Raw genomic sequence first — 109,764 nt, 5'->3', positions numbered from 1 at the left:
CTGACATAGCTTTGGTATGGATTACTTGACTAATTTTAGCAACTTAACGTTGATAACTAGAGAGATAGCTAAGTAGCATCATTGCTAACTTGGAATATAACGTACGAGATTAGCCTGTGTTTTATTGACACTGACATACCTGCTTCACTGACAACAGCCCACGTTAAGTCCATTAAAGACATTAAACCGTTCATTGACGGCTGGCTGTATAAAGATACATTTCGATATGTCGTGCAAATGGTGCTCATTTCCTTGTTTTAGGTTTAATCTATAAAGTCATGTGTTTTGTCACATACCAGAAAAAAATGGATTTTGGGGAGACAGGTATTTTAATAGGACAGGGACAATCCTGTTATGGACCAGAAGTACGGCACGTCAGTCCACGCTGGTGCAACTCATTTAAATAAGGATGCAGCGTCTGCAATGTATGGAAATAACACAATATGGGTTTTACTATATTAGCTTGTAGATCATTTACATCGCTGCTGTAGATTCACTCCCGCGGCTCACAAGATTTACAATAGAAAACAATATGAAACTGCAGAATACAGTATACTCTTCTTGCTCATATAACTCAGTATATACCCTAAACTGAACCTATGACAGAGATCTAATCCCATTTTCAACGATAAATTACATTGTGAACACCTTGCAATCACTATGAGATAGTGGGCAACACGAACAAACACTCAAATATAAACATAAATGCTCGAATACCGGCGTTTCACCCGCTTCCATGGTGCTTCGCCATAACGCAACATTCGGAAATTTACGTAGATATTCACTAAATGTATTAGATCTAAGTTTAATCACAGCACCCGTTTGTAGCAGTTAGCTATGTTCGCAAGACGACTAACACGCTTTATCATCTACCCAACACTCGGCGCCATAACCCTCAATAAGTCATCGCTTCATTCATTATCGATGCACCGACTACAATGAACATTTTCGTTGTGAGGTTTGGTAGATACGTGTAATCAGTAGCGCCCCTAGAGGAACCTCCTAACATAGCAGGTGGGCTCATACTTCAGCACTCCCTCTAAAGTGACGAGAGACGCTTTTCCTCTACTTACGCTCGAATTAACAATTAACAACGACCCTGCTGACCAGTCAGAATGAAATAGGATTATGGAAAATAATAATAAAGGCGGCGGGGGGTGGGGTTGTAGATATGCCCACATTACAGTATGTACCAAATATTATTGTTGGCCATGTGCAGTCATGTGCCAGGAAGTCAATATTATTTAAAGCCAAAAAACACCAGTAAAATCTCAGTGTATGTGTGCAGTGGGCAATTACAGCATGAGAGCACCAAACTGATAACTGCTGGGAAAAAAGTAACTGTTGGTAGAAAAATGTATTTCAGTCGTTAGAGCCCAAGCAGTGTTTGATTAACCCTGCATGGTGAGGATTCCATACTGACGAATCAGAACAGGCCTGGCAGGTGTAGAGGATTTCAGCAACTATAATATAGTCTGCAAGCAAAGCAGCCAAAACAGTGTGCTTTGCTCCCAGCTCTGAAACAATGGCAGTGCATGAGAGGGTTATAGTGCTGCTTCTTTTATTAGGTTGTAGCTGTAAAGCTCAACTGAAGCCTGGATTTCAAGTGAAGACCCCTCAGGTGCCAGCAGGTTATCAGAATGGATTAGGGGCTCCCCAGGTGGTGGCAGCCAGTTATCAGGTTGGCGTAGGTGGTCCCAAGGTGGCTTCGACGGGCTTCCAGGTTGGCGTAGGTGCTCCCCAGGTGGCTTCGACCGGCTATCAGGTTGGCGTAGGTGCTCCCCAGGTGGCTTCGACCGGCTATCAGGTTGGCGTAGGTGCTCCCCAGGTGGCTTCGACCGGCTATCAGGTTGGCGTAGGTGCTCCCCAGGTGGCTTCGACCGGCTTCCAGGTTGGCGCAGGTGGTCCCAAGGTGTCGGCGACCGGCTTCCAGGTTGGCGCAGGCGGTCCCAAGGTGTCGGCGACCGGCTATCAGGTTGGCGTAGGCGTTCCCCAGGTGGCGGGGACCGGCTATCAGGTTAGCGTAGGCGCTCCCCAGGTGGCGGCGACCGGCTATCAGGTTGGCGTAGGTGGTCCCAAGGTGTCGGCGACCAGCTTCCAGGTTGGCGTAGGCGCTCCCCAGGTGGCGGCGACCGGCTTCCAGGTTGGCGTAGGCGCTCCCCAGGTGGCTTCGACCGGCTATCAGGTTGGCGTAGGGGCTCCGCAGGTGGCGGCGACTGGCTATCTGGGCAAGCAAGTGGCTCCTGCTCTGGTTAAATCTGTGACTGGAATGCAAGTGAGCCCTGATAGTGTGAGTGTTGTATGTGGGGAGGATTCTGTTGTGGTGCTTGTGCAGCCAATCCTCCTTGGTAATGGTCAGCCAATCAATGCATCAGACATCACCTTCGGTGGCTGCGCACCCATTGGGCAGGATGCTTCTGGCACAGTGAGGTTTCAATCTGCACTGCAGGCCTGTGGAAGTACACTGACGGTATGAGGGCGTCCTTCTGCTGGTTGCTGTGTTGGCTATGCTAGTGCTAATCATGTTCATCTTCTCCAGATGACTGCTGATGCCCTGGTCTACAGCTTTGCATTGGTCTACACACCCAGGGGTATTAATGGCCTCCCCATTGTGAGGACCAATGGTGCTATGGTTCAAATTGAGTGTCACTATTTGAGGTGAGGATGCCACACATGCTTTGGTGCTTCCTAGCCATAGGAGCCATTCATTCTAGTGACTGTACCAAATGGGTAGTGGTGGCTTAATGGTTAGGGAAAATCACTTGTAACTGATTGCAGGTTTGAGTCCCTGACCAGGAAGGCACTACTCCCTGGGTGCTGAATTAGCTGCCCCCTGCATGTCATGATACATATGGGTTAAATGCAGAGGACCATCTCTTTGGTGTCAATGACCACTGATCTCAATCATGCTTGCTCCTTAGGAAACAAAATGTGAGCAGCAATGCCCTGGTGCCAACCTGGATCCCCTACTATGCCACAATGGCTGCTGAGGCACAACTGAGCTTCTCACTGAGGCTGATGGATGGTAGGCAATGGATTCATGCAGCATACAGTATTTGGCTTTGCTCTGTGGGCTTGTCCTCAAGTGCTTGTGCCCTCTGTACAGATGCATGGCAGAATGAGAGGGCCTCCAATGTGTACTTCCTGGGAAATGTCCTGAACATTGAAGCCTCTGTCCTTGTGGGCAACAGTCAGCCCCTGCGTGTCTTTGTGGACAGCTGTGTGGCCACCTTGGTCCCTGATGTGTCCTCTGTCCCTAGCTATGCCTTTGTGCAGAACTCTGGGTGAGTAACATTGTATGGTTGTGTATGAGGCCACTTGGGCAATGCTGCTTGACATGCCTGGCCTTTAGGTGCCTGACTGATGCCAAGGTGACAGGATCCCACTCCCAGTTCCTGCCCAGAAAGCAGGATGACAAGCTGCAGCTTCAGCTGGATGCTTTCAGGTTCTCTCAAGATGGCAGGAGCTCAGTGAGTACAGGCACTCATGCAGGATTTCCATGCTTAAATGAACTGGCAGCTAGCATGCTTTTGTTGTCCCCTAGATGTTCATTACTTGCAGCCTGAGAGCAACAGTGGCTTCTGTGCCTGTGGATTCCCAACACAAGGCTTGTTCCTTCTCTCTTGCTGCTAACAGGTCAGTGGCTGCAGCATTATGATGCTGGATGAGTTGAGCTGCTAAACAATTGCTATTCCCCATTGCAGGTGGATGTCTGTGGATGGGAATGACCAGGTGTGTGGCTGCTGTGACACCAGCTGTGGACCTGCAGGTGTAGCAGGTATGCTTGGCTCTGCTCAGAAGATGCTCTGGTGGCTTGTGTCTGTGACTGAGGCACCCATCTTGCCCCTGCAGGTGCTCAAGGCACAGGTGTTCTGGGTCCCATTGCTATCCAACAGGGTCCTCCCATGGGTAGTCAGCCTGGACAGCTGTATATGCTGAAGGGATAGGTACAGTACCTACTGCCCTAATGTACAAAGCTGTGCATGGTACCAGGATGGAAGGAGCCAATTAACTTGCCTGCCGTGATCTGTGCTGCTTCACTCTGTGGCAGCTGTGCTGGAGACCAAGGGCACTATCTTGTGACTGAATAAAGCACTAGTAGTATTTGAAATGGTGCAGTTGTCTGCTTTATTTCTTGGCTCCCAAGTACACTTCTGGACTGCCTAGGAATTCCCACTGCTTGCTGCCTGTGGATTTCATGACTGGAAAGGGACCCTGTGGGAAAGCCATACCCTTAGGTGGAAGGTGTTGGTGGTTCCTTCACCAAGGAAGCCATTTCAGGGAAGGTTCCCCCTGTATGGGGATCAGGGAACCAACAGACAAGGCTGGTCAGAAGTGAATGCTGATTCCCTCAGTCTGTTCTGGGGAGTGGCTGATGGCCTCCCTTCAATGTGGTGATCTCTAGCACCACAGCCTGGTTTGGCATCACCTTTGTAACATGCAAGTGCTTCTTCTGAATAGAAGGTTATAGGATTGATTTCAACAATGGTAGGGACTAGGGGTCATACAGTGCTACTGATAAATGAAATGCAGAACACCCATCCAGTATCAGCAACTGGTTCACATTAACAGTAGGTGAGGGTATTAAACCTTAGCACTGGTTTCCACCAGTGCTTAATTTTTAAACCAGTGCTACAGCTTGGGACAAATCAACTGAGTACCTGCAATTCCTATCTTCACTTGTTACATCAAAACGAAAGACACTCTATTAGTCATTGATTTATGTCCAAGTAATTTTTTTGTGTCTGTGCTGTAGTGTTTCCCTTTCAAATGATTCATAAGCGAAATGTGCAATAAAATCCTCTTACAATAAATACTGTTTACATTTACAGCAAACTACAGTGGTCACATTTAGCAAGAACTGGTGCTAATGATTCCTCTGAAAGAATCTGTCATTAAGTATTCAATCTGGTTGTCCATTTCTAGTGTTTCAACACTACAGATACTCCCCGGTGGCGCAATGATCTGTTATTTACTCATCGTAAAGTCAAAATGTTTTTCACTTTCAGTATGTTATTCGATAACTTAAATGACATTCAACTTTTTATCAAATAGGATTTGTTTATTTTACCCAATTGTAGGCTAATGTAAGTGTTCAAAGCATGTTTGTAAGGTAGGCAAGGCTATAATGTTTGGCGTATTGTATTAAAATGCATTTGTACAATATTTTTGCCTTATAGGTTTATCGTAACCTGGCGACACATTCTTAGATGTCCGATTTGTTAAATATTGTGTTCAAAGCATTTTTAAAGGTAGGCTAGGCTATGTTTGGTGTCCTGTATTAACATACATTTTTGGCTTACGATATTTTTGCCTTATGATTGGTTTATCGGAATGTAACCCCATCGTAACCTGGGGACAGGATATATTTCCTAAATATCCATCCATCCATCCATTCTCCACCGCTTATCCGAGGTTGGGTCGCAGGGCCAGCAGTCTAAGCAGGGAGACCCAGACTTCCCTCTCTCCGGCCACTTCATCCAGCTCCTCTGGGGGAATCCCGAGGCGTTCCAAAGGCAGCCGAGAGACATAGACTCTCCAGCGTGCCCTGGGTCTTCCCGGGGCCTCCTCCCAGTGGGACATGCCCAGAACTCCTCACCAGGGAGGTGTCCAGGAGGCATCCTAAGCAGATGCCCGAGCCACCTCATCTGGCTCCTCTCGATGCGGAGGAGCAGCGGCTCTACTCTGAGTCCCTCCCGAATGACCGAGCTCCTCACCCTCTCTCTAAGGGAGAGAGCAGCCACCCTGCGGAGGAAACTCATTTCGGCCGCTTGTATTCGTGATCTCGTTCTTTCGGTCACTACCCATAGCTCATGACTATAGGTGCGGGTAGGAATGTAGATTGACTGGTAAAATGAGAGCTTTGCCTTTTGGCTCAGCTCCTTCTTCACCATGACAGACCGATGCAGCGCCCGCATCACTGCTGACGCTACACCGATCCGCCAGTTGATCTCCCGTTCCATCCTTCCCTCACTCATGAAAAAGACCCCGAGATACTTATACTCCTCCATTGTGTGCCAACAGCCTATTATTCTAACAATACATGAGTATAAAGTAGTTTGGGATTCAATGTGAAAAAGCAAAAGAGTGAAATTTCAAAGTGGGGTGTCCTTTTAATCTGACCTGCTCTGTGCGGAAGTGGAATATCATCGCTGTCTGATGAAAACTGCGTACAGTATGTTCACTTTTTGACGATTGAGACTTTTTATTATAGATGGTATACGCTCATTCTCCGTGTACTGATAGCACATGACATCTAATTGACTAATGAAAACATGTTTTTATTAAGTCATCTACTTTTTATAACAAACTAGTATTTGTTTGTTATAGTAAACAACTGTATTTATGATTGTCGTTAATTGTATGGATTACTTGACTAATTTTAGCAACTTAACGTTGATATCTAGAGAACTAGCTAAGTAGCATCATTGCTAACTGGGAATATAACGTGAGATTAGCCTGTGTCTTATTGACACTGACATACCTGCTTCACTGACAACAGCCCACGTTAAGTCCATTAAAGACATTAAACCGTTCATTGACGGCTGGCTGTATAAAGATACATTTCGATATGTCGTGCAAATGGTGCTCATTTCCTTGTTTTAGGTTTAATCTATAAAGTCATGTGTTTTGTCACATACCAGAAAAAATGGATTTTGGGGAGACAGGTATTTTAATAGGACAGGGACAATCCTGTTATGGACCAGAAGTACGGCACGTCAGTCCACGCTGGTGCAACTCATTTAAATAAGGATGCAGCGTCTGCAATGTATGGAAATAACACAATATGGGTTTTACTATATTAGCTTGTAGATCATTTACATCGCTGCTGTAGATTCACTCCCGCGGCTCACAAGATTTACAATAGAAAACAATATGAAACTGCAGAATACAGTATACTCTTCTTGCTCATATAACTCAGTATATACCCTAAACTGAACCGATGACAGAGATCTAATCCCATTTTCAACGATAAATTACATTGTGAACACCTTGCAATCACTATGAGATAGTGGGCAACACGAACAAACACTCAAATATAAACATAAATGCTCGAATACCGGCGTTTCACCCGCTTCCATGGTGCTTCGCCATAACGCAACATTCGGAAATTTACGTAGATATTCACTAAATGTATTAGATCTAAGTTTAATCACAGCACCCGTTTGTAGCAGTTAGCTATGTTCGCAAGACGACTAACACGCTTTATCATCTACCCAACACTCGGCACCATAACCCTCAATAAGTCATCGCTTCATTCATTATCGATGCACCGACTACAATGAACATTTTCGTTGTGAGGTTTGGTAGATACGTGTAATCAGTAGCGCCCCTAGAGGAACCTCCTAACATAGCAGGTGGGCTCATACTTCAGCACTCCCTCTAAAGTGACGAGAGACGCTTTTCCTCTACTTACGCTCGAATTAACAATTAACAACGACCCTGCTGACCAGTCAGAATGAAATAGGATTATGGAAAATAATAATAAAGGCGGCGGGGGGTGGGGTTGTAGATATGCCCACATTACAGTATGTACCAAATATTATTGTTGGCCATGTGCAGTCATGTGCCAGGAAGTCAATATTATTTAAAGCCAAAAAAACACCAGTAAAATCTCAGTGTATGTGTGCAGTGGGCAATTACAGCATGAGAGCACCAAACTGATAACTGCTGGGAAAAAAGTAACTGTTGGTAGAAAAATGTATTTCAGTCGTTAGAGCCCAAGCAGTGTTTGATTAACCCTGCATGGTGAGGATTCCATACTGACGAATCAGAACAGGCCTGGCAGGTGTAGAGGATTTCAGCAACTATAATATAGTCTGCAAGCAAAGCAGCCAAAACAGTGTGCTTTGCTCCCAGCTCTGAAACAATGGCAATGCATGAGAGGGTTATAGTGCTGCTTCTTTTATTAGGTTGTAGCTGTAAAGCTCAACTGAAGCCTGGATTTCAAGTGAAGATCCCTCAGGTGCCAGCAGGTTATCAGAATGGATTAGGTGCTGCTAAGGTGGTGGCAGCCAGTTATCAGGTTGGCGTAGGTGGTCCCAAGGTGGCTTCGACCGGCTTCCAGGTTGGCGTAGGGGCTCCCCAGGTGGCTTCGACGGGCTTCCAGGTTGGCGTAGGTGCTCCTCAGGTGGCTTCGACCGGCTTCCAGGTTGGCGTAGGTGCTCCCCAGGTGGCTTCGACCGGCTATCAGGTTGGCGTAGGTGCTCCCCAGGTGGCTTCGACCGGCTTCCAGGTTGGCGCAGGTGGTCCCAAGGTGTCGGCGACCGGCTATCAGGTTGGCGCAGGCGCTCCCCAGGTGGCGGCAACCGGCTTCCAGGTTGGCGTAGGCGCTCCCCAGGTGGCTTCGACCAGCTATCAGGTTGGCGTAGGTGGTCCCAAGGTGTCGGGGACCGGCTATCAGGTTGGCGCAGGCGCTCCCCAGGTGGCGGCAACCGGCTTCCAGGTTGGCGTAGGCGCTCCCCAGGTGGCTTCGACCAGCTATCAGGTTGGCGTAGGTGGTCCCAAGGTGTTTGGGACCGGCTATCAGGTTGGCGCAGGCGCTCCCCAGGTGGCTTCGACCGGCTATCAGGTTGGCGTAGGCGCTCCCCAGGTGGCGGCGACTGGCTATCAGGTTGGCGTAGGGGCTCCGCAGGTGGCGGCGACCGGCTATCAGGTTGGCGTAGGGGCTTCCAAGGTGGCGGCGACTGGCTATCTGGGCAAGCAAGTGGCTCCTGCTCTGGTTAAATCTGTGACTGGAATGCAAGTGAGCCCTGATAGTGTGAGTGTTGTATGTGGGGAGGATTCTGTTGTGGTGCTTGTGCAGCCAATCCTCCTTGGTAATGGTCAGCCAATCAATGCATCAGACATCACCTTCGGTGGCTGCGCACCCATTGGGCAGGATGCTTCTGGCACAGTGAGGTTTCAATCTGCACTGCAGGCCTGTGGAAGTACACTGACGGTATGAGGGCGTCCTTCTGCTGGTTGCTGTGTTGGCTATGCTAGTGCTAATCATGTTCATCTTCTCCAGATGACTGCTGATGCCCTGGTCTACAGCTTTGCATTGGTCTACACACCCAGGGGTATTAATGGCCTCCCCATTGTGAGGACCAATGGTGCTATGGTTGGCATTGAGTGTCACTATTTGAGGTGAGGATGCCCCACATGCTTTGGTGCTTCCTAGCCATAGGAGCCATTCATTCTAGTGACTGTACCAAATGGGTAGTGGTGGCTTAATGGTTAGGGAAAATCACTTGTAACTGATTGCAGGTTTGAGTCCCTGACCAGGAAGGCACTACTCCCTGGGTGCTGAATTAGCTGCCCCCTGCATGTCATGATACATATGGGTTAAATGCAGAGGACCATCTCTTTGGTGTCAATGACCACTGATCTCAATCATGCTTGCTCCTTAGGAAACAAAATGTGAGCAGCAATGCCCTGGTGCCAACCTGGATCCCCTACTATGCCACAATGGCTGCTGAGGCACAACTGAGCTTCTCACTGAGGCTGATGGATGGTAGGCAATGGATTCATGCAGCATACAGTATTTGGCTTTGCTCTGTGGGCTTGTCCTCAAGTGCTTGTGCCCTCTGTACAGATGCATGGCAGAATGAGAGGGCCTCCAATGTGTACTTCCTGGGAAATGTCCTGAACATTGAAGCCTCTGTCCTTGTGGGCAACAGTCAGCCCCTGTGTGTCTTTGTGGACAGCTGTGTGGCCACCTTGGTCCCTGATGTGTCCTCTGTCCCTAGCTATGCCTTTGTGCAGAACTCTGGGTGAGTAACATTTTATGGTTGTGTATGAGGCCACTTGGGCAATGCTGCTTGACATGCCTGGCCTTCAGGTGCCTGACTGATGCCAAGGTGACAGGATCCCGCTCCCAGTTCCTGCCCAGAAAGCAGGATGACAAGCTGCAGCTTCAGCTGGATGCTTTCAGGTTCTCTCAAGATGGCAGGAGCTCAGTGAGTACAGGCACTCATGCAGGATTTCCATGCTTAAATGAACTGGCAGCTAGCATGCTTTTGTTGTCCCCTAGATGTTCATTACTTGCAGCCTGAGAGCAACAGTGGCTTCTGTGCCTGTGGATTCCCAACACAAGGCTTGTTCCTTCTCTCTTGCTGCTAACAGGTCAGTGGCTGCAGCATTATGATGCTGGATGAGTTGAGCTGCTAAACAATTGCTATTCCCCATTGCAGGTGGATGTCTGTGGATGGGAATGACCAGGTGTGTGGCTGCTGTGACACCAGCTGTGGACCTGCAGGTGTAGCAGGTATGCTTGGCTCTGCTCAGAAGATGCTCTGGTGGCTTGTGTCTGTGACTGAGGCACCCATCTTGCCCCTGCAGGTGCTCAAGGCACAGGTGTTCTGGGTCCCATTGCTATCCAACAGGGTCCTCCCATGGGTAGTCAGCCTGGACAGCTGTATATGCTGAAGGGATAGGTACCTACTGCCCTAATGTACCAAGCTGTGCATGGTACCAGGATGGAAGGAGCCAATTAACTTGCCTGCCGTGATCTGTGCTGCTTCACTCTGTGGCAGCTGTGCTGGAGACCAAGGGCACCATCTTGTGACTGAATAAAGCACTAGTGGTATTTGAAATGGTGCAGTTGTCTGCTTATTTCTTGGCTCCTAAGTACATTTCTGGACTGCCTAGGAGTTCTCCAGCTGCATCACACTGGTTGTTGCCTATGGCTTTTATGACTGGGAATCACTCTGTAGATGGGAGGTCGGTGGGTTTGTACGTAATGGGCTTTCCTTCACTAAGAAAGCCTTTCCCTCAGGGAAGGTTCTCAATGCAGGGAGCTCAGGGTCTGGTACTAATAGGCAATGAGGCTGGTCTGAGAACCAAAGGAGTGGCAGCAGCCCCTGTCAATTCCCACCACATCAGTCCTTTGAGGATGTGGCTGTTAAGCCACATCTCCCTTAAATGTGGTCACCATGTGCCAGACTACAATCACCTTGTCATATGCTCCGTATGACCCTCAATTTCTTGCCAATACTTTAGTGGTAAACTAGTGTGTGTGTGCAAGGGTCTCCTAGGAGTTGATGCAGAGCAAACTTTTTGTAACAGATACAATGGGCTGGCCCAACAGCTGTTTATCAAAGTACGTAATTATAGTTTCCTTGTGGATGTTCTTTAAAGTTGTCTAGAAATGAAAAAAATGGAGAAATAATTCTGTTTAGGATTTTGTTGCCTGTGTGGATGTCCTTTCTGTCACTTCCGTGAAGTTCAATATATTCGAGTCCTGAGTTCCCAAGTATCTCTCATGGAGATCAATTCCATTAATTGCCACTACAGTAAAACCAGATACTGTAGCGGGCCCCCAATGACATTGTGGACCCCCCCTCCAGCTGCAAATTTTACATACAAGTGAAACATTCCTGAGGATTAAGTACTGATGTCATGCATATAAAGACTCATGAAATGCTGCTTTTATATTTTTCACTTATGTATAAAATCTCATTATGGTGAGTCATAAGTATTTGGTACAATTAAATCTAATAGTTTGTAATATTTTGTAGTCAAACTATGTTGAGGTGTGCATGCATAAAAAAAGCATGTTTGTGGAATTCTCTAACTGCTGCAGTGCATGATGGGTACGATATTTGGAGGCCACTTATGTTTCATCATGTACAACTGCTGCAGCTGGCATAGGCAGGCCCTAGGTGTGAATTTGGAAAGTGGGGGGGCCGCATGGTCCATTTTTGCCCCAGGGCCCAATGTACAGTTGTTCTGCCGCTGCATCAGGGGCAGGGCATTCTGGGTGTTTGCCCAGGTAGTTCAAAGGTCAGGGAAAGTGGCACCTTTGAGAATGTCCAGGTGACCTGTAGAACTCTGAGCTTGTCCCAGCTGTGCTTTGAACTCTAGATTCCGAACTGTGGAGCAGTAAAATGGGAGGGGGGCAGCACCTAATTACATGCCCATTTCAGGAATTAAAACAGGACTGTCATCTGTTATCTGGGTCCTGTGGAAGGAGAGAAACAAGAGATAAAACCACTTTGAGTCTGTTAGGCTGCTACAAGGCGCAGGTAATTCCCACTTTAGAGACAAAAAAAATGCTTTTTGTGAAACAGTGTCATGTGACCCAGGTGTGGGCAGGTAACAGGATCTTTATTCAGTGGAAGCAAGGTCTTTTCAGGGGCAGGGAGGGCCAAATATGGACGAAAGCCCCCACTATGGCAGGGACAGAAATGGCAGCCAAGTATGCCGGACAGAAACCGGAAAAGATTTTCTGAGCAATGTGACTTTCTTAAGTCAGGGTTATGGTCCAGGTTCCTGGATGTCAAAGAAATAGTATATACCAGTGTGCGCCTTGGACTGAGGAAAACATGTCGGCAATCAACATACAGAGGGAGCCACGTCAAATAGCCGCGGCCGTGTGAATGGCGTGCGAATGGCGTACGGCTGCCCTATGGACGGCGTAGTCCCCCCTCCCTCTCAAGCCAGATAGGCGTGTCAAGATTTCACAGTAAACACGCCTATTTATTCATTTACCTGGTGCCACCACTAGATGGAGCTTCGTTCTCAAGAACATGTTAACACAAGCCAGCAATCTAGCTGCGCTGAGTTGCAATCACGTGATTTTAACCACCCACCCCCGCCGAACTGACGCTATCAAACTGCACTACAGAAATGAAGATCGCGGCTTAATGGACTATTCGCGGTAAGTGGTGTTTTATTTTATAAAATTTGTTTGGGGTAGTTTACAGGTTACTTCCCAGTTTAGTTTTTTATTGGCCGTTTCGAAAATCACTGGCAGCAACAGCAGCGGTCAGATGTGACTTTAGATAACTTAATGATCTGTTTACCAAGTCTGGAGTTAACATTACAGCTTACTGTCAGTGTCACAAACTAACAATACAATGTCACTCCTCTTTTCCTCAAAAAGACGCTAAAGCTTCGAAAATACTATTAATGTCCCTATTACAAAAACTGCACTACTCGAGAAACATACAGTAAATGTGTTTGTGCTCTCTGAAAATGCATTTATTTATTCTTTGGGTAAGAGTTAATCTGCAGGTTATTTCTGTGACTGGAATATAATGTGATGTAGTTCATGAGGGACAGAAGATAAGGATAGCTGTACAGGAGCTAGCGAGCTATAAACGCTCATAACCAGGTTTATATTTTTCCCATTTTTTGCATGGTAGTTTTGCAACGCATACTGTACAGTACAGTGTATATACTGCTCATATACAGTATGAATGTTATATCGCTTAACTTATTTGTATAAAAAGCGCAGTTTATTTACATTCCAGATTTCCCAAAACAGTATTTTACACACTCTGTGTTACATAGGTTTATTAGTATATTTTCTTTTTTTATCTTAACTAGATATTCTGTAAAGCGTATTTACAGTATCTTTTTCTTCACTAAATTCTCCTGTTCTCTTTAAGCAGAGCTCCGCTATGGAGGCTTGGGTCAGACGGGTGACGGCTGGCCTTTTGGAGCTACTGGAGGAGCCTGAACAAGCTGTTGAGGGAGCTGGAATGACGTCACAGTGCAACAGATCTAGAATGATGTTTGGTCAGATCTATATTCTGAACATAGAATTGCAAAACGTCTGACAGTTTGGCGGAAACAAAGACTTAAACTGTTGCATCTTTGATAGTTTTTTAAAAAATAATATTTTAGTATAAAAGAACCAGATAGAGACTAATCAGCAGATGGTGTTATCCGGGTATTTTAATGACCTTTAAGCAAAATGCAACATGTACTGTATTGTATGTTTTAGACAAATTACTATTTTAACTCTGACTATTTTTGGAAGAATAAATTTTTAAGTCATGTTTGCGTGTTTTAATTGTTGGGGATTTTGTTGGGGTATTGAAAAAAAAAACATTTACTTGAACCAACTACTTCAATGGGCAGAAAATGGGAGACATTCTTAAATTCAGTCTGTCTGAATCGTTATAAACGCCAAATTTGGGAACCATGTTCAACACTAGCATCCCTGAAAAAATCAAGCTCTCCTCACAAGGAACCCCCCCCCCTCACTCCCCACACAAGCTGCTCGCAGCCTCCTCAGCGCCGATCAACACTTATTGTTTTGCAAATGAAGCGAGTTTCACGGTTTCAACCTCGAGTGAGCACAAAGACGTTTTTCTAAGAGTGTGGTCTGTGGAATCATGAAATACAGGTTGTAATATATCGTACAGTAATTTGAAATACAGTTCAATCCCCATTTCTCGTGATTCGGCAATTGCGATTTCAGTTTTCCCACCGTCAGCCAAATATATTACGGCGCAAACAGTGTAGACAGTGTTTATTTTGCTGACCATTACAAAACTGCCATGTCCACAAAACAGTGCATCTTTAATAAGCCATGTTTACAAACATAGCTATAGTGTACAGTACAGTATGTGCGCTGGTAGGGATTACATTTCTTCATCAGTTCATTTTCCACTGTGCCCCCCATTGTTTTTCACTATCATTCTCAGTACATTATGAAGTCCGGTGATTAATGTACTGCAGAAGTCTTGTGTGACTTTTGTCTCCCAAAAAGCCTCAATGGCATGAATGAGCTCTTCTTTTGTACCCGGCTTTGCCTCCTTTCGGATGAAGTCTTTCATCGAGTGCCAGACAAGCTCGATAGGGTTCAAATCCGGTGATTCTGGCGGAGTCTTCACCCAGTTGATTCCCTCTGCCGCAATGCATGATGCAGCAGCAGTGTGCTTTGGATCGTTATCCTGGAAGAAGCGATGATGCGGTCCAAAATATTTTCTTATATATGGTCCTGCAGCTGCTTTGATTATGGAATCTTCAAAAAACTGTCTGTCCATAATTCCTTCAAAAATTACAATAGGCCCTGCTCCATATCTTGAAATCATTCCCCAGACATGGACCTTCAATGGATGTTTAGGCCGTGGTTTGCAAGCCAAATGTCCCTTTTTTCGGAAACTCTGTCGGGCATAGTGCTCCAGAGCTACTGTTGTTTCGTCTGTAAACAACACATCACCCCATATCTCCCCCGACTCCATCCACTGAAGAGCTTGGTTTAGCCGTGCCTCCTTACTGCGGTCTCTCATCAGTTTTCTGCGAGCTCGGCGAACACTGGTGATACTCAGATGAACGCCGAAGTCTTTGAAAACTTTCTGCTGCACGTGCCGGGCGGTCATCTCATCATTAGCCAGGGTCATGTCGTCAATAGCCTTCAGGATATTGCTACAGAAATCAATGATAACCATTAGACAAAAACAAACATAACTTGTCCTATGAATAACAGTATCACACACTTGTTCAGTATTTGCTCATTCTTTTTATTACTTACTGGTGTAGTTTCTTTGGATAAGAACGTCGAGGATGTCTCTCCTTGTAGTGATATCGCACAACACGAAGCGAAACCTTAATCCCCAATCCTGCAAAATGCTGCTGTATCTGCTGTGCTGATTTTCCACAGGCCCGCATTTGTCGAATTTGTTGTGAGCACAGTTGAGTGATGTGCGGCATCTTCACAACACAATACAGTCGTTAAAAAGGTGAATAATCGCAGTGGTTGATCTGAGCAAAATTTAATAGCGCACAAATGGGCGCATCTCATTCTGGTTGGCTAAAATATTTACAGGTTGCTAACCAATTGGATTCTGCTGTATTTGGTTATAATCAGGGAGCGGCCGTCTGACATACATTCAGCATGTACAGGAGGAGGCTCTGCCATATGTATCAGTTGTATCCCTTTTAAAGCCCTTTGGGCATCCCCCCCCCCCCCCCCCCCCCCCTTTCTCGGTACCTTCCGTGTACGTGACAACCACCTGTGTGGTTCCAGCCGGCTCGTACTGTTCTTGGCCTTCTGGAAGGCTAAAAGATAAGTAGGGGCCGCTGATGTTCTCTGTCGCCCCCCCCCCTATCTGTTCCGATTAGGTAGCCTTGGCTTGCCGGCGCGCCAGTCAGTTCTTGTTTTGACTAGTTACAGCCTTATAGAATCATTCCCTTTATTTTATTAATTATTCCCTCAATTGGTGGAGACGCCCTGCTCCAACAACTGTCATGCGGAGATTTCCGGATCTCACAGCGGACCACTGGTTCCGGATCAGAAATAAGATCAACGAACGACTGAGAAGTCCACGTAAAGTTGACCCTGAACAGTCACGGGCTGGCTATACTAGGACTTGATGTTTGTTTTCATTTTCATTGTTTTCATTTCATTTCAGTGTAGCTATATTTTTTTTAATAAAACTTCATTTTTCGTACAGCGTTGGCTTAATTTGTGATTGAGACAAATGGGTTTAATTGAAATAATTTATATTGGTAGGAGTAAATCAGGCTCTAGCAACCTTGGACAAATAAACCATGTTTAATGGCGCATGCAATCTGGAACAAATGTCTGCCCATACAGATCAGTATTTCTTTTGTCATTTAACCATGCATAATGCTCCCCCATCAAAAAATCTGATGAGGCATTAATCACTTATCACAACTGTGAATAGATGTGGCAGAAGAGACAGATTAATTACCTTTGTAATGCCAATTTTTGACTTTAAGTAAAAAAAAAACATCAGCGAAAACATCATCAAAAATATAACGAAAACAAACCCAAGCAGAAGTTACATTTTGAGCATAACTTTGCAGCAAAATAGTATTTATCAGTATACTAAATGGAACTAGGTAAAATACACCGTATTGTAAAATACTGTACATAGCCCGCATTTGTATTCCGTACCTACAATGATCGGTATACTGTAGATAAATTACTGACGTTACCGTGTCTTTAAGGATCATTAAGCATGTCTTGAAAAATACTTCACTAACTACTGTAGTTTTATTAATTCATTATTTAATAATAAATAGCATAATCATCATGGGTTGTGTATTGAGTGATTTAACAAATCTGTTTTATTAATCAGTTTGTTGTTGTTTTTTTTTTACCACGTCATCTATCTATGAAACTATGTTTGCAATAAAAGAACTGCCTGTACTGTACTGTATATTAAAGATACGGTGCAGTTAACTGTGCCAGTCAATGCTCCACCTGGCGGGATTATACAGCATTGCAACCATCTTTTTAGAAAGCGCATGGGGCGTTTATGGGGCGGGGCTTCGTTTACTGCGTCATCGCGGGGGATCACATTCCGTGCACGGATCGTGCATTGACCTCGCATGGTTCTGCCATGGACCCGTCACGCTCCAGGCGGCTATTTGACGTGGCTCCCTCTGTACAAAACCCAGGTCACCTGACTCTTTCCCAAAATAACCACAATCCATGCCGACCACCCACATTTAAATGCTAATTTTAGTGCTGTGTGTCTTAAGGAGGACTAAAACTTTTTGTTGATTAAATTAACAAGCGGGTGGAGTGGGGGCTGGTTTCAGTGCATGTTTGGGTTTAAATATGACCTGTCACGTGTGACCGGCCTCAGTGAAATCAGTCCAAATGAGAGGTCCCACCCCTTAGCCTCTGTCACCCGCTTCCCATGGGTGTAACCACCTCAAATCCCTCCCCCATTGTTCCCACTCATCACTCTTGCATCTCTCACTAATCAAACTATTCACTAGTCTCAGCATGCTTCGGACTGGGCTTCACTGTTCCCGTCACAACACGAGATGACAGCCAAGACCCCCCGAGCCAGCCAGGGACGGCCTGCTACATGTCATACACACAGTTATTAATATCTATTATATCTTTTCTTAGGGGACAACAGGGTGGTGCAGTGGTTCATGGCACAGTCTCACCAGGGTTCCAGTCTCCTTACGTGTGGAGTTTGCATGTTCTCCCCGTGTTGTCGTGAGGTTTCCTCCGGGTACACCAGTTCCCCCCCACAGTCCAAAAACACACTGAGGTTAATTGGAGTTACCAAATTGCCCGTAGGTGTGCATGTATGAATGGGCTGATGCCCCATCCTGGGTCATTCCCTGCCTTGGGCCCCCAGCCTCTGGGATGGGCTCCAGACCCCCTGTGATCCTAAATAGGACGAGTGGTTACAGAAAGTGGATGGATGAATAGATGGATTTATTTATTTATTTATTTATTTATTTTACAATATCTAAGCCAAATTCAAACTGCTTTTAGCTTGACTGAATCTAAAGACTCCACCTTGACCACATGATATTTTGCACAGAAATATGTTCTAATCTTAACCAGTCCCAAATTAGTCAACATATCCATTCCTGTCTTTCTGTTATTTCAGTCCTTAGCATCAGTACTAACCAAACAGCCCAGTAATCGTGCAGGTTCTTCTTGGTGGGACGATCTCCAAAGCACATCAAGCAGAGAGGCCTGTACTGGGTGCATGTAGCAGATGCATCCATCAAGGTGTCCTAAACTGAGGCTGCCCCCCCCCAGCCCCCCAGCCTGCCAGCGGGACAGAGTGAGACTCAGTGTGGGGGTTTTTTTGGACTCGCGACCCGCAGTTCCACTTCCAGCAGCCTTGGAACAAACCCAAAGCAAGTGTGAATTAGGGTATAGCTCGCCACTCAGAGCTGACACAGACAGGGTGGCAAATAAAAATAAACTTCCTTTTATGGAATTAAATAATGCCAAGAAGTGCTTGGGTGTAAGCATAGAAATATGTTTCTATGTTTATACTAGATCCTGCATCCACTTATTGATGTCTTAGGCAAAACAGAAGCTTGCCATTTTTTTATGGTGAGGGTCAAAGTCTTTATATCTTCAGACTGAAATAGTCAAATATCTTATTTCAATTGTATAATTCAAAGGTCCTGATTATATTCTTGCCGTTACTCCCTTAACTTTTACTGACATAAATAGTTCTCTGACTCATAGCTGTCATGGTCTGGCAAGGAGGAAAGCGGAGATCCAGAATTGCAGGGATAAGAAGGGTTTATTAAGGGAAGCGGGTAACTAGCCACGGAGGGGAGTAGTCCGGCCGAGAGGAGGGAACCCGGCTCCTCTGCCCGGATGGTACGGGGCAGGGCAGGTGACACGAGTGGGATCTCCCACTCGGAGAGTCGGTGCAGAGGTGCAGAAGCGCCGCGCTGGAATCGGGGTCTTGATACCTGATCCGGGGTCGAAGCCAGGGGAGTCCGTCCGACAAAGAGACTCTGGAACAGGGAACACGAGGCAGAGGATGAAGGACGAGGCGGGGCAGGTGAGTCAAGGACGGGAGCGCGTCTATGGAGGGAAGGTAAGGAGGCAAGGATCACACACCGGGTTGACAGGTAAGGCAGGGTGAAGCGGGTAAACGAAAGACGGGCAAAACGCTCAGTAAGGCACGGAAACATCGGTTCAATACTTCGCAAGGAGTATCGGCGTTTGTTCTACTTTTAACCTGGGTTAATTGGTTGCTGCCGTGGTGCCCCTGTCGGACCCCGCCCCTGTGGGCGTGACAATAGCTCTGTGTTACTGATTCTTACCTGGTGCCATTACATTTATAATTAGCTGGAATGGCTCAACAGGTTGTGTCCAACCCAAGTGTAACAAAAGGCTACAGTTTGGAAGCAAATCCAAGCAGGATATGGATAAAGCACAATGTTTCTGCAAACATTAATACTTAGTGCTGCTTATTAAATAGAGACATTACAGTCACAATACATGGTGATATCCTGGCAACAGTTTTTAAGGGTTCAAGATTTCAAAAGCTTTACTGCCACGTGTGCAATAGTTCCTTGCATGTTAACCAATATAAAGTGCTGTAAAAAAGTGTTACGCGTTCAATGAAAATGTTTGAATGCTTTTAATTTTGGTATAAAATTATGATATTATGTCTGTCTAAGTGTGTTGTTTTAACCATTTCAAAACCTCCCCAAAAATCACCCGACCACCCTTCTCACATTCGGGACCAATAGCATATTATGTTTGGCTAATCAATACCTCATTGAGTTATTTAACTAATTAAGTAGATTAATTAATTGAGTTGGTGTTGAAAGTTAACAAAATGCATGGAATGGCTGGGGTGCCCCTGAGGAGAGGTTTGGGCACTGAAGCCGTGTTCATCTCGCCATCCAACTAGATGTCAGTAACTTTTTGGAGAAAAGAAGAAATTACTCTTAATTTTTATTGTGTTACTTTTAACATGCATATATTCGGATGTTAAATTGTGTTTTTCTGAGCAAATATGTACTTAATCTCCAGGTAAATAGCTTCTTTACCTGTCTAAGACTTTTGCACAATACTGTATGCACAGATAGAATTAAATGACAATAATGAACAGTGAGGCACAGGAGAGACTGGACAGTAAGAGGAGTCCAAGGGGTGTGTGACCTGGCAAGTTAGGGTGAAGTGGGAGGGGATTATACACCTAAAACCAGCTACATCAAAAGCGTTGGGGTAGTTTGCGAACCCTACAGACTATTTACAAGGTAATGAAACTGTTACATACATGTAAATGCGTGTGCATGTGAGTGCAGACTTGTCTCGAATTGAAAATCTAACGCCAGCCAGCTGACCTAAGTTGGCAACCTGACCCATTATAGGGAAGTGGAAAGAACTTCAGAGCAATTCACAGATCTGTCCGCGGCTTTTATAGCAGGGAGATGAAATGAGATTATCTACAGAAGAAGGTGATAGGAAGATAAAAGTGTGTGTGGGGGGGTTGGGGGGGGGGGGTAATTAGGTCTTGTTGAGTGTCATAACCCACGTTGGGCCGTTTATCAGGGTGGCACAGACAATGGCCGCCTTGTTCTGGACTGTAAAAGACATGCCAGTAACGGCCGCCAGCCCATTAAATGGGAATAAACCTCACGCTGTTTGCGGATGACTTGAAAGGTGCTTTTGTTGCCTGAGGTGGGGAGGACAAACAGGCATGGGGGTGCAGGCACGTGGTGGGAGGGGGTGCTATTAAGGACACTGTAATTCCATTTACAGTTTCCCAATCAAAGCCGTACCCAGGTCACGAAGACACTCCTGACCTGATTAATGAGCTACCGACTAGCCCTCCCCCCACCCCCATCAACACCCCCACCAGCGCTCATCTAAATGGAAGAAAAATTACTTCCAGTAACTTGTGATATCGGAGAGCTTTGCTAGGAAAAGGGCATCTACACTGCACTGGAAGCCGGGTACCTACACACAGACAGGCGAAGCACATCCACGCTGCTGACCGGGGCTGAGGTGGGGGTGGGAGGGGCGATTCGGGTCAATGCCGTGTCTCTTTGGAAGCAAGTTCAAACCTGTAATTTTAATATGTGGCTATGCACTTGGCTTAGTTGAAATATTAATAAATGAGAAACAGTGATTCCCTGCTTGGAGAATGCGGCATTTCAGGCAGTCCTGCATGTCTTTCCCTAACACTGTCCCCATCCCTGGGGTTGAGAGTGCATGCCTGAAACCGGATGGTTGCTGGGTCGCTTTGGGCTTCTGTACCCTGCAGGAAAAGCATCTAAGTGCTGTTACTCCTGTGATTTGGGTACAAGCTGTCACTTTGGGTAAAGGTGCCATCCCAATTTGATTTCTCATTTAACCTGAGCAATGCAAACTTCAAAGCTGTATGAATATCTGGGGGGGGGGGTATTTAATGTCAATTTGAAAGGCTTGGTGTGTTTAAATGTGTCATGCAGGCCTGGGCAGCATTAGTGTCTGACTTTGAAGTCTGAGGCCTGTTCTGAATACTGTATATCACACATCAGATGCATTCCCGAAAACTCAGAACTTGAACATTTCCAAACTCCTACTTATAAAAGTACTGTAGTACAACTGAACAGAATGGATTCATAATGGATAATTATGCAAGCCATTGCTAATTTCGGTATCACAAGATGACGATTCTCACAGATGTAGAAAATTAGGAAATCAACACACATTAAATTATGATGGGAACAGTAAATAAGCATCTCTTAGGTTTTACGTCACTGTCGCTCTCCAAACCCGCCTTTACCGAGCCGATCCTTCCACAATGACAATTTGTAGTGAGTGGAACCGTGCTGTAACTAGTTTCTCTGCCCAGTACGGCTAGTGTACGGGTCGGTTCCTGTACGCCAGTGGAAAAGCGCCGTGAGAGAACCGCCTGGAGTCGCGTGAGGCAGAGTGTGGCCGCTGGTTTGTTGGTTCACATCCATGTGCAGGATTGCCGACACCACCTTTCAGTGGCCTGTCTGCTCCCGGAAAGAGGCCCTGGGTTGATTTATTTAACCTGCTTCAGGTTAACAAATGGGGGCCAGTGGATGTGTGGGTCAGTCTAAATAAATACCCTACATATGAGTAACTCCAAATCATTCATAAGCACAAGGTTTGGGATCAGTGTGTGAACTGCCAAACAAAAAAAAACAACTACCAAAAAAAACGTTTTTCAGAGAATTTTCTCGCTGCTTTTCTTTGCACTAACCTGCATTGGAGTGTGATAGCCGTTATCTTAAATACTATTGCTTTATCTTTATTGTAATTGTATGTATGCCAACCATTGTAAGTACACTGTGAGAAATTACTATTCCCTGCTGCCTTTTTACATTCCCTGAATGATCTTATGTTGCACTTCTGGTGCTTGAATAGTCTTATTAGGTCCTTGCTTTGTTAGACGTTGTGTAGCTCCTGCTCCAGCACTGCTTACACTGGTAACTGGGCCTTCACTGGAAGCTCAGCCTATCTGCACTCATGCCTAGTCGAGTCCCTGACAGCGGGTATATTTGCAATGTGCCATTTGCTTCTCTTCTACGTCGCTTGTTATTAGGGTCCCAGCTGCACAGCTCCTGGATCCCTATTGTTTTTGTTATAATTATCATTTCAACACAGCCGGATTCTTTTTGGTTCTTTTCCTCAGATAGAGCAGGACTGAGAGGAGCTAAACCACAAAATATGCTAACTACATGTTGCACGGATATCAACAGGCACGATTAGGCTGATTTACATATTACACGGAAATCAAATGTGTTGTGCAAGGCGCTATATGAATATGAAGTGAATTGAATTTGTCTTGCCTTCAAACCGAAAAAGTTTCATTATTAACTATTTGGTTTACAATGTGGAATTGATAAACTCCACATTTTAATCTATCTATCTATCTATCTATCTATCTATCTATCTATCTATCTATCTATCTATCTATCTATCTATCTATCTATTATATAGTTATGGCTGGATGATGGTATAATTAGTTATATTAAGCTTCTAAGATTAGTTTTTCTGCATAGACAAAAAAAAAAGATATTACAAGAACAAGAGCGTTAAATTTATTGTGGAAGCATTGTCTTATTTGGGTCGAAATCGGACAAAAGCATGTAAAACAGGATTTTTAACATGTATATTTACATATATGTCAGTTTTATTTATACTTTATATTTCGTTTGAACTTTATTGCGTAATGCACGTTTAACACAAGAACTTCATACGTTCATTAACGATGCTTTGTTTTGTATTTCTATTCACATGCCGAAGAAGGGATTTCCATTGCACGTGCAACTTGGAAACACTATCAGCCTGTTTTCTGCACAGACGGACTGCTTTCTTTGGGCACGGTCCGTGACAGACCACCTATATTCACACACCTGTCCGCATTCCTGCAGCATTCTCACTTCACGCTCCTTAGTCACTGACCTGGGCTATAAACATCACTTATCTGTTAGGTAATGTTTGCTACGGTAAACAAAGAGTTCCCCCACACATTGTTCGAGAAAATCTAGGTGTAGGTGGTCCTGCGTTTGCGACTGCGTACATGCCAAAGACGGATGTCGAATTGATGAGTATTGACCCATTGTGTTATTTTACAGAGGCCGAACCACCTGCAACAGGATACTGGGAACGTCTCTACCGCTAATTATCTTCCTGCCCATTTGTAGCAATTTTCCCTCTTAACGCACAGAGTCTACGCTCATAATATTTAATGAGCGAGATAAAGGCGACGGCGCCCTCAGTTAGATTTATATTATATCTCATTTGTCAGACTCGTACAGGCATTTTGCTGTTTTTTTTTTTATTTAAAAATCACCCAAAATAGGCCTCTGGACTTTTGGCGTCAGTTTTGTTAATGAATCTCATTTACTTTGCGCAAACTAGTTTATTTTACGAAAAAACCTTTAAAACCACGCAATATAAAGTATTTATATTACCTTTAGCTCAGATTAAAAAAACCTCTCTATATGTAGGTAATTAAATGACCCTTTAAAATTCAGTTTCGCTTGATATCTTGCATTTAGATGTATTTGTTTTAACATTGTCCTTGTTAAAATATGAATAATGAGAGAAATAAGCTTTTAAGGACCAATAGTGAATTCCCTTCTTTCGTACGCAAAATTTTTATTCGTATATATATATAGGCTATTTAAGTAATTTGTGTGTGTATATATATATATATATATATATATATATATATATATATATATATATATATATACACACAGAACAGCAACAATAATAATAATAATAATTATAATGATAACATAGCATCTAAAATACTTATGTTGCGCAGGAAAGTGTTTTCGGACTAAAGTGAAATTACTTAATAAAGAGAAATTGCTTAATTTTTGCGCAATCAAGGCTGCTGTGACGTGGGCCAATCCGATCGCGGGAGAAAGGATGTCTAAGCGGAGGATGGAGTGAGAGGCTGGGGTGGGATACGGGGGGACACCTGGGGGGTCCCGGCCTGACTAGGAAAGGGGTGGAACTCTGCTGAGAGGAAAGAAGAAGCGAAAACGTACAAATCAATAGTTAATGAAATGTAGAACATCAGGGAAACTACAGCTTAATGGGGCTGCATTGCGCTTGCAAAGCCGAGTTAATGATTAGCTATTTATGAATATTACTTTCGATATCTGTTTTCAGGAAACGGAACAGTCTTGAACTCTGAAGCAGTGCGGTTAATACAGCAGTCCGAGTTGGGGGGGTAGCAGTTTCACTGTAACGGATTCTCTGTTAGGGAGATCAGGCAGAAGCGCACGTATGTCTCTCACAGCCGCCTTCTCGGGCTGAACGGGGCACATTTACTCTGCACGCCGCATGCCAGCTGCCTAGAGTAGCGATAGTTTTGTATCGGTGTGTTTTTCGTCCCACGGAAGTTCTATGGATAAGTCAAAAAACTTCCGAATCGATGCCCTGTTGGCGGATGAATCTCACCGGGGGAAACGGTATACCTCGCCGGGTCTGGTCCATGGCAGCCTCACCGACAGCCCCCCGACCTGTCAAACACCGGATTCACATTCTCCCCAGGGAATTCAATTTCAACCGGGAATTATACCTAAATTAGGCCTGTTTCTAACGCACCCAGAACTTGCCTCACTCTCCCACGGTACAATCCCTGGTATGTACCCGGCACCGCTGTACCCCATCTCGGCCCCGGGATGCCAGCATCAAGCTTTTAACTACCTGGGATCCTCTCACTTTATCCAGCCACATCCGGAGAGCCCTAAAACAGCGGCTCTTCCCATCGAGCAGTGGATTCGGGCTGGGATTATGGTACCGAGTCTTCCAGGCTACAGATGTAAGTGAATCGGTTATAGGCGCCTTATTGTTTTTGACAAAGTACGGGCTCAGGAATGTGGGAGACTGGCAGCCAAACATTTACACGTATAGCCTAGTGACACCGTATTTCTGTGAAATACAGTACGACGGCCGTGCAATGTGCAACAAATAGTTTGTATATATGAAATTAATACAATATGAAACAATAAGATACGTATATAAACTTTAAGGGACGAAAAATATTCTTAGAACATGGTAGTTTCCCTTTTTGTTCATTTAAACCTGTTCTAGGGTCCTGAATTTTTTAGGTTACTGACGTCTTCGTAAATACTCATAACTTAATCTGCAGGGATTAAGTTATGAGTAATCTTTCGTTTCTTGTTAAAAAATATTCACAGAAACCTTGTCACATTGTGTGATTGCGTGAGTACTTGGTTTTTAATATTTTGTGTTAGAAAAACGTTCTCAGTTGATTTAGAAAAACCGCTTAGTACATGAAAGTTAGGCATATTAGACATACAATCGCTAATTATCACAGTGCAATACAGTTCTCTATAGGCCTACTTTCTGAAATTCAGCTCTCTTATCAAGACAGTCTAACATGCGTGCGTAATCAGGCATTCTGAGAAAACCTTTTTTTTTTGTTTCTACCATGCAAATTATGATGGAGATTACGTGGAAATTACTTGTTTCTTTTAACGATTCTGGGGTAATTATTTTTGAACTGTTCTTTACACGTAAGCCTATTTTTGTGTGTTCCTATGATAACCGAAAGTACAGGAGATGATGAAAGCATGATGAATTCAGAATATCAGAGAATGAACGGGAAAACCCACAGCCGCCTCAAGTATATATATAGTAATGATGCAAAAATATAGGGTAAATGATTTTTTTATCCATCCCAGATTCACTGTATTTACTACTCAATATTATTATTAGTAGTATTCTATTAATTATAAATTTACATAATATTTTTTGACACGTTCTGCAGGGAAAATCGTTTAAATAGGCCTAGTTGAAAAAGTGAGAAAATAGTTATTATTAGATAATTAAATATGAAATAATGTAACAATACTTAACAATACATTATTCTATGGACACTTGAGAAACACAGCTGTTTTTTCTATTTTCAATATTTAAAATGTTTAACTGCAGTATCCCTGTATCCAGCCAAAGAGTCTCTCCACGTCCCTCGCGGGCCCCGGGGCCCCCGCACACCGCATGCCGTGATAGCCCTAATATTTAATATCTCATGCAGTACTGGAAGTACAACAGCTGATAAATGTAGGCCTATGTATAGAATATTTAATTAACCTACTATGCTCATTGTGTAGCTGCATGAATGCATGTTTTATTGCCGTGTATCACTTCTGCATAATGGTACCAAAGTGTAAAATCTCTGAAAACCTCTAAAAATCCTAAATAACAGTGATTATCTGTTGAATGTAGATATCTATTGATTCCTCAACAATGTTACCAATATAACAGCTTCTGTCACTACGTCTACTTGACAAGTATCATGACAACATTATTACAGTTATTGACCACTACTCTATTCAAATATAATGTATTTTAAAGTCTGGAGTGTGTGGCATATAGGAATGACCGAGGGTGCTTGTGGACGATGCGGGTCACTGCTGGAGATTTTGGGCCCCATGAGAGCATGTTATTTTGGGCCCACAACCCAGTCCAATCCTGTTATGTTCCAAATTTTTTTGGCCCTTGTCGCTCAGGGGCCCTTGGATTTGTCCTAAGTTCCCTCCACTTTGCAACATCCCTAGGAGCCCTGTTATAAAAGGGGAGGTGCTTTGAATTTTCCGACCTGCTTCACTGTGTTATTCATTGTTTTTTTTTTTTTCCCTCTCAGCTGCGCCCCCTTCAGCCCTGCTGGGGAAGTGTAGAAGGCCACGCACAGCATTTACCAGTCAGCAACTTCTGGAGCTGGAAAACCAATTCAAACTGAACAAGTACCTCTCACGGCCAAAACGTTTTGAGGTGGCTACGTCACTGATGCTGACTGAGACGCAGGTAAGATTGTGGGAGGCATCCAGGCAGTAGGATGAACAATAATTGTGGAATATTAGGAATATCTTCTCATAGTGTCCATCAGTCCTCTTTTTTCTTGTTGGAGCAATTTGCTTGGATCTGTCATTATGTTCATGGGCCGGTTCTCTTGGCATTGCTGATTGTGTGCAGGTGAAGATCTGGTTCCAGAACCGCCGCATGAAGTGGAAACGCAGCAGGAGGTCCGGTGGTCAATCCTCACAGACACATTTAGAAGGTCCACCAGGGTGTGAGCATCCAGGGGACACTCAACCGATCGAGGACGTAGATGGAAATGATCTGGAGGAAGACATGGACGACACAGTGGAGGACAATGATGAGCAGCAGGATTTTGTGGTCACTGTGGGCAAGGACTTTCATAACCCTTCAGACTACCTACAATGTGCCTCAAAACTGAGGTCCTGCTCTGAGGATGACCTAGAGGAGACCATGAAGGGATGTCAAGGTCAGGATCTTTGCGGAGATCTTTGAAAGATCCAGAGTGCTCTACAGTTAAAGCCAGCAGAGGAAGAACCTGGTGGCAAGTCACGTGTGGCTCATGCATTCGCATGGAGCTGGTATCCATCACAAATGTATAACATGCATGCTGTGTGTCAGGATCCCATAAGGTTCTCTGTTACAGATGCAGAACATGTTTGGAAGCTCAAATTCCCCTCCACAATCCATCAGCTCACAGAATAAATGTGGTCCGTACTCATTTTTGAAGATGCTCTTTCCGGTGCTTCTCTCCCTTTGGTTCCTGCCTTATAGCTAAATTGTTAACTCTAATTTATTTTATACGTATTTTTAAATAGAAGAAGCCGTGCAGCTCTCAGGTACTGTAGTTCTGCACTGTCCATGAGACTTTGCTGAGGTTTAGTTTTTAATTTACATGAAAATACCAGGGTTCAATAGACTGCTTATAAGCTTCCAAACAAATCAGCAGTATTACTCAAAAAAGGATATGAATACAAAAAGGAATGAAAGTTTATATGGGAATGTTTTTAAGCCATTGTGTTGTTAGTGTAAACTCTAGTAGCTTTGTATGTTTCTGTAAGTTCCCTCAATGACTTTATTTTATAAAAATGTCTGTTGGAAGAAACTATTTCACCTGGGATGGAAACAGAGAAAGAAATTTCCCACAAAACTTTTCGAAACTCTATTCTTGTTTTTATTAATGTTAATTAGCCATTTTTAATAGTAAATCTAATCATGATCAGTTCACTAAAATAAAAGTAATATTAAATAAACAATAAGTGATCCTCCTTGTGGGCAGTGGTGGCTTGATGGTCAGGGATGCACACTTGTAATTGAAAGATTGCTGGTTTGAATCCCTGACCAGTAAGGCACTACTGAGGTACCCAGAGCAAGGTACTGGCCCCCCAAGCACTGCTCCCTGTGTGCTGAATTGGCTGCCCCCTGCTATGTCACATAAGGGTTAAAGGCAGAGGACACATGTCATTGTTGTGTGTTGTGCTGTGGTGTGTCAACAATGACAAATAATCACTTAATTCATTATGGAAAATTAATTAAAATGAATAAAGTTTTTTAATTAAAAAATTGCAAAACCCACATAAAACATGAGGGCATTGATATTTTGTTTTTACACTTGTAAATGTAAATTAGTTTGAGTGTCAGCAGGGTCGTTGTAAGGGGGTTGGGAGTTAGGAAAAATCTGGAAAATAACTGGATTGGTCTGGACTGGGGGGCCCACCCGGCCCAGTATGATATGCCTTCATGGGGCCCAAAATCTCTAGCAACGCCCCTGAGTGTCAGTCAAATGTACAGTAATAACGAAGTGGCATTTTTAAAATCTCCACGTAAATGTTAAGATTAAGAAAAGGGACAGGTGACGACACCAAAAAGAATCAAAATGAGAATTGTTTTATACACGCTATATTGCAAAAATTTGCAGGGGTGTAGCTAGAAATTCTGGGCTCCTGAGCGGAGCAGGGGCGGCGGGTTGTGGTTTTGCTGGAGAGTCAGATGTAGCCTATATTTAGTTAGTGTTTATTGTCCGTGGGCATGACTGGAGCATGTCGATCTAAACCATGCACTCATCTGACAAGTAGAAAGCATGCGCTCTGCGACCTCGCTCTGTGCTGTAGGGGGAATTAGCCCATCGGCAAAATGGGCAAGGCGAATTTCATCGGCAAGGTTCACAACTCACAACCCAGTTGGTTCTCACTGGTCTAATAACTGTTTACGTTTTTGAGAGAGGGCAATAGTTTTCTTTGTTCATGTTCAATGTAATGGTGTGTTTTTTCTTACAATGTGAATGAAGATACGTCATATGCAAGAAAATTAAGTGACATTCTCAAAGAGTGAAAATGATGTATTACGTACACTATGTCTAAACCTGTTAGTTTAATTCACTGCATCTAATGTAGATTTAAACTCTAGAATAAAACTTAAGTACATTTAGATTAGTAAATATCATGTAATTTTCGTCCACTAAATCTACATTAAAACAAATTTTATTTTCGTCAAAAAACAAAAACTAGAATTAAATCAAAATATGCTGTCGGTATTAACTTCGTTCCCTCTTGTGCAAAGTCCGGGAAAACATGATAACGTTAAGAAATTTTAAGACTGGGGAAAATTTGTGGGAATATTTTCCCATTGGCGTGTTTTGTCCCAGTACAGCGCCCGTGGTTGCTATGGTGCGTCGCGTATCAACATTTCAGAGGCGCCGTAGATATCATAGTAGCCTAGGAGAAAAGGAAAGTTTGTGTTCAAACTACTTTCAGAACTAGTCTGTTTATAATCTTCGGTGTAAAAGAGGTAAGACTTAAAAGGCACGCAACTGTTTCTCTTTTTACCAATAAATTAATCCAGTTTTTGAGTAATTATTTTTATTTTTTTTGGTCGACACTATCTGCAGATCTCCGCGCTTCAAAAACTGCGGCTCGAATGAATGAATCAATCAACGAATGAATGAATTATGTGCGTATGGACTGAGAATTTCCTGGCATAATTTAAATTCAGCTAAATTTCAATTCGATTGTATTTGTATGGCGCATTTTCACAACATTACATTGTCTCAAAGCGCTTTACATTAAACGACATACAAACGTCAGACGACATATAACGTCTTACAAAGCTTTATCCGCGTTTGCATTAAATGTTCCGATCTTGATTGGATCCTCTTGCGTGGAACGTCAGTGGCGTTCCTATGGTGAATAACATGTTGTGGAAAAAGGGCAAATATCCAGTTCGTGCTGCATATTTGTCTCCCCTAGGTCTCAAATGTTGGCAGAGATTTCATTAAACCCTTTGAAATCTGACACCTTTCAGAAGGCAGACTGCACCAAGCATGAGCTGGTAGGCTACCACATGCCATTAACACAAGTGGATCTGAAAGTGTGGTTACCAGCCAGTCTTGTTTTTGTGTTTATATTTCTTAATATGTCCGCCATGTGACTGCTTCTGCTGCTTATGCCCCCTAGTGGTGGCAGTGTGATTGGCAGCATCTGTCATTATGTCCACCCATCAGGGTGCTAGCTTGCCGCAGCTGGCGGAGCTCGGCAGGGGTGCGGTGTCCCACCGCGGCTGCTTCCTGGGAGTGGAGACGCAGAAGCAGCTGATTTGGGAGAGCTGGGAGCCGGGCAGGGAGGTCACCAAGAGCCTGACGCTGAAGAACATCCACAGCAAACTGCAGAAGCTCCACTTCAAGTGAGTCTCCGAGTGCGGCCGGCCTTGGAGAGCACGCTGCGGACGGTGGGGTGGACAGCAGGTCACACGCCGAACATTAACCCCCGCTGTCGTCTCGCACAGGCCCCCCATCTCTGGAGTCTTCATCACGCTGTTCCCCAAGACCATCGTCCTGAGTCCTGGGACGTCCTTCTCACTTCCCGTGACGTTCCGTCCTCTAGAGAAGGTGATGGTCTTAACAGGAAAGTGGAGCAGAACCCTCTTCTCAGTGTTCGTTAGCAGTACCGTGTTGTAAGACCATATTAATCTAAAACAGAGCTGAGCATCAAACTGAATCGTGTATCAATATGCATAACAGGGCAAGAGTAATTAAAACAATGCCACTCTGTGTAGATGAGTTTATTGTAAAAGTCTGAAATGGTAGTAAAATATTAAACTGTATAAATGGCTCTGAGAGGGCGCTGGGCTGCATTAACCGGGTTGAAGTGAAGGCTGCCAGCCAGTCATGGAAGATCTGTGATCTTCTGCTCGTGCCTGTCACACACACACCATGCGGAGCAGCGGGAATACTCGGACAGCATTGAGTTCCGGAGCAGGGCCGGAACCTTCCGGGTGTCCCTGCGTGCTGCCCCCCCCAGACACGCCCTGGAGGTCCCCGACACGGTGCTGCTGCCCCCTTGCGCCGTCCAAGACACGTCCCGGGTCACCTTCGTGATCCGCAATGCCAGGCAAGCCCTTACCTGTCAGCTTGTGAGTGTCCCCCCCCCCACCCTCAGAGGCTCCAGGACCCCCCATGACCCAGTACTAGTTAAAGTAGATAAAAGTACAGAATACTTAGGGTTATCTGTGGCGGAAGTGAAATTACCCGTGTGACACACGCATGCACACGGGCTCTCTGTGTGTCTGACTAGTGTTCTGACCTACAGTAAGCTTCAAACCAGCTTCACGTGGGAGGTTGAGGCTCCGTTCCGGCTCTCACCCATGAACGACGTGTTGGCTCCCGGGGAGGAGTGCAGCGTGACAGTGTACTTCAGGCCACAGCAGGCTCTGGTGTACCAGGAGGAGGCTCGCTGCGTCTATGGCGACCTGGAGGAGAGCCGCGCCACTGTACTGCTACGCGGACTGTGTGAGTGCCTGTGCATGCACAAGGGGGCGCTCTCCCACTCCCGGCATGCGTTAGCTCTACAGCATGTCACAGGTCTACAGGGTCGATTCCAGGTAGCGTAGCTCTATGACATTGCGAGAAATGAGCTTTCCAACCACTGAGCATGTTTAGAGCCTGTTTTTAGATCATAGTCCCATAAAGAGGGGTTTTGGTGAAAGGTTCCTCCTTTAGGTCCATAAAAGAGGAGCACATTTTATTACTGCTCACAGAAGACTAAAGGGAAGATTTGCAGCCAGAATAAGAGAAATGGGGTGAGAAAACAGTTTTTCTGGTTAACTAGGAATGTAAACAAGCAGGTGAGCACAAGCATGGAAAGAATTCTAACTGCTTACGGTCAGCGTTGGTTAAGTTACTCACAAAAGTAATCTATTACAGAGAGAGGTGAAAAGTTCAGATTCAGAAAGTACAAATCCAGACCAAGGTTTTGTGTCAACCAACCAGTTGAGTACTCAGTGACTGACATTTTATACTCAACTGGTTGGTTGAAACAAAACCATGGTCTGGATTTATACTTTCTGGACCTGAACTTTCCACCTCTGTCTGCAACAGACTCCTTTTGTGAGTAACTTCCCCAACACTGCCTACGGTAGAGGTATGGGAATGTTTGTCACATGACTTTCTCTGTCCTTTTATGGCAGTTCCTGCACCACCGTCACAGTGTTGTCTAATCTGTTTAAGGGCAGCGATGCTGTATGACCTTGCACTTTGTACCCCTCTGTCTCCACAGCCAAGTACCCTCACCTCCAAGTCTGCACCCCGCAGAAGGAGGGTGAATGGAGCGTGCTGGATTTTGGCAGTGTGTCGGTGGGCAAAACCAAGGAGAAGTACTTTGACATCTTCAATCCATGTCAGGTGAACCCTCTTCCCACTCCAAATATCCATCTGTTGAGAAGCTGGAAGAGAAAGACAGGAAGCTTATGAAGAATATTTGATTTGTTACATCACACGTTTTGGCCCCGGCTTACTGTGGCCTTGTTAGTAGGTCTGTATGGGTCTTATGACTGTTATCTCTGTCTCTCTCTGGCAGGTGAGCGCCCCCTTCAGGCTGAGCATGCTACACAGGCCAGCTCTCCTGGAGGAGGTCTTCCAGTGCGACGTGCGAGAGGGGCGGGTGGAGCCCCGTGCTTCGCTGAAGGTGCCCGTGCGTTTCTCGCCCCAGACCGTGGATTGTACCAGTGTGGACTACTACTCTGTCACCTGCTCCGGGGGGGTCAGCAAAACCATCCTCAAAGTCACGGGCACCTGCGTGGGTGAGGATTGAACTTGCAGCAGTCATCGTGTTTGACTTTAATCACACTAGTTTTATGGCATTATTTGGTGATGAGATTCTTAAAGCATGTTGGGGCTTTTGGGTGTTGCTCTGAGGGGGGGCTGTTATGGCACCTCTGGTTTGGGGTCTGCTAAAGCGATCAGGCAATCAAAGAGTGCAGGTTTGGTTTCAGCGTCGGTAGGGGCCAAATCAACCCTGAACCTCTCCGCTGCCCCACCTAAACACACATGGTACTCCCATAGTATTGGTCGGAACATGTCCCTACCCTCCATACCCAATCTACGCCCTTGGGCCTTCAGGGTTCTTGCCCCAAGGACCACAACCGTTGGGAGGTGGAGGTGAAGTGGATCTGGGTGGGTTTAGAATAAAGCTGGTCTGACTGTAGATCTCTGGGTGTTTCTCAATACAGAGAACGCGAAGATCGTATTTGTGGCCTTGCTAACTTGCATCCCAAGAACAAACTTGGGACACAAGGAATCATAGGATTGGTCTCGTTTGGTGAGAATGCAATTGATGTATCCTTGATATTAGGCGCAGAGCAAGAACAACATCCGGGGATTTTTACAGTCCTCAGTATTTCTGTTCTTAGTATTGGAACTGGTCTTTGGCAATGGAAGATGATGTAAAACAGGTAGACGAGAACACAAATATGGTCAAGTACAAATGCTGAGGAACACCCTCTGACTGGGTGACGGCGTGTGGGCCGTCGAATCTAGAATATGAGTTTGAACCTCCCTCCCCATCAGCGAAATCCATCCAAGGAGACCCACCCATTTTGCAAAATCTCCCAAGAGACCCATCGGTAGGGTTGCCCCTGAAATTTACCTCTGCCTCTGGGCTTGATGTCTCTCCCTGTGAACACTCCCTCTTTTTTCCCCACAATCCCTCAGGCCCCCTGGTGACTCTGGAAGTGACGGTGCTGGACTTTGGCTGCCTGGAGCTGGGCACGGAGGCGGTGCGCACCGTGACTCTGTCCAACTGTGGCTTGGCCGAGGCACGCTTCCAGTTCGATGTGGACCCTGGAGGACATGGTGTCTTCGCCCCGGAGCCGCCGTGCGGCATCCTGCCCCCCCGCGGCTCCCTCACCATCCGCGTGCGCTTCAGACCCCGGCTCCCCATCGCCCACTACAGGAGGGTGGCCTGCCTTGTGCTGCACAGGGTACGTGCGGACAGTCCGATGGAGGTGCCAGCGGCCCTCACGGTGCAGCCCTGACGCAGCGGGTCTCCTATTGCAGGATCCTCTGTTCCTGGACCTGATTGGCACCTGCCACTCAGAGCAGCTGAAACCGGCCATCTTGAAACCGAGGCACCTGCGCCTTTACTGGCTTCATCTGGCCCGTGGATTGACCTGCTACCCCCCTGATGTACTGAGCACCATGCTGGAGGAGAACAAATTGCAGCTTGACCAAGAGGGGGCGCTGTTGCTGCCAGAGGTCAGGCCTGACGATTGTTTCTCTAGAACTGAGGTTTTTAAACTTAAAAAATCTTAATCAGCATAACAATAATTAGCATAAGTAGTAATGATGGTGATTAGGTATCTCCTCACAGGACCTACAGGTAAAGACTCCTGTGTTGGACCCTACACAAGTCCAGAGGGCGCCAGCAGAGGAGTACCTTCAGGGGAGCTCAGGAGTGGGTTCTGCGGTCACCGTAGACCCCCCTGAGCTGTTGTTCCACAGAGGGTCACGCTCGCTCTCCGTCTCCGTCACCAACCGAACCAAGGGCACGCTGAGCCTGGCATGGACCACGGCCCCTGACTGGGCCTTCAGTGTGGAGCCCGCTTCCCGTGACCTGGCGCCCCTGAAGAGCACGGCGTTTCGGGTTGTGTACGCACCCCCAAAGGACAACGCTCTGCACGGGGCCCAGCTGGAGTGCTTTGCTTTTTACAAGGTGTCCCCAGGGGGGTCTCTCAGGGGGGGTCTACATGATGCATGAGGAGGAAAAATCCCAAATTAACAGGAAATGCCCATCAGTCAGTGTGGGACGATCTCAAGCCTGCCATCCTGACTCCCTTCCAGGTACTGAGGAACCATCACCAGGCAGATGATCGCACGCTGTGTCCTCCCTGCTGCGTCACGCTTAGGGTCAGCGGCCACTCCTTCCAGCCAGGCTGCGAGCACTTCACCCCTCGTGTGATACTACAGCGTCCTCTAGTGGTGAGTCATCATACGCATGCATTTTGGTCGTATCCATTACAAACATTTCTCCTCAAATCCCTCACGCCCCCCCCCCTTTCCCAGGTGTTCCCTCCCTTGGCTGAGACGTGTTACCAGATGGTCCTCCTTCAGAACGCAGGAGACTTGCCACTCACCTTCAGGCTGGACCCTGATGAGGGCCTTCCTGTCTCTGTCAGGCCCACCACTGGCCTAGTGGCACCTGGGGCGCACCAGATCCTCATGCTCAGGAGCACCCCCGAGGCAGACCGCCCTCGGGAACATGCGCTACCCCTGTGGTTCAATGGCACCTCCAAACACACTCAGGTAACGTTCACCTGTACGTGTTTATCCTTCTCTCCACTAGGTGGCGCCATGCTGACATTGCCCCTCCCCCCCCCCCCTGTTCCCATGTGCACAGGTGCTGACTGTGTTAAGCAGTACCGAGCGGCCGCAGGTGTCCCTCGAGAGCGACGGCGGCCTGTTTTTCCAGCCCACTGCGGTCGGCTCCTGCTCCATACGCTCCTGGCGGATCAGGAATGAGAGTCGCGTGCCGCTGAGCTTCCATTGGTCTGCCCGGGACTCAGAGGACAGCTCGTTGTCTGTAGACCCAGAAGACGGCGTCCTGCAGCCCAACGAGAGCTTGGTGAGGGGTGTAGGATCGCTCAGCCGTGAAGGCATCCAACCAGATAGCGCTTCAGACTATTAAAATATCATCTTTATAAAAAAATCATTAGGCTGCTACTTTATTAGAATTACACTGCCCCGGACTCTCCACCACTTTCATATGTTTCTGCTGTCTCATCACCCACTTGTGCCAAGTCCACAAAGACGTCCGCTAACGTGCTGTGATTGGCTGTATCCCAGGCACAGGTGTGGTCCTTCACGCCATTGGCTGAGTCCTTATATACTCTGAAGCCCAGTCTGATGTTCTGGCCAACCCAAAGCCCTGGATGCAGGAAGTCCCGCCTCTCAGTCAGGGTGATGGGGTTTGCAACACAGGGCTCTATACAGGTGCTCCTTCATCACTAGTGTCCTGTTCTACTATGGTAACATTAATACCGGCAATATAATCTCAGATTGGACCTTCTCCCCCAGGCAGAGTGCCCTGTGCTTGACTTGGGTGAAGTACTGGTGGGAGGCTGCCAGTCATGTGACCTGCCTTTGCTTAACCATGGTCCGTGCGCCCTCCGCTTCTCCCTGGATGTGCAGCAAAGCATCATGGTCCCAGTCCAGCCGCAGGATGCACCAGATGACCCGATTGGTAACAGAAGATACCAAGATCTTTGATTTTTGCTCTGCCCACCCCCAGTTCGATATTTCAATTGTGAGATCGCCCCCTTCCTGCGGGCTGGTATTTTTGCTATAATCAATGTGATAAATAAATAAATAGCAAATAGCTGCGGTGATTATGGTTGTTCATCTCTATTTCCCTCCCCTGCTCTAGCGCTTAAGTTAGAGCGCCTGGAAGGCACGATTGCAGCCCGGTGCAGGATGCTGATCCGCTGCACAGCGAGACTGACACGTAGGGCGAGCTACTGCTGGTCCATCCGTTACCAGATCGTCAACTGGCACGGTACCGGAAGGCCCGCCTCTCTGCGTGTTCATCAGCCAATCAGAGCTTATTTAATGTGGAACATTAGTCAGAAAGGACTTCATAGGAAGAGGAATTAAGGGCACAGGACACCCTGACTGGCTGGCATGAAAATCGGAAATGGTTCCCTGATTATGTCCCGGCTGCCTGATAGCTGGTTTTCCTCCGCAGGCTCAGTGATGTCCGAACCCCAGGCTTTGTGCCGGGTGCAGGGCCGCGGCTCGTACCCCACACTGGAGGTGGTGGACGCTGAGGGGTGTGGGGCCGCTGAAGGCCTGGGCAGGATGCAGCTGTGGAGCATGCTGTCCCTGAGCGGCCTCAACGCGTACCTGTGCCAGGATCCCTCACTGGAGCTCGCCCTCGGCCCGGGGGGGCACAGGTGACCCCTCATGGTTTTGTCTCAGCCCCCCCCCCCCCAGGCTCGCCCTGTGGCTGATCATACACTATGTGTGTGTGGGTGTGTTGCCCCCCCAGCCCCCGACGTCGGCTGTCCGGCTTCACCCCGGTCATGCTGGACTTTGACCTCTGTGCGGCCCCCCTGGGATCAGAGCCCTCGAGTGTGACGCTGACGCTGGAGAACACGGGGAACATCACTGCGGAGTGGTGTGTGTGTGTGTGTGTGTGTATACATGTGTTGGTCTGTCTGTGCACACATCTGTGCCTGTGTGTCTCTGCATGGGTCTTTATTTGCCGACTGTCCCAACAATGTCGTAAAACCTCTTACTTTTTAGCTTGTGGGGACATTATTCAGATTCGTAAAATTGATAAAAATCTGTGACAGCAATCAAAAAACTAAAAATGCCAAAAGACGTATTTTGTTTGGTTACTAATGGTTGAGGTCAGAGCAAGGTAGGGGTTAAAGTTGTCATTGTTGGGATTAGGGTTATGCCAATAGAAATTAAGGGATGGTCTCCACAAAGATATAGAGAACTAATCTGTGTGTGGCTGAATGTGTTTGTGTGTGTGTGTGTGTGTGTGTGTGTTCAGGCTCTGCTATATAGTAGCGACAGAGGGATAGTAATTTCTGAAAAGCAGATGTTATGGGACAAAATATATGCTTTTGTTTATTAATCGTTCAGCCATCTGACGTTGATGGTCCTGGTTTGGTGGGTATGTATGAACCCCCCCTCCCCCTCCTCCCCCCAGCAGCATCTCTTTAATGGTAACACTCCAACGCAGGTGCTTCCTGTTTCCCGAAGACCAGAAGGTGAAGCTGGAATACTGGGCAGAGACCAGTGACCCCAGCTCTGCCGAGCAGCTGTTCTCAGTGGCGCCCCGAGCTGGCAAGCTGCATCCTGGCCAGCAGGGGGCGGTGCAGCTGATCTACAGGTTGCACACCCTCTCTCATTGACGTCTGCACCCTGACGTAAATCGCCTACAGCACTGCTCCCACACGTTTGCGAATATCAAGCATTCCGACCATCATTATGCGTGAAAATCACTGGGCTGGTTCTTAAAGACCCACAATCCTCCAGGGCTCCAATCTGGCCTCTTCTAGCTGATGCTGAAGTCGACGTCAGCACATTACCTGACACAAGTCCATTCTGTCCCAAAGGCATGACTTGATGGGCAGATTCGGCCTCCCGGTGCTCCTGAAGGTGTCCCACGGCCGGCAGATCCTGGTAAGGGAGGCGCTGTGACGTGGATCATCTCCCTCTGCTCCAGCGCTGACTTCTGAGCCTGATTTTTATCATGCGGCTGCGTTTACAGCTGAACTTCACCGGCGTGACCGTAGCGTGTGACCAGCCTTATGTTCACTTCACCTCCAGCAAGCACAACTTTGCACCCGTGGCCATTGGGGAGTTCGACCCTCCCCGGCAGGTCTGCCCCCCAGCCCCATCTCCCCTTTCAACCCCTTATTATCTCTGAAGACAACAATGTATGTTAATAAATTTTTTCTTCTTACGGGGCGTGTGTCCGCAGACTTGTGATCTGTATAATGCGGGCGCCGTTCCAGCGACCTACCGGGTCGACATCACGCCCCTTCAGCAGCTTACGGCGGACAATTTCGGGCATCCTGTCCTGCAGTGCCTGAACCCCTCCGGGGAGGTGCAGCCAGGCCTCGTAGCATCCCTGCTGTGGATTTTCTCTCCCCTGGAGGCCAAGACTTACAGTGTGAGTCTGCACCCCCCCCCCCCATCCCCGCCCCTGAGATACTTCGACACACATGGAGATACTGGAGTTTTTCTGCTCCGTGTGATTCCAGGTGGACGTCTCCATCCACATACTGGAGGGAGACTCGACACTGGTCACGTTGCAGGGCTGCGGGTTCGATGCTCGGACCCTGGGGGACTCGCCCCCGCTGTGGCTTCAGGGAGACCAGGCCGATGTGCCCCGTCCTCAGAGGGAGCCTCTGCCTGGGCAGGTGAGGAAGATTTAAATATCAGAGCCTGCAGTGCGCTGGGTTTGTGCTGACATCACCCCCGAACCGTCTGTGGACTCTGTTTCCCATGATCCCCTGGGACATGTGGCGGCCCACAGCTGGCAGTCCTGTCTCTGAAGCAGCTGTCACTAGGAGACGTCCCCATCTGCTCCCGTACCACCCGCATCTTCTTCCTGATGAACGTCTCCAGCACAGACACGGTCCTTTACTCCTGGAACCTGGTCCAGCAGGCCCACTGCTCGGTGTGTGGATTTGACACAATGCGGGGATGTGTGTGTGTGTGTGTGTGTGTGTGTGTGTGTGTCACACTGAACCTGTGTTTGTCAGGAGGTGCAGATCCACCCTGAAGATGGAGCCTTAGCGGTGGGGGAGAGCGTCCTATGTACGCTTACCTTACAGGCCGTGGGGGGGCCCTGCATCTACACGCTGGACCTCATCTGTCAGGTGCGACCTGAGGAGACACTCTGCCCCCCCAACCCCCCCCCCCCCCCCGCATCACCATACACACGAACAACACCACTGTTACCTATGACAAAATACCCCTGCATTTGGCCATGTTGATACATTCCTTTGTCTTTTAATTCAGCATCTAAACTATGTTCAGCTTTATTCAGGAAGAAACACACAAAAAAGTCTTTGCTTTTACACAGACTGATTCATCAAGGTTTTGTCCCAGCTCAAATTTTACACCTTCTTGTAATAAGGAGAAAATCAAAAACTGGATCAATTTTATTTTATACTTTCTTTAATTCTGTTTCCGATGTCCATTTCATCTGATCACGTTCATTTGTTCTGAGAAAAACAGATGCTAAAGCTTGGTAGATGTCATTAAGGGCAGGGTCTCATCATCAGGTAACAGCAGAGGGCGCCGTGGTGCAGTATGAAAGGGAGCTGCAGCAGTGGGAGCAGGAGGGAGAACGACAGCGGGACGAGTTCATCATCACGGAGAGCGGCGTGCAGCCACCTGCCATTCTTCAGGTCGGGACTCGCACGTCCCATCTCTTCAGACAGATTTGGAGGGTCCCAGTCTCTCTGCGGCCGTGGCTTTTAAACCAGCTTTTAAATCTTTCTGGGCTTTAGGGATGTGACACGGCGGTGCAGAATGCAGACCCCCCAGTCAGAAGGTACAAGGTAACAGGATGTGAAAGAAGCCTTTTCCAGTCATGTTCATTAAACCCAAATCACTCCTTATACACTGCACCTCCTGACCCCACTGTCCTATATCCCTCCCCCTCCTCTCTGTCTCACTCAGACCCTTCCCCCCATTCCCAGCGCCCGGAGTAGGCTGCCCCGGGCTGAGCGGCGTGCCCTCAGAAACGCCCCCCGGGTGTGGAGGAGGCCGGAGCCTCCCCGGGCCGCCCTGCTGCACCTGGGCGTGACGGCCCGTTCACACAGCCTGCCCGACGTCCAGCGCAACTTCCCGTGTCGCTTCCACACACACTACATACAGAGGTACGCACCTCCCGCGACGGAATGGCGCCCTCGCTCGGTGAGTCAGAGGTTCGCCCCTCCCGCGCCTGACGTTGCCATTGCTGCTCCAGCAGCTCCAAGCGCTCCGGCGCCGAGGCCTGCGAGAGCCGCCCCCCCCTGACAGATTCCCCCCTCAGCTCGGAGAGAGACGTGGTCACGCACGTCCTCACCTGCATCATCAGGTATGGCCTGTCACCTCGTGTAACCCTCATTCACGGGCTGATCCAGAACCAGAGGCTGAGAACGCCTGTGTGAGCCCAGGCCTGTGTGTGCATGTGTATCATTAAGTACAGTTATGTGCGTGTATCACTATTCCAGCTTCTGTTGCATATTGGGGATTATTCTAATACACTTACCTATCTGTCTGAGATATTTCACCTGTGCATCCTGTGTCTTTTATCTTAAACTCTTCCAACACTTAAGCTATGCATACTGTGTAACTTAATTGAATTGATAAACTCCACATTTCTATCTATCTATCTATCTATCTATCTATCTATCTATCTATCTATCGATCTATCGATCTATCGATCTATCTATCGATCTATCGATCTATCTATCTATCTATAGGAGCCTGCTGGAAGACCCTCTGTTCCATCAGTCCCTGGTGGAGAGCTTTAATGAACCCGTCCCCTACTTCTCCCAGCTGCGTACGATGCAGCTTCAGCACTCACGGCCACCCCCCCCATCCGAGCCCCCTCCTCCCAATGGCCCTGTCAGACCTGGGGGATCCGTACAGGGGCCGGGCTTCAGCATGGAGCCACAGGCCCATCTCCCTGTATCCGAGACCCAGCAGGATCGGGACCTGCAGATCCAGGACACCATCCGCAGGTGTGGGGATGGAGCTAAGCCTCAGCACGGCATTCTGGGTAAGGGAGTTTAAGCCTGTTTACAAGCAGGGTCTGCTGCCCCCCACAGGCTGCCTGAGTTCCGCAACCTGACTGAGGACGTGCTGCTGAACACACTGCAGAACCTGATGAAGGAGGCGTATCACGGCGAGTGGATCCTCACCGCGCGCCCCAGAGCCATCGCGCTGCCACCCACCACTGGCAGGTCAGCACAATTGTAAATCTGTGGGGCTCTGGGTTGCAGAGCTACCATTCGTAGTTATCTGAGGATACAGAAATGAGCAGGGCTGACTGGCATCAGGCATGCAGGTCTGCATGAGGCGGAGCTGGACTGAAGGTCAGGGAGCATTCAGCCGTGTGTTATGAAACCTTTCAGGAGATCTGGTGCTGGCAGAGAACCGGATAACAAGACACGCCCAGATCAGCAAGGTTCCACATCTTCTCCTCCGCCTTAGAGGAGCACCTCTGACCCTCTGTAGAGCGTCGGTAATCTGTGCTAAGCAATAATTAATAAATTTCCTGGATTCACAAACACTCCTCTATTGTGCTTGTCTTATTAGTGTAAGAAAGAATGTAGTTTAGGCTAATATGGTGCACATGAAAACAGAAGGTTAAGTTTAAGATAGACCTTATAGATCCCAGAGGGATATTCTGGTGCATTTAGTAAAAGGACCTGCATGTAGTGCCAATCACTCAAGGTGCAAAGACGGTACATAGGTGCAATCAAAGTAAATATAGTGTGAACAGATTTAATAAGTACACAGTACACAAATATTCTGAAAAATAGAATACTGCGATACTGAAAATACAAAAATATTTCAAGATTAATTATAAATTATGTTAGAACAGACCGCACCGGAAATTAATGAGAACAGGAGAGGATTCCCCCAGTTGTGTTGTGGCTGGGGGTGGGACGTGGCGTGATATTTGCAGCAGCTTTAAACTGCAAAGGGATAGATAAAAATCATGAAAAGCCAGGCTCTACCTGTTGTAATCACAAAATGTTAAAGTAATTTTATTTTTTATTGAATGGCCACTAGAGGTCACTGTCAATGTTCCAGTAAGCTGAGGTCGTAATTTTTTTCCCCTTCTGCATCATGACTCTGCTTCCCAAAAATAATCATCTGAACTTTTCCCTTGTGAGATGTGTGTAGGACTCATGGGGGGGCTTGTCAGTGGCGCAACTCTGACCCCCTGTATAATAGCACTCCGTGTCCACTAAGGCATGCCGCCGCCCCCACGTCTCTCGTGGGCTGAGAATGAGACCAGCCCTGTTTTTGTTACCCACACTGCACTGTGTTTCCCAGGAAATGACCACCCCGTCCAGTCAAAGGCAAGCATATCTGACATTTTCCCTCCACTTGGTTGCTTTGACGGTGTTTTCTGGAATAATAAGGCGTTGGGGCCAGTTTGGGATGCCCCACTGGAATGCTGGGTAATATAAGGCTATTTCTGCATGTGCTGGTCCAGTAAAATGGACCGTCAAGCTTGTGAGAGAGTAATGCTTTATCTTAGACTCTCAGTTCCAAACATATGTTTCTGCTTCTCAGTGTCCTCAACGTAAATACCCCCCCCTGGAAACGTGGGGTCAGCTTTCCTTTTGGGATGTTCAATGTCTGTAGTGTCTAGTTGGCTATTTCCTAATACAGGCATTATTAACAGAGTGTTAGGAAGGATCCTCTGTTTCCACTGGTCTGTTTTCAGCTAAACATCTTTAGAGAATTATAAATGATTCACCTTTTTCCAGCATGATTGCATCAGAGCCCAGAGCACTGAATTTGAATTGCCTTGTCTTGGATGAGTTATCTGATAACGTGTTCTAGCCAAGATACAGCCACGGTTGGCTGAATTAGTGGTGCTGTGGAGTTCATGTAAACTGGGTTAACTGGGAAAAGCTACAAGAATAATGTTCACCAGTCAGAGAAGTGCGGCAATGGTAGCTTTTTTCATTCATAAAAGCCTGCAATGGGGATTTTCATTCTCTGAGCAAAGATTTGGTTGCAACTGCCTTTCATAGCTAAATGACATTTTTGCTGGACAATATGCATGACAGCTCATAAGTCATTTTTATTGAGTGTGTATACAGTCATGGCCTTTGTGTGTGAAGTCTTCAGTTACAAGTGCTCCCCTCAGATTTTGACCATGTTTCATTGGCTGAGCTGAAGTCATGTGACACCCGAATGACATCTTCGCTGGCTCGTTGCTCCTGTTGCTGGACAAAACCTGGTGGCAGGGTTGGTTTTGCAGATATCCAGCCACTAGAAACGGGGGTTTGAAATATTCCCCACAGTTAAAGTCTGACTTGTGTAACTAGAGCTCAGTATTGCGTTATGTGCACATTTCCCCTGGCTGCCTCTTCGAATTAAAAAAAATGAACAAGAATTACCAATACTTGAAACATGAATGGTATGTGCCAGACACATGCATAAGCAATTGTAGTCTTTTTCAAGACCAGGAACTGGAAAAGAGGGAACTTGAATTTATATGGCACTTTACTCTAATTATTTCTTTCCCCATTGCGTGAACAATTTCCAGGTAAGATTTGACCCCAGCCAAAGATGAGAAAATCCAGGGTTTTGTGGAATCCTGCCCAATGCATTTTAGTTGAAACGAAAAAGTAGAAACATCCATGTTTTACGGTTATTAAATTGTCCGTGATCATCTGGCTCATTGAGCTGTGTGACAATCAGACGAACTCCCGTTAACATTCTTAGAGAAACTTTATTAAAAAGGATTTTTTTTCTCCACAGTAGTAAAGATTCGGCAACTATAGTATAAAAATAAAATAAAAAGTTTACACCTCAAAATTTGCAGAATCACAAATGTTTAGAATAAAAGGGATAAATAAAATGAGCTATTAAAGGCAGTTCTTAAAAATGTTGACAATTTAGTTTTACTCAGTGACACAAATGGTGAGATTTCCATCTTTGGTGAACAGGGGCCCGGACAGAAACATTTTGATGCACAAATCTGCAACCGCAAAAACCCCAAAAACTCATTCGGAATTCATTTTCTAGAACAATGTTTGATTTGTGTTGCCTTGAAGTACAAAAGAGACGTGACAGTAATACTGGACAGGTAGACATTAAGACTTTACAGTTACTTTAAAACACTGCATGGACAGTTCTGGCTCTCTGGGGGAGGGGACTGATGCTTTGACTAGATGACCATATATGGTGAAGTCAATGCTGGGGCACGACTCATGGATCAGAATTGCAGACCCCAGTTCTAGCAGGTAACCTATGGGGAACAGCTTGCCAAAAAAAAAAAACATGGTACTTGGAATGTTTTTCCACCAATAAAGTGACTCAAATAGCAGGAAAACACACACACACACACACACAGACACACACACCCAACCAAAGAGAAACGCGCACAAATCACAAAACCAAAAATACGTGCAGGAGGAGAGCGGCTTTGCGGGAGTCTTTGGTCACAGCGTGGCGAGGCAGAGAAGCAGCTACAGGTCGCTGTTCAGAGGGGTGAGGCACGACAGCTGAGGCAGAGGCCTTCATGTGGGTCTCCTTGGTGTGACTGGAGCAGCTGGAGGGGATGAACTCCTTCACTGCTCAGGATTTTGGGTTTCTACAAGCAGCTCTGGTCTGAGGCACTCAATGGGACATTGGATGTTCTGCATGAGAGACAGCAGGTAGCAAACCCATTAGACACACGAGCAGATACTGAAGGTTGGTTGCTATTCCCAGTTACTGTAGGACACTTGAGCTCGAAGAAGCATCTATTAAACATACTAGTGCATGTGAAAGAGAGGAGAGTCTCTAAGAGTCAATCTTAACAGGCGAATTGGGAGTTATGGGTGTTTGGGAGTGAGAAAGCCAGGCTGGCAGGCAGCAAATTTACCATTTTGCGTAGGATATTTTCCCTGTAGCGGTGGAATGCATCAGAGTTCACCGGTTGCACCAGGATCCCATCCACGTTTCCGCCTGGCCGTCTACAGTTCTCGCAGCGCCATCCCTGGTGGGTGGGGGGATCAAGGAAAAAAAAAATCAACCAATTGGAGCCCCGGTGGAGGCCGAAGCCCATGCTGATAAAATGACTTTGCCCTCTAGTGGTATGGAGGACCCCTTACCTGCTGTCCACCATGGCAAGTGCAAGTGCAAATGGCTCCTAGATACTCTTTCTGCCACTGGTTCCCCACACGGTACACCTTTCCTTCATCGTAGCATGTGGACTCGTCTGTGAAGCATTCAGAGTTAAGCAGCAGTCATTAAGTGGCATCATTAAGCACGTACTGTCACACGGCTATGACCGCCGAAGGAGAACTTACGTGGTTCACATTTGAACTCGCCCTTTCCGTTACCCAGGCAGGTGCAGCTCATCATGTGACCATCCTCAGCCTGGCGGTCCCACTTTTCACCAATGCGGTAGCTGTTACCACCTTCATGGCACCACTCTGAGGAAGGGCGGGGGGCGGGGGCAAAACACATTTAGGTCAATCGGGTGAAGCAGGTAGTGGGACTCTACTGCAGTGTAACACTTCACTAGAGGGGACACACTTACTTACTGCATTAATTAACCATTAATTGAGCATTGGTTCATCATTAATCAAATATGACGGTTCATGTATTCCATGCAGGAACTATATTAGCTAATTAACAAATTCATTAACTGTTAACTAACATGTTCCTGAATGGAATACATGGACTGTTGTTAATGGTTAAGTGAACAAGCATGGGATCAGTACCTAACACTTAGTTACTGGTTAAATAATGCATTAAGTAAGCATGTAGTAATACATTATTTGTGTCCCCTCAAGTAGTGTGACCGAAATAAGATTAATTTGGTGGCACTTTACTGGATGGGGCACAAATACTTAGTAATAACTCAGTTACTAGAGAAGTACAAATCATGAACACATCGTGAACAAATATAGTAGCTACTTGAGAAAAGATGCATCACGATTCATTAATGAATAACTTGTTCCTTCAGTAGTTCACAAATATTACGATTCACTAATGATGAATTAACATGAGATCTGTATGTAACTAATACTTAGTTTGTGGTTAATTAATACATAAGTAATAGCATGATACTATATTATTTGTGCCCCCTCAAGTAAAGTGTTACCATTAATTCTTTAAGCAGTGCTTCACTCCTGAATGTTATTGGTGAAACAAAGAGGAGCTTTGGCACCAAAAAGGCAAATGGAACCAGAAAACTACCTTTTATTCTGGAATTTTACAATGAATATAATAATAGAGCAGCTGAGCTGGACAGAGCAGTGACTCACTGGACGAGTCGCATCTGAAATGGCCGCTGCCCAGACCCAGACACTTGCACCACAGCTTGAAGCCGGTGTCGGACATGCGCTCCCACTCCGCGCCCACATCGTGGTAGGTGGCCGTGAAGGTGTCGTAGCACACGTCGGTGCTAGAAGGCACGTCCTCTGGAACTGCATGTTTCGTAGAGGGATCAAGTTAAAACAAACTGACATTTGCCCACAGTCTGACCATACTGTGTAGTATCATTCTTTATATCAGTAAGTTGTTCTAAATGAGTCTGCAACGTGGATAAGCTCCTCTGAAATGGGTGTCTACCTGAGTTGCCTGCTGTGATAATCTCCTCAAGGATCTTGTGCTTGAGAGATCCCTTAAGGGCCTCCACAATGACGTTGTATGAGGCCCCTGAGGTCAGGCCGATGAGCGTGGCGCTGGTGGCCGTCCCCGGGAGACGCATCTGATGGAACAGACGCGTAGGAGGCGTCAGAATGGTCTTTTGCTCTCACCCGTGTCCCATGGAGTTTTTGGAAAGTCCCGACAAAGGCATTGCTCATGTTGTCAAACAAAACATCCCCCTCTGTGGTGGAAGGAACTATACGTGGTCACTCAACACTGCTGAACTTCTGGCTCTTTCCAAGTGGTAGGTGGGCCTTTCTAATCCTCAGACTCAAACTGACGTTAGTGCGCTTGGACTCTGTCCAAACTAAACACAGTCATGGGGAGATCATGGGAAGTGCTGATATTCTGGCTGTATCAGTAATACCAAGTTCTATTAACCTCAGAGAAGGCAACACCAAATCTAATTTGCTTCCAGAATGCACCTGAAAAACTTCACTAAATTTCTACTGTGGAGTTCATTTGGAAGACAATTGGGCCTGATGTTCAGGCACTGCTTTCAGAGCAATATTTCCCAATGTTTTCCAGGGGCTCACATCCCTCACGAAGGAAAGGGCTTGTCCTAGGATGCAGGTTTTGGGATAGGAGGACACTTACCTGGAACATCTTCTCTTCGAGGTTGGTGCGAGGATAGCAGGACACGACGTAGGCAGCGCTGTGCTGCAGTGGCCTCCAGGAGATGGTGGTTTGTGTTAGCGCTTGTTGAGGGATCCCTGTATCATTCTCTGCAAACGACAAGGGAAAGCCTGGCACGGGGTCCTCATCGAGCCGCACCACGGGTACGCGAACCCCGTCGGGGCCCGCCTGGGGCACATAGACCAGTGGCTGGCGGCCGTGTGCTAGCGGGTGCTGCCCGTTGCCGCCCAGGCTCTGGTACTCTGTGTAGATGTGCTGGCCGTGCTGGCCGGGGAGTTCTGGTCCACTGGTGCCCAGAAGCTGCACGTGGTTGTCTTCAAAATCGGTAGTGTCTTCGGGCACGTCGAGGATGCCAGGGCCAGGGAGGCGATGCACAGGGAGTTCAGGCACTGGAAGCTGCATGTCCAGTTCTAGCGAAGAGATGGGTTAGGAGCAAGCGGGTTAAGAGGGTCCTGTGTTAGCTAGGTGGCTGCTAGTGGGGGCAATGGATCCAACAGGTCTACCTGACTGGTGGATCCATTAACTGGCTGCCGCATAGGCTTGCTGTGGTTTCTTTTGAATCTCAACACCATTCAAAAGTCAGAGCATCATGAGAAAGCATCCTAAAGGCAAAGCCATTGCTGGAGCATTCTGGTTAAAAGCTTCGCTTTCCAGCAAAAAATCTTTTCTTCCAGTGAAAGAAAAGATACAAACCTTTGTCTTACCACACCAGGAGTGATACTGGGGATTTTGCGGACTGTTTTTGTCAGTGTGTAGGAACATGAATATTTAGTGCACTTACGGGTTGTGGCCTTGCCCACCAGGGCGATGCTGCTCTGTCCATTTTGCAAGGCAGTGATTCTGATGATGTATTCAGTGCCAGGTTTCAAACCTAAGAGCAAAACACATGGTGAGATAGGAAAGACCCTTTACATGAGCAGCTATGTTACAGCACTAACATGGGGAATCCCCGAGCTCACACACCGCTGACTGTAGCATAGCTCATGCCAGCGTGCGGACGAGGAGTGAGCTCCTTGGGGGTTCCTCCCAACTCCTGGTAGGTGATGTAGTAGCCGGTGATGCGGGTTCGAGGAGGCTCCCAAGCGAACGAGATGCTGATGGGTGTCAGCGAGATGAAACGGATGTCGGTAGGAGGTTCCACCACTGGTTTAACTGTGAACATATTGTTACATATTGTTACAAGCACTATAACTGGGTTTCAGTTTGGGAGAAACATTGAATAATTCTAGCTACCATACATCAAAGGAAAATGTGATTGCAACAATAAGTCATGCAATCTCATCATTTCTGCACACCCAATGGGGCTTGTACCTGTAGTTGCAGTGAGGGTGAAGGGATCACTGCGAGAAGCACCGTTCAGCGTGTAGATCTGAATGACATAGTTGGTACCAGGCTGGAGACCTGAAGGACAGTAATCGGGGGTGTGAAAGGAAGAACTCTTAGCGATCCTGTGTCAACTGACCAGGGGATTATGGCCATGGAATGACCATGTAGTCAGAGCATACCGGTGATGGTGTAGGCACGCTCTTGGGCCGGAACGTTCCACTGAAGGGGCAGATGGCCACTACTGGAGGGCTTGGCTTCGATGAGATAGCCAGTGATGGTCTCAGTCTTTGAGCGCCATGTGAGAGTGATGGAAGAGTCTTTGACATCTGAGATGCGCACACGGCGAGGGGGGCTGATATCTGTGCCAACAAAAGAAAGGATTTAAGAGGGAGCAGCACATGAGCTTATGGGTGATGACCTTAAATAGACAGGGTTACTGGCAGTGCCAACGTTGATACAACTGCAGACAGATGTTGATATGGGCCTATGACGCAGACTTACGGTCCAGAGTTGTGATCTCCCCCCGGACAGGACGGCTGGTGACGGTGTCTTTCAGGGCATAGACCTGGACCTCATATACTGTGCTGACCTGCAGGTGCAGGGAGAAGATCACAGAGTAAATCCACAGAGGAACAGTGCCTTCACAAGATGATGTCGAAATCAGTGCTAGAAAGGAAAATGTCTTTTTTTCCCCACCTTGTACATTTAAAGTATTGAGACAATAATATCTTTGGTTTAAATTTGATCATTTGATCAAGGCCCTTCAGGAGTTTATATAGTGATACTTTTTTAATCGCTGTGGGGAAAGTTTCTGTTTTGCTTTGTGTCATTTTGCTCTACATGGGGCACACATGACACACACTGATCCCAGGGGTTAAGGGCCAGGGGGATATTGCCTATTTTGCCAGGGCTGGGCATGAACCAGCAATTTCCTGATGATAGGCACAGGGTCATAGCCCGCCAAGCCACACACATCTATAATAGGGACACACTTGAAGAATTACCATTAGTCCTGGTACCACGACGTGGGTGGTATCTGGAGCCAGGTTGAACTCCTTGGGTGGTCCATTCCTGTTCTTGGGGTTAACAACCGCACGGTACCCAGACAGCTCTGCTTTGGGAGCCGCCCACGTGATGGTGAAGGTGGTGGGACCCACATGGGAAAACTCAAGGCGGGTGGGGGCAGCGATGGCTACAATTGGGGGAGGGGGGGTTGTAAACAAGTAAGTGATCACACTCAACTGCAGCAAAACAGCACATGACAAATTCCACTTCTGTGGACACAACATGAATGTGCCTTGAGGACGTACCTGTGGCTTGTGTCCCCACCAAGGGTGTGCTCAGCATTTGGTCGTGTACGGCGATAACTTTGATGGTGTATTCTGTCCCAGGACGCAGGCCGTGTAGCTCAGCGCTCTCGTCTTCCCCGTGGGGAGCGGGGTACAGCTCTCGCTCACCCTCCTCTGGACTGGAGTAGAACACCCTATATGATGTCACCACCCCATCTGGGCTTTCCCAGCTGATCCTCATAGAGGTGGTCTCCACGTCAGAGAAGCCAAGGTCTTTGGGCCGGTCCACAGCTGTCCGGTAATAGGGGGGTGGTCAGAAAGCAAACAGGGGCCAGACTCTCCCAGCTTTGATTTTGCATGTCCTACGGCCCAACATGTTGCGTTACTATGGGTTCACTCACTTGTCACTGCAGTCTCAACCAATGGTGGACTCTCTCCATTCTGGCCCAGAGCATATACACTCAGCTTATACTCATTAGTGGGCATCAGGCCCGAGAAGGTGAATTCTGTCTGGTCTGCAACACAAGAGGGGATTATCAGGACACCCCTGACCCCTACACGGAGTGATAGCTAGACTAACAGTATAGTGTTAGTCATTTATTTTTAATTCATCATCATTCACATTATTATTGTGGCCACCCCCCCACCATATTCACCAAGGAAAATTCTGTTCTTACCAGGGGCAACCACCTCGGAAAAGGAGGGGCCGTGGCCACTCTTGGGGGTGCCAGTGACCCGGTATCCTGTGACGGGAGTTTGGGCGGGGTTCCAGCGCACTGTAATGGAGGTGTCTTTCACATCTGTCACTTCCATCCCCGAGGGAGCGTCCACAGCTAAGGAAAAGGAACACGTGCACATCATGTCACCTGACGGGAGAGTTTCCCAATCTGGTCCTTGGGAACCCTCAGACAGTCCAGGATTTTGCCCCCTCCTAGCTCCTGGTAGTGAGCAAAAATGTGGACTGTCTAGCAGGGAGCTGGGAGGGAGCAAAAATGTGGACTGTTTGTGGTTCCCCGAGGCCCGGGTTGCGAAACACTGCTTTACAGTAATTACCTTAATGGGAAAAATAATCTGTATTTTACTCATTATTTAATTGGTTCAACCAGGCAGCGACAGAGCAAGCTACACCCACTCCACGGGCTTCAAAGTTTAAATCATCATATAAATGCTTATAACCATGTTAAGAATGACTAGGTGCCCATGACCAAATAAATTCTGTACCAGTCTTGTGAGTGATGTGAATGGGTATGCTGGAGGCTGGACTGTCCCCTCGTCCCGTCACAGCGTAAACCGTGATGGTGTAGGCTGTGCCGGGTTGCAGGTTCTGGATCATGGCCGTCGACTGGGAGCCAGGGATGGTGAACTCCTTTGGCGCCTCGTGACCTCCTGAGGCATGCGGGACGAAGCGCCAAGTGTGATCGGCATGCCCCGACGTTGACGACGCTAATGCTAATGGCAGACCAAGGCGCGCAGATATACCGACCTGACTTCCCGTAGGTGATCCTGTAGTACCTGACAGTGGCAGGAGGGGAATCCCAGCTGATAGAAATGTTTGTGGGAGTTGAGGAGACCACTTTCAGGTCAGTCGGGGCATCAGAGACTGCGAGAAGAAAATCAACGATAAAAAATGAACCAGAAACAACAAAAGGTTCTGAACGAGTCTTTCTCATTTAAAGGCTAGCGGCAGGGGCAAAATAACAGATTTTTTTAAAATAAGATGTCCAGACATATAAATGGGAAACTGTGTAGAACTATGGCTTCTTGAATACACTGCACTATTTAACGAACATTGAGAATCTCGTACTCGTTGCCTGGCGACCGGTGAGGGGCAGACTCTCCACATGGCCGGTCCTGGCGTAGATGTTAATGATGTACTCCGTCTCGGGTGCCAGGCCTGTCAGGGTGAAGTGGTTCCGAGTTGGAGGTAGCCGCTCTTCCTTGGCACGGCCACCGCTGGCCATCTGATAGCGGATCCGGTAGCCGCTGATTAAGGCTCGAGGGGCCAGCCAGTGGATGGTGAAGGAATTGGTGAACACCTCTGAGAAGTCCAGACTAGTAGGGGAGTCCAGTGCTAGAGGAGAACAAGAGGCTTTAGGTTCTATTATCCCATGAGGTGAGCGATTACAGCTCCAGATGCCTGGAGCGGATTTCCCAGAAACTAAGGCTCACCTGTTCTCTGAGTTCCCGTGACTGGCAGACTTTCACGCTCTTCGTAGATGTAGACCACACTCACGAAGTACTCCGTGTTTGGTAGCAGGTCTGGAAAAGCAGGAGTTAGGTCAGGTCAGGTCAGGTTTGAGCAAGAAAATGTGGTAACACTTTGCTTAAAGCTAGCATTTATAATGCACTATAGTTACCTTCATAATGCATTACAATGGTCGATTTAAGAATAAAGGATGCTCTGTACTGCTTTATGAAGGTATCTATAGTGAATTATAGATGATAGTTTCATAAAGCCTTCATAACGCACAATAAACATGGCTATAATGTGTTATGCCTTTTTATAAAATTTTATAGCCATGTTTATAATGCTTTATCAATGTATTATAATGTGTTATGAATGTGTTCATAGATTCTTATAAACATGGTATTCATAGAAGGTGTTACTGCAAATGCTTTAATGAATTGCATTGATCTCCTTTCCATTATTTGTAATGGAAAGACTGGTGGAAAGACCGGTGAGCTTAGAGCCTTTTCCTGGAAACTCGGGGACTCGGCAAACACACTCATACAAATTGGTAATTCAGAGACACAATTTTACTTAAAGTATGTTTTTGGACTGTAGGAGGACAGGAGTACACTAAGCTTCTACACTTTACTCCTTCCGGTTAGTATTGAGTATGAAAGTTAGCACGTAAGCCAATGCAGTTTTGAAGCAGGTATCTTAAACCCAAGACAGGCATAGTTGCATAGCAACATTAGCACCGTAGCCTGTTGCTGCGTGTCTGCTCACCCCGCAGAATGATGCTGTTGTCCCCGCGGACGCGGCGTTCTATGATGTCGTCGACGTTGTTGCTCGGATGGTAACGGACATCAAAGTGGGTGATGTCTCTCGGTTTGGGGACAGACGGGATAGTCCAGGTCACCTTCAATGTGTCTGGGCCCACCTCGTCAAATGTCAGTTCAGCGGGAGCAGGAATAGCTGGAGGAGAGAAGCCGCAGGCGGCATTTAGGAATTGGCCTGTCTGGTGAACGTCACACCGGCGTGGGGGGCAACGTAGCAAGAAAAAAACGGCTAGAAATCGGCATTGATTACGGAATGCCTGCCACCTGGTACAAATTAAATGTTCCCAAAGCAGCACCAGATGCCCAAACGAGGAAATCACTCTTAGTCTGGGTCTCATCTAAAACACGACAGGGTGACACGTTCCCACAACTTTGTACAGTCTATGCATACTGACGTCAGTGGAGGATTACGATCCTGTTATGGCTTTGGGATTGTGTTTGAAGTAATAATGATCTGCATATACAGGTACTAGTAAATCCAATCTAAACCCCAAAGCCTTCATAAAACCAAGAGTGGCTATTCACCGGTATGCTGTGTGTGCGTGATGGGCTCGCTCTCTCCGCCGTCGGTAACAGTGGTGACACTGATGTCATAGTCGACGCCAGGCTCCAGGCCGTGCACCGTGAAATAACCCCTCGTGGGCTCCACCATGTCCTCGTAGATAGGGATGCTCTCCCCCGCGGCCACCACTGTGATGCGGTAGCCCATGATGGAGGTGTGGTTCAGCGTAGTCCACCTCAGGCCAATCGTGGTGTCGGTGACGTCGACGAAGCTGAGATCAGTAAGCTGAGGGACATCTAGTGGGGAAGAGGGGGTTAGAGCGACAGCACGGGGTAGGAAGAGGACCTATGAGGATCGGTTATGCTAGACCCCATCAGGGAACCACACGTTAATGCTGAGGAACAAGGTCACTGCTGGTCTGACACGCTGTGGGACGGAAAAATCAGGGAACCTTTTTAGATGTCAGAAGAGCAATTACAGGCGCCCCCTGGGTTACAATGGTCCATGTTACGATATTTCTACTTTACGATGCGTATGATTATTCAATAAATTACACAAGATATTCAACACCTTGTTATAAAATAGACTTTGTGATAATGATTTTGCCCAATTGTAGGATAATGTAAGTGTTCTAAGCATGTTTAAGGTCGGCTAGGCTAGGCTATGATAGTTGTTAGATTGGATGTACTGTATTAAAATACATTTTCGCCTTACGATTGGTTTATCAGAATGTAACCCCACTGTAACCTGGGGAGAGGTTGTATATATATGGCATCATTTAAAGATTGTTGAAGTACAAATTTTGGTGAATTATGTTGAACTCTGCCTATATTAGATTAAGAGAGAAGGAGCTTTAAGTCCTATAGAGCTGTCCTACCTGGGGTGACTATGGTGGACACGGGCACGCTCTTCATGCGGTCCTTCAGCGTAAAGACACTGACATTGTACTCCAGGCCAGGGGTGAGGTTCTCCAAAATGCAGGAGTTCTTCTCCGGGCTCACAAACTCCTCCAGGGAGTTACCCCTCTGGTCACTGGTTGGGGTGCAGGTCACATGGTAGCCTGTGATGCCTGGGAGAAAAGAACGATGGTCACATGACAATACTCCATGCAGGGCAAAATGACGAACTTCTGGGCAGGTTCTACCGCAACGTGTATCGTGACTTCGCAACAGTCTGGCACACTGCGAACGGATGCGATTTAAGAAAGATTTTAAACTAATTTTAAAAATAATAAAGATTTCATCATTTAAAATAAGACTAGCGCTGCTTATGGTGCAGTTTCATAACTAAACAGACAAAAAAAGTAACTGATCCATATTATAAATTGAGTTTTGCTGTCGTAGGTATATGTTTCAATCTCGTGCTCTGCATGTGCAGTGAAATGGCCGTAGAAACGCATGGATTCATAATGAAAGATAAGTAACATGCTCTAGATTATTTATTTAATTTTGGGAAGGGGGGGTAGCCCCTGTCCCCCCCATTTCCAACACACCTGAACAGACAAACTAACTAGCCAACAAAAATACGAGACTAAGACTTAAACTCAGACCTAAGACCCCCCCCCCCCCCACTTGTTCACAGATGTATGTGAACTCTTTACACCATTCCTCTTCCACGTTTCATTTTGACGTATTTCTGTCTGGTATTATAAAATCGATCAACTGGACACTCCTGAGCCAACGGGTTCCCAAACAAACACTTGCTGCCCTCCAGTCTGTTCTCCAAAGACACATTGTCCAATGGGAAAAGTCGGCTGTGATGATGTTCAAGTCGCACGGCGAGACTGTGTGGGTGGCGGACGGGGTGGACAGTCAATATTTACCGGGAGTCTCGGCGTCGGTCCACTGGACTTTCAGGCCGCCGGTGTCTCGTTTGGGTGTCACAGTCAGGTCAGTGGGCGGGGACAGGGCTGTGAGGTGGAGTGACGGGGAGAGAACATGACAAGTAATTGCTGTTAGTCTGTCTAGTGCCATGACACTGACCTGAGGGACTGATGTCAGGGATTGATGTTTATGGTCGCATGAATGTAATAATGTCTGTAAGAGGACTTCAAAACCATATGGTCATAGTTTAAAATGTATTCAAACTTTAAAATGCCATAAAACCATACAATTATTTTTAATTCATAATTGAATATTTAAAAAATATTCTCCTACCTACACCGATGACTAAAGGCCCAGATTTTAACGGCTGCTACTTACGTGTAACAACGCGACGTGTGATTGGGGTGCCTTGCTCCTGGCCATTGATAACGGGCTGGATACTATAGGTGTACTCAATGCCGGGGGTCAATCCGGAAACGTAGATGGTGCCGGTGTCTGATGTCGCATCCCTGGGGGCTTCGCCGCCCAGACTCGGCCTCACCGTCAGCTGGGGTGTGCAATAGGTGGGACGTTAGTGAAGCTAGTGAGGCAACCCGGGTTCCATAAGCCGTTTTAGGTGTGAAAGTTCAAGACCAAAACAGAAAATCGTTAGGAGCAGCTGAGTTACCTTGTATCCAACCTTGCGCTCGGGACTCCAGGAGATAGTTATGGAGGAACTGGTGATGTCAGTAGTGAAGCGTGGGGCATTTCTCATGGGTCGGCCTGAGGGTGGGAAATAAACCTGCTCAGAGAGCTATTTATTCTATCCTTAATCTGTGTGTGCTCCAAAACTCAAATTTTAGGCTAGTTTAATGGAGCTCAAGAAGGCTTGTGTGTGCTATAAGCTTTTTAAGTAGACTCACCAGTGGTGAAGGTGACGTTGACACCCTCACTTAACACACTGTCCTTCTCGGAATGCAGTGTGACGGTGTACTGGGTATCTGGCCGCAGGTTCAGCAGGGTGTACCGGGACAGACGTGGGGGAATCTTCAGCTGCTTGACGTTGCTGCCTTCCACGCTCAGGAACAGGCGGTAGCCTGAGATGGTGGCACGCGGAGCACCCCAGATAATAACGCCACTGCCCTCAGTCACATTTCTGTACCCAACATTAGTCGGTGCATCCAACTCTGAGGGGGGAAAAAAAAGAGCGATTAGATGTGATGTGAGCAGGCCTTGGGGAAGAAGCCTACTGTAGAAGCATTCCGTAAGATGAGGTTGCTGAGTATTGACTACTGAACAGCCAATAGGAGATGCTAAAGATGTGATTCCCCCAATGATTCACCTGGTTGTCACTTACTTGTTGCGTGTTCTCCAATCAATGGCTTGCTCTCTGCCCCACTGCTGACAGTGTATACGTGAATGCGGTAGAGGGTGCCAGGCTTGAGGGAGGTGACCTCTACGTATGTGTTACGCGTCACAGTCAGCTGGAGCTCCTGTGATTGGGGACCGTCACGCCCCACTGGGTTGACAGTCACACGGAAGTCCGGCACCTCTCTCAGAGGACTTCTCCACCAGATGACCATTTTCACGTCAGTCACATCATAGAACTCCAGGTCTGTCGGGGATGGGACCACGTCTGGGGGAAGGAAGTGGGCAAATGTCAAGCCTAACATGCTGGTGGGGGGTCAGAAGTTAAAAATGGCAAGTACAATGATTGGCTATTCCCCCCCCCCCCCAAATCCAGTACAATGACCTGCAATTACGTAAGACTAAATCAAAAGACTAAAGCATAGTTTCATCCATTACATGCAAATTGTCCCAAGTCAGGTCTGTACTACTACCCAATACCACTTAAACACGGAAATAAAGACTCCCCGCCCGTGAGGAAACACAAACATTTGCTTCAGTTCAGTGGTCTTTCAGAAGCTTATGAAAAACTAGACTGAATCCCTTCTTTCAGCTGAATAGAAAACAAAGCCGTCATGCTCTGGAAAAGGGCTTCAAGGCTAAAGCTGTCGGTAAAGAGTTCTCAGGCAGCAGGGGACCAAGTGCATGACGAGTCAGCTGGAATGCCATTACAGTATGTAAGGCTGTCACATGCTCACAAAGCTGGCCTGAATATGAACGAGTAAAGTGCAACCCAACTGGTTGTATTAAACTGAATTCCTTATCGCAAGCCAAGTCAACTGCTAAATCTGAATCATGTCTTCTGAAGCACTTAATGAAGTTGACCTTCAGCAAAAAAAAATTCCTGCCTGGTTTCCTAAACTCTTTCTTTTGCAGAAATCTTAATCTGGATGCATTAAACTATAGGAAGTTTGAGCGGGAAAATGCTAACGGGAAGTTAAGGGTTTGAGAGGCACAAATAGGATGTTTGATGGTGGATGTAAGTATAGCTCATCTGAAACATCAGTTTGTACCTGTCTTAGGTTCGCCGGTACTGTTGACTTGCACAAAGAGAGGCTTGGTCTCCCCATCTTCCTCTACAGTGTAGATACTGACGTTATATGTAATACCAGGTATCAAGTCATCCAGGGTCACTGAAGTAGCAGTTTCGGGCAGAAGGATATCTCTCCCTCCCTCCTGTGAGCTCCCGCCAGGAGTGTACACCACACGATATCCTAAACAAACAGAATTGGTGAGAAGTGTCTCCGTGGAAAATCACTGGCTTGCCAGGGGCAAGTGGTCAACTATGCATTACCTGTGATGGGTTCCAAAGGCTTAGACCAGGTTATCCTAATGGTGGTCCCATCAACCTCCTCAACCTCCTCAATCTCATAATGTGTTGGACTACCAGTACCTGGGGATGAGTAATCAGCATTGGTTTAAGTAAAGCTTATTTCCTGAACTCAGTCTGGCAGATACTTCTAATTGTGATGTGATTAATTTTCGGACAATATAGAGTTTAGAGACAAAGCCTGAGAGGTGAGATTGCATTGGTTTAGACATCAAAGTGGGTGATGCTTAGAACACTTACATTAGCCTGGATATGCTGGGAGAGGGATGCTGAAAAGAGTAAGACTTAAGAGGAGGTGTATAGATGTGATGAGAGAGGACATGCAAGTGGTTGGTGTGGAAGAGGAAGATGCAGAGGACAGGAAGTAATGGAAACAGATGATTTGCTGTGGCGACCCCCAATGGGAGCAGCCGAAAGAGGAAGAATTACAGGAGAATGTATTATGGATGGAAAGACTTTGGAAGAATGGTTCAAGGTTTAAGAGATCAAATGCTGTACTCTTCAGGGTAGATAATAGGAATGTTGAGGTGTACCTCTCTCTGGTTCCCCAGCAGTGTTGATCTGTATGAAGAGAGGCTTACTCTCCACATCCTCCTCTACAGCATATATGCTGATGTTGTACGTATGACCAGGTTTCAAGTCACCAAGGGTAACCGAGGTTGCAGTGTCAGGCAGAGTGACTTCTGAGCTCTCACCCTCTATTGATGGGGTGTATACCACACGATACCCTAAACAGACAATGACAGGGATTTGATGAGTAGGTTTCCATGGAAATCACTGACTTCCTATAGGATAGTGATTGACTAAGTCCTACCTGTGATGGGTGCCAAAGGCTTAGACCAGACAACTGTGATGGAGGACTCATCCACTGCAGTAACCTCGGGATTAGTAGGAGTATCAGGAACTGTGGGAAGAGTGTCTCCATTACCATTTCACAGAAAAATTTCTGGAACTCAGGCTAGCAGAGACCCTGGTTCTGACATGAATTTTAGGAGAGTGTTATAGGTATTATTGGGAAGACTTTGGAGGAAAAGTTCAAGGTTTGAGAGCGCAGATGTTGGACATTTCGGGGTGAATATGAATGTTGAGGTGTACCTATTTCTGGTTCACCAGCGGTGTTGATCTGTATGAAGAGAGGTTTGCTCTCCACATCCTCCTCTACAGAGTAGATGCTGATGTTATACGTAAGTCCAGGTCTCAAGTCACCAAGTGTGACTGAGGTTGCAGTGTCAGGCAGAGTGACTTCTGAGCTCTCACCCTCTATTGATGGGGTGTATACCACACGATACCCTAAACAGACAATGACAGGGATTTGGTGAGCAGATTTACATGGAAATTAGTGACTTGCCAAAGGATAGTGGTTGACTAAGTCTTACCTGTGATGGGTGCCAAAGGCTTAGTCCAGACAACAGTGATGGAGGACTCATCCACGGCAGTAACCTCGGGGTTAGTTGGAGTATCAGGAACTGTGGGAAGAGTGTCTCTGTTATCAATTCACAGAAATATTTCTGGAACTCAAGCTTGCAGAGACCTTGGTTCTGACATGAATTTTATGGTAATGCTATAATATGAGTGGAAAGACTTTGAAGGGAAGATTCAAGTTTTGAGAGAGCACATGCTGAACACTTCAGGGTGAATGACTGGAATGTCATGGTGTACCTGTCTCTGGTTCACCGGCAGTGTTGACCTGTAAGATAAGAGGTTTGCTCTCCACATCCTCCTCTACAGCATAGATGCTGATGTTGTACGTAACTCCAGGTCTCAAGTCACCAAGGGTGGCTGAGGTTGCAGTGTCCGGCAGAGTGACTTCTGAGCTCTCACCCTCTACTGATGGGGTGTACACCACACGGTACCCTAAACAGACACAATGACAGAAGTTTGGTGAGGTTTCCATGGAAATGAATGAGCTGCCATTGGGTGGATGGTCAAATATGCTTCACCTGTAATGGGAGACAGGGGCTTAGTCCAGACGACTGTGATAGAGGTCTCATCCACTGCAACAATTTCAGGATTGGCAGGAGTATCAGGACCTGAGGGAGAAGTGTCATAAATATAGGTACAGATTTCTTGAACTCAGTCTGGCACTTGGTTTTAAATATAAATATTAAGAGAATGTTATAGGTATGAGTGAGAAGATTTTGGAAGAAAAGTTCAAGGTTCAAGAAATCAGATGCTAGACACTTCAGGGCGGATGATAGGAATGTTGAGGTGTACCTCTCTCTGGTTCCCCAGCGGTGTTGATCTGTATGAAGAGAGGTTTGCTCTCCACATCCTCCTCTACAGAGTAGATGCTGATGTTGTATGTAAGACCAGGTCTCAAGTCCCCAAGGGTGACCGAGGTTGCAGTGTCAGGCAGAGTGACTTCTGAGCTCTCACCCTCTATTGATGGGGTGTATACCACACGATACCCTAAACAGACAATGACAGGGATTTGGTGAGCAGGTTTCCATGGAAATCAGTGGCTTTTCAGAGCATAGTGGTCGACTAAGTCTTACCTGTGATGGGTGCCACAGGCTTCGTCCAGACAACTGTGATGGAGGTCTCATCTACTGCAGTAACTTCGGGATAAGTTGGAGTATCAGGAACTGTGGGAAGAGTGTCTGTTACCAATTCACAGAAAAAAATTCTGGAACTGAGGCTGGCAGACCTCGGTTTCGAAACAAATTTTAGGATTATGTTATAGGTATGAGTGGGAAGACTTTGGAGAAAAGGTTCATGGTTTGCGTGAGCAGATGTTGAACACAAGGTTTAAGAGATCAGACACTGGACACTCCAGAGTGGATGATAGGAATGTTGAGGTGTACCTATCTCTGGTTCACCAGCGGTGTTGATCTGTATGAAGAGAGGTTTGCTCTCCACATCCTCCTCTACAGAGTAGATGCTGATGTTGTATGTAAGACCAGGTCTCAAGTCCCCAAGGGTGACCGAGGTTGCAGTGTCAGGCAGAGTGACTTCTGAGCGCTCACCCTCTATTGATGGGGTGTACACCACACGATACCCTAAACAGACAATGACAGGGATTTGGTGAGCAGGTTTCCATGGAAATCTGTGACTTTTCAGAGCATAGTGGTCGACTAAGTCTTACCTGTGATGGGTGCCACAGGCTTTGTCCAGACAACAGTAATGGAGGACTCATCCACTGCAGTAACCCAGGGGTTAGTTGGAGTATCAGGAACTGTGGGGAAAATGTTTCCATTATCAATTTATAAAAAGGTGGTTAGCTGACTTCTGGCAGAGACTGACAGATCTCTTTATTTTTGATATGAGCTTTAGAGGACTGATAAAAATTTGTCTGAAAAATCTGAAGGAAAGGCAGTTGATGTGTGAGCGTGAATTTTAGGGCAGCTTGTCAGAGACATCAGGAGGTCTAACCTGTCTGAGGTTCGCTGGCAGTGCTGATCTGCAAGAAGAGAGGCTTGCTCTCCTGGTTCCCTTCTACAGCGTATATGCTGATGTTATATGTAACACCAGGTCTCAAGTCACTCATGGTCACTGAGGTATCAGTGTCAGGCAGAATGAGTTCAGTGCTGCCACCCTCTATTGAGGGAGTGTACACCACACGATATCCTGAAGACACAAACAGAGGATTGCTAAGGAAGATCTCCATGGAAACCACCAGCATGCTACAGGCAAGTGGTCATGTATGGCTCACCAGTGATGGGTGCCAGGGGCCTAGACCAGACAACTGTGATGGAGGTGTCATCTATTGCGGCAATCTGATGATTAGTTGGCATATCAGGAACTGCAGAAGAAATGTCTGTGTTATCATTGATGACTGAAAGTATTGTTGGACTCTAGGTTTTTGGCAGCAAATCCTTAAGGTACAAAAGATTTTCCAGATTGAATGCAGGGACTCACCAGTGGTTTGGGACGTGGTGAGGATGAGTTTGGGGTCTCCATGGACCGGCACCTCGTACACGTTCACCGTGTACTTGCGGCCAGGCAGCAGCTCCCCGATATTGACAGATGTAGCAGTCTGTGGGAGGTCTAGAAGACAAGGTACACACAACGTGATGCTTATTAAGTGCAAGAACCATGGAGAATGAATAAATGGAAAAACCCAAATATGTTGTATATAGATGTAGGATAATAGGGGTGGGGACACTGCTGTGTCTCAGTAAGGGCCAGTGCTTCCATTTTCAGATTGGACTTACCCAAGATCATGGGTGTCGCTCCTTCCTCACTGAGCTCGTACTCGACTCGGAAGCCTGACACCATGTCCGAGGCAGACACCCACGAGATGACGAAGCTGCTGGAGGTGATCTCAGTCACAGACTCGGAGATGTCCACCACAGGCGGCGGTGGTGTGGTCTCACCTTCCCAGGCTTCCACTGGATAAGGACAAGAGACCGGCCGAGTCAATGCTGAGGAGAGTAAAGGCACAAAGAGCTACACTATCCTCAGTCACTCTCACTGCTCATCCCAAAAGCTCAAACCCATACAGGAGCGGGAGTTGGAATGCTCATCAGAAGGGTGATGTAGGGGTAGACACTCACGGGAGCCTGAGGTTGTGGTGAAATCAAAGCGGGTAACTTCACGGCGGCCACTGCGAAGGATGCTGACCAGCTGACCCTCATAGGTGATACCTGACTTGAGCCCAGCAATGGTGTAGGAATTGAGGTGGCCAGGAATAACAACCTCCTTCCAGGAAATGCGGGTGTTTTTCTGAAAGGATCCCCAAGCAAAGCCAGAGCATCGTTCCATAAGCAGCTCACTCACTGAGCAGAAATGCATTGCAATCAGTGCTGCTATTCATCTGTGAGTTCATCAGCACCTTTTCTGCCTCAGGCTGATTGATCAGGTCCAAATATCAAGCCATACCCTCTCAAAAAATTTGGCCGTGTGGATCTTGACATTAACTAACTGTTTCCACTAGTCTTTAACTCACGGCAATTTCCGGAAACTGTAATGGTCTTACGGCAGATGGATAAAATTTAGCCAATATCAAATAAAGCATGCCTTCAACTTGAACCAGTAAAACATGCATTATTTGGTAATTAACTATCAATAATCAAATCAGTGTAAAGACAGACAGGTCAGCTGCACAAACTGACTGACCGGCCTCCACTTCAGGTGGTACTTCACAACATGGGCAGAGGGGGGCGTATTCCACTGGACTGGGTGGGAATTGGGCTGATTTCCAGTCTCTGTGATGATCACCTGGATGGGAGCATTGCCACCTGGGATGGGAGGAAAACCCACCATTAGAGGGAGACCACTTTCCAGGCCCGACAACCCCCCCCCCCCACCATGTGAAACAGTGGACTGTTACAGACTGTTACAGAATACACATCAAAACATATGCAAGTGAATTATTGCAGGTTAAGCTACGGTACAACTGCAAACTGCCACTGAGATCACAACCAGCTACTTTCAAAGTACTTCTTAATGACACAATGCCCTTCCTTACTCAAATACAGGTGTTAAACTACATGAACAGGAGAAATATTTGATAAAGGCTTCTGATTTTGCACGCCTGTGTGCTTATGGTTTGCCACATGGTTGTCATTATCACGGCCCCTAAGCTTTCTCAGTGGCAGCTTTCTGCAGCAGGAAATGAGAGACCTCAACACCTCACTCAGCCCCAGCATAGAGACCAAGCTTCACTCTCACCCTCATTGTCATGCAGGCTTCTAATCCAATCTAACGGAGGGCCGGCATACAGGGTTACACCAAATGGTGACATTATGATCAATTAGGTAAGAAGGTGTCATCAAATTAAATTTGCAGCGACTTGTAGAAGGACGACTCGGTGTCAGTTTGACTGCTCATCGTGGCATTCTTCAGCGCACGGGGGATGCATCTTAAATCACCAACAACTGGCAGAGCTGTTCCCGGAGCCTTCACAAAATCTGCTCTCAATTTCTGTTCATTACTGCCAAGAAGTCCCGGCCTCACGTCCAGATGGCAGACGGCATTGCATCCCCCTTAGTCAGGCATGACTTTCCAACATTCAGCCCCCCAACATCCCCCCCCCCCCCACACACACACCAGACTCCCAGCCAACAGCTGTATGTCATTTCCTGCAGTCAGGCAGCTGCATGTGGACATTCTCCACTTGACACTTAAAAAATCTAGGACTACATAATAGAATTAGTGTAGAATAAGTGCTTTCGGTTTGGAGTAAGTTTTTGCGCAGTACCTTCGAAGGTTAACTCATCCAAACTTAGGATTTTGTATGGGGAGGACAGTGGCGGAATTGAACTATACCAAAGGAAAAAGATAAAACCAAGCCCAACAGTCCCACCAGCCCACCCCTATAAACCAAAAGGAGGCAGTACAAACTAATTAAGGGGGGCAGGGGGATGGGGGGGGAGGGGGGGCAGGGATGGGTGCGACACATCATGGGGAAAAAAACCTCAAAGCACAGCAGTTAGCAAAGCTCCTTCACACAATTTCCTTCTGGATAATAAAGCTTTTCGGATTCTGATTCCGTAGATAGTTGAAGAAAGGGAGAGGCCTATCATTATAGAAGCAGCCAATCAGATCACGCGAGGGCAGGCAGGCCTCCTGGGGGGGCTCCACCACCAGACAGACATTTTTTTTTTATTGTGGAACAAGACGTTCTGTATGGAAACCCAAGTTCCAGCCGTGTGACGCAGAACACCAAACGGACGTGGTAGCGGTCACCGAGCCCAGTGCGTCAAGCCGTGACTTACCATGGTAAGACTGCTGCGGTTCACAGCTCAGCTCCCCGATGCCGTTGCCATAGCAATAGCATTTGTATGGGATGCCCCGGATGACTTTATCCCAAGACTCCCCAATCTGGTAGAATGCCTTAGTCTCTGGCTCCTGGCATTGGTCTGGGGGGGTGGAGTTTGGGGGTATGGTTAGAACGGCCGGTCTAACGGTCAACTCATGTTTAATTCAAACAGAATCACCGAAAAAGCCCAGCTTCACAAGCACCATGCACTTCCTTACAAAACACAGACGGAGCAGAATCACATGACAAACTGACCAATGGCGTCGCACTTCCAGCGGCCGCGGCCCAAGCCGAAGCAGGTGCAGTTCATGACGTAGCCCTCCTCGTGCAACTTGTTAAAAGTCTCATTCACTTCGTACGTCTGCCCATCCAGGATGCACTGGTCTGGCATGGGGGACAACAAACGTCAGTGACATCACGATGACATTACAACTGTCTAGCCCCCATATTGGTTTAACCACCCCCCCCCCCACCCCCCACCACCACCAACCTCTGAGTTGAGAGTGAGCGATGCAGTTCCACTCGCCGCGCCCGTTCCCTGTGCATGTGCAGCGCATCATGTGACCCAGGACGTCGTGGCGCTTGTCCCACTGGTCTCCCACGCGGTACATCACGCCCTCACTGGTGGTGCACACTTCCTCGTGAGCTGCGGAAACCAGGTGGGGAGATTCTGAGTCACTGGTCTGGAGACAGGTATAGTATTTAAGGACAAGGCTGCCGACTGCCCCATTGATGATGTCAACGACTGAGATCCGCGGTGGAGATACGGAAGGCTGTGCATGGCTAATGTCAGGCCAGAGAATTATGTGCTATTTATACTTTCAGAATAAAATGGGTGTTTATTTGGACTGGGATGGTGTAAACGTCTAATTTTATTGCGGGAATGTGAGTGGCAGCGTGGCGGGAAGGGAAGTGACTGAAGTGGAGCACAGAACTGAATGTTGAAGGTGATGTGGCAGGGTACCAGGATGCTGGAGGCCAGCCAGGCTGCCTTAGGGCCAGGCAGACGTGGGGGTCCAGCCGGGGGGGGGGGGGGGCTCCTGAGGATGAGCCAGGCCAGGGCAGCTGGGGGCTGCAGTCATTATGACCTCCTCAAGCCACAATACAGAGTAAAATCCCACGCTCATTTTGCCAGCCATCTAATTGCTTTCACGGTCGCTCCTTAAGTCGCTACAGTCTCTGATTTTCGGTGTGTCCCTCAGCCAAACAGCAATTACTTTCCATCAAAAACACAAAATCCTACCTTCATTTGCTCAGCAACCATTAAAAGACATGCACCATCTACAGCGGCTCTCCCTCCCCCAGGGAAGAATCCTTTCAACCCCCCCCCTTGCTACCTCACCTTAAATGGACCCCAATTGTCAACATGGTGACATCGCACCTTTCCTGTGCTCACGGCTTGTAACGTCGCGCCGAATTGCCATTAATGAAGGCTGACAAACAGCATTTGCTCTTTTTGGGCACCAATTGCTTGCATAAAGTGGCCTAATCATGGGTATTTTGGCTTAGACTGAGCACTGAGGAAATGTCCCCTGACAACATGGTCATTATGGCAAAATCTGTCCCACCTGTTTCAGGAAAATTATTTGGTACTTAAGAGAAATAGGCATTTGCCCCATTTACACACAACATACAATTTACAGCAAATGAATCATTAATGTGTATTAATATGTAGCATTAACAAACCACAAAAATGTCATTTGTCCTATTATATAGCTGGAACTGGTCATCTGCGCAGCCAGACCCCAACTCACCGGCCATGGGGCAGAAGCCAAACCGCTTCTCCGCGTCGTAGTTGTAGGTCGTGCCGCACCACTTCATGCCGTCCTGGCGGCCGTCCGACGTGCAGTCGGTGTAGTTATGGCCGTTGTACAGGAAAGGGAAGTGACATAGGGCGCCGTTGGAGTTACCGCCTCTCGTTACCACCAGCACTGGAGGCGAAAAACACACGTATGTTCCACCAGAATCACGCCGGATTACAGCCTATCGCAGGAAGCACAGAGAAACACCTTGTAAAGTCCATTAGGGGGCGCTGGTGTGCACACAGGACAAAGGTAAGGGGAAAAAAAGACAGAAACCCACCAATCTACGGCCTGACAGGCTGACAAGGACATTATACACTAACCAGAGATGGATAGTTCAGGTCCAGAAAGTAAAAATCCAGACCAAGATTTAGTTTCAACCAATCAGTTGTATATAAAGAGTCACAGTCACAGAGTACTCAACTGGTTGGTTGAAGCTAAATCCTGGTCTGGATTTTTACTTTCTGGACCGACCTGAAATATCCAGCTCCGACAGGTTTTGAGGTTGTTGTTCTTGCGGTTTTCACAAAACTAAGTCAGCGTGCTTCAGCTGTGACACCTGGGGTGAGTTTCCCGAAGCCTTCTTTACGCTACGTCATTCGAAAGTTCTATTTTTAAATATAAAACGTTAAGAAGGCTTCGGGAAAGTCACCCCTAGTGAGCTGCGTTTCAGGGGCCATGCGTTTGCTCACCGTTCTTCTCCAAGCAGAAGGAGTACTTGTGGCCCGTCTCGTAGTCGGAGGACGTGCTGCACCACAGCTGCTCGTCACTCCGCCCGTCTGATGTGCAGGAGTAGTAGGTCTTGCCCATGAACACGAAGGGGAACACGCAGGGCTTGCCATCAGAGTTGCCCCCGTACACCTGAGAGTGACCCTCTGCGGGGCGGAAACACACAGGCAGAAAAATTCACGTGGGGCTGCAGACGACTCTCTGATTGGACTGAAAATTTTTATTGGATCTTTAAATCACAAAAGCGGAAGTTATACTGATAGGCTAAATGGTTTCTTTGGAAGCTCCAGAGGTGTGACAGGCCACCCCTGGTCTACAGGTATCCAAGAACAAGTGTTGGGCATTTCAGGTCCAGGAGCTACAAATCCAAGATTTTGTTTCTACCAACAAGTTGCGTACTCTGTGACTGTTATGCTCAGCTGGTTGGTAGAAACAAAATCATGGTCTGGATTCGTAGCTCATGGACCTGAAATGGCAAGAACCATTTCAGGTCCAAGATACCAACCCCACTCCTCGCAGCTGGCGCCGTTCCCCAGGCAGGTACACAACATCTGCTTGCTGCCTTGGGTCTTGACCCAGCGCATTCCCAGGTAGTAGGTCATGCCGGCGTCCGTCAGGCAGCTACCGGGCACAGGGGGCTTGGGCAGGGGCAGGGGCCTGTACACGGCCTCCTGGAGGTCGGTCACCACCCGCGTCCCAGTGCCTGAATTTAAGAGAATGGGGGTCGGTGGGGGTGGGGGGGGGGCAGATGGAGCAGACTGGTATGTTGAGTTTCTCATAATGTAATTATCAGTGATGTTATTGTTAGCGCTCATGCGGCTGCACATCTGGCCCCCACATCTGCCCGGGGGTCCCACTTACCCAGTATGGCGGTCTGCAGGGACGAGTGCCTCTCGCACGTCCACTCGCCCCGGCCGTTTCCAGTGCACAGGCACTGCACAGTGTTCCCACCGGAATCCCTCTTGGTCCAGGTATCTCCGATGCGATATGAAGTACGCGTGTCCTGGTCATTGCAGCGGTCTGTACAGGTGGGTCAGAGCCGGGGTGGGGGAGGGGGTGGGGGTGGGGGTGGTTTAATCAGGTCAGCCGTGTGTGGACATCGATTGGATTCCACCAAAGCCCACACCCCCTGTGTGGCACATTTAGCAAATCAGCTCATGCCTAAATCACAGCAAAGAACTCACTCCCCCCCCTGTGTGTAAATGAGTCGGTAGCAGCCTTAAAAATCAAAGCTGTGAAATTTACTGCCAGATTCCTGCAGTTCAATTACAGTCAAACACTGTGCGAGTGAAACACGTGAATAAAATGATTTTGGAACGTGGAAAAGAAGAGGGGAGTCATATGAGAAAACAATTTTCCGAAGCAGAGCAGCCAGATAAACGTTTTTCCACTGCGGCAGATGGCAGGATCTTCCCTGGCCTCCGAATGTCCAGCTCTGACTGGCTGAGCAGGTGTGTATGCAGTGAGAGGAGTCACCCCATTCATCCATCCATCCATCCACACATCCATGCATCCATCTATCCATCCACACCATCCATCCATCCACACATCCATCCATCTATCCATCCACACCATCCATCCATCCACAAATCCATCCATCTATCCATCCACACCATCCATCCATCCACACATCCATCCATCCATCTATACCATCCATCCATCCACACATCCATCCATCCACACATCCATCCATCCATCTATACCATCCATCCATCCACACATCCATCCATCCATCCATCCACACATCAATCCATCCATCCATCCATACTCCTTACTTCTAGAGGTGCAGGTGATGCGACCGCTGCCTTCACCCAGACAGGTGCAGTCCACCATCATCCAGCCCTGGTAGGGCTTCTCAAAGGTCTCACCCACCACGTAGGATGTGCCAGCTGCGTTGTCATAGCAACGCTCCGCTGTGGATAGGGACAGAGAAATCAGGGTTACTGTCTACCGTAAGGGTTCCTGGGTGCTTGGGGTGGGATTATATTTCACCTACACAAGGTTTGTCATTACAGGATAGATACAGTGACCCGTTATCTTAATTAATAACTACTATGGGGAATTTGACATTGAAATAAAACTTTGGAACTAAACTTCTGCAAGAGGTTTAGATGGCGAACACCATTACAGTCAGGGCGAATGACTAGGGTCAATAAATAGATAGTATCCAACTGAATTGGATAGTTGTAAAAAAAAAATGAAGAAGAAAGAAACACTGTCAAAAAACAACAATAACCAGAGGCATAACTTTGGGTAGAGCATTGTGGGGGGGAGGAGGTTGAGGACTCCACCCATTTAAGGCGGTCTAAGGGGTTGTATTAGCTGTTTTTTATTATTGCGTGAGTTAGAACCCCCATCCTCCCATAATTTATGCCAGTGACAGTAACTTTGGGCTTTTTTCACCAGTATACTTCATTCCCATCTATTTGCGACCCGTCAGCTATACATCCATACCCAGAGGTTTGCAGGTCCACTCCCCCTTTCCATTGCCCAGGCAGACGCACTCCAGCATGTAGCCCCCGATGTCGTGAAGCCGCCTCCATGTGTCCCCGATCTTGTAAGAATTTGATCCTTCGTGACAGCGGTCTAAAACAGAAACGGGCCGGTGTAAGTGGTCTTATTCTGACAACGACGGACTCGATGAACTGGCAGCAGTGTACAGTCACTCACTTGCAATAGTACAGCTGATCTTTCCCCGGCCGGAGCCGATACACGTGCAGTCCCAAATCATACCGTCCTTGGGGCGCTCATAGGTCTCTCCCACCCGGTACGAGCGCGCGTTGATTTTATCGTAACATGTTTCTTCGGCTGAAAACGACGGACAGCGCTGGTCAGTTCGGGATTGCTGAAGCGAAGATGCTTGGCAGGACAGACATGGAGAAAGCGCACGGAAACAGCACGGCTCCAAATAATATGAAAATCAATCGCATGATTTTATCAGCATTGCACAACGAAACAAAGTAGAATCTGAGGCGTCCACAGTAAGGAATGTGGAAACATGGATGAGTATAAAGGCAGTTCTAGACTGAACTTAAAAGAGTCTAGATTGAATAAATCAAGACAAGACGAAGACGAGAGCTCACCATCAGGTTTAGTTTTACACTTAATTCCTGCAGAACCCAGACAAGTGCAGAGCAACGTTCCACTCAGATGCGGTCGGTCCCACTGCTCATTAACTCTATAATATCGGCCATTTTCGAGACAGCCGTCTGAGGGAGATATTTAGTGAATAAAGTCCTAGTGAATGATCAATTAACATGCACATCTGTAACCGCAACGCTATTGACTTGGACTTAAAATAAATACTGCAAAGTTAATAGCATTAGTACGAAATGCAAAAGTGTTTTATGCCGTCTCATTTAAACATTGACACTAAAAGTTGTGAAGAATAAAAAAATAAGCAGTTTCTTATTAACAAATGGTCAATGATATATTGATCTTAATGCATATACTATTAACAAATATCTATAACTTTTTTTTCCAAAAAGAATGAATATACTTAGACAGTATTTCAGGCAGCTCACCTTGAGAAACAGAAGATGCCTCTTCTATGCCGGGATATACTTTTTCCTGAGCCATCCGCCGGCTCTTCGGCATGCAGTGAACAGCGCTGCTCACACACAGAGCAACGAGGATCCCCGTCAATGGGCTGCCGCTCATTGTTAAATCTTAGTGAGGAAAATAACTTAGGCTGGCACCTTCAGTTTCCTGAGTAAAAATGAAAATGCACGGATCCCGACACCGCCGAACGCCTCCCCTCCCTCTCCCGAAGTGAACTCCAGCGGTCCTGCTAGAGGGAGCCAGTAGCGAGTGGAAGCGGCGCGGCCCCAGACGGCGTTTTTATCGTCGGATCGGCCCCGGGTGGGAGGGGAGTACCCCTGGGCAGACACGAGGGAGGTATATTCCACTTACAAATACGGCTCCGGAAAATGTGGTTTAGACATTAACCGAATTAATCAACGTTGTTTAAATGTCTGGTTTTTATTTTGGCAACCAAATTTCTAAATTCAGGTCCAGTTTTGTTAAGTCGTTTTAGGACATTAATTGAAAGGAAAACCTTGCAGGTATTTTGAGAACCGTGTCCTTCTGCTCTCTTAGCCCTGAGTGTGAAAACACCGGGAGTGTGGAATAATTGCTTAAGATATTGAAGGTAGTTATAGCTCGTTATTGGGCAGCAGAAATTATAAAGGAGTCCTTGAAACACGATTCTTTACATTGACGGGACATATGGGACACCCAGGGGACATGAGCCGTATTATGGTGGACATAGTTTTGTCTGTTTAGCTATAATACTGCCCGGGCAGCATGCTTTCCCCTCCCGTGCACATAAGCGGCCTTCTGGAGGGAGAAGGATCGGCCAGAACGCGAGTATATTGCGGATCGCACATGTGCGGCCACAGATGTTAACCTCCGCCTTATGATCTTCCAGGGTGGAGCACAGAACTACTGAGGAACCGCTAGTGGTTAAGTCTGAATGTGAACAAAACTAACACAAGTATACGGCTGTCATTGCTTTTTCTATGGAGATGGTGTGTAAACAGATAAAAAAAAGCTATTTTTCGAAACAAAGAAGAAACCTGATCTGATATTACAGTCTGATATTACAGCTGGTATATTGCTCATTAGTATGATATTTTATTAAAGTACCAAAATACACTTCTAAATGATTCTATGAAGTCTTTAAAAAAAACAATATGTGCATGTGTATAATGAAAAGTGTATTTTGGGAAAATTATATAATATGTTGAATTGAATTGGATTATATGATCCATATAAATAATGCTTTTGAAATAGTTATGTATGTGGAAAGCGAGCGGCACTAGATCCACTATCTGAAGAAGCACATGTGGAAATGACTTGTAGACAGACCAGTTTAGCTTCACACCGTGACACAGTTATTGGTAACTGGCAATGAAATATAAGGAAAGAGAGCAACACTAAGCTTATTGAATCCAGGTAGCTTTTCACACAGGGAAATTGGTAACAGCCAGCTACAGAAAAGCAGGCTGTTTAGGGATCATCGAGGTCCATCCCACCTCACTCGGACATTTCACAGAAACGGTATCATTTATTTTTTCTGTCAAGTCACAACAAATGGCAGGATAAGCTACTAATTTCCCCTCTTCTCGCAGGACCCCAAGAACAACAATGACGACACAAAAGCTGACGAGGCAAAGCCGAAGGAGAAAGCTGCCCCCAGCGACCCAGATCCCCTGCGGATTTTGTTGCCATACTTTCCTGTGGTTGTAGCCAGTACCGGTCCTAGCCGGTGTGGCGCCCTAGGCGAGCATCACTGGCAGCGCCCCCCGCTTGAGGGAAAGGGAAATTTGCTGCCAGTTCGGCGCCCCTTTAGAAGTTGGGGCCCTTAGCATTTGCCTATATTATACACTCTCCCCCAGAATGTTTGGGAACGCTGGCCGGGCGTCTGGGCTGAACTGGATCTGTGCACCCTTGAAGGGGAGTTAACTTTTGAATCGACCTGTGCAGGGGCGTCAGAAGCATTTTGAATGTGGGGGGGGGGGCACATTGGCATAAAACTAATATTTTATGTTAAATTTGGGGGGGTCCATATGAATAATTATGAAATGTGAGGGGGACACGTCCCCCTCAGATTTAATGGCGGCGACGCCCATGGACCTGCGTTTGGTAGTCGGTAACATGCCCTCATGCGTCTCATACAGGCCCCAGCTGGCGATATTACTCAGGCATCTAATTAATGCTCAGATCTGAATTGGCTCCTTGCCATAGGTTCAGTACTTGTAGCTAGACTGTTATATGAGAGGAGTGTGTTCCTTCTGTGTGAATTGTGTCGGGGTAATTTTCTGCCCTCAGACGACTCCCTTCACATCTGTCCCATCTCCTACCACAGCTTGAGTCAGGGTTTGACTCATGCAGATCAGCCTCACACCCTCTCTGAGGCTGGGCTGGGGTACGTGTTGATGGACATGCTCGTCTGCATGCATGCCCCGTTCTCTCATATACTCAGATGAAAGATTTAAACTGGGGTCATAGCTTACCCATTCAGGGCCTTGCAAGAGCCCCACTGTTACGACCCTAAGAAAAATGCTTAGCCTTAATTTTTCCATCTGTGTATTACTGAACAAAATATATTCTTTTTGTATCCGCCATTAGATATGTGTATGTGTTTAAGGTAGTAAACTAGTTGTTGAACTGAATGCCATTTTTTCTAACAAAGAAGAGGTTTGGGGCTGGTCACACAGGGGTAGATAACTGAAGGAGTCTGTGTCCCAATCCGTCTTGTCATCTTAAGGCTGATTTTCACTTCTGTACAGTATCCACGCCTTTGGTAGTCACATTCCTCACACTTATACTTATTCCAAAAGTTTGGTCCTGGGGGGCCAATTTGCAACACAGTTTGCAGATTTTCCTGCTCAAACACATCTAACTCAGCTAATTGCCAGGTTTTGTAGTTGTGTTTGAGCAGGGAAATCTGCAAACTATGTTGCAAACTGGCCCCCCAAGACCAGAGCTGGGGAGCCCTGCCCTACACCATAGCCCGATGCCTAGAGGTACATTTCTGTGCATCAGGCTGTGGTATTATCTATGCTGCACCAACAGCGTGGATTCTACACAGAAGTTTAAATCAACCTCCAGGGTTTGGGGGAACAAAATCCTAGAGTGTGTAGGATGAAAAAATGTACCTTTGATGACGACTCTGTAGGGTGCCTTGAATGGAAAACGACACATTAATACCGGATCGTTTTCCCCTCTGTAACCTGATTTGATTTGCAGAGACCGATAAGAGTTTAAGTCACGGATATGGGGAGGGAGCAGGGAAACAAACAAATGCTATAAAATTCTTTACATTCTCATTTATTCGTTGCTGTAGGCAGTAACTCAATTCTGAAATAGTTGTTAACAAGCTTTGATATATTCCACAGTTTGCCATTTTAAAATTTAAAAAGGACAGGAATTGCGATGAGTCATGTTTACTACAGTGAAGCTGTGGTCTTAGTGTGGACTTTCCTCCCGAAATGTCGGCCCATCAGTGAATAATCCAGTGTTACCAGCTGTAGGAAACTTACATCCGTTGTGAGGGCAGAATCAACTGGGACATTTTTCTGCCGGTAGGTCAATGATGAGAAACTGTGGCTCAGGTGAAACCACAGAAACCACAAGCCAGTGTGAAGTAGGATCTGCTGAATCACGCGTCTGGCCAGTAACCGTGGTGCCGACCATGACGTTTGGATACCTATAAGCAAGCACCAGTGCTATGCTGGATACCAGTGACCATCTCTGAAAGACAACGTTTCCTTGTGCCGAAAGTGAACAATTGAGTCATTCCCTTTTCCCGGAACTGGCCGCCAACAGCATGAAAGTTTTCCACGTGTGGAGTATGTCATACAGAAAACCTTCAGCTCACAGAGTCTCCTGAAATGCACAGACCTCCTGTGTTTAACTCTAGAGTCATAATGCAGGGACACACAGTTAAAATTCATCGGTGCTCTAATTAGCCTGGGTCACGCGTGTTTATGATGGTGAGTTAGGGATCTGGAATACTGTGAAATATCCGTGGCTGAATAATTGTTTTGTTAAAATTTTATTTGTGAAGGTCTTGGTAGTGACTGTTTGTAGTGTAAAAATTCCTTCTGTCATGCCTTCCAGATGTAAATTACGTAATTTGTCGAGTGCTTTTGTTTAATGTCCCTGTTATCGGACTGTGAGTTTTCCAACCAGTGTGGGATCCTTTTATGTAGCTTTGTGAGAAAATTTCACACTGTGTTTATCTCGATTTCAGTTTTGCTTTCACATGAAGAAGAGATTTGAATTGACCTACCCTAGTAGATACCTGTGGACTGTCTGCACTGAAGTGTGTGATTTCAAAATCCTCCCTGAAGGATCTGTCAAGGTATATTATGATAAAATGATAAAAAAAGATTTATTTTATGTAATGCTTAAAAAATTTATTGTAATGTACGTTATGTTTTTTTTAATGTGAATATACTTAATTGATTAATTACCTAACTAACTATATGCTCATGGTTCTCAATAATGAAGTAATTCAAAGTGTAGTGTTTATTAAGGCTGATTAAGGTTTATTAAGGCTGAGTTTCACAAGGGAAGCAAAATTATAAGACAAACCCTGGCTTATATAATGAGACATTGTGATGGAAAAGTGGTTATAGAAAATGCATGGATGGATGGGTGGATGGATGGATGGATGGATGGTGAGGTTCATACAATCCAATTTCTGCTTAGTAAAGGCATGTGTAATAACAATTCACTCCCCAACAATCTACCCAATAGTCACGTTGAGCAGGCAATTCTGGAAAATCCCAGCAACCAGTAGGAGGTTTCCTCTGAAATCAGGTCCAGAATGAGCTGGAAATCAAACTGCCACAGTAAAAGCAAAACTACCTACAACATTTAAAAATCTAAATTATGTTTACTTCACTGCCACATGCTGAGACTTTGAGACATGATTTCTTTGCAAGCTATTCTGAGCCGGAGTTGATTAAGTTATCAAAATAAAAGATAAATCAAGCAATACAGCCACAGTATGATCATGTTAAATACCTTTGTTTTGCTGCTGGGGGGATTTCGATGGCCCCCCCTAAATGTCTAACTGTGGCACATAAACATAGCTGAAGCAGTGTTAAGTTCCCCTTTGCCCCCCTCCCCACCCCCACGCATACAGACCATGATATCTTGTCTGGGGGAGGTGGAATTGTGGATCTTCTGCAGCCGTCATCAGCTCACACTTAGTGAGCTCCATAGGTTCCTCACTGTCAGCTTCAATAAGCCTGCACCTCACACTCCACTACGTAGGAAATGGTGTGATGTCATGGACTAGAACCTCACCTTAGAGACCGGCTGTATTTCCTGCGTCCCTGAGGGCAGTTTGTGCTGGTCTCCTCGGCTGCAGCAGACCACGCAAGCAACGAATGTGTAGGAAAAAGCCAACAGCTGCCTGGATAGACCTTGGAGAAGCAGGTCACTTTTTCACGGTAGCGCAAACCCTCCGTCTTCGTGAAACGCAGCCCCCAATCCATCAATTACTGTCAACACTGCAATTATACCATTAATGCTGTTATACCATTAATTATAACATTAATGCTGTTATACCATTAATTAAACCAGTAATGCTGTTTTACCATTAATTATACCATTACACCATTAATGCTGTTATACCATTAATTATATCATTACACCATTAATGCTATTATACCATTAACTATACCATTACACCATTAATGCTGTTATACCATTAATTATACCATTACATCATTCATTAGCTTTTCTTCATTCTTCATCATACTATTTCAGTGAAGTCCAAACACTCTTCACTGGCAGACTGTAATTATGAAAGTATATCAGACGGTCTCCTGAGGATCAAACTCAGGCCCCGGGGCCCCGGGACCCCACGGTGTGGGCTCCATTAATGAGACGTCCCTGCTCAGTATTAGTTGCTGGCATTTTTTCAGTCTGTAATGTAGAGGAATCACCTTTCATGCTGCTTTCTTCAGGTACTTAACAGCAGCAGCACACTGACATGCTGCTTATATCTGTCAGCTTTCACAGTGCCTGGATCATTCATGCAGTCATGGTGAGTCGCCCAGGCCAGTACGTCATAGGGTCCAGGCCCTGAGACGTGGCCACGGTTTTCATCCTACAGTAAAGGTATCCTGAGGTCCTTCTGTGAACATCTAGATGAAGAGCTGGGAAATATTGAGTTACAGCCCTAAAGAAGCCCCTTCACTACACCTCAGAACCAAGAGCAGGTCAGACGGGCATCTTATGCCCCCTGCATGCTGCCCCTTCGCCTCCTCATGCTTAGCTTTCACTGTCATATCCTCATGCCCAATCATACCTTGGTGATGTCCCATATGGTGAAATGGATACTGTAATAATTGTGACATCACAACAATCCTCGATAATGGAAGACAGGAATGCCAAGGCACAGTGCCATCTTCCTGCTGGGGAGAACTAACCCTACACACAGTTTCCAGCACCTGCACAGCCTCTTTCATGGTCCCCTGAACTCCCTCCCACATGCAGAGCAGCAGAACTCCTTGGCCGCTTGACAAAGAGGCGAACAATTTGCCTTTTGCCCTGAACCTAAACCCAGATATACAGGATGGATCAAGAGTTAGCTCTTTAACTTCTTTAAAAGAATATTTATGTACATAAATTGCATTTCTGATGTATGAATTTGTAATAAACATACTGAATGTTTGACTGACTTATTTGAATTTCATGAACTTTATTTATATACATTGAGTTTAAGTAGCTTCAGATGAAAGAGTCTGCATTATGAAAATGAACATGTACAGAAAAATTAAATGACAGTTTATTAAACAAAAAACAAGTAGTTATTACTTATTAAGACTTGCCCTGGGCAGAAGAGAATCAGACAGAATCTTGTGACAAGGGGAACGGTGTCCATGTTTTGGAATGGGAGTGGAGATAGGGAGGAGAAAACAGTGCCCAGGAATGAAAACAGACAGATCAAGGGAGGAAAACAAATGGGGCTTCAGCTCTTGGGAGGAGGTGCAGAGGGGGGCAGGACTGGGCACCAGGGTCTGGGCGTCTTCTGGGGCTCAATGGGAACACAGGAGTCCATCTCATATGGTGGGTCATAAGGCACAAGCAAAGCCAATGAGGAGGGTTCTCAGCTTATGGCGCTTTTCCACTGTGACCAGGAACCGAGCCGAACCCGACCCATACTGTGAACTGGCGGTTTTCCATTGTAAAGTATGCGAGTCGCACCCGACCAGCTACAGCACTGACATGGGCCTGCTTATTAGCGGGGCTGAAAGCATGACCAGACCGAGCTGGTTACATCACCACCATCTGACCAGTTGAAATGCAGGGAGATACCGGTGATCAGTTTTAATATGTATGGATTATCTGAAGGAAAAAAGGGCATATTCTATATATCATTTATTATTAGTAGTATTGCACATCGCGATGCATTCCTGAAAATTTCCAACCTCCTACTTGAAAAAGTAACATAGAACAGCTGAACGTAATGGATTCGCAATGCAAATTTACGCAAGTGAATGCTAATTCTGCTAGCATTTGATGCTGACATAACATAATGATTCTTAGAGATGCGCTAACAGAAACTAGCACAAAGTAAATCATAATGTGCACCATGTGAAGAGTAAATAAGCATCCCTGTCACTCTCCAAATCCGGCAACGCCTTTACCGAGCCGAACCTTCTGCAGAGGAAAACCAAAGCGAGCTGGAACTGCGCTGCAACTAGACTCTCTTCACGGTATGGCTCAGTTCCTGTGTGCCAGTGGAAAAGCGGCATTAGTTTGCCCCCCCCCCATAATAATCTGACTGGGAGGGGAATGAAATCCTGTGATGGGAGACGTGTCACCAGCCACACTGACAACTCTGCGACACACCAAAACGGGGTCACCGGGTGTCTGAAAGAGGAAGCGAAACGACGAGAATGACGGCAGCTGCGTGTGCCGCCCTGTGAGGGGACACATCTGTCTGCTGGGACCTCGGCCAGCCGCGGAGCTCCAACCGCAGGCGGCAGTGCAGAGAGAGGCCTAACGAGGAAGCAGGCGAGGTCGTGCCACCCTTGTGGTGCGGCCTTATTAAAGACCACGCTAAGAACAACACCCCCGCGGCCACAAAGCAACCATCCTTAGCCTGTATCTCCTGTAGAGGAGACGGGGGCCAGTTCACTGAATTATATTGTTCTAATACACTGTATTCCTCCCTTCCTTCCTCTGTTTGTAGCCAGCCGCTCAGATGAGTCGTCCAGCTGGCTGGAGCTATCAGCCGTAACAGGCGATACAGACAAAAAATGCTTGGGACAGACAAGCGGCTGCTGCGATTAGCAGGTAAGGAGGGATCATTTGGCTGGCGGAACGCGGCGAGCATTTTAGGCCCGGTCTCCGAGAGTGAACGTCGCCTAGTGAGACATTCACACCGGCCCAAAAGGGGAAGGCCCCAATTCCTCTTCAGGAATTGTTAGGGGGGGTCTCCATGGTTACAGGAAAACATACGCTGAAAATCCCAAAGGCAAAAAAAATCAGAGAGACACTTCCCAAATACTGCTGAGTCAGTGCGTGGGACTCCATTTAAGAAGAAATGGACGCTGGGGGGTTTCAGAGTGCCCATATGTCCCCCCTCCATAGCGCTGTGATGAGACCGTGTCAGCAAAAGCCAAAACCACCGCACTGATTTCACTTTTTGGGTTAGATATATTTTGATTTTATTTAGAACATTCCGGTTCTAAACATTCCCCAGTTCCCACTGCATGACCTTTCCTGCTGGGCTACCATCAAGAAACATCCGGTGTCCAGCAAAGCATGAGTCACACTCTGGGAAACACGGATCAGCAGTTATTAACCAAAACATAATCAAACCCGTTTACAGTTTAAGAAGGCTGACAATCACCCCATGTTAAAGATCGATGTCCATTTACGAGTAGAGGATTCCCCCACAAACCCGATCAGGATAAAAGATGGGATTGAAGATGGATAGATGGATGGATGGATGAATGGATGAATGGATGGAAGCACAAGATGTTCTTAAAATAACCTGAAGAAACTACAATGGTAACGATGACTTAGTAAGTTAGAGATGAAATTCGAATACCTTTACTCATTAATTAAAAAGTATTATCTAACAAATCTGGGTTATTACACAAATGTGATAAGACACATTCAGATAATAAAAGTCATAACGATATATAATTGAGTGTTAAAATATGGGGAATTAGTTTGACTGGTAGGTTACCATGGACTTGGGGTTACACCCTGGTAAGCCTCAGAGTATCAATCTACCTAAATGAAAGTATTAAAATACAATAGTATATTTTTTCGACAAAGACGTTTAAAGCAGGATTTAAATGATCTGATTTAGTTTTTTCAGGCACCACATATGTCCTGAATGTATGACAGAGGTCGGCTATCATTGTTTGGCTGAGGCAGTTGTCATGGGACAGAATGACTACATTATGACTGCAATTGTAAAAGTAAAAGATTGAGATCATCTGGAATGATTAGTTTTTCCTGGTGACCTTTTATCCACTGCAGTCAGTTTTGCCTCTGTTGTAGTTCAATGTTGCAATTACTTTTACTGCGGTCAGTGAAGTAAAAACCTTATCCAGACAGCAAACACATATCCCTCCAAAAATAAAGTAACTTAACACTACAAAGATAACAAGCAGATGTACAGAAGTACAGTTGTAGAGTGCGATTGCTTGTGATTGCTTGCTCTGGTCAACATGCCAGCCTAAATGATAGTTACCCAGCCAAGCAAAGCTCGATTCAGGGTGGGGTTTAAACCCAAACCAGATGTTATCTTGTAAGCAAAGGAGATGGGGTTCAAATTTCTTGGGGCGTTACAATCCATAGCTTCATCAAAAGGATGCAGTACTGTGAATGCTTGTACCCCTGCAGGGCAGCCTAGAATCCTGCAGAGCTGATAAGGAGATCCTGACAGACTGTGTCCATATCAACCGCCATCTGAGACAGCAGACTGCCTTATCTGTAATGACTGGGTGTTTGGGGAGGCGTACTAACCTGAGCCGAGAGCTCGTCAGCCCGGCTGCAATCAAGAAGGCTGATAAGTGGTGGAGACGTGAGGAGAAGAATGGATTTAACAGTTTCAGGCAGACGGAGGGAACGGGGCAACATCTTGGCAGGATGTTAAGAACTTTAAATTTCACCGGAGGAAGAAAGTGAAAGTCTGAACACAGAGAGGCTGACTACAGCACCGCCTGGGCAGCGAATGGGGAGAGACGTATTGCTCTCATTTCTGATATGAATGAGCTTTGAGGGAAAAATCTATCCAACGATTCACCCTCTTGGGTTCCACTTCCCTCTAGCCTGGAGGGGTCCTTGTGCACCCCACCTTTCTTGTTATCCTGATTATCTGTTCACTTTCTGCGCCGGTTGCCGCAGCCCTGATCAAAGGCTGTCAGAGACATGAAAAACGCCCTGCCCCAGCCGTCCGGCATTGCCGTGACGACGGGGCGTCGCAAGGTAAGGGGAAGAGGGCGGGGGTCGCTGCTGACAGGTAGGGAAATTACACGTTATAAAAGCAACAATGACTCAGGTAGGGGCTAACGGGAAGAGTGCAGAGAGTCCGTCTGCTCCTCGTTCGAAGGGGGGGGCTGTTGAGCTTGGACGCCCTTCACGTGACACTGGCAGGACTCTCCTGCTCTCCAAACAGCCCCGGTCCAGTCCTCTGTTGACACTGTTTCACAGCAGCACATTTTGTTTGCTACAAATACTAAGAGAGCTAATTATGGTTTGGAGGTGGTTTTTCTCTAAACGATTTCCTATTTGCTGGTAAATACGTGCCAAAGCCTTCCTGGCCCTGAAGTGTCACGGACCGCGTGGAACAGAGAGGACCTTGACCGCGGCGAGACGGCGCGCTGCACTGATCGATGCCGTGTTTTGTTTTTGCTACGGAAAGGAGACTGTGCCGCCCCCCTGACTCACAGGACCTCGTCTGCCCCCTGTGTCCAAACTGCCACCTCCCGACAACCTCCTGTGTGATGTCACACTGAACCCCGTGCCACAACGGCAGGTCGTAAAGAGGCGTGAAGGTGCCGGGGGCCCGATGCGGAAACATCAAAGTCCCCGGGAGCTCGCTGATGAGTGGGGAGCATCTGTGGGTGCGACCGGTGTGTTTAAAATGTGCACACAGCCCAAATGGGTGCTCAGCCTTAGCACTGACACCCGGGAACTTTAATCAGGATCTCGCAGCACTGGGTTGGCTAAAAGACTGGGCCCAGTTTGCTCCAGGGATTTCTCACATGGGTCACAAAGAGAATATGTGGATGTTTCACACCACAGCTAAGATGTGTCACCACCCAACAGGCCTGCAGTAGTTTGAGCACTTCGGAATCAGAATCAGAAAAAATCTGCAAAAAAGGGACTACAAAAAACAAACATTTAAGTACATATGGACTTTAATTCTCTGTTTCTTTTAAAGCTATTTGCATAAAAAGCTTGAGACTGTCGAAAGCTGCCTGGGAATAACCTATTATTCTGCAATTCCGTGATGATTCCAGATAATCCCCCATAACCTATTATCTTGCAATTCCACGATGATTCCCGATGATCCCCCGTAACCTATTATCCTGCAATTCCGTGATGATTCCTGATAATCCCCCGTAACCTATTATCCTGCAATTCCGTGATGATTCCTGATAATCCCCCGTAACCTATTATCCTGCAATTCCGTGATGATTCCTGATAATACCCATAACCTATTATCCTGCAATTCTGTGATGATTCCTGATAATCCCTCGTAACCTATTATCCTGCAATTCCGTGATGATTCTTGATAATCCCCTGTTACCTATTATCCTGCAATTCCGTGATGATTCCTGATAACCCCCCGTAACCTATTATCCTGCAATTCCGTGATGATTCCTGATAATTCCCCGTAACCTATTATCCTGCAATTCCGTGATGATTCCTGATAATCCCCCATAACCTTTTATCCTGAATTTCTGTGATAATTGCCGATAATCCCCCTTAACCTTTTATCCTGAATTTCCGCGATGATTCCCAATGGTCCCCCGTAACCTATTATCCTGCAATTCCGTGATGATTCCTGATAATCCCCCATAACCTTTTATCCTGAATTTCCATGATAATTGCCGATGGTCCCCCGTAGCCTATGATCCTGCAATTCCGTGATGATTCCTGATAATCCCCCATAACCTTTTATCCTGAATTTCCATGATAATTGCCGATAATCCCCCATAACCTTTTATCCTGAATTTCCATGATGATTCCCGATGTTCCTCCATAATCTTTTATCCTGCAGAGGGCTGTGGTGCCATTCCGTGTAGCATATCATAAAATTATCTTCTTTTTGACACATAGCATTGAATGGCAAATATGTTTTGTATAAAGCAGCATTACATCTGGAAAATAAACTGGCAAAATATGTATTTCACCTACCATGAAAAACCAAACTTCAAAGTAAAGTCTTCAAAAGAAAGCACATGCGTAAGCAGAGAGTTTGGTAACATAGCTAAACCATATGTGTTTGTGTGTGTGTGTGTGTGTGTGTGTGTATAGATGAATACATTTACAGTGAAATGTTAAAGTGGTGAGATCAAAGCGCTTGAGCAGATGAGCTGTACTACTGTAGCTGGACTGGGTGCAGGTTCTGTACTGCCAGCTCCATAACGGGCTACTGATGAAGGGCACAGACTTATGGGACGTCATTCCTTAGCAACCAGCTGCCTCACCAGCCCTGAATGTGTCCACACATCTCCATCTCAGTCCACAAATCCTAAAAGGGAAAAGGGTGGATTCTGTTGTCCCGTGGGCATGTAGCCACATAGTAAAATTATGGGTTTGAAACCCCCCCCCCACCTCGTAATCTGTTTGCTCCCATCTAGGCACGTAGCCAGGTAATAAAATAACGATTTTGAACTTCTTTGAAATTTGTTGGACCCCCCCATGAAATTCATTTCTGGCTAACGGCCTGTTGTCCGTGCTTCACTCCATCCAGTTGGGATTCAAGAACCCGTCACTGTTCTTGATACGACATGTTCTCAAAGCAAACCGGACACACAGTTTGGATATAATCATTTGTCGAAAATTTGGAGCGATCTCCCCTGCAGAACCTCCGCATGACATCACTCCTTAGCATTCCCTTATTTGGCCGGGACGGTCTCGCGTTAGACGGGAGGCCTGTGACTCAGCGTGTTTCTAGCGTGCTCATTTATCATTGTCGTAGATGAAGCCCAATTCATTGTTTTTTTCCCCCATGACATCTGAGCTTTCCCAATGCTCGAACCTCTAGCCATGCTTGGAGGAGCTGTCAGGCCGCTTATTTACGGCCTCTCAGGTGCAGCAGAGGAGGATGGGAGGAGCTCCAAGGAGTCATAAATGCATAAACTTCCTCCTAGGATTTACGAAATCTCCCACGTTGCAGTTGGTTGCTGACTTAGTCACTCAGTACCTGTCTAGACAGGGGCTTCCACCTAAAGCTTTTTTGATTGGCCCTTCAGGAGTGAAAGCGATACCTCTGTTGCTGCCGTCGTTAAGATATCGTGCAGTTCTGGTATAGATACTAAAGGAAACATTTAGCGATTCCCGTGGTCCTAGGCTTGGATGTCTGCTAGTGTCATTAATTAGGTCATGTAATAAAGTCAGGGCCCGCTGTCCAGCTCAGCTCTGGATCGGTCCTTCAGCGGTCACCCGAATGCGTACCGGCGTGTCCGCAAACGGCGGATAAGCGCGGCAGTGGAGCTGATTCATTCACATGCTGTCTCCAGGCTTGTATCCATGACCTCCGAGGCTGAGTTGTGTCTGGGGACACATCCTGGGAGTTATAAAACCACTCCAGGCTTCTGCTTGCCAGGAAGGAGCGGGGGTGGGGGCAGACGTGGACTACCGACAGTCACTGTTTGCTAAGGTGTCTGGGAGGCTGACTGATGATTGGAACAAACCAGCAGGTGTCTCTGTCATGCGGTCAAGGTCAATGTCACGGGGTCACGTGCAGGATGTGTGCTCGGTACGCTCTGCATCAGGCGCAACCAGTCATATCCTCAAATGGCCAGCATGAATGCAGGTTTTTGGAATAACTTTTACGTCACTGTTCACACTCAGGTGTGAGGACTCTTCAGCCAATCCGCCCTCTAATTATTAATCTAATTAGGGAGTTGCAGCAAAAACCCGCACACACAACAGCTGTTTCTGGATAAAATTGCCCATCCCTGCTCTACAGGGTCATGAAGGTAGGATTTTCAGGGACTGCAAACATGCAAACCAGGCTGAGGACAAAGAAGAAAGACCATCTGATCCGGAGATCATTACTCGTGAGCAAAAACTGAGACGTCCCTCAACATGTCCCTGTGAGTAGGCGGTTCACAATCACCAACAGAATAGAATAGAACAGATCATTCTGAAAAATAAGCATCATTGTGGAATATAGACAGATTTTAGGCTCTGATCTCTTCTTCCTCCAGGTTGCAGGCCCAAGTCAGTTCTGTGGCTGGTTCTGAGGATGATTCAGAGGTGGAAAGGCACAATGACCCTTCTGATAATAAAGCACACTAGTTCTGGAGGGTCCGTCACCCGGCAGTGGAGAAGCTGCTCCAGAGGAGGAAGGAATGTTTCTGGGGCTCCACGTCTGGTATCAGCAGCACATTTTCTGGGCCTCATAAACGAAGATTGATGAGATTTGTGGCTAAAAAAATAGAAGCTGAAAAGAATAAATGTGTCAGAAAAGCATAAATGGGCCGGCAGTTAACAAAGCCTTCGCTCGTTTTTTTTAAAGGAACAGTTTTATGCGTTACATATAACATATCCAGACTGAATCTGACATCTTGGAGGGAGGTCAACGTTGAGATCTGCCAAGCATAAATTCTCCCCCGACTGTTTTAGCATTACGCCTGACCTTATATAGACACGCAGCTTGTACGCAGGCACACGGGGTGTAGATACAGATGAATATGTGCGGTCAGGATAAGCCTTACACGTGGGGTGACAGCTGAATCGGAGATACCCAGAAAATGCTAGAAACACCAAAATAACATGGCGCAGTAGGTGGAGTACCTGGTGTTACAGACTCAAACGGCGCCTAAATAAACCTTCAGTGTTGATTCTGCCTCTGACGGAAATGTTTCTGTGCGACACTCATGTTTTTCAATTAGGCTTTTACTCCCAACACCCCAACCCCGTCGTCCCAGACTGGTACCCTCCTTGGCCCTGTTGTCTCCGCTTCCTGGCTGTAAACACAGTGTGCCCAGTCTGGGACAGTGTGCCCACCCACTGTCAGTCACACTACAGACCAGCCGCTGGTCCTGGCCTGTGGGGGAAGGGTTGACTTTGTGGACTGGGTGGGAGGGAGTTTCACTGGTTGGGGGGGGGGGGGGGGCGGGGATGCAGCTACTGAGGAGAATTGTGGAGCAGGCCGCGTCACGTAGCTGGACTATGGATGTTATTGCGCACCGGAATCTTGCTTGGGCCGCTAGGACAGCTAACAAGCCTCAGATCCACCCCCACAATATGACCTTATGTCCTAGTGGTTCAGTTTTCTCATATTAGTGTCAGGACACTAAGCCTAACCCTCAAATCCGATGCCTTGGGTCAATTCCACATATTATGGAAAAAAGTTACAGATCAAGACTCAACATGGGTTGGACTTACACTGCAGATTGACAAAGGGAATTTTTAAAATTGTGTAATAACCCTAAAATATGAACTGGATCACAGTATTATTAGCTATTTCTGCATTTAAAGGGGATTCACATACCAGTTCTGATCACCGTGTCTGATCACCGTTTCAGTTTGAGTGCACATACATCTGGAAAGGGGTCTGACTTCACCCCATCCTGGCAGAATCCTACCTTAGATCACTGGCGTTAAGGTCCAAGCTTTCAAAAAAGTGATGTTCTGCCTCAGCCCCCGGGTGGGAGTGAGGTCATCATGGCGGTGGACTCGCACCGGCCCTCTGACATCTGTGAGCGTTCAGTTTTGTTGTCTCTTATTTTTATTTTGCTAACAAGCCTGCCGCAGGAGAGCTAGTAGGTCACAGGACGCACATGTCCGTGACTCCGAAGAGACCTACGGACAACGTGACGTCGCACGAGGGCAACAGAGACGGGGTGCAGACAGCGATGATGACAACATGGTGCGGCAGCCCAGTCTTGGAGGTTCACAAGGTCATTCACTCCACCCCCCCCCCCCCCCCCCCCGGGTGGTTGTGCGGCCAGAACTGGGAAATTCCCAAGCAGCGAGTAGCCCTCTCCGAGGGAGGGGTGGGCACCACTTCTAAAAGCTGGGGCTGCGCTGCCAACTCCAAATTATTTCCTCCGTTAATATTCCTGTCATTTCCTGGTGCTTTTGGACGTGTCTAAAGCCCACAGCATACAAGGCTCCTTGGCTCTTATTCATATCATATTCATGCAAGACTGATTGCTGAATGGAAGTTTCCCCACGAAAAATGAGTTTAACTAAATTTTATAACCTTGTTCAGCCACCGACTGTGTGGCATTAAGGCATTAATTTATGTCATGCCCTCCAAGTGGTGTTGGTTTCAAGTCCTAAAACACAGTTTAGGTGAATTAGTGTCTTTAAGTTCCCCTGCCCATGAATGTGTGCCCTTTGATGGACGAGCGTCCCATCCGCGTGTGCCCATGTCACATGCTTCCTGGGAGAGGCTGCAGGGTGACACAGATGCTCCACTGAATACGAGGTTGTGGAGGACAGCAGAACACAGAGAAGTTCTTTTTATTGAGGCATCAAAAGTGTATGTTTATTTTGTATCACTGAAAGGTAACAGCCCCGGATTAGACCCTCGGAGCACGGACAAGCGCTTCACCTCTAATTGCCTGCTGCTGCTTGGAAATATCTACTAATTTTATCAAATGAGTCATAGTCAGTGGGCTTTATTATAGCCTGTTAGATGTCTCAGGAGCACCCCTATAAACCCTGGCTGTTGGAACATGTTTGGTTTTGTTACTTAACACCATTGCCTGTGCCCTAGTCAAACGTGTGCTTTCAAAGAACTTATCTCCACCTCGCAGTGATGTTGCCAGGAGTGGTTTAGATCTTATACCTCAGCAACCACAGATGTAGGAGAATCTCTGTGGCTTGTCTTCACATCCCAGTGAAAGCTAATGAAATCTCCCCCGTGACTGTGTAATCCCTCCGTAAGTCTGACAGCAGATGAACATTAGTATCATCCGTATAACTTAATGATGGAGCTTCTGTCTTGCATGCCTGAACATCTACAATGGTCATACTTCCACGGTCCTCCCTTATATCCAGCTGAAATGACTTCACCGTGTAGTTCTGGAACATTCTAAGGTGATGACATCCAGCCAGATCGGTACAAGGGGAGGCTTAGAATCTGGGCAGTAAATGACTGTGAGGCATATTGAATGCCCACTTCTGCTCTGACGCCACAAATTGCACATTTGAGACGAAGTCAGGCCTTGTTTGCGAAGGTTCAGTGTCAGGGGCTAAGCAATTTTCTATCTAATCTGGTAAGCAGAAAGCATAGCTTAGGGTAACATGGAGAGGTCATAGGTCAGAAACTGGGTTACTGTCCTGGCTCAAGTTTTCCTGACTTGAGCTTCCCATCGTCCACACCAGTTAGATAAGATGAGGTCATTCCAGCAGTTTACAAAAAGTTTACAAATATTTCCAAAACACTCCTAAGGGTATATAGTTGAAGTTGCGCAACAATAAGGCCTGTAGTACGTGCTGACCCATGGCCGAGTCTGTGTAGCATAGCGACGGGTCTGATTTCTCGCACGAGACAGCGGCCTGTCCTTACACGATTGTGAAAATGCCAGCCACAAGCCGTGCTTGATGTATTTTCCCGGAGGCAGTTGTTATTTCAAGCTAAACAAACTATTCCATTCCGCCAGTAAGCTGGCCAAACTTCCGTTCAATTCACCAGGAACAATGAACACAGACAACGAAATTTTAGCTTCCCACTTGTTTTTAAAAGAAATTATTAATGGGGATTTGTAGCAAAAGTACTTTTGATTTGCTCTGGTGTCAGAATCATTTCCACAGCTAAACAGGATGGTATTTACCATGTTAGTGAGAATCTAACCAAATATGATGTAATGACGTAAACAACAGACCTTGTTCTAAGGCTAGCTGGAATCAATAAACGAGCCATTCACTGTTGCTGACTGTGTTCTGTAGTCCACTTACCTTTCCAAAGCTATGCTTCAGCTTGGAGTATCACATGAGAAACATCTAGTTTGCTTGAATGAACAGGCCTGTTCTGGCACCAGGGATGACATCATCAGGTAGCGCCCCCAGATGGAACAAGTATTAATTTTAGTTCACTGCAAACCTCACCCTGGGGATACTATACTTCCTGCAGGAAGGAAACAGGCAAACATGCACAAGATCTTGTCTACAACAACAAACAGTTTGTGTTGAGGTGGGGTAAAGCTAGCCCGCGAGTTAGACTTGGCTCCCAGTATCGGTGCTGTGTATTTTTACTATTGGCGCTGCAGAACTCGACTACTTAACAAAGCAGGGAAGATGGAAAACTGCGAGAAGTACCTCCAGATATGACAAGCCAAGCTGGTAGGGTGTCGACAGGAAATGGACACTCTGCTTGCCTGATTACTGGCCCCAGAGACCAGGGGGCGACCCAACCTTCCCCAAGGACCACCAAGCTTCAAGGACTGTCAACCCCCAACTAAGCAGTAATCTCCGCCCAGAGATCGGCCTACAGTGCAGTCTACCTTACTGCATCACGGCCTACAGACCAGCATTTTCCATTACCTCTGAGGGTGTGTATTCCGCGTCGTAATCAACCACAGACACAATCAGCGCAAGTTGGCAAGTCAGCAATTATCAGACTGAAAAACGCAGAAAGTTTCTTTTTCCCGTTGTCTCTGTTTGTTTATATTGTCCCACGACTGTCCTTTTCCGCTATGCTTTGAGCTAATTAAGACAGCTTCATTGTCACTGGGTTTGTTTTCAAGACTTTGTTTATGACAGTGTTTATTTTATCTCTGGTTTCCTGCCGGGACTAGAGGAGGCAAAGAAAGCCTCCATGCCTTCATCCATGTTATAAGCTTTCTTCTTCTTCTTTCCAGGCCTTTGTTTGAGGATCCGTGCAGGGACAAGTTTGCGCAGAAAAACACCACAGTGGAATGGATTTCAAAATAATTCTCTCTGCGTGTGTTTTTTTAGGAATTGAGTTTGGCAAGTTTAGCGCACAGTTGCATTTCAGCCTCGTTAAAAGGAGACGTTAGACATCCACCGTCAGTGAGATCTAGAAACGGGAAGTGGGGGGGCACGATGTCAAGGCGTAGCTGGGTCTGCGTGGTAAAGGGGGAACAAAGACTCTGGTGGAACCTGGAGGCTTCTAGTGATATGAAAGAGGATCAGATGTCACCCGATTAAAATCTGTCTCGGCCTCAGACTAAAGAAAAGCTCGTACATTTTAATAAGACTGAAGAAGATGGGCAGATGGGTGACTAAGATGTAGAATCATTACTCAGTCAGAATGTCTCCAGCAGTGTGGCATGGCTGTTATTGGCTTAACGTTGCCACACGAAAGATCAACAGCAAAGTGAAACTTAAGCCCTGGTTAAGCTTAGCAACAAAAAGTTAACCATAAATAAAAGGACATTAATCCCATAATGGCACTAAGTGATATTTTACCTCTATGCTTGCATCTCCCCACTACATCTTGTAACTAACTCAATATCTGCATCCATATCGAAGCATCACTGGAGCGATCCACACTCTTATCTTACAGTTGTACAATGATAAGTGTTTACCACATGGAACACCTGCCACAGGACACGCTGCGGTTATTTTTGTTTAAATCAAAGCTGCCTCTTAGGAACCAGGAACAGGGGCTGGAACGGGACACTCGCTCCCGGGATTTTGTTGACTATCACACTGCAATCTCCAGACAAAACGTAAGACAAGCCTCCTACGTGAATCATCCCGTATTCACTTTTTACGAAGCGGCGATGAGTCTTTTGTGTCTATGAAGTTTTGTCTGGCTAAGATCCTGGCAAAACAGTAAAACTATACTTTAATCGCAAATTATTTCATGCAACTCAAAGTAACAGATTTGTAGATTGCCTCCCTTTGTATGTGTTTTTGGGGTTGAAACTGAGATCTTTTTTTGCATGATAGATGAAAAAGCTCAGAGTCCGACAGGCAGGGGAAACAGAGGACTGTAAGGGGTTAAAGACTTGCTGCGAGATAAGCTATGAGGTAACCTCCTAAACTGCAGAGAGAGGAGACCCAGCTGGCGGGGGTGACTGCTTCTCGAGGAGCACGAATCAGAGCCAATCGAGAACAATGGGCGCCTCATGAACGCAGTGATACTAATCCACCATTCATAAAACGGGCTTTTGCGAAACGCAGGCTCTAAACAGCACAGTAATTAACGGGGGACCTCCTCATATTTTCACGTCGCAGGTTTTTCTGCTCTTCCCTTGGCCTCTTTGACGGAACCTGAGACGGACTAACAGAGCCATGGGGGCATGTTAGCGACAGAGGGGGGAGCATCGCATTCGGCAGATGAGGTCCGGGCCCATCCCTCAACGTCTGTCTGTCACCAGAGCAGCAATGAAGTGCTCATTCCAGAGCTGCGGCTGGAGAATGAACCCATTGTTCACCTTATTATTGATATTTATCATTATTGTCCACCCAATGGGTAGGTCATTAGGCAGAAAGAACCACTGTGAGGCTTTCACTTGCGTCCATTGCGTGTTTAAGAGAAGATCACCTTCATGTTGGGGACATAAACACTAACCCTATGTCTAGCTGACCTACCTGCTCTAGGGCCCCAAACTTTCAGGTCTAGATGGTGCTAAGATGCCCCCACCATCCTCATGGATCTTTTGTAATAGAGGAACCCTGACAGCAGGCATGAAGCCTTGAAGCTCCACACAGCGACTGTGTCTCTAATGGGCATTTTCTGTGTTTGTTACAGATTTCTCATATGTTCCGATTCTTTTCAGTTGAGTCTTTCTTCCCCTCTTGCATCAGGCAAAAAAATGAACTGTTCTTCACATTTGTAAAACAAAAGCTGAATGCTTTTTGGATGAGGTAAGCTGTGCAACCCAGTCAAGCTACTGTTGTTTTATCTACTTCTGAATTGCTTGCTAAGTTTGTTGTTTATGCATGTTTGTATTACGTCGTACACAGAGCCACGCACTCGTTGCATATATGCCATCGTTTATCTCTGTTTTTCTTTGTTTGAGGGGACCCACACTCATCGGTATGCGAAGTGTTGTGTGCTTGCAGTCAACATCCCTAACATCCTACAGATTTAAAATCCAGATGTCATACATTATTTGTGAAATCAGGATCCAAATGCAATGAGCGAGTTAGCTGTTCTTAATTCATCAAATGCATCTAAACTTCGCTGGCATTTGTGCATGTTGTCATATTTTATTTTTTTTTCCTTTGAAGAAATTTTGATGGCAGTGGTATGGCCTTAGTTAGAGCAGTGAATCATTCCAACTAGGACAGGCCTGTCGCTGTCACTTTTCATTTTTACCACTTTGTCACATTTACGGTTAACACCGACTCGACTTCCTGATCGTGATGGAAAAACAAGCATGGCAGTCTGACCTGGTTGCTCGCCCTGGTTTGTGTCGTGCACAACAACAAGGAATCTGCAGTAAACACAACACAGGGCGCTCTAGTGCCCTAGGAGGACTTTAGTTTTAGTTATAATTTTCTGGGGGGAAAAAAATGAACCTGTGCAAGTTCCCTGAGAAACGGTGACCTCAGGGCTGGTGGTGTCGGCAGGCAGGGAGTAGATGTTAAGCTGAACCACAACCAAAGAGCTGAATTAATAGACTTTATGGGAATAACCCACATGCGTCAAAGGCCATAATCAGTGATTCTCCTATTGAAGTCACTTTGAATCCATACATTACCTTGCTTCTGGCTTTGCTTTGCTAGTCCATTTCAAAGACCATTTAATTGTCGGTACCCTGCCACTTGAATTACATATATAAAAGTTATTATGGAGATACAGTTTCTTCTCGAATTGTTTGGCACCATTAACTTACTATCTTTTGGCAGAAACAGCCATTACCCCATCACCAAGGGAAAGAAACTGTATTATAATGTTACGTCAAGTCTTATTTTTGACAATTCAGCCATTTTGTACAGATATAGCAGCTCTTACAGATTATGGATGTTTCAAAGCCTTCAGCATCACTATGATGTATTAGTGCTGTTTATGCATAACATCACTCCAAATGCCGACATATTTCACTGAATACGGTGATCCTACCCAAGTCAAAGCAACATGTGCATGATTGGTTGTTTGGGGGCTCACAGATCTAATTGGCTATGAAGGTGTTGCCTCAGTAACCCCAGCCGAGCAGTTCAGAGCAAACATTCCTTGAGTCTATGGTACAATAGCTTTGCCCCGTAACAGGGGTCGGGAGCTCTGCGGAAGCACGTCGTCCTGGAAGGATGTGTGCAAAAACAGCCACAGGAAACCTGTCAGACATCACTGGTGCTCCCTTTTGATATAAGTATCGGAGGTCAGCGGCTCTAGTATTCTGAGGTTTAGTTTGAGGAAGCACCCTGGGAAAGCCAAGATCACCCCCACCCCCATCTTTTAGGATTTTCCCAGCTCCAGAGCTTGTGTCTGCGTCATGGGGGGGGGGGGCCCTTGACGTCCCTTCAGATTACATTCTCACATTCTACTCAGAATGTAATCCACTTGCACCAGCCTAGACTATTAAAGTTATCTGCCAATCAGACTTACTTTGAAGAATTTGAAGACCCTGTATTAGAGGTGTGATTGGTGTTAGGAACCAACAAGCAAAAGTAATGCTGTTGCTACAGTGTACAAGCTCCAAAACCTGTAGCCACATCCCTGAGAACAGGACAGTCTGGGAGTTAAACCCGGCTTGGGGCTTTAGCTGTCTGTGACCATTCTCAACAAGAATCTGGCTCTCTGGGCAACTAAGACTGTCAAGACAGATCTCAGTGACCTGTACTGACCTTGGTAGACGGATATATAGGCTTCCATGAGGCAGAGCAAAGCCACCTGTTTAAATAAAGGTGTCTTGGACCTCACGTTATCAGAAACCCTCTGTTGTTTGCTGTGATGCAAAACGTAATAGATTCAGCCCTTGCTGTTTCGATCAGGAGGATTTTGAAGAGAGAAGAGGTGGTACTTTTGAAGAGAAGCTTCCTTTTCTGCTGTGAATATTGAGGTACATGGGCAACATTGAGGTACATGGGCTATCTGACACTGTGGCAGTTTGAAGAGACGTCCTTGGAGAGCGAACTCTTAAATGGTGCCGTTGCAGCTCAGTGCAGAGCTCACATTTTCAGTGGCGGGTTTGCCCAAAGTTTCTTCGCCTCTGAAGGCCCTGTTTAAGCGGGACTCTTGCAGCGAGTGGGTAACAGTCCTAATTGTCAGGCTGCACTGGAATGTAAATCCCTGCTTTAACGTCGGGTCCTTTGTTATGTACAGCGTTGGAGCCCCTATTTAGTGACCCTTTTAGCAAAACAAATAAAAGTGAAAAACCACATTGATGCTGCAAGACTGTTTACACTAAGTTACAAAATATGCACTGTGAAATATTGAGTAATTCCTAACAGCTCACTCTCTTCATTTCACCTGAATGAAAACCCTTCTGGAATGTGGAGCAGACGTAGACAATTGTTTACATATTTATGCAACAAAAAGCATAAAGACAAGCCTGTCCCTCTGTGCAGTTATTTGAAACATCTCAGCCGCTACAGGCCAATGATTTTTTAATTGCATACTTGCAAATCAGTGACAATAAGTGCAGTAACGCTCTGTTGAACATTCCCACAAGTCACGCTTGGCTGTTCCTCTGTTGGTCGCAATCGATGACACGTCTTATTGTGATTGGACAAGACTTCCGTGTCAATCGGAATCATGTTAGGATGTCTTATGCTAAAAGAACCCAGTCATACCCATGCCGTACCACAAAGAGAGACCAGCTACGTTGCGGTTCCAGCTCGCTTTGGTTCTTCGTCTCGGTAAAGGCGCTGCTGGACTTAGACAAAACTGGTTAGACGCTTATTTACTGTTCCCATGGTGCACGTCATGACTTCATTGTGCTAATTTCCACTATTAAGTGTGCGAGAATCTCCATCTTATGCTACCAGAATTAACATTCACTTGCATAAATTTGTGTTAAGAATACATTCAGTACAGCTATTCTACAGTACTTTTTTAAGTAGGTAGTTGGAAATTTTCAAATTACGGGTTATCAGGAATGCATCGCAATGTGCAATACTACTAATAATATATAGAATATGCCCTCCTTTCCTTCAGATAATCCATGCGCAGAACATCGGTATCTCCCTGCATTTTGATGGTGGTGACACGACCAGCTCAGTTTGGTCACACTTGCAGTCACATCAATATGGTTACGGCTCGGATAATTTACAGCGGAAACTGTCAGTTCAAGGTACAGCCGGAGTACAGCTCTGTTCTTGGTTACCGTGGAAAAGCGCCATTAGATGTTATCAAAGTCAGTATGAAATCGCAGGGCAGGGGTGCTGTGAAGGGGGTGATAGGGGCCTAAAACATTTTGGAACAATAATTTGAGTTGGGGGCCCAATGTGATAAGCTTTCATGGGGCCCAATGTGATAAGCTTTCATGGGGCCCAATGTGATAAGCTTTCACGGGGCCCACTGTGATAAGCTTTCATGGGGCCCAAAATCTCTAGTGACAGTCTTGTCTCCAAGGCCGTCACCAGGGTTGAAAAAAGACAGAAGCAAGTTTTAAAATCAAACTTTGGAGCATTACAGAAGGTAATTTCATGCTTTGAAGATAGTCGGGCATTTAGTCCATAGCTAGCAGTTAGCAGAAGGTGATGCCTGCTTGGGAAAAAAACATGAACTTTACATCTTTTCCTCATTTTTAGTCATACTAAAGGCAAAGGGAAAGATAAAGATGAGTATGAAATCAGGATATTTCAACAGATACGAATGTTCAATGGTTCCCATGGCAACGCTCACATGCTCTGGACCCTGTATGAAAGATGCTCATTTATTTCATATCTGATGATATACAGATGCTCTGGTAGTCAGGGCTCTGCTAAGTAATCACTGTAAGAGAGCCTTTCTTACATTAGGCCCCCCCCTTACAGTAGAGGCCCCACTCCAGGCTGCTGATCTCATTGGAAAAATAAACAGGTTCCGCCTGGATCGTCCTCGCTTGGCCTCGTCTTCATTTGACACAACAGTGGAAAGTGAGCATTAGCATTAGCATTAGCATTTGGTGCTCATCTCGCCTACAGACAGAGAATTGGGGGGGGGGGGGGGGGGCAGGGCAGACACTCAGCAAGCTTACGCAAGGCTGCCATTTAAACAGTGATGGGAAAACTGTCACTTCTCTCTGCATCATCATTTTTACATATTTTTTACGCACTGAAAAAGGGGAACGGGCTCTTCAGTCATCTTCAGCTAACTTTATCTTGGAAGTGTTGCAAAATTGCAAGGTGGCGACAACCAGGAGTGACGCACGGCTTGCAGGAATGGGGTGTTCCCCGCTGAGGTTTGCTCCCAGGGAGCGCCAGTAGAGCTGGAAGGGGCGGGTAGAAGCTAGCTGGAGCCGATGGCACCTGAGGCTCCGCCCCACTACCTGGAGCCCCGCCTTCCACCGAGACAGACACATGGAGCCTCTCTTGCCGCGTTATTCCTCGGCAGGGGCCACGCACGGCATCGCGCCCACAGACTCGCCGTGCAACCCTCAGAGGCAGCCTGCCGTACGCCTTGGAAGCTGCGCTGACTTCATGCCTATAAATATATTACATTTCAGCCGCAGCTGTACAGGACGAATGGAACAGGAAGGTCGATTACCCTCCCAAGGCTAAGAAAAGATCCAGGGGCGACTAGACTGCAGCACGGCGATGACTGAGAGCAGCTCCTCCGGATTTATGGCACCGCAATGTGGGCCATTTTTGGTGGGACGGGGGCCGCCCCTGAGGAGTACCCGACCGGCTGACCGCCCCCCCCCCCCCCCCATCTCTCCTTCCACTGAACCTGCCCCGCCCCAAACTTGTCCCATTTTGCTCAAACAGAGCGAACCCATTTCCAAGCTGCTCGTCATGCTCTGTGTCCCACGGAGTCTGACTTTAAAAAAAGTCTCCTCTACAGATCGCAAATCACCCAAGCCTCCAGGGCCCCGCCGAACCTCCCCCCCCCCCCCCCCGACTGTGTCCTGGGACAAACTCTCACCGTGGGCTCATTGCACAAACACCACTCAAGTCTCCGGGGCCTCTGTCCTGTCCAGCCGCTGGCTGGTGTTGACCACAAACATTAAAATAACGTCCTCTGGATGTTTGCTCAACACTGAAAGGTAATTGGTAGAAGGAGCAGGTCGCCGTGAAGGACAAGAGCCACATATGAAGATTTGAGGTGCGCCTGCTGTCTCGCTGATGATTTTAATTATAAGTGTAATGACACTAAACACTATATACCGCATTTTCAGGGATGCCCGGGGATTCCCTGGGTTCATGTCCCTGGAGGAATGGAGCAGTAATTTAACATTCCTTTCATGTGATTTTATGGCTCTGACCTTCATCCACAGCCTGGTGGAGAACTACCCCCATGGTGTGCTCACGTCCTCGGAACGGTAGATAGATAGATAGATAGATAGATAGATAGATAGATAGGTAGGTAGGTAGATAGATAGATAGATAGATAGATAGATAGATAGATAGATAGATAGATAGATAGATAGATAGGTAAAGGCCGTGGTTAAATCAGGCCACTACTGTGAACATCTGGCAGATCCTTCCAGATAAATGAACGGCGGCCGGTATCATTGTCTGTCACAGCCAGGGCTTTTTGTGGGACGTCTCCCACATACCGTTTATTTTTTGACTATTTTCCTGAGAATTTCCAGCTGGATGCTCTTTGTTTATTGAATTTCTTTTGTTTTGGGCTTTCTGGGGGCTTTCCCCTACCTGCCACCCATCCCACGGTGTGAGTGACATCACTACACAAACCAATTCTGCCTTTTTTTTTTGTTTTTTTTGTTGAGAGTGCCACTCAGCACGTTTACATATCTGCCTGATGCCTAAATGCCCCCCCCCCCCCCCCCCCGCTGAGCTCTGGCGGATGTTGGTGTGGAGTTGTGGGGGAAGGGGGGGCAGCTTAAGCCCCCCAGGACCTTACTGTTTGGGAAAGCTGAGCAAACAAAGGGCTCCGTTTGTGTGTTATCTGCTCTAATGGGATCACAGAGGAAGCCCGCAGTGCTGGGCTGGCGTGTCCGCGATGGACTGTCAGCCCTCATCTGCGCAGCATCTCCCCCAGCCTCCGAGCAGCACCCTAAGCTTGCTGTCCGCCCACCTTACCTTCCTCTGAGCCCATCTTCATTGTCAAAGTCATTCACTCGTCCCAAAAACACCAGACTGCATCTTAAGATTGAATTCGGTCTCTGAACCAGATCAGTTAGTGTCTGGCTTTTTGCTGTTCCAGTTTTTCAAACCTGGGCAACAAGACTCTCTGATGCACTACTGTGCAAGAAAGAAAAACAGGTGGTCTGCATCCCTGTCTCCTTATTGGCTGATAGTCGTGAGACATATCGTTGCTTTTCATGTTAGTGGCTTGCAAACCACCCACATCAAATCCATGGCAGCTGCATCTGACTGCTTTAAGGGAGGGGGGAGGGAGACTGAGCCTCTGCACAGTCACAGGGACAAGAAAGTGGGGATTTCGGTCCCTCGCGGGGGTGGCATCATGGCGATGGATGACAAGAGTAAGGAAATGCCAGTTTGATGATACTGCCCAAATCCGAAGTGGCTTTCCTGTTTGCAGACCCCTCACTGAGAAAATACAAATTAAATATCAAGTTACTGAATTAAATCCAATTTGCATACGTCATTTGGGATTAAAGCATACACAGTAATTAGCCACCAGCTATAAAGATGATTATTTGCTGTGCACTGTAATCACATACCCCTTACGTAGACCTCTCGGTGCCCTGGGGAGTCTTGCTATTATAGTCAGTAAATCACAGCATCAGGCATAAATTAGGCTTCAGCACAGTCTACTGGCATTCTCAGGGTGTTCCCCCGAGGTCAGAGGGCCGCGACGTGCCACATCGTGGATTTGTGTGTCGACTCAGTTCCATGTGATTTCTTAAGGGTTAAAAAAGGGCCTTCCTGGTATATGGTGCAACAAGACAGACGGGAGGCCCACTGAGGCAGCCAAGGCTGCTGTGGCCATTTCCTGTGAAAGAGAAGCTGCCCCCCCCCCCCCCCCATGAAGTAAGGGGTGCGAATCGGACGGCGGCGTTCCTGCACTGCATGGTCACGGACAGATTCCACTGGCGACTCTTAAAACTAACGACCAGCTTAACTGTGCGCACCTAAAGAAAAACTAAGGCGGTTTTGGAGAACGTTAGCATTGAGACTCTGCCTAGACTCTGCTTGAATGATTGATTGCGTCAAAAGATAAGGTAAAGTGTCCATTTAAGGATATAGGAAAGATTACAGAGCAGATTAGCTGCAACTTTAGCCAAAGAACATACAGCCTGCCTCACTCTATCTCTGTCATAAATGTTCAGTGGTATCACAGTGCAGGGGCAGGAATGGGGCTGTTTGATAAGTGGGACCTTCTGAGTCATGACCGAGGCACAGACCAGTCAGAGGTTCAGTGCTAATCTGTCTCAGATGTTGTAAGATCTTGCACCCCCCACCCCCCCCCCCCCACTCGATTTGAGCTGCTTGAGAATCCAAAGCAAACAGTAGCAAAAAACCCACTGCAATAAAACTGTGGGAGGGGGTTCTTCCACTCACTGGACGTGGTGTAAGTTTTGGGTACACGGCAGTGATCAACTGGTATCCAGGGAAAGCAAAAAGTGGTCTCAGCTTCTCTGGTGCATCCATGGAGAGAGGTGACCCGGCTCGATCTGGTTTAAGGTGACCATGGCAGGTCAGGTATAGTGGTATGTGGCTGGAAGATTCTGCTGACACCAGTTTAAAGCGGTATGAATGATGGCGAAGGGCCATGAAACATCCATTAACATCTTTTATTGCAACTTCAGATATAGGTTCAGTGCAACTTACTCACAAAGGGCTACAAACCCCTTCATCAATCATTTTGAATGCCAAGGTCACCAAGGTTCCATAACTGAATATATTAATTAAGCAGTGATTGCTCATAGCTGAAAATCTTTTAGCATGTATTCAGGAGGAAAGTTTTCATACCATCCCTACACAACGAAACATAGTCAAACGGTTTATTTCGGGATCACAAATAGCTCCAGAATCTTTTACAGTTTAGCGTCAGCCACCAACAGCATCACACCTCTGTCCACCGTCTCTCTTCTCTGCTTATGTCTTGATGGGGAATGCATCAACTACGCCTCAGTGGTCAGGAGTTCAAAGTACAGTGAGCCAAGAACATATAAACTCTAAGGCGTCACTGTTCTCGACATGTACCCTAAACGGGTTAGTAAATTCAATAAAGGGCGTCATGGCAGAGTGTGCAGAGTGAGAAACGCAGCAAGAGCAATCGATCATTGACAAGTGGGGAATTTGGAAGGTCATTGACCAGTGCCGAAGTCCAGATGGCATTAAGAATCGCGTAGAGCCAGCGGTGTGCAGATAGGCAGGGACGAAACAAATAGGTCAGTCATCAATCTCAAGTATGGGCTATTGATGTCAGTCAGACATCAGCCACGCTTATAGAAAAAGAGCTGAAACCATGGGAATGTGCTTGGATTGGTCAGCTGATGCGATGACGACCCTGAGGGGATTCCCCTTTGAGCCGGTGGGTCATTCCCGGTCATGAGTATTCCATGGTTGTGTGATATTCCCAATGATTCACGGACTGTTAGATCTCTTTGCCTGTATTTAAGTCGCCCTGACTGAGAACAGGCTTCTTGCCCATTTCACCCAGTTTTTTAACTCCCAGGCTGGAGAAGTGTGTGCTCTGGGGCGATCCCTGCTTCCCAGGAATGGTGGACACCCAGAGCCTCAGTGAATCCTGTGCCACACTCTACAAATATTCTATGTTGATGGGGAGAGAGAATATCCTGGACATAGCGGGTGAGGGCGGTGATGGGAGGGGGGAAGGGGGTCTATCCTGCCTCACGTATCCATGAATGCTCACTGCCCACCCCACCCCACTTCACATCTCCTCTCCAACTATGGAAGAAAGCAGGATCTGGCCTCCTGTCCAGATGGCCGTTTGGCCCAACCTCAAGCTCTGCAACGACCTTGGACAGGGGCGAAAACGGCACCTTTTTTCACCCTGGACTGAGCAATACTATGTGGTTTGGGACACAGAATAGCGACCAAGAGCTTTTATTTTAAATAGTATAGCGCCTCCTGATGGCCTCTATGGGAAGCACAGCCCAAACAAATGCTGTAGAAACTCTCCACAGCTGCTCCTGTCTCAAGCCTTCTGAAAGGGAGCTCTGATCACCAAGACTGCTGGCTTGCAGTTGAAGGTGATCAGTTCCTAACCTGAAGCAAAGGGGGCTTGTATTAGTTCACACATCTAACGAGAATCTTAATGCAGAGAGACAGCAGTTAATCCCAGAATCCCCCAGGGGGAAGTGTCCTGTTAGTGGTGCAGCATGTGGGAGTTTGGGCGATGATACAGGAGACTGGAAACCGCAGAATGATGTCAGCCTTCACTGGGAATGATGGAGAATTTGGAGGTCAAAGCAGAGTCCTCAGGCAAAATTGAGGCTGCTGACCTGTTTTCTTCAGATAAAATCAAACCGCGCTCTGAATGATGCTTCTGGAAAGTTCAAGTTCAGAAAGTACAAATGCAGACCGAGATTTTGTTCCAACCAGCCAGTTGAGCATAAAGAGTCACAGTCAGAGCGTACTCAACTGGTTGGTTGGAACAAACTCTCGGTCTGGATTCGTACTTTCTGGACCTGAACTATGAGGGTCCTTAGGTCGGAGATTTGCTTCGGCGAGTATGTAAAATTACAACAAGCCAAGTATGTGAGAAACATGTAGGAAGTGGCGTGTGAGGCCATCGCACCAGCGGGCAGACGGCAGGGCTGCAGGAGGCTCCAGCTGAGCTCCCTTTGGGTCCGGTGGACGTTAGCTCGAGCCTCAGGTATGACATCATCAGCACTGCACTTTTTATTTTGCAATTTCCAGTGGTTTCAGCACAGTGACAGGGCAGGATAATGAGAACAAGGTGTCGCCAGACTCCCCCTCCAATCTGCACAGCGGCCAAGTGTGGGCGGCCTCTACCTTCTGATGGACCCCCCCCCCCCTGCTCCATTTTGTTCCACATCTGCTTCCAGCTACACAAATTGGGCCGGCATGACGACAATATGTAGGTCACCCTCAGTAATATAGCACAGTGTCTGCTGTGTGTCAGGAGAGAAAGAGAACTCACAATGAACAATCACATTACACGGGCTATCGAAAGTTTTTTCTCAGTCTCAGTATGTGATAAATTACAACAGTTATTCAGAGACGGTCCACCGGCTTTTGATGACTGTGGATTCACGTTCGGGAAAATTTGGGTTTTGGTTCCCCCTGCTGGTTATATTGAGAAAGTACAAGGCGTCGGAGAGTATTTCCTGCTATATGCTCTATCTCGGCTTGAAACGCTGGGCATTATTCTTACACCAATATATTTCCCAGTTGTCTTCCTGTGCAGCTGTCAATTAGGATTGTCATTGACAGTCATTTCCATCCTCTGTCCACAGTCTTGCAGGTTGTGTATTACTAATCAGCTGTATTCTTGAAAATATGCTTTTGGAGGTGAAAGTTGCTGGATACGTTTTCGTTTTTTTTCCACGACGCATACTGTAACTAAGAAATGGCACTAAACTCAGCCAAGCCCAGCAAGAACGAAAAATTGCAAGGATGATATATTACAATGTAAGAAGTCAGTGTGCCAGGATCTACATCATCTACTTGGCTGAGAACATGGCCCACTTGGTGCCTGGGAATGAAGAGCATGTGTCCAGCGCACACGCACGCGTCAGCCAATGGCTGCTCCCCACATTGCAGGTGACCACAGACCAATATGGCAGATTCTGATTGGAGGAGGCATGTGTTACTTATTACGCAGGATTACAATGTATCCATAGAGGATATATATCCATAGAGTCAAATATATTAAAGTTTTCCCCTTAGAATAATGAATTGCCAGTCAGAATCCACAGCATTCTCAGAATGGCTCATATGCCTAAGCTGAGCTGCCTTGGAGTTATATTTTCTATACCTTTCTGCCTCATTCCGCCTGAGATCCCCACAAGGTCGTTTTTACAGGGTGCTGGGTTGAGGCTCTGGTCTTTGGATATTTATCTTTTGCCAGTTGGATAAACTCCTCGGCGCTGTCGAGGGATATCAGGCGATCCTGAAAAGCAGAAAATGCTAAACAGTAGCTGCAGCATTTTTAACTTATCATCGTGCACAAATTAGCTCAAATTCATGCAGATGTTCCCTCTATTCGATGAAAATCCACAAATCAGTGGATTTAACTGGTATCAGAAACTTAATAACTTTATTTATTATTCCTTTATAAATGTAACATTAATTGCAGCATTGATTTCCCTGGAAAATGGGACCCACCCTCCCAACAGCAAATTCCTCAGTTATTTTTTGTTGCCAGTCTTTCCCTGTTCCCAGTACTAACCACTTTGACCACTCCTTCAGAGAACATGACAGTGACAGGTGGGCATGGCCTACCATGACAGTGACAGGTGGGCGTGACCTACCATGACAATGACGGATGGGCGTGGCCTACCATGACAATGACAAGTGGGCGTGGTCCACCATGACAGTGCCTGGTGGGTGTGGCCTACCATGACAGTGACCGGTGGGCGTGGCCCACCATGACAGTGACCGGTGGGCGTGGCCTACCATGACAGTGACTGGTGGGTATGGCCTACCATGACAGACAGGTACTTCTCCCCAGTGCGGAATCCCACAGGAAACAGGCTGCACTCTTCCCATAGTGTGTGGAGCAGCAGGCTGGCCCTGTACAGGTTCTCTCGCTCACGTTCTGTGTTCACCTCCAGCAAGGAGTCCACCTCATTCTGATAGCCTTTGAAAATGAGATCCATAGAGCATATACACTGATGTGTATGAACATCTGTGCACAGAGCTGTAATGTTTGGCTGTTTTTTAATTTGTCACAGAAGCTGGGCAGCTTGTGCCCAGAAGGATCTTGGGATAAAGTCCATGCTGAAAATGCTTCATAATTTTCACTCCTTGAATTTGAACTAACAGCATTCTGGGATCAAACCAGACCCCTGCCAGATAGTTTGAGGAGATCAGTAGGAAAACAGAGAGCATGTGCCTTACAGCAAATGCACACCACAAATAGTGATCTATAACTCATGTAAATAAGGCAGTTTGTAGTGATGGCCAAGTGAGGCTTCATGAATCATTTTCAGTTTTTTTTTGACCCCCCTAACCAAAGACACATGAAGACACATGAAGACACATGAAGACACATGAAGACACATGAAGACACATCGCCACCTGCTGTCCAGACAAATCCAGAGCAGTACTTCTGCTGTGTTGAAGCAGACAGAGTCAAGTGTCTGTAGAGGTGGCCAAAGGACAGAGGGAGGGACGGCTTAGGTATAGAGGAAATAGGGCCTGTCTCACCCATCTGCAGCAGGATCTTCCTCCACCTCCCGAACACCTGTCGCCGGGCGCAACGCAGTGTGTGGATGTCATAGTTCAGCTTCTCCCACTCCTGACAGAGAGAGAGACGGACAGACAGACAGTAAAAGACGGAGAGAGTGACAGACAGACAGAGAGAGACAGACAGAGAGTGACAGAGAGAGACAGAGAGTAACAGACAGTGACAGACAGACAGTTAGTGACAGAGAGACAGACAGACTGAGCAAGAGACAGAGTGATAGACAGACACAGAGTGACAGAGACAGACAGACAGACAGACAGAGAATGACAGATACAGACAGAGATAAACAAAGTGACGAGAGAGAGAGACAGATGACAGACAACGAGTAACAGAGACAGACAGAGATACAGACAGACAGAGTGGCAACAGAGAGAGGGAGACAGATGAAAACAGACTGATAGACAAAGATAGACAGACAAGAGGAGAGAAAAAGAGACAGACAGACTGACAGACAGAGAAAGTGACAGATATGATAAATGAGAGGAAACCCAGCAATGTGTAGTGCTGGGGCTCTCTAGGACTGGAGCTGAAGACCCCTGCTCTATGCTCTATATATACAAAGTATTGAGACACCTGGCCATTATACCTACAGGAACTTTTATAGCATCCCATTCAATATCCATAGCCATCAATATGGAGTTGCCCCCCCCCCTTGCAGCTATAACAGCTGCCATTTTTCTGGGAAGGCTTTCTTTCCATGAGATTTTGGAGTGTCTCTGTAGGAATTTTTGCCCATTCATTCAGAAGAGCATTTGTGAGGTCAGGTACTGATGTTGGATGTGAAGATCTGGCTCACAATCTCCATTCTTGTTCATCCCAAAGGTGTTCAATGGGGTTGAGGTCAGGGCTCTGTGCAGGCCAGTCAAGTTCTTCCACACCAAACTCACCCAACCATGCCTTCCCCAAACTTTTAACACAAAGTTGGAAGCATAGAATTGTCCAAATTGCCTTGAAATGCTGAAGCATTAACAGTTCCCTTCACTGGAACTAAGCGTCAACCCCTGAAAAACAACCTCATACCATTTTCCCTTCTGCACCAAACTATACAGTTGGCACAATGCAGTCAGGCAAGCAATGTTTCCCTGGCATCTACCAAACCCAGACTCATCCATCAGACTGCCAGACAAAGGAGCGTGATTCATCACTCCACAGAACAAATTTCCACTGCTCCAGAGCCCAGTTGGTGGCGTGTTTCACGCCACTCCATCTAACGGCATTGTTCTTGGTGATGTGGACAACATGGTTCTTGGTGATGTGGACGGTATTGTTCTTGGTGATGTGGATGGCATTGTTCTTGGTGATGTGGACGGCATTGTTCTTGGTGATGTGGACGGTATTGTTCTTGGTGATGTGGACAACATTGTTCTTGGTGATGTGGACGGCATTGTTCTTGGTGACGTGGGCGGCATTGTTCTTGGTGATGTGGATGGCATTGTTCTTGCTTGCAGCCTATTCCATTAAGCTCCCGGCACATGGTTTTTGTGCTGGGGTTAATGCCAGAGGAAGTTTGGAACTCTGTATTTACTGAGACAACAGAACTTTGGTGACTTTTACGCACTATGCTCCTCAGCACTCAGTGACCCTGCTCTGTTACTTTATGTGGTCTTTATGGAGTTTATGTTGTTCCTAAATACTTCTGCTTTGCAATGATAGCACTTACAGTTGACCGTGGAATATCTAGTAGAGAAGAAATTTCACAAACTGACTTATTGCAAAGGTGGCATCCTACGACAGCACCCTGCTTGAGTTCACTGAGCTCTTCAGAATGACCCATTCCTTCACAAATATTTGTAAACCTGAGTGCATGGCTGTTTGCTTGATTTTATACACCTGTGGCAGTGGGTATGAGTGAAACACCAGAATTCAATAAGCACTTTCACATCGAAGTTCTGGAACCTGGTCCCTGTTTACAAGTCCCTGGGCTGTCCGAACGGCGGACGTCTGTAGCTTGTGTGTCACCTTCACACCACAGAACAAGAACTGTGACTCATGTTAAATAAGTTTGGGAGACGCAAAAAGCTCGTACTGTAGGTTAAACTTCACACATAATTCAAAAGTACACCGCCACCCGAAAACAATGTCAGATGGAGAAGTTGTTTTGTTAAGTTATCTGTTAGTTACTGGAGGTGGGGGAGGGGGCAATTGCGATCATAACGGGATACAGCCTTTCATTAATAATTTATTCATATGACCCATGACATGTTTATATTTCATTATGAAATCTGCCCAGCAGATTGATCTTTCAGTTTCTCTAAATAAAAAAACAATGTAACGTTATCCTGCTAATAAACACTGGCAAGTTTCACTGTCAGCAATATTAGACAAAAGTATATTGGTTGTTGATAGAATTTTCCAATGCAAAAATATGAAGACACAAGTAAAAAATGTTTTGATGCATTAAATGTGACTGAAGTACAAAAATAATTGCATGTGCTTCATTTTTTCTCCGCTACATTTGTTTTTATGCTGTTCCACGTAAGTTCCCTGTTAGTGCCGGTGTTTGTGGTCAACCAGTCAGCAAGCTATGGCTGTAAGAGTCTGGAACTGCTTCCGAGGAACTACAATCGGGTGGAGTTCCCTAGGTGTGAACATGATACAAGTTCCTGGTTCTGGTTCTTGAAAAAAGTTCCTGCAATGCGAAAGCACCTATTGGTGTACACCTATAGGTGTATTTACATATGGCTGTCTCCATGCTGCAGTGAGAGCCTGGTCATGAGTGCGGGGGGGGGGGGGGGGGGTGATGATAAAGCTACTGTCCATTCATCTGAACTGCCTCCCCCACTGGAAACACCCCCCCCCCCCCCCTTCTAGGAAATCACATGCTGGTGGTTATGACCAGTGGTGGCAATTCATCGACAGGCAATTCCGAGCAGGTCACCAGAGAAACCATGATAAACAACAACCATAACATCACAAAGCAGACGCAGGAAGCGACCGCATGCCTGCGCCGACTAATCCTCTTACAGAAAGGTTTCCCTCTTCTGTTCCTGTCATTAACACAGCTTCCCATCCCATAATGGGCTTGGTCAGTGTCCATAATGGAATTCTCCTGAATTCTCAGGCCACTGCACAAAAAAATTGTCTTATTTAGTAATCTTTGTGTTAACAGTGTCTGTCTAATTATAAGAATTCCCCCAATTTCAAGGCTTAGTCGTGACCATCACTGGCTCCAGTGTTGAGTCTGCACATTTCCTGGGGTAGATTGCAGTCAAATCCCTCTCTGTGTCTTCCTTGGGCAGCAGCCAGTCCAACACGCCATGAGGAGGTCATTTAAGGACCATGTCTCTGCCTTTTTAGGTAAGGAGAGGTTAAATGATCTTTTATTCTGTCATATCAGCCAGATTAATATCCAGGAGCATCATTCTCTGCTTTTTTATAATAAGCCCTGGGTTCTCGCTCACAATACTGTACTTGTGGCCTTTCGTCTTTGCTGAACTCATTACTGGAGGGGTTCAGCCTCTGAGCCACATACTCATCCAATTAAACTACACATGACCCAGGGAGCAGGGAAACGCACTAGGGGCTAAAGGACTACAAGACAGAGGGGGGAAAAGCAGGATGACCAGCGACACCTGCTGGCCAAAAGGGAACAAGACACATAGAACAATCAATTCACTAGCAACAATGAGAAGTACCTTTCCATTTTTACACCATGCACTCCTACGCAGCTGAGGGGGCCTTAAAATGGGAACTGGAATAAGGATTAAATGGCAGTGTACTGTCTTGGACTATGATGTGTGTGGATGTCTATGTTGTGTCCTGGCTCACTCACCTCTGTGTCTTTGTCCAACTGGTTCCTCATTATGATTAAAGCATGCAACTCATCTTCTGAGTTAGGCTCGACGGTGGGGGAGGCAACCCACACGATTCCGCAGGGGCTCCACTGCTGGTCCACCCCTGCCCCACTGTCCAGGTCACACCCGCCTCCCTCCCGAGACCTGGGGGATGGGCGGAGCCACAATGGCCAGTTCAGGACTTGGAGTGAAGTCTGAGATTCCACTTCGACTGTTTCTACTAACATGGCTGAGCAAAACAGCACCATACTGCCAGAAATCAGCTGAACCAGAGCTACAGGGTTTTATCTAACAGCGGGGAAAGCCACCTTCGGAAATGCTGTGCTATTTCCCTCAGCCTGGAGCAGCCCAGGTGATCGATAGACTTAAGACCACCCCCCCCGCAACCACCTCCTGCATGAGCTGTCTCCTGCAAACAGCCGGCTAGCTATGCATTAAATCAGGGGTGCATTAAATCACCTGCGTAGCAGAGAAAGGGTGAGGCTGGGTCAGGAGCATAACTACGTGCAAAAGTCAGTCACAGAAAATCAGAAGGATTTTAACATTACTGTTATTACAGTTGAGAGCAATGATCAATACTACTACTAATACTACTAATACTACTACTAATACTACTAATACTACTACTAATAATAACAACAACAACAATAATAATAATAATTATGTTTTTGGACACATGGAATACATACCAAAATACTGACATATTAGTTATGCATTTATTCTGTTTGAACAAGGCGGGGCACAGGAATTCTTACCCGCACCTTAAGATAATGTCCTTGTCTTCTAGTGGATCGCTAATATTGCTCCCAAAGCAACAGAGAGATTGTAAGATTTTCCTCAGCCCCATTGAAATGCAGCAGTACCTCAGGAGGACGGGCAGGATTGT

The 109,764-nt window shown here is 46.7% G+C and overlaps 5 protein-coding genes and 1 long non-coding RNA gene across 17 annotated transcripts in view; 4 read left to right on the top strand and 2 right to left on the bottom strand.

The window, feature by feature from the left end:
- The first annotated feature begins 1,479 nt into the window (after nucleotides 1-1,479).
- On the top strand, nucleotides 1,480-10,577 carry LOC111834596 (zona pellucida sperm-binding protein 3-like). 6 transcript variants are annotated; one of them, XM_072700610.1, is made up of 10 exons: nucleotides 1,480-1,912; nucleotides 1,955-2,017; nucleotides 8,363-8,941; nucleotides 9,011-9,129; nucleotides 9,393-9,496; nucleotides 9,578-9,755; nucleotides 9,824-9,941; nucleotides 10,016-10,107; nucleotides 10,176-10,249; nucleotides 10,324-10,577. In XM_072700610.1, exons 1-10 carry the CDS (start codon nucleotides 1,526-1,528, stop codon nucleotides 10,416-10,418), a joined length of 1,809 nt encoding a protein of 602 aa, XP_072556711.1. In that variant the 5' UTR covers nucleotides 1,480-1,525; the 3' UTR covers nucleotides 10,419-10,577. The 6 variants fall into 6 exon arrangements, with proteins under 6 accessions (XP_072556711.1, XP_072556710.1, XP_072556713.1 ...); XM_072700609.1 differs by having other exon boundaries at nucleotides 1,480-2,017; XM_072700612.1 differs by having other exon boundaries at nucleotides 1,480-2,080; nucleotides 8,636-8,941.
- A 1,753-nt stretch (nucleotides 10,578-12,330) lies between these two features.
- Nucleotides 12,331-13,769, top strand: LOC140578791 (uncharacterized). The gene is made up of 2 exons (XR_011983063.1): nucleotides 12,331-12,643; nucleotides 13,380-13,769. It is a non-coding gene; the product is annotated as an uncharacterized lncRNA (long non-coding RNA).
- Nucleotides 13,770-24,242: 10,473 nt separating this feature from the next.
- LOC111858406 (uncharacterized) lies at nucleotides 24,243-28,827 on the top strand. The gene is made up of 3 exons (XM_023840168.2): nucleotides 24,243-25,280; nucleotides 27,129-27,289; nucleotides 27,458-28,827. Exons 1-3 carry the CDS (start codon nucleotides 24,863-24,865, stop codon nucleotides 27,794-27,796), a joined length of 918 nt encoding a protein of 305 aa, XP_023695936.1. The 5' UTR covers nucleotides 24,243-24,862; the 3' UTR covers nucleotides 27,797-28,827.
- On the top strand, nucleotides 27,635-42,359 carry cfap65 (cilia and flagella associated protein 65). Of its 4 annotated transcripts, none has more exons than XM_023840167.2 (33): nucleotides 27,635-27,770; nucleotides 30,547-30,628; nucleotides 30,801-30,979; nucleotides 31,082-31,184; nucleotides 31,520-31,686; nucleotides 31,885-32,084; nucleotides 32,851-32,975; nucleotides 33,283-33,373; nucleotides 34,284-34,552; nucleotides 34,629-34,826; nucleotides 34,942-35,283; nucleotides 35,412-35,549; nucleotides 35,634-35,873; nucleotides 35,968-36,192; nucleotides 36,414-36,560; nucleotides 36,645-36,810; nucleotides 36,994-37,122; nucleotides 37,312-37,519; nucleotides 37,615-37,743; nucleotides 38,320-38,469; nucleotides 38,696-38,762; nucleotides 38,851-38,961; nucleotides 39,064-39,255; nucleotides 39,347-39,505; nucleotides 39,622-39,765; nucleotides 39,851-39,967; nucleotides 40,376-40,501; nucleotides 40,604-40,654; nucleotides 40,776-40,975; nucleotides 41,065-41,175; nucleotides 41,564-41,824; nucleotides 41,912-42,046; nucleotides 42,218-42,359. In XM_023840167.2, the coding sequence occupies exons 1-33, from the start codon at nucleotides 27,763-27,765 to the stop codon at nucleotides 42,294-42,296; spliced, it is 5,049 nt and encodes a 1,682-aa protein (XP_023695935.2). In that variant the 5' UTR covers nucleotides 27,635-27,762; the 3' UTR covers nucleotides 42,297-42,359. The 4 variants fall into 4 exon arrangements, with proteins under 4 accessions (XP_023695935.2, XP_023695931.2, XP_023695930.2 ...); XM_023840163.2 differs by having other exon boundaries at nucleotides 33,151-33,373; nucleotides 41,068-41,175; XM_023840162.2 differs by having other exon boundaries at nucleotides 33,151-33,373.
- Nucleotides 42,360-44,542: 2,183 nt separating this feature from the next.
- On the bottom strand, nucleotides 44,543-71,812 carry LOC111858354 (fibronectin-like). Of its 2 annotated transcripts, none has more exons than XM_072700171.1 (58): nucleotides 71,531-71,812; nucleotides 71,090-71,215; nucleotides 70,677-70,814; nucleotides 70,461-70,592; nucleotides 69,782-69,919; nucleotides 68,868-69,026; nucleotides 68,512-68,709; nucleotides 67,970-68,152; nucleotides 67,230-67,406; nucleotides 65,966-66,121; nucleotides 65,731-65,859; nucleotides 65,432-65,575; nucleotides 63,831-63,952; nucleotides 63,269-63,437; nucleotides 62,927-63,103; nucleotides 62,631-62,759; nucleotides 62,425-62,514; nucleotides 62,145-62,339; nucleotides 61,858-61,947; nucleotides 61,577-61,771; nucleotides 61,268-61,357; nucleotides 60,987-61,181; nucleotides 60,713-60,802; nucleotides 60,432-60,626; nucleotides 60,149-60,238; nucleotides 59,868-60,062; nucleotides 59,587-59,676; nucleotides 59,306-59,500; nucleotides 58,737-58,835; nucleotides 58,456-58,656; nucleotides 57,393-57,671; nucleotides 56,959-57,222; nucleotides 56,724-56,818; nucleotides 56,435-56,603; nucleotides 56,056-56,142; nucleotides 55,111-55,302; nucleotides 54,257-54,529; nucleotides 53,679-53,867; nucleotides 52,895-52,984; nucleotides 52,530-52,796; nucleotides 52,209-52,325; nucleotides 51,947-52,111; nucleotides 51,403-51,558; nucleotides 51,127-51,240; nucleotides 50,747-51,016; nucleotides 50,441-50,628; nucleotides 49,938-50,025; nucleotides 49,616-49,795; nucleotides 49,422-49,511; nucleotides 49,074-49,262; nucleotides 48,892-48,981; nucleotides 48,072-48,520; nucleotides 47,397-47,535; nucleotides 47,090-47,251; nucleotides 46,127-46,252; nucleotides 45,929-46,035; nucleotides 45,700-45,813; nucleotides 44,543-45,472 (listed from the first exon to the last, which is right to left on the bottom strand). In XM_072700171.1, exons 1-58 carry the CDS (start codon nucleotides 71,664-71,666, stop codon nucleotides 45,404-45,406), a joined length of 9,141 nt encoding a protein of 3,046 aa, XP_072556272.1. In that variant the 5' UTR covers nucleotides 71,667-71,812; the 3' UTR covers nucleotides 44,543-45,403. The 2 variants fall into 2 exon arrangements, with proteins under 2 accessions (XP_072556272.1, XP_072556273.1); XM_072700172.1 differs by having other exon boundaries at nucleotides 48,072-48,199.
- Nucleotides 71,813-100,460: 28,648 nt separating this feature from the next.
- The window catches only part of LOC111858296 (melanoregulin-like), a 9,336-nt gene continuing 32 nt past the window's right edge, over nucleotides 100,461-109,764 (bottom strand). Inside the window, exons 1-5 of one of the 3 annotated variants that reach the window (XM_023839938.2) lie at nucleotides 109,634-109,764; nucleotides 108,857-109,022; nucleotides 105,045-105,135; nucleotides 104,321-104,475; nucleotides 100,461-103,785 (exon numbers count right to left, since the gene is read on the bottom strand). The exon at nucleotides 109,634-109,764 is cut by the window's right edge and continues 32 nt beyond it. In XM_023839938.2, the coding sequence (XP_023695706.2) occupies nucleotides 103,660-103,785; nucleotides 104,321-104,475; nucleotides 105,045-105,135; nucleotides 108,857-109,022; nucleotides 109,634-109,725 (630 nt within the window). In that variant the 5' untranslated portion in view covers nucleotides 109,726-109,764 and the 3' untranslated portion in view covers nucleotides 100,461-103,659. Of the gene's footprint in view, nucleotides 103,786-104,291; nucleotides 104,476-105,044; nucleotides 105,136-108,856; nucleotides 109,023-109,633 lie in introns of all 3 variants that reach the window. The other 2 variants (XM_023839939.2, XM_072700620.1) reach the window with 2 other exon arrangements.

Source organism: Paramormyrops kingsleyae, chromosome 16, assembly GCF_048594095.1.
Source record: "Paramormyrops kingsleyae isolate MSU_618 chromosome 16, PKINGS_0.4, whole genome shotgun sequence".
In the NCBI taxonomy this organism is placed as follows: Eukaryota; Metazoa; Chordata; class Actinopteri; order Osteoglossiformes; family Mormyridae; genus Paramormyrops; species Paramormyrops kingsleyae.
The sequence above is the reverse complement of the archived record's forward strand: the minus strand, read 5'-3'. Positions and strand labels throughout refer to the sequence as shown.

Coding starts and splice junctions, on each gene's coding strand:
- LOC111834596 (XM_072700609.1), top strand. CDS start 1,526: ATGGCAGTGCATGAGAGGGTTATAGTGCTGCTTCTTTTATTAGGTTGT. Junction 9,756..9,823: donor GCCTTTGTGCAGAACTCTGG/GTGAGTAACATT, acceptor CCTGGCCTTCAG/GTGCCTGACTGATGCCAAGG. Junction 9,942..10,015: donor CTCAAGATGGCAGGAGCTCA/GTGAGTACAGGC, acceptor GTTGTCCCCTAG/ATGTTCATTACTTGCAGCCT.
- LOC111858406 (XM_023840168.2), top strand. CDS start 24,863: ATGGATAAGTCAAAAAACTTCCGAATCGATGCCCTGTTGGCGGATGAA. Junction 25,281..27,128: donor GAGTCTTCCAGGCTACAGAT/GTAAGTGAATCG, acceptor TTTCCCTCTCAG/CTGCGCCCCCTTCAGCCCTG. Junction 27,290..27,457: donor TGATGCTGACTGAGACGCAG/GTAAGATTGTGG, acceptor GATTGTGTGCAG/GTGAAGATCTGGTTCCAGAA.
- cfap65 (XM_023840162.2), top strand. Junction 39,256..39,346: donor TGGAGGCCAAGACTTACAGT/GTGAGTCTGCAC, acceptor GTGTGATTCCAG/GTGGACGTCTCCATCCACAT. Junction 40,502..40,603: donor AGCCACCTGCCATTCTTCAG/GTCGGGACTCGC, acceptor TCTGGGCTTTAG/GGATGTGACACGGCGGTGCA.
- LOC111858354 (XM_072700171.1), bottom strand. CDS start 71,666: ATGAGCGGCAGCCCATTGACGGGGATCCTCGTTGCTCTGTGTGTGAGC. Junction 69,027..69,781: donor CATCACCTGCACCTCTAGAA/GTAAGGAGTATG, acceptor CCACCTGTACAG/ACCGCTGCAATGACCAGGAC. Junction 57,672..58,455: donor TACCGGCGAACCTAAGACAG/GTACAAACTGAT, acceptor TCCTTCCCCCAG/ACGTGGTCCCATCCCCGACA.